Source organism: Zingiber officinale, chromosome 4A (genome assembly GCF_018446385.1).
Source record: "Zingiber officinale cultivar Zhangliang chromosome 4A, Zo_v1.1, whole genome shotgun sequence".
Lineage (NCBI taxonomy): Eukaryota > Viridiplantae > Streptophyta > Magnoliopsida > Zingiberales > Zingiberaceae > Zingiber > Zingiber officinale.
Genome location: NC_055992.1, coordinates 123,244,561 through 123,385,488, shown reverse-complemented (window position 1 = coordinate 123,385,488; position 140,928 = coordinate 123,244,561). Strand labels below are relative to the sequence as shown.

Below are 140,928 nucleotides of genomic sequence, written 5' to 3'. Positions count from 1 at the left end.
ATAAACCTCCCGGCCGATCGGCACGAGGGCCTTCGTCTTCGAGCCCCTGGCTCGGATATAAACCTCCCGGCCGATCGGCTCGGGCGACTTCGGCTTCGAGCCCCTGGCTCGGATATAAACCTCCCGGCCGATCGGCTCGGGGGCCTTCGGCTTCGAGATAGAATATTTGATAAACTAGTCCATGTAGCGGTCTTCAAGCCGGGGTTTTTATAGTCGCCGGTTCGACTCTACGGTTTAACGTCTGGGCTAGACGGTCTTCAAGCCGGGGTTTTTATAGTCGCCGGTTCGACTCTACGGTTTAACGTCTGGGCTAGACGGCCCTAAGGGCTAATTCAAACCCGGCCGATCGGCTCGGGGGTCTTCACCATCGAGCCCGTAGCAGCTACGGGCTCGTATATAATCCTCCCGGCCGAACGGCTCCGGGCCCCTGGCTCGTATATAATCCTCCCGGCCGAACGGCTCGGGGGTCTTCACCATCGAGCCCGCAGCAGCTACGGGCTCGTATATAATCCTCCCGGCCGAACGGCTCGGGGGTCTTCACCATCGAGCCCCTGGCTCGTATATAATCCTCCCGGCTCGGCGGGGCCATCGAGCCCTCGGATATAAACCTCCGGCGGCTCGGGGCGCCTCTTGAGCCGTGGCTCGATATAAACCTCTCGGCCGAACAGCTCGGGGGCCTCTTTGAGCCCGTGGCTCGGATATAAACCTCCCGGCCGATCGGCTTTGAGCCCCTGGCTCGGATATAAACCTCCCCGCCGATCTTGGGCTTCGAGCCCCTGGCTCGGAAATAAACCTCCCCGATCGGCTCGGGGCCTTGACCGAGCCCGTGGCTCGATATAAACCTCCGGCCGATCGGCACGGGCGCCTCGAGCACGTGGCTCGGATATAAACTTCCCGGCCGGGCTTCGCCATCGAGCCTATGGCTCGGATATAAACCTCCGGCCGAACGGCTCGGCTTCGAGCCGCTGGCTCGGATATAAACCTCCTACCGAGCGGCTCGGGGCGCCGTCTTGAGCCGTGGCTCGATATAAACCTCCTACCGAACGGCTCGGGGCTCGCCTCTTCGAGCCCGTGGCTCGGATATAAATCTCCGACCGAACGGCTCGGGGCGCCGTCTTGAGCCCGTGGCTCGATATAAACCTCCCCGAACGGCTCGGGGCCTTCCTTGAGCCCGTGGCTCGGATATAAACCTCCGACCGCTCGGGCGTCATCGAGCCTGGCTCGGATATAAACCTCCGGCCGAACGGCTCGGCTTCGCCTCGAGCCCGTGGCTCGGATATAAACCTCCGGCCGGGGCCTTCGTCTTCGAGCCTGTGGCTCGGATATAAACCTCCCGGCTGCTCGGCTCGGGGGCCTTCGTCATCGAGCCTGTGGCTCGGATATAAACCTCCCGGCCGAACGGCTCGGGGGCCTTCGTCTTCGAGCCCGTGGCTCGGATATAAACCTCCCGGCCGAACGGCTCGGGGGCCTTCGTCTTCGAGCCCGTGGCTCGGATATAAACCTCCCGGCCGAACGGCTCGGGGGTCTTCACCATTGAGCCCGCAGCAGCTACGGGCTCGTATATAATCCTCCCGGCCGAACGGCTCGGGGGTCTTCACCATCGAGCCCCTGGCTCGTATATAATCCTCCCGGCTGCTCGGCGCGGGGGTCTTCGCCATCGAGCCCCTGGCTCGGATATAAACCTCCCGGCCGAATGGCTCGGGGGCCTTGGCTCGAAGAACTACTACAAATCACATAACTAACCAAGAACAGATAACGGAAAGACTGACCTAGGACATGAGGGTAGCAGAACTCTCCGGCATCGTCCATCTTCACGTTCCAGATCAGACGCGTTCCCACAGACGGCGCCATTTTGATCCTGTCTGGAAGCTGAGAAGACGAACCTGCCGGTATGACGTGTCTGGAAGGTTGACCGCATCCCCATGACCCGGTTGATGATCTGTCCGCTGCGTTGACCAAGTCGTCTGGAGTCCTCCTCCGGTCAACGGTACCTGTATCCAGCGACCGGGTTCCCCCGGTCTCTGGTACCTCGGTGCTCGAGGCGAATCCCACAAATGTATGAGTAACCAGATAATAACAGAATAGTAGTAAAATAAACAGATACCGAGTACGAGAACGTACCCTGGCCCAGGGGGGCGCCCTCGGATGGATGAGTGAGCTGGTCGTGTCGATAATCAAGTCGCAGCGGTCCGGAACAATACAGCGGCTCACAGGCCGGCACACGGCACGCAGGCCGGATAATACGAATGACTAACAAGCATAATAATGGTACGAACAGTGAAATACACCGGCACGATGGCCGGATCCACATCGGCGGGCTGCCAAAGGCGGCTATGGCGGTGGTTTGGAGGTGGTATTCGCCGTGATCGCCGGCACCCACCACGGGAAGTGCAGGCGGTAGTGGCGGAGGTGCCGGTGGTTTCTGGAGACGCCGGCGACGGCTGTGGCAATCGCCGGAGGCGGCCGTGGCGGCTGGAGACGTCGGCTGCTGCTGGAGGAGGCGATACCGGAGGAGAAGGTAGCGCTGGGCGCCATACCCGACGGCGATGCTCGGTTTCTCCCTGGCAGCGGTGAAAACGCCCTCTCCTAGGCGGCGTTGATGGTGTGAGACCGGAGAGGAGGAGGTGGAGCAGCCTGTGGCTGGCGTCGGCGCCGGCGAGGAGCCCTAGAAGAGGGTGACTCCATTTTTCCTGGCGGCGGCCTCCTTTTCCTCTCACGAACAGAACCCCCAAAAACCCCCCTCCCTTTCTCCCTGGCGGCGGCAGCCCCCTCCCCTGCGAGCCCCCTTCGTTCTTGCCTTAATCCCCCAACAAAAAACCTAAACGTCCCATTACCAAAAAAGCCCTCCTCCTTCTCCTTAATTACTCCCCTGCCATTCCCTACATCCGGATCAATAACGTTAGATAAATAATTAAGATTATCAAAAATAACCCCAAACTAAATGTACCCTTAATATTTTCTTCCTTATTAAAATAGAGTAATGTTCTTCTCTTCATTTATTTCAACTATGTTGGGAAGGTAATTATTCTTTTTCAATTTAAATGGTTAAGTATAATAAAATAAAAGATTTTATGAAATAAATATATTTTTTCCACACTTTATTAAAAAAAATTGATAATGGAAGGGTGTAATGTGGAGTTAGGATCTCCTGGATCATTTTTTGTGGTCCAAGGGATGTGTCACTCATATTTACGGTCGGATTGTGACCACGATCCGGCCGTAATTAGTTGGGATCCCTTCTAAGGTTCACCGTCCCCATCGTATTATAATTTTTGTTCGGAGCGGGCGGTTGGAGGCCGCTCGGAAGACACCCTCGCTCAGCGCCCAGTAACCTGGCCACTTATCCACCACCGGAGGCCTCCAGGCGGCCTCTGGCCGTCCGCTCCGAACAAAAACTATAATCTGATGGGAACGGTGAACTCTAGAAGGGATCGCAACCAATTACAATTGGATCACGATCACGATCTGACCACAAATAAAAATAGCACATCTTCTGGACTACAAAAAAAATAGTCCAACAGATCTCCTCTCCGTAATGTGTACCCAAAAAACTTCTTCCCCCTTAGAATGTGCTCGCTCTCTGTCACTCCGATCATTACATTTTGGGAAAGGCTGATAGGGCCCAACCCTCCATGATTGGCAGGGAACGGTGGGAGCCATTATTCTCAACCAATTACAGCTTGGCCTCGTCCCTTTATAAGGCCCTACTGCCCTCCTCCATCGCACTGCCATCTTTGAGGAAGGAACAGAGGAGCCATGGAAGAACAGAAACAGGAGGAGGATGTTGTTGGCTGGGCAGCAAGGGACACCTCTGGAGTACTCTTCCCCTTCACCTTCCCAAAAAGGTATCTCAATCCTTCTTAGCTATTTCTTGTATAGGCAAAAATGGATAGAAAAGATATTGAATCATAAAAGGGTAGAGTAATTATTAGGGTAAAAGTCGAAATCACTTTTTTTTTCTCGAATTAAGGGTGCCTATATATTTACCCTTTTACAATTTAGTACCGATCTCTTTATCATCTAAATTGGGAACCGATTAGACGTATTATAATAATTATAATTTTATAATTATTACAATACATATTTAACATTTTTAGAAATATTCATATTATAGTAACTACTATTTTGTAGCTGATAGATTAATCATGTTCACCTAACATTTTGATGATTTAAAAAAAATATTTTTTTTATTTTTCCCTAGTTATTATAATATGCAAATTCCTTTTTTTATTTTAATTTATCAAAAATAATATATACATTTTTATACTTTTATTAACTTATTTAATATAATTAATTTTTAAAATCAAATCAAATGTAATAGTTACTATAATAATTATTATAGCAATAGATTGCTAAAATATTATAGTGGTTGTATATTATAACAGTTAATTATTGATTGTTATAAGGTTATAGTAGTTAATTCTTAGTTGTTATAATATTCTAGTAGGTGACTATTATAATAATTTAATGATCATTTTAATTATTTTAAAATAAATTTAATTATATTCGTCAAAGTTTGTAATTAAAAGTTTTCTCTATATTAATTTTTTGATTAAGTTAAATCAATTTATTTTATTTATGTTACAACTATATTAAAATAAAAATATTTTCAAAATAAAAAACACAATTTTAATGTCCTTTTAACTTTTGCTGTTTTTTTTTTCGTCAAAACTTTTGACTATTATTAATGATGCATAAACGTCGATACAATATGAACACTATTAGGAACTTTTATTCATAGCATTCGTAATACTTTTAATGTGTAAATACGTTAATATTTATTTTTTATTTTATTTTTTTTAATTAACACGTTCAAAAATTTGAACGTGTTAATGCTATAATAAAAAAAAAAATGTCCACGTCGGCACTAATACCTCAAGCATTAACGTTATTATGAATGTGCTAATAAACTCTATTTCAATTTAAAAATCTCACTACAATGACATAATAATAAAAATTTATACTGATATAAAGAATGATGACTGATCCCGTCCGAAGGCTGAGTCAGACGGAGGTTGGTCGCGGTGGCCTGGTTGTTGACGGACAAATTCGTAGGTGATCCGGCTCCCACGGGTGGCTGACGCTGCTGCAGGACCCTGCGCATACTCAGACAACCTCCCCCTCTCACGTTAGAGACCAGAACCCAGGGAAAAAGTCCCCGGATCAGGCCCTCCGACGCTCAAGTCAAGTCCTTTTTTCCCAGAAGAAAACAGAGAGACTCAAAAATGAAAAGTTGTGAAAGGAAAAAGTGACGAGAATGCGCGCGCGTACCCGCGTACGAGGAATCTCCCCCTTTTTATGCCCCCCGCCTTGCTTCCAGAACCTGTCATCCTGTCAGAAAACGTTAGACGCTAGGCTTTGTTGTTGTCGTGTAGTCCTGGACACCTGTCGTGCTGCTATTGGTTGTGAAAGCATCTTCTTGTTTAGGAACCTCCGCCTTTACACATGGGTTTTGTCTTGTAGTGAAGGACACCTGTCAGGCCGCTATTGGTCATGAGAGCATCTTCTCCTTTAGAAACTTCCGCCTTCGCACACCTCGCTGGTATGTAATGATTACCCTTAACGGACAATTGTGATGCTTCAACTCCTGCCCAACTCGGCTCATCCTATTTATCGCTGTCGGCATCTACCTTACACCCCTCGACCAGATCTCGCCTCTAAGCGTTACTCGTTAATCGGGCTACCCCTGAACAGCCCTGCCGATCACGGTCTGTATTCTGCACCCTGTATTTGCTGGCCTTCGACTGTAAGCCCGTAGGTTGGGCTGTCTTTACACAGCCCTGACACTTCCGACCTATGAGTTGTGACTTGCACTTCCGGCTTCTCAAGTCGCAGACCTGCAAACCAAGCCATCTCTACACAGCTCTAACACTTCCGACCTATGAGTTATGACTTGCACTTCCGGCCCCTCGAGTCGCAGACCTGCAGACCAAGCCATCTCTACACAGTTCTGACACTTCCGACCTATGAGTTGTGACTTGCACTTCCGGCTCCTCGAGTCGCAGACCTGCAGACCAAGCCATCTCTACACAGCTCTGACACTTCCGACCTATGAGTTGTGACTTGCACTTCCGGCCCCTCTGAATCGCAGACCTGCAGACCGAGCTGACTCCGAACGGCTCTGCTGCTTCCGACTTATGCCCAGTGCTCCGCCTGTCGTCTCCCTTTGTCTTTCAACTACTTTGCCCCCTTGACCGATAAGCCTGTCTGACCCCTGCCTACCCCCTGTGCTTGCCTTTGACTGCCTAGTCAGCTTGACTATTGACTGCCATATGGCCTTGACCCTTCTCACCCTTTCCTCTTGGGCCCCTCCGTTACCAACCGTATCAATGGCGTTGATACTATCTCTTAAAATTTTCTCCATAGAATTATGATTTCCTATATAGAGTCAAGGCATCTCCAATGCAAGATTTATGAAATGTTTGTAAAATCTAAAAAACTGAATAAAAAATTTTGTATCATTGTAGAGATGAGATTTGAGATTTGTATTTTAAGAGCAATAGTAAAAACATAAAATTATTTTTTTATCTCGAATTTAATGTAATATGTATGAAGTCATATAACTCATGTTATGAATGAGATCATACATACAAAAGCTCCTTGGAGATATTTTAATAAATTTTAATGTGACATATTGACATATTAACCATTGAAGATGTCTTCATAATCATCAAAGGGTTTACCCAGAGAATAAAGATTTGATAGTAGCAAAAAGAGAAAGAAAGTAATAGAATACCCGCATAGTTAAATAATCTCCTTTAGTGGCAAAAAGTGATTTGTTCGTCCTTAACGTATCCGTCAACCCGTCCCTAGGCCAACATGGAGGAGGTAAATCACGGATGACTACTAGCTATTAGTGCAAATGATCAAGACATGGAGGAGATTAAATAATCTCCTTTAGTGCTTTATGTAGAGGATGTTATTTGTAAGCATTGTATTCTTTAATATTAGTAATCACTGTATACTGAGAGCTCGGGAGATCCGGAGGTTGGTAACTTGGCGAGTCGATAAGTCAGGAAGTCAAAGAATCAGCAACTAGCTAGGGAGATTAGAAGGTCGAATAGTGTCGTATAACCCATGTTAATTAAGTCCTAAATAATGACACCCGGACTCCCTGTTAAACAGATCAAGAATCACTTACCATCCGCAATTCCACATCAAACTCCGAACAAATAACAATTCAACTTCTCTGTGAACCACAACTAGTTTTAGATTTTCTAATACTGCTGCATCTGATTTCATGCAATGCATTTGGCCTATATATCCTTGTACAATACTTTTCAGGGCCATGAAGAGCGATGAGATAACCCTCAAGGTTCTCTACTGTGGAATTTGCCACACCGATCTTTCGGTAATCAAGAACGAGTGGGGAAATGCAATATACCCAGTCGTCCCAGGGTCAGAATTTCCTATCCGCTCCAATGAATTAATTAATACACAACCACAATAACAATCAAATTAAAGCTTTATCTCACTAATCTATTACTTAGTGGTCGACCAGGCATGAGGTAGTTGGAGTCGTAATTGAAGTAGGCCGCGCCGCTCATAAGTTCAAGTCCGGCGACAAGGTCGGCGTCGGGTACTTAGCCGGCTCCTGCTTCTCCTGCGACAGTTGCGAGGTCGGCGACGAGAACTACTGCGCGGAGTTCGTCCGCAGCTTCAACAGCTCCCACCCCGACGGCACCAAGACCTTTGGAGGATTCGCCGGCAGCATGGTGATCAGCGAGCGCTTCGCTGTCAAGATCCCTGAGACGATGCCCCTGGACAAGGCTGCGCCATTGATGTGCGCAGGCGTCACGGTGTATGCTCCGATGAAGCGCCATGGCCTGGACCAGCCGGGGCTGCACCTGGGGGTCTTGGGGCTCGGAGGACTCGGCCACCTCGCCGTCAAGTTCGGCAAGGCCTTTGGAATGAGAGTCACCGTCATCAGCTCGACGCCAGACAAGGAAAAGGAAGCCATTGATGGCTTAGGAGCTGACTCGTTTATAGTCAGCAGCAACGAAGGCCAAATGAAGGTGCCACATTTTTTTTTAATCCAATTGTCAGAACCGACTAATCATGGACATCTCGGCTCCACACCTTGCAGGCGTCAAACCCTGGTTATATAAGACAACGCCCTACCTAGTACCTCCTATCATGTTTAAGGCATTTGTTCTTTTTGTCAGGCTGCTCGTGGCACTATGGATGGCATCATCAGCACAAGTTCTGGTGCTCTCTCTTTGGGAACTTTGATCACCCTGCTTAGAGTGTATGGCAAGCTGATTTTGGTCGGCTCGCCAAACAAGCCGCCAGAGCTGCCGACGTTCGGCTTGATTTCAGGTTAGCTAAGTCACTTCCACTGTTGGCTCTTGCGTGTTCTGTTCATCAGGTGAAGTGTTTGTTAAGTAGCTCAGAAGAATTGGGCGTGTATCCCTTGCAGGAGGCAGGAGTGTAGCTGGGAGCATGATTGGGGGGTTGAAAGAAACACAAGAGATGCTAGATTTCGCGGCCGAACACCGCATATTGCCGATGGTTGAGGTCGTCGGAATGAACGATGTGAACGATGCGATGCAAAGACTCGCAAGGGGGGATGTGAGATACAGGTTCGTCATCGATGTGGCCAACACCATTTGTGCAACTTAAGCATGGCAACAGAGCAATTCGGAATAAAGTTGAATTCTGAGATTGGTGCGAAACAAATAAACGACATGTTACATGTCTGGACAAGTTCAAATAAAGGAGCATTGTGCGGATATTTACACAAGCAGAAATTACGCAAATTCTAATAAATTGCAAGATTTATCTGCATAATTACAAAAAAAAATTGTTAAATTGAATTAGAAGATCGAAATTGGGGGAATTTGCCCTAATTTCCTCGGTTCTTTTAACACGGGCGACTCGTCCGAGTTCTCCTGCAGAAAGTCCCGGAGCGCCTGCTTCGACTCGTCGCGGTCCGCGCCGGACACGAACGGGTGACCCAGCAGCTCCGCCACCGACCACCGCTTCCCGCTCTCCTTGCGCAGGCAGCAGTCGATGAAGGCCCTGAATTCGTCCGACGCCGCCCCTTCCGGTAAAACCCCCTTCGCCTCCCCCAAGCAGATCGCCACCATCAGCGCCGCCCAATCTGGCGGCACCCCCTCCGGAAGCAGCGGGAAGTGTCCCTGGTGCAGCTCCAGCACTGCCAGCCCCAGGCTCCACACGTCCGCCGCGTACGGATCGTAGTCCGCCCCGTAGGTAACCGAGTCTAACCGCTCCGGGCTCATGTACGCGCACGTGCCGACGTACGAGTCGCACGGGTCGAGGGATCGCAGCAGCACCTTGCCCACCCCGAAGTCGGCGATCTTGACCTCGCCGGCGGAGTTGACGAGGAGGTTCGCAGGCTTGATGTCGCGGTGCACGATCTGGCGGGAGTGCAGCTCCGCGAGGCCGAGGAGAGCCTGGCGAGCGACGGCCGCCAGAGCGAGCTCCGGAAAGGGGCGGCGACCGCGGCGGCGGAGAAGTGCGTCGGTGGATCCCCGGTCCATGTTCTCGAGGAGGAGCGCGACGTCGGCGGAGGGAGTTCGGACGAGGGAGTGGAATCGGACGACGTGGCGACATCCAACCGTGCGGCGGAGGATGTCGACCTCGCGCTGCACCTGGTGGCGTAGCGAGACGTCGGCGCGGACCATCTTGAGCGCGAACACGGCTGCGCTCCGGCGGTGGCGAACCTCGTAGACGGTACCTCCGTTGCCGTGGCCGAGGACCCGAAGCGTGTTGAAGTCCGAGAGCAGGAAATCGGGATCATCGTTGGAGAAACCAACGGAGAGAGAGCGAGCCGGCGGCGACGGAAGCGGCAGGGGAGGGAGAAGGAAGCGGCGGCCGTGGAAGTCGCGGGAGGGAAGCTCGAGCGCGAGATCCGCATTCGGGAGCCTCCGATGGCGGACGATGGACGTGGCCAAGGGCGGAGAGGGAAAATAAGTTTCGGCGTTTACTTCCATTGCCGAGTGAGTGGATAGACGAGGGGGAAAATTTGGTATGAAGGAGCTTTATAGTACTTTGCCGTATCCAATAGTTCGATAGAAATATCTCGAGACTTGCGAACTTAATTAAACGAGTGGAAATAAAATAACTTTTTTGTGGTTTAAGCAAGAAATGTGTATTAGTTGCCCCTACGGTTACTCTCCATTTACTTCGAAGAAGGGATTTAGAAAGAAAATGAATTTAAGATTAAAAAATCTCTAAAAAAACAAGGGAAAGGAAATAAAAAAACTATAAGAAAAATTAAAGTGCAAAGAATGGTTCCTTGAATGAAATTCATCTAGTCATTATATAAATAAAATAAAAAAAAAATTATTTTTTATAAAATAAATAGACAAAACATTTTTATTATGGACATTTGTCCATGAGTAATTTTTATTATTTGGAAGAAAATTTTTTATAAATTCATTATATTTGGGGTTTGAATTGTGGGTACTTTGATGATATTTATTTTTGTCTTCCCAAATAAATAGGATTAGATGAGTAGATAAAAAATAGAGTTTGAATTTTAATTGTGAAAGTGTATATAAATTGTGTTTTGAATTTATTTGATAAATAAATTGGATTTATCTTTAAAATTGATCGGGTAAAATCTGAACATAAAAAAATGAATTAATTACCCTATTAAAATAAACAAATTGTAAAGTATATAAACGGAGTTCGGTGAGAAATAACTTGAAACGCGTGTGATTTCTTTAGATTTATCCATGGAATTCTTCCATAAAATATTCAGCGGTAGTTGACTTTCATCATCCATTTAAACGTATTAATCGGCTCAAGTTTCGTCGCATAGAAAATTCTGCGTACCTGACACGTCCGTTATCAATTCAAATATTAAAATGTTTTTTCCAGGTTTTTTTTTGGATTCGCTAAATTTTAATAATAAGTTGGAGGGAAACAAATAGACGAAATCTAAAGAATAAAAATGAGGAGAAAAGGATTATTAATTAAAAATTATGCGTAGAAAATGTGGTTGTTTGAAGTGCAAGCATCTTTCGTCTCGAGAGCTAATCTAAAATTCCAAGTGGCAGCGTGACGTGTATTTTTAATCAAATTAATAGTTTTATTTTAATTACGTTAGGTAGAAATAAATAAAAAAATAGAAGGGCACCCTTACGTTTGGTTTACACCGTTTTTATTTTTATTTTCTGAAAAACATGTATTTTCTAGAAAACAGAAAATTACTTTTTGTTATTCTCTATTTTTCTAGAAAATGATAGTCAATTTTTTAGAAAACGCAAACCAAACACCATTTTTCAGAAAACGCACGTTTTTCAGAAAATGAAAATGAAAAATACGCGTACCAAACACCCCCTAATTAATTTTTTGGGGAGAAATTTTAGCATGCATATCCAATGGTATACAAGAAATTTTGTGAGCATAAAGAGTTTTTTAGGTTATAGTATTAAAGATTTTTTCAAAAAAATACACATGGCCATAAGATATGTATCATTGGATGTGTAGGTTAGTATTTCTCTATTTTAAGAATCATCAAAATAAGGTCATATTTTGATTTTTTTATCAAATATCTCTATACAGGAGTATAGTTATATAAGACTTAGGAGGTACGATGATATCCATGAAATTCAAGAAAAATATTAATATGGTGGAAATTTTTTTTTTTAAAAAAAATGTATAATCATAAATTTTGAAACTTTCTCATTTTTTTTAGCAAATAATTTCAATTAAAACTCATTCAACCTAATCAAATTTTCTTTTTTTCTAATCAATTTTTTTCTTTATCCGTTTTTCTTCTTCCTCCTCTAATCCTGAATTTTTATTTTCCTCTTTTCATTTTTTTTCTTCCTGTAATTTCTTTCATATTCTTTTTTCTAACTCGATCTAATTTTACCCACAAAATCTTTCGCGACATGTCGATATCGTTATAGCCCAAGTCACTATCGTCGGACATCAATTGCTACCATCGTCACTGTCATTTGTTGCATGGTCATTGTCTTCACTTGTCTAACGTCGCCGATGCTCCATAAAAAAAAAAAACACTTTTTAATTGAGGTGAAATTTACTTAATTGATTTCTTTTCGCTTAGTTGACACTATTGTTTGCTGCTAGCATCATCGTCATCGTTCACATTTATTATCAGATGTAACTCGTAATGGTCCAATATTAGACCCAAAAAAATATTTGTTTAAAGATTGTTTTGAAGTAAGGGTGTCAATTAAGATAGGTTGGGTCGAGTTAAATTTTTTTTAACCTAACCCGAACTGAACCTGAATTCAACCCGAAACTCCTAAACCCAAATCCGAATCCGACCAACCTGAATCCAACCCGGATAACCCCAAAACTCAATTCAAAATGATTTTTTTTACTATTTTTCTTATAATTCTTCACTTTTATTCCAATATTCCATCATTATTATACTAAGATTGATATTAGTATATATAAAAATATCTTAATTTTTAAAATTAAATTTGATTTAAAGTTAAAAAATCAAATAAATCCTATATTTAGGTCAACCTGAATATGACCCAACCCAACCAAACCTAAAACTTTTCAACCTAAAAATCCTCCAACTCATTACCGACTTGAATCCGAAAATGTCTAATCCGAACTTGATTTTTTTCGAGTCAACTTGGGTTGAGTTGTTAGATCGGGTTCATTTTTGACACCCATTTTTGAAGGTTTTGAAGAATTTGAGTCCTCTTTATTAGAATTATTTTTCATATTATAACAATTACGAAATCGTAGTTATTACCATATTATAATTATAATATCTATGAAATTATAATTGCTATAATTAATAATTACAAAATTATAATGATTATACTACAGTTATAAAAAATTATAGTGGTTATAACTACAGTTAACTGTATTATAGCTGTTATAATAGAAGCTACAAATACGATTTTTCCACGATTTAGGAAAAAAACGTGTTCTTATTTATTTTTATTTTTTCCTAATTTCTTTTAACTATTAAAGGATATTTTTATAAAAAAAATGAAATGTTCTTTTACTTTTTAAAATACCCTTTTAGGATTTAAACGATAATGATGCCCTATAAAATTTAATAAACAAAATACTAATTCATTTTTTTTCGAATCCATATATTTAGTATTTATAGTCGATTAATTTTGACAATGATTAAATTCCATCTCACTAAATTTCAGGTCATCTCAAGATTCTGAGGTCTAGGTTAAAAAAAAAATAAAAAAAGTTTTTTAATATATTATTAATTTTTTTCTCAAATCTTTTTCATTTGAATTTGAGATTGATACTGACAGATTTAAAAAATTGGAAATATTATTTTTATATAAATTTAGTTTTCTAGTTAATATTTAGATTTTTTTTTTATTGATAACATTGTTAAATTATTTAATTTTTTAGACATTTGAATGTAAATAAAATTTTATTAATTTTATTTTTTTTAAAAATCTGTTAAAACATTTTACTTAGTTTTGTATAGATAAAAAAATCTTTAATTCAAATTATTAAGAAAGAAAAATAAAAAACGTGAAAGAAATATTATTGATGGGAAAAGGTAAATACGTTCGTCCTCAGCGCCCCTGTCAACCTGTTCCTAGGGCTAACACGGAGGAGGTAAATCACGGGCGGCTATTAGCTTTTGGAATAGTGAATAGCACATATGGGAGACATTTATCTCGGCTTTGCCAAGATTCGAACCCCATATCTCATTGATGATAATATTTCATGTGCTAGTCATTAGATCCATCCGAGGGGACGTGAAAGAAATATTATTGATGAATAAGGAGAAGAATATTCTAGCTAGTATCATCTTGAGAAAATATAAACGTATAAAATTACCGATGAGAAAAAAAGAATATAAATTATCGATGAGAGAATGACTAAGACTTTTGAGAGATATTGAGAAGGAAGTTATTAGATTTTGTCAGATATATAATTAAATAGAATAAAATCTTACCTAATTATAATGATGAGAAACAAGATTAAATAAATAAAATCTTGACTAATTTTAATTATTAGGAAATAAGATAAATGTAAAGTATAAATAGGAAGCATTGATAATAAATTAATATTGATGAGTTAGCATTATATCTATTCATTCATGTGTATATTATAATTAATTAATATAAATGCCCCCAATTTAATTTTTCTACTGTCTTTGTTTATTTTTGTAATCAATGGACCCCAATAAAATTGAAGCCTTTGTTTATTTTTGTAATCAATGGACTCCAATAAAATTGAAGTCCTAGGCATAAATTTTCATGGACTATCCTTAGGCTATGCTTATTGAAAATTTTCATCAAACACTTGGGTATAAAATACTAATTTATGGTAATAAAAGGTGAAATCTGTCACCCCCAATGGCTCCATATGATCAACCCCACGACCTTATGTGAGAAGATAAATCCAATACGGAGAAAAAATTTTTTCCTCAATTTTATTGAAATTTAAATCCTTATGTTATAATAATAATTTTATCCGAACTAGCTAACTCAACTTTACCCGGAACGTAAAATACTAATTCATGAATATTAAGAAGAGGCAAAATTTCTTAATCACGTTCTTTTTCCTTTTTAATTTAAATCCCTAGGCGCTGGGCACTTTGCCCCATGAACCCCTAATTTACTTAGACAAATTAACTTTTAATTTAACAAAGGATTTCTCTAAAAATTAATTTGAAACCGATCCCTTTTTCAATGAGATTTTATAAACATACGTAAATTAGAGTTCGGGTCGGATGCAAGCCTGGACTGTGGATGCATTGGATAGGTATAGTTTAGCTCAGACCCGCTAACGACCCGATTCGCCTGCCGCCAGATATCGGGCGTTACTTCTCCGGCGTCGCCGCTTCTGCGGCTCGCTTCTCACCTCCTCCGGTTTCCGTGATCGTCTCTCCTGCCCGATCTTCTTGGTCGCGTCGAAGCCTCTAGGGTTTCTTGCCTCCGCCACTCCTTTTCTTGTCTTCATCCGATCGGACTCGATCTGGCTTTGTCATGCCTGATAAATTCGGAAGCGGCAAACTGTCCTTCGACCTCCTCGCCGTAGATACCTCCGGTGACGAAAGCAAGCCTTCAACAGGATCCTATGACAGCACTATTCTTGAAAATGGATACGACCGGTTACCCAGTCGGAAGCGGAGGCACAAGGCCACTAAGAAGAATAAGGTTGTGTCGAGGAGAGCTGCGTTGGGGGATCTGATCCCTGCGACGGAATTGAGAGAGGAGAGCCCTTCGGTGGTCCGGAACGGACACCTCCAGGATGGAACCGCGCTCAGTATTTTGGTGAAAAGGTCCGTGGTGGAAACGGTTTGCACGGTAGAGGAGACGACGCTTGAGAGCTCGCAGGTGAGTTTCGTCGCTTTGCCGGAGTTGAGACAGAGGAATGTGAAAGGAAGCGTGGCTGAGGATTCTGGGGCGGAGGAAGCGACGGCGAGGGAGAGCACAGACAGGTTGTGGAAGCTCGAATCTGATGATTCGAACAAGAAATTGGACAAGGAAGAGTCACTAGATTGGAACCAGGTGATGGCAAAAGATCCATCTATTTTACAAGGTAAAATCTTTAAAGGACAATAAAAAAAATGTCTGGTATGGTTTTCTCGATAGCAAAGGCTGTAGGGATCTTGCAGTTTTCGTTGCATGATAACAAAATTACACAGCACAAAACCAAGTTCCTTGTTGTAAAGCTCTGATACACATAAAAAGGAAGAACATCAGAAAGCAAAGAGAAAATCAAGATAAACTGTTATCTATTATCTATGCATATTCCTGCTTTCCATGGCAAGGCATGTGCTTGGTTGAGAACCAATGGTGAAAATGAAATATTCTTATTGTTTTATTACGAACATGTCCACTATGTGAATATTCTTCTCTAGATTTTATGTGAAATCTATAATGATCACTCTCTCCCAATGAGCTTTTATTACAAGGTTGCCAAAAAGTAAGTACAAAATGCAATACCATCCACTGAAGTCTAAGGACAATATCCATCTAATGGGAGGAAGTGATTTATAATTTGATAAGTATGAACAAAATGCAATAGACCTTTCCCCGGAACCTGCATTGATAGGAGCTTTGTGCACCGGGATGCCTTTTATGAACAAAATGCAATACCATCCACTGAAGCTTAATTTCTTGTCACTACCACTCCAAATTGCGGTACCATGACACCACATCCCATAACTTAGCTCCACCTTTACTCCAATCGCCCAAGTCAATCCCAAATCCATTCACCTCAGATGATCTGCTTACAGTTTGACTGAACCCAACTTACTTTGACTGAGCTCCTAGTAATTTGGCTGAGCTAAATATGATTTACTATGCAAGCCTGCTGAACTCTTCTTAACCTAATATTCTCAAGCGAACTTCCCAAATCAAGGTCCAAGCTGGACTCAAAAGCTAGCAAATTTCTTTATCTGTCTTAGCTTTGACATTTGACAATTGACAATAACAGATTTAGCACTGTGTGTAGAAAGGGGCTAGGCGTAGATACAAGAGAAAGTTTGAGAGAATTGTTCAACCACAAGTTTAGAGATCCCGCCTGATTCAGTGGTGGTAGAAATGAAATTTTCAGAAGTGATGAATTCACTCCTAAAGTATCCTGAAGGACTTCCAGGTCTTGTTCATGGGTACATATTACATATGGCGGGAGTATTGACCCATCAAAATGTGTTCATGATTTTAATTTTTGAATGTCTTTGCATGGGATATCAGATAGCTATTGTGCCAAGTTTTCCCAACAACAATGCAAGGAGAGGCACATTGTTCTTTGCTTGATTGCCATTGGGGAAGATTGCCAGGTTAACTGGAGTATTGTATGGAGTTTTGAAGTCTATTTTGTTGATAATAGTAGAATAGTCTGAAGTGTTGATAATGATATTGAATTAAGGTAGCAAAGAGCCACCCTTTGAAAAATTTGAAGAGATTCATCTAGTTGGCCAGGCAATTGGACAATTAAAATCGAACTGTCCAAATGATCTCCTTTAAATTTGTCTTGGGGTCATCCTAGCTCTCATACCTATACAAGAAGTCTTTGAAGGATTACACTAAAATGCAGGTAACAAGCAAGTATGCTACTTCAGATGATGTCATGTAAGATAAGGTTGTATAGTTGAACCTCTTATGGTCGAGGGACTAAGGAGTCTTTGACGGTAGAAAGTGAGTCTTGAGAGAATTTAACAAATTTCAATCAGTGATGATGCTCAAGGAGATACCTTTAAATTCCCCACTGTATATAAGTATTCAAGGAAATCAAAGATCATAATTTGTGTTGTCTGAACTTCAACTTATTCGATCTGCATTACATAAGGAAATAGGTTGAAGTAGTATTGTCAATGTCATCTGGATCACAAACATGATGCATATGATTGCATTCATGGAAAGATTCAGATTGAAGTATTAGTAAGTTAAGGACACTTAGATAAGTTGCTAGTTACAAGGAACAAGGATTATAAATGGAAATAGAGGAAACTTGAGAACTAGTGCAGAAGCATATTTACTTGAATTATTGTTGTATCTGCATTTTGAGGAGAGGGCAGTAATGAGTCTAGGCCTTATGTCCAAAATATGTCTTCATTTTTGCAAAATATGCGAGCTTGAATATGATTTTGATGTAGTCTTTTTGTTAAATGATGTTGTAGATAAGCATCAGGATGTCCTGTAGTTTGAATTTAGACTCTGAATTTCCTACTGGAGAAGAGTTTTAATGTATACCGATAGTTTTGTTGAAGTGTTGTATCTCAACACATTCTTAATGAAGGATTACACACAGAGGGACATGGAGACTGAGTATGATTTTAAGAAACTTGACTAGAAATAGAATAAGGACCTTGGGATAACTATTCTGGATGTAACTGTGGGGAGGAACCAAATATTCAGGTTGTTCATGGAAAGTTTGGATAGTAGACTTACCCTCTACTTAAAATGTGATTCTAGGAAGACTAACATTGAATATAGAATATAAGGACATTTTTTGCTTTGTCTGTGGAAGACATGCTTGAGATCCCAATTGAAATTGTTGAGCACCAATTGCACCTTTGGACTAATATGCAACTTATCCAATAGAAGGCTCTTGCCAAAGAAATAAGGGAGGCCGTGAATGACCAGGAGGTTGCTTTGTGTGAATTTCATCTGGGAAATAAAATTTTTGGTATGATTGACCAATGTAGTTACAGTGAAGAAACCTATAAGAAAATGGTGAACATATATGAACTTCATAGATTTGAATAAGGCATCTCCAAGAGATTTTTTCTTCTACTCCCAGATTGACCGGATGATGGACAACATGACTGGTTATGAGGTGTTAAATTTTTTGGATGTCTTTTCTGGATAACCAAGTTTGCATTCATGACCGCAGAGGATGAGCCTAACACTTCCTTCTGGATTTTAAAAAAGTACTTAATTGTTACAAAGTCATGTGTTTTGGTTTGAAAAATACAGATGTACTTACCAATTACTAGTCAATGTATTGTTTGGAGATTTGGGGTTGGGTGAAATACAATAGTATACATAACTGACATGGTAAAAAGTAAAACCAGAGGAGGTGATATGGACGATTTAAGAGGAGTTTTCACAAGTCGGGAATGAGGTTGAATCTCTTGAAATGTACATTTAGGGTCAGATTATGAAAATTTATTGTGTTTACAGTTCATCAAAAGGTAATTGATGTGAATCGGGAAGGTAAAAGCTAAGTTAGAAATGAAGCCCCATATATTATCTCCAACCCCATGTCTCAAATCATGTAAGAGTTATGAACTGTGTGTGCTGAATGTTGCCATATATGATAGTTTCTATATTTGACATATTAATTCAATGAACTTGCTAGACTAGATTCAGTAAGACTGTTCAATTTCCATTTTGATCTTTTAGTACTTTTTTATAGCTTTCAACCAGAATTTTTTCATCATTTTGCATATTTTATCAAATTTGTGTCTCAATATAATATGTTCTCTTGTTCACATTGATCTTGGCAGAAGCCTCCTTCATCAACAAATCACCTTGTAAGTACTTCGTAGGAGAGATTTATCGTGGCAGTTCCCTTAGAGGAACAATCTCTGCTGGCAATGAGAAGAAAAGACAGGGGGTTTATAATACTATGTTTCATGTGCCATGGAGATGCGAAAGGGTAAATCCAAAATCCAAGCATATGAAGATGAACAGTATTTTTTTGAAGTTATGCTTGTATATAAAACAGCTCTGTTATAATTATAAGTTTCCAAGATCTGTGCAGTTGCCAGAAAAAACTGGTTTCCCTTGAACAGGATTTGTATTTAAAGTTTTAGCTGACAATCAAACCTAAGATGACATGGATTAGACTAGTTTCCTCTGGTTAACACAATGAACATATTTTACTTTTTTTTTTTTTTTTTTGCTTCAAAAGGATTTCAGGTTTTACTATTAATTTTGATTAACAATTATTATTTACACTATCATGTGGGTGAGAAAGAACATTTAGGTTTGTGTGCTAGTTGTATCTTTTTAAAAAGTAGCTTGCAAATGATGGAAACAGACGTTTGAATTAGTTAAGGATATATGTCTATACAGGCTGGTAAATCATTTGCATATCTTGCGGATGCTCTTTCTTTCCCACGATGAAATTTAACAAGTTAAGAATTAGCTTTTGGAAATTGGCTCAAGCATCTTAAAATATTAATATTGGCTGCACTATCTGCATATTTGGTGTAATGCGTCTGATGTTGATCACATATGCAGCTTATTGTTGCAGGCTTCTTTGTCTGTCTGGAGTCATTTTTGTCATTGCTGACAATAATGCCTGCAAGAATTGCTATGGCACTTTGGAGGGTACTAAAGACCAGGTTAGACTTGGTCTTTTGAATTACTTCCCTCGAGCTTTAGGATCATTTTTTTTTTGTGAACTCCAAGTTGTGATTACATTTCTGTTTAGCTGTTGTAACACAATTACACATGTGATCTTGGGAAAAGCTAACAAGACAAAGGAAATGCATGGCTATAGCCCTTGTTCTTTTACTTTGCTAATACATATAGCCATGGTTTAAAATCTTGTACCATGCCGGTCAAAATAGTCAAAATGTATTATTCTAATAAATTACCAAAACTTGATTCGACAAAGGCAATGTCTCATATGTCTTTGTGTCAATCATATCAGTGTGACAATCATATCAATGTGTTTTGTTTCATGCCAACACTAGACACCTCTTTGCAGGTCAAGATGAATTGAGATATTATTTATTTTAGTTTGTCTCCATACAAGATAATGTTAAAATTGTACCATTCCAAGTGAAAAATAAAATTTGAATTTAAGTACATAATTGTGTTATGTTATTCCTTATTCATCTCTTCTTTCCACCTCCTATTCGCCATCAACACCATCGATAGCAAAATAATGTCGTTGCAGTCAGATCAAAACATGACTTGAGATTTAAAACCTTGCATCCAATGTTGAACTCTTTATGAAAATTTCTAGATTCAGTTGATTGTTGCATAGGTATCATATATTTGTCAAAAATAATTTGCTCTTTCATTTTCACTTATGAATTGTCTAGCCAGGAAGTAAATATTTTGGGTGCTTGGGCTGTCAACATAAACCAACCTAAAGGACGTTGAATGATTTGGGAAATAGTTTTAGTTTTTTATCTACCTTTATTCTTTTATAAATGCTGAACAGTTTGGTAAAACTGTACTTGTTGACACAAATTATTTCTGGCAGGCAGTTTTGGAGGCTTAGTGCTGCTGAATTGTCAGATTTTGGATGTTTTTTTGTGTTAGTTTTAGGAGTTTCTTCTCTACAGTTAGCAGGTACTTGCTTGCCTTTACACACCCAACTATTCTATATTTTCACAACAATTTTCTCATGTTTACTGTGAAACAACCTGTTTTCTTTCTTGTGAAACAGATATTAGCCTAATATATCACTTCATACGAGGACAAGGAACAATTAAACTGTATGTCGTTTACAACGTATTAGAGGTGAGCAGCTGCAGTTGAGGAATATGTTAGTCTGTTCTTTGAATAATGATGCTATCTTCTGAAATTTGTTCCAGATATTTGACAAACTTTGTCAGTCATTTGGCGAAGATGTTTTGCAAGTTCTCTTTGACTCTGCAGAAGGGCTTTCAACCTGCTCTGATGATGATATGATATTTGCACTGATTAGATTCATTTTTGATGAAGCAATTGCTGTCATTGCTTTTGATATCCTTTCATCTCTAGTGGCTTTGTTTTGTCTCTTTCTAATTTGTCCTAAGATGAGTTTATTTTGTTGTTTCTTAACTCTCCATACTTGTTCATTCTTTTGTACTGTTAGCTCAGGCTATTACATTATCAACTTGCATTATTGCTCACAATAATGCTGTCCTTGCTCTACTGGTGTCAAATAATTTTGCTGAGATCAAAAGTAATGTATTCAAACGAGTTAGCAAAGAAAATATTCACAGTTTGGTATACTATGGTAAGCATTTTTTTTCATACTTCCTATAGTGTCTTGATTTGCTGAGGACTGCAGAATTCAGTTTTATTTCCTTTTAGACGCTCATGCTTGCTCTTTGACCAATTATTTTGATATTATTCCTCTATTTTAGAGGGAGGTAATGATTGTTACATGAGAGTGCTGATACACATCTCTGATCTTATCCAAAATGAAAAAAAAAAATTATGCTAGTATGTAAGAGAAGGTAGAGGAAACCGATGTTACACAAAGTTGGATCTTCATTAAAATTTCATCCATCATAGTCTGAGACCTATGGTAGAATTATGGTATGCATATATTTTTTGTTATGTCTTGTTGGTGAACAGATATCAAAATCTGAAGGCGTAATATCGTTCCCAAAACATTTAATATGGCTATTTGTAAAAATTGTAGCATATACTTCTCATATGATCTGGTATCAACACAAGGTCAATGTTACCCGAGGACACACTGACTTATATTAGCTTGGCCTGAAGTTCATCCCAGCTCATGAGGATAAGACATCATATCATTAGCACATTATTGATTCTCTGTTATGCTATATAATTTATCTTCCAGTTGGACCTATGACCTTATTCTAAGTAACTATTCTTTCAAGAATTCTAGTTCTACTTTATAACCAAATAACTGAGCTATCTTGTACATTCCAAATTAAAGAAAATGAAAGCTCACATGTAAATTGTAAATTAAGTATTTACAAGCTATTAAGTAAAAAGTGATGCGCTCATGTAGAATTTTGTATTTTTGCTTCCCATGTTTAAAAGGAATTGTTAACCATTGACTTTTTCTATATGTTAATATCAATCTATTTATCATTGTCAGAAATCAAAAGAGCCAATACTTAATGAAAGTTAAAGATTGTGAAGTGAAGCAGTAAAATGTTACAACCTTACTGCATTTAAACTTTTTTTTTCCCCATGAAGATCCTCTTCCTGATAAAATATGATTTTTAAGAAAACAACAGAAAAGGATTGGCTTATTGATAATACAGTATTGATGATGCCTTGAGTCAAAAGATGGAAAATCATAACAGGAAATACATTTAAAGTCATTTTTTTTATCTCATGATTGATTAATCTTCACCTATACGTAGGCCATCATTTATAGCTTTCTTTACAACAAGAATGCCTTCACAAATTTGCTAAGAGTAGTGTTTCCCTGAAGTCTGTAGTCCATTTTCCGTGTTCTTGTCTAATGTATGGTTGATAGTTTTCTTTAGCATTCAGTAAATTCTATATCCTTTAGACAAGCACAATGCGTTTTTGTTGACTCAATTTCCTTCTACTTTTTTGACTCAATTTCCTTCCACTTTTTAATATCTACCAGATAATATTATTAATAGTTACATTTTTTCTGCGCTTCATTTCCATTGTTAGTAATCAGCAGTCAGTTAAAGTACCAATCAACCAATCCATACTTCTTTTGCTTGCATTATGCACCTCTTTTTCCTTGATTGTATCATAAACTTCACATGTTGGTGCGAGTGCAATATAAAAAAGTCCTTTACTTTTGTTATGATTTTTGTTTACATTGTGAAACCTTGGTCAATTTTATTTTTCCATCTCCTGCTACACTGGATAAGTAGCAAAGGAAGTTGTACTAATTTCCATTACCTTGTTGGGCTTCAAACACTGGTGAACAGACATAGTGGAGAGATTTCACATCACAGCTTTTGTGCTGTTTGTGTTGGCTCAGAACATTTTGGAGGCTGAGGGATCCTGGTTTGAAAGCTTTTTCAGTGTAAGTTGCTTGTTCCATTGACAAACATGATTCCTTCTAATGAGAAGAGTTCATGATGTGATTCCCTAATGCCTTGTGTAATCTTCTAATGCTTGTTCATTAAAATCTAGAATGTTCTGTTGGTCTTCATGTGCGAAGTGTTTGTTGATGCAATCAAGCATTCTTTCCTGGCAAAATTCAATGAGATAAAGCCCATTGCATACTCAGAGTTTTTGGAAGATCTTTGTAAGCAGGTAGATTTTGGCTCAAAATCTTTTATATAACATTTTGATTTTTGTTTAGCTTAATAAGGTTTTTCAGTCTTCTGATTTTTGGTTTTCTCATGGAAAGGTGGGGTGGTTGATATAGTACCAGGAGCCAAAATAAATACATGAATGTGTTAATTATTTTACATGAGATTTCATAAAACATGAAGCCAAACATAGTAGTCATCAAAAATGAACACAGGCAATAGACAGTATAATGCTGACAACCATAATGCATGAGCAAGCACATAACACGATAGAAGATACATGCATGATAACAATTTCCATCTGTCCATGTTAGATATGTTGGCTTGCTGCTTGATTTTGTAATTGATTTACTTTACAAGTCTCCAAAGAATTTTTGTTGTGCAATGTATAACAAGGGTTTTTTTTTATCTGGCACTGAGACTAGTTTGCGAAAGTTCTGTTGTTTGGTAGACAAATATGAGTAATCACGGGAAAGCATATGCTGATGATGCCCAGACAGATATTTTTGACAATAAATGATAGTTGCAAAGTTTATTTGAGAATAATAAACCAAAAGTTGACAAATAATTTGGTCTCTGATCTTGACCTGAAGTTGCAATATCACACAGTATAAGAGCTGGGATACAAGCATCGAAATGTCATAGAACAAGTGTATCTTCTATCAATTGACTAGAAAAATTAAGGACTATATTAAGGTTTAATGCCGACATGATTGTTTTTTATTTTCTCATTCTACCATGCAATGATCTTTTTGTTCACTTTTGGGGATTCAATATTTTGTAGTTTCATACCTTGGGCTTAGGTTTTGCTTTACTCCTGCATTTGATGGAAGTTACCTTCCTTTTCTAGATTGTAACTTGTAATTTCCTTCGACAGACTCTGAACGAGAAATCTGATGAGCAGAGAAAGGATCTTACTTTCATACCTCTTGCACCGGCCTGCGTGGTAGGTCATAAGCAGTAATTTTCATGCGACGGCTAATCGCCATCATGATTCAACTCAGTAAAATATTTATCTTTGTTTAGGTTATCAGAGTACTAACCCCAGTGTATGCAAAACTTCTCCCTTACGAACCACTCCCTTGGAGATTAGTGTGGATTCTTTTCTGGTCAAGTCTTACCTATATAATGCTTGCCATCTGGAAGATTATGGTTGGATTGAGCCTCCGCCGTCTAGCCACTTGGTACATCAACCTTCGTTGTTCCAGGAAACAACATGTTGACTAAATTTTTGTTCATGCTTCTCCTTTGGTGCGCGCCAAGAATTTTAAAGTTTTCAGCGAACACGGTTGATAATGAGCTTGAATCAACTGGTTCAACTTTTGCCCCACTTGAAGGGCGAATACTGAAGAGCAGGCACCGATACTTCTTCCAAAGTACTTCACGAACTTTAGATTAATCTCCCCAATTTTGCATGTATATGTTTCTAATCCTCCTCCAACAGTGCAAGTTCATGGATTTTGTAGGCTAAAGGACTGCAATATTTTCCATGCATTGAGTTATTACAATTGTCCACCTTCTAGTAAATTGTCTGCCTAGACTTTTGTGAGAATCAGCATCTTGAATTAATCATGAATGCAAGAAGCCAAGAAGTATGCACTAATTGATAGGTCATGTGCTATATGTGCTCAGACTTTAGTTTGCGCCGTTTAACAATTTCAACTAGTTAGGTTATAAATCCTAAGACTTGAAATGATCATCCTTAAAGTGAATTGTCAAATTACACACTTAGAATTAAAAATCGACTATCTTAATCCTCTATTTACACTGGGTGCGAATGAGAGAAAAGATGAACTGTACTAGAGTTGAAACATGTTCTCCTGTTTAGGCGGATGATTTAGAAACCGTTTGTAGAACTAGGCGGAACGAACTTTCCCAACAATGGTAAACGCCCAAGAAAAATCGTTTGTTGTTTGATCCTAGTGGTGGTCAACTCTCGCGGAGTTGCCACGAATTCATGATCATTGCGGTTGTAAACTTGCAGCTTTGCCGCGAGGCTGTAAGCTAGAGTTCCCAGCATTGTCGCTACGAGTTGGCTGGTGGTGGCCGTTTCTCTTTCTTTTTAGTGTGTTTTTTTTTTACTTCACATTTCTTTTCCCTTTTCCTGTGTCATCCTATTTTCTAAGCAAACCTGAGTACTGCATAATTGGATCACCCATCCTACAACCCATGACCATGCCTTTTTGTCGACATTATAGAGAAGACCTTTTCCCTGATTCCAGGAAGTAAAACATATTTGATCGTCCTGCGGATGACCAATATTATGAGTGGTTTACACACTAGATATATATTATGTACTGGACATGTCCTCTTTGATGGATCTAGTGGTTAGTGTATGAGATATTATCATAATGAATTCTGAAATTTGAATTTTGGTAAAGCTGAGGTAAATACCTCCTTTATGTGCTAGTCACTATTCCAAACACTAGTAGTCGCCCGTGATTTATCTCTTCTGTGTTGGCCTTGGGACGAGTTGACGGGGGTGCTGGGGGCGAACGTATTCGCCTTTTTGCCACAATATTATATACTGAACTCTCATACTTTTCATTGCACTGTGCCCCCATGGACAAAGATAATTTATCTAATAAGATATCACTCACCCCAAATATTCTAGTGTCGTTGACCCCATGATAAGATAAAGATAGATAAATTAAGATATGCAGCGACCTCTTAGGTGGGAGAGTATAACCCAAGGCGATAAAATTCTCGAGAATTGACTCGTATCAATCAAATAAAATTACATCCGAGTAACAACTACCCTACGCTCGTGGGGTCAAGAAGTCATGAGAGTGTGTGACACAGGTGCAAAATTTACATTTCACCGGTCCCTAGATTCGATTCCATCTTAAGTGATAAATCTTTATCTACTTATCACCACAGTTATACTCGTAGAGGCGAAAGTGGCCATTTATGCTATCATGGTAAAATTTAGAAATTTGGCAATGATACGCTAAGTGAAAAAAAACTCACAAAACCCTCCATGAATGAGTCATCCATCCTACGTGGAAAAACAACAAAATGGCATGAAATCTTACTCACAAATGACACTAACCCTCCTTTGCTCTTCCTGTGTAGATATCTTTCCTCTTGTCCGTGCCCCCCGCCCTGGTTTCCTAGGGTTTACCCAACCTGCCGCTACGATGCACGAAACCCTCCTTCACTCTTCATGTGAAGATCTCTTTCCTCTTTCTCGTGTCACTGCCCTGGTTTCCTAGGGTTTACCCAACCTGTCGCTACGATGCACGGAACCCTCCTTCGCTCTTCCCGTGAAGATCTCTTTCCTCTTTCCCGTATCACCGCCTCGGTTTCCTAGGGTTTACCCAACTTGCCGCTATGACGCGACCAACCCACTCTGCCACCATCCATTTCCGAGCGGGTTCGAGATTTCCAAGTGTTGATCTCCTCCTTGGAAGGGCGTAAGTGATCCAAAAAACTCCTTTCGTCTTCTCTATCTCGTCCCTGGATTTATGCTGTGTTTTACATATTTTTAGCGGATTTATGCTATGTTTTGCAGATTTTTGATTCGAGATTTTGTTATTCATGTTACTATGGCCTGATTTATGTTATTATTTATTTATTTGTAATTCTTGCAGCATATTAAGATGTGTAGCTTAACATTTATCTTCTTTGTGCTTTGTATCAAAGTACCCATATCATTTCTTATTTTGTTGTTCATGTGACTATGGTCAGATTTAGTGACTAGCTTATAGATTTTGTTGTTCATGTGACTAGCTTATCATCAGTGATCGCAGCTCTGCGATCACAGAGCATATGTTATTAGAGAAATGATATGCTGATATTGTCAGATTTGTTGATATTTCACTAAAAGACAATATCTTGCAACATATTTTACTTGATCGCTCTGTCATCAATATCTTTAATATTCAATTAGGTCTGCTGTGTTGAGACCGAAATGTAGCTAGAGGGGGGGGGGGGGGGGGGGGGAATAGCTCGTCGCGCGCTTCGTGTTCTTCGTTGCTTGTTTCTTTGATGATGTGCAGCGGAAATACAAGAAACAACTACAACAAGCTAACAAATGGATTTTACTTGGTATCCACCTCACAAGAGGTGACTAGTCCAAGGATCCACGCACACACACACACCTCCACTAATAAACACTTCTTTTCGGTAACTACCGAAGGTGGAGAAGCCCTACAAGACTCTCAATACAGAAAGAAAGGAAAGAGAACAAAAGTATAAGCAAAGCTTACAATGAATACAAGAAACCCTAACCCTAGCTTTCTTCTTCTTGCTTTTGATCCGCCTCTTGACTTGGAAGAGCCTCCAAGAACCTTCAAGAACTGGCGATCTGGAGCTTAGAGAGAGCTGTGGAGTTCCTGTCGAGGATTTGGAGTGAACAGTGCTAAGTCTGCCGAAGAAGACGCACGCCAACGGCCTTTATCTGCGCCAACGGTCGAATCCCGATCGATTGGATTGCTCCCAATCGATCGGGGAGGCTTTGGATCGATCAACCGATCGATCCAGAGTGCCTCTATGCTCTGGGAATTTGCCTGGATCGATTGGCCCATCGATCCAGGGCTTATCGCGACAAATCACAGCTTCCCAATCGATCCACTGATCGATTGGGACCTCTGGATCGATCAGCCGATCGATCCAGCAGGCTTCTGTGCGCTCGCGACTGCCTCCCAATCGATCCACTAATCGATTGGGACGAAGGCTTCTCGCGAGGACTCCCCAATTGATCGGCCGATCGATTGGGCTCCAGCCAATCGATCGTCTGATCGATCCAGCTGTTGGTTTTTGCCCAAAACCAAGTCCCAAGCCCTTCAAACCAACATCCGGTCAACCTTGACCTGTTGGTACATCATGCCTAGCATCTGGTCTCCCTTGACCTGCTAGGACTCTCTCACCAAGTATCCGGTCAATCCCTTTGATCTACTTGGACTTCCACTAGATGTCTGGTCAACCTTGACCCATCTAAATTTCCCTGTGCCAAGTATCCAGTCAATCCCTTTGACCTACTTAGACTTCCACCAGATGTCTGGTCAACCTTGACCCATCTGGATTTCCCTTGCCTGGCTTCACTCACCAGGACTTTCACCTAGCTTCACTCACTAGGATTTCCATTTGCCTAGATTCACTCACTAGGACTTTCCTTCTGCCTGGCTTCACTCACCAGGACTTTACTTCTGCCTGGCTTCACTCACCAGGACTTTCCTTCTTCCTATCTCAACTGGTCAACCTTGACCAAACGGGAATTGTATCAACAATCTCCTCAAATGAACAACTGCACCTGCATTGTCCATATCATCTAAACCCAATATATTGTTAAACATCGAAACTCAAACCAAGACTCAAGCTTGGTCAACCAGGTCAACCTTGACCTAAGGGATATTGCACCAACATGCCGATCATTTTTGAAACTATAAATTGGCCTTATTATCATTTTATTATAGTCTTCATCAGTACTGTTCTTGTTCTTTCGACAGTGGTTGTGGCACTTCTATTTCCATACTTCGGTGAGGGTTCCTTCAATTATGTGCATCGCATCAGTTCTGCTAAGGCTACGTTTGGTAGGGTGTAATCTGCCTTATAATGTAATCAAAATTACATTACAAGACTGATTATTTTGTTTGGTTGAATTTTAAACTTGTAATGTAATGTAATCTGGATTACAAAAGATAGTGAAGTTTTGTAATCTGGATTATAAAATAAATACTATGTAATCTGATTACATTACGAGGTCACCGTTTAACTAAAATTAAAATGTCAAATATATCCCTAGTCCGCCGTCGGTCGCCGTCGTCGTAGGTCACCGCGAGCCACCACCGCCACTGTAGCAGCCGCCCATTGCTCGCCTACCGGTCGCCCACCGCCGGTCGTTATTGGCCGTCGGCGGACTTAGGCTATCGACGGGACGCCTATTGCCAACAACGGTCGCCGGCGTCGACAATTGTCGGTGGCGACCGACGGCTGCCGCTAGTTGTCGGCGACGACCACTAGTTGCCGGTGGCGGCCGGTGTCTCCTGCTGAGGTGCGACGGCCGCTAGTAGAGGTCGCGAGATATTTTTGTCATTTTATAATAATACAAATTACATTCCTAAATAATGGACACCAAACAAAAAAATGTAATAACTCTTGTAATCAAAGATTGTAAACATTATATTACTAAACGTAGTAATGTAATCAAGATTACATTATATTACAAATTTAATTACATTACAAGTTAGATTACATTACACCCAACTAAACGTAACCTTAGTTTAAATTAACCTTAAAATGTTTACTTTTTTCATATAATTTACATTAACTGATATGAAAAAAATTGCACGACAAAGGAACAAATATTTATGTCTACTGACTCTTCATCATCAACATCTTTCACTCGAAGGCGCATGAGTGATGCACAAGGTGAAACTTCTCATATATTATGTTATTGTAGGTTAAGAGCTAATCTTTGGACATAATGGAAGGAAGCCAATCCAGAGAGACGATTTTTTTTCATGTCCAAAATTTAGAGTGAGTTTTCTTTATATAAAATTATTTCAAAACTAATTGTATTTATATATTTTTTAAATATTAGGTTCTAATTAAGATTATTCAATATTCAGGAAAGGGATGTGACTTCTTTTTATGGCATGATCCAGAATTGTCAAAGAGAACTAAGACAATTATTAATGATCTGAAGAGGGATAACAACAAATTACAGATGAAGATTAGTGAATTGAAGAAATCTAATATGTACATCGAAAGTGCAGTTGATTGCAATGGTCTCTGGGAGAATGTGAACAACTCTGTTACTATGAAATTAAGTGATGCAATATGTTCATTGAATAGGAAGTTTAGAGTTGCTATCGCTGTAGTTGTGTTTACTTCGATTGTGATCATTATGAGATGGTTGATGTAATTTGCTATAAGGAGCAAAACTTCTATTAACTTTTTAAATTCTATATTGTGTTTACTTGACTACTAGTTGAAGTAGACAATTTGTTCCTATTGTGTTTAATACTTGCATTTCAAGCATGGTTGCATTTTATTTGGAGGCTTTGAATTAGCTCAGTTTTTTACTATACCATGGTTGATAATGTAGTGGCACATTACTCTTGGATGGTGATGATTATGAGATGGTTGATGTAATTTGCTATAAGGAGCAAAACTTCTATTAACATTTTTAATTCTGGTTTGTGTTTACTTGGATTGTGTTTACTTGACTACTAGTTGAAGTAGATAATTTGTTCCTATTGTGTTTAATACTTGCATTTAAGTGCATTTTATTTAGAGGCTTCAAATGAGCTCAGTTTTTTACTACACCATGGTTGATAACGTAGTGGCACATTACTCTTGTCTTAAGCTTCTACTATGCTGGATTGGTTGTCTATTGAAGCACCGCTTATCAATGCTTAGCATTTCATTGGAAGCTTAAAGGAAACCACATAAAATTTACTCTTTGCTAATACTTGTTAGTTATCTGTCTCCCTGTATGCCACATCTGCTACTACAAACACATGAGGACTTATCTTGCCTAATGGATGTCCTTTATATTGGGTCATCATGTGAGAATTGTTGGGACCAATGTGCCCGCTAGAGGGGTGGGGTGAATAGCGTTTCTTCGTGCTTGCGTTGATTTGCTTCGTCTTGATGAAGATGTGCAGCGAAAATAAAATACAAGACTCATACACCGCTAACAAGTAGATTTACTTGGTATCCACCTCAAGAAGAGGTGACTAATCCAAGGATCCGCACACGACACGCTCCTCCACTATGAAAACCCTCCTTCTCGGTCGCAACCGAAGGCGGAGAAGCCTTGTATAAATTCTCACACACACAAACAACTCACACAAGAAGAAGAAATACAAATACAAGTACAAACACTCTCTTCTTGCTTACTTGTTGCTTGTTGTTGCCTCTTGAACCTTGAGAGAACACTCCCAAGAGCCTTCAAGAACTGGCGGTGAAGATCGGAAGGAACTCGTGTGAAAGTCGCTGAAGATCGCAGGAAGAAATCGCAAAGATCTACGGAGAAAAACGTTTCGCTCAGGCTTTAAACAGTGCTCCCAATCGATCTAATTCATCCCCAATCGATTGTCATGTCAGCACCGCTCCATCGCAGTCGTCCATCACCTGCATCCTGCGCAACGGTCACTTCCCAATCGATCGACCGATTGATTGGTACTACCTGAATCGATCGGTCGATCGATTTAGAACCTTTCTGTGCTCTCGCGATAGCGCGAGAACTTCTGCTGCCCAATCGATCGACCGGTCGATCGGCAGCTCCCAATCAATCGCCCGATCGATTGGGAAAGCCTCTGTGCTCACGATTTCACATCCCAATCGATCGACCGATCAATTGGGCCTTCCCACAATTGTAGCACACCCTCAATCGATCAGTTGATCAATTGGATCCTGGTTCAATCGATCGCCCGATCGATTGACCAGCTTGGACTTGACTCAAACTCAAGTCCAAAATCTCTAACCCAACTCCTGGTCAACCGTGACCTGCTGGGTCTCCATGCCTAGCATTTGACCACACCCGACTAACCTCGAACTAGCCTTCTAGCCTCCTCCATCAGGCTTGCGTCCCTCGAATATCTCCCATCCTTCACGCCTTGCCTTCAGGAGCTTCCTTCGGCCTCATCCTAGTTGTCGGATTATACTACCACACTCAACCAACCTCGAACTAGCCTTCTAGCCTCCTCCATCAGCCTTGCGTCCCTCGGATATCTCTCCATTCTTCACGCCTTGCCTTCAAGAGCTTCCTTCGGCCTGATCCTAGTTATCGAGTTCTCCTTGCCAAGTCACACTAGGACTTACCTTGCCATGACCACATGCTTGGACTTACAACCTTTGCCAAGATAACACTTGGACTTTCCAACTGCCTAGCTCCTCACCAGGATTTTCCTTGCCAAGCTCCTCACTAGGACTTTCCCGTTGCCTGGCTCCTCACCAGGACTTTCTCCTGCCTAGCTCCTCACTAGGACTTTCCCTTGCCTAACTCCTCACTAGGACTTTCCCATTGCCTGGCTCCTCACCAAGACTTTCTCTTGTCAACCTTGACCTACTTGACTTGTATTCTCATCAACCTGGTCAACCCTTTGACCATCTCCATAATCAACCTGGTCAACCCTTTGACCATCTCCATAACCAGACGATTGCTCCAGCAATCTCCTTATATTGTCAAACATCAAAACTCAAATCCCGACTCAAACTTGACTCAACTCAAGTTTCGTCAAACTGGTCAAACTTGACCTAGGGAAATTGCCCCAACAAGAATCATATAGATGGCTTAACCTTTGAAATGGATTTGTAGTAATTAGAATATTTCCTGTGTAAGTCTGCCATGGAAATGCTTATCAATATTAGAACAATATACCACAAAAGTAAAACATACAATAAATGAGGTAGAACATACATAAATTACGTTGCACATTTTTTTTACCTTTTATCTTTCTAGTTTATATATGATACTCAAATAAATCATATTGATCTCAAAAATACAAATTAATCCATAAAAAAAATCAAATGCCAATTACACTAATTGCCTTTTGCATAAAGAGCCCAAAAATAACAAATTAATAACATAATGTCTTTTACTGAAGTGTATTACATAAAAACCTAATTGCATTACAATCTTCAAGTCAAAAAGAACCTAGTACAAGTGTCAACATAAACCTTAGAACCCCTGTGAAGGCCAACATTACAATCTTCCTTGTCTCTGAGGTGTTCTGCCAGATACCCTATAACCTATGAAATTGTTCCAGTGATGAAGGAATCAGAAAGGGTCAGGAAAGTCAGACAGTATAAAAGAAATATTTGATAAATTCAACTTAAAACAAGTTTGCATATAAACCAATCAAAATCTTAGAGACTTGCACAACTTGAATTAATATAGTTGAGGATTATGAAAAGAGGACTTTATTTAGGTCTATATAGGAATCCATAACTAAGAAAATGCAAGACTTTTAATGTGCATAAATCATTCTGATAAAAGGTAGCTAGAAAAATAGTACTCGTGGATTTCATAGTTTTAACATCATATTATTTCCAAAATGATACATGTACATTACCAAAAAGAACAACAAGTATGATCAATTGTAATTATATCAACAGAAGCAAAATCCAAAACCTTTCTTTCCAATTTGGACTGGACTCTTAAATAAATGAAATGTATAATTACCAATGAAATGTAAAAACATGCTTTCTAATTTTGACTGGACTCTTAAATAATCTCAACAGCACCCATTTCTTGTCAAAATTATCAACTCTAAATGCATATTCAAATGAAATGTAAAATGATAAATTCTAAATTCAAAAACTTTTATGCATCTAACTTACATTTTGACTGGACTGATCATCGATTATACTTAGAGAATTCAAATTTAATAATTCATCTTACTTTTTATCAACTATAGAACCTTGTAGATAGATGTACTTATGTTCGATATTAACAAATAAAAAAATAAAATCAATTATCACCAAAACATAACACCAAAAGCAAATTTCATCAAATATACAACCAAACCTTTTTCTGAGACTTTGTCTTCGCCTTTTTCACAATATGCTCAATTTTGGATTGTTTTTGTTTCGGTGGTGGACGCCCACGAGACCTTACTTTTAGAGGAATGTGAAACTGTTTGCTCTCATTTCTTGATTCTTATGTATTTTATTGATGTCTTGATTATCATCCAATGAATCACCAATATTTATATCCATAATCTTTTTTTGGCTTATTTCAATATCCCTGTTAAAATAAAGCACCTTTCATCATTTTTTAACCCAAGTTGCCCCACTTCTTGTAACAATGGTTGAAGATTATTATATCTTTATCGTTCCTCTGCATGATGACAAGAATCATCATAAATATTGGTGATTCCTTGATATCCATGTTTAATGTCTTTGCGCTATCGTTTCAATATATAATTTTCTGGAACTATAGTGACATTTCTTTTCACCAAAACATATATTAAATGTCTACACATAATTCCACGAAACTCAAAGAGACGGCACAAACACTTTATCTAACATTGTAACTCATTATATTGTACCCAAAAAGAAATATTTTTCTGAGTTACTCCCTCTTTCCCATATATAGTTTCCGTCGCCTCAAAAAAGAGTGTTGCCCCTTCTTGCTTCACAAATGAAGTGTTACAAAACATCAAAGCTCACAGTTCATCTTGAAACAACTTGAATATTTTGTTAGTGTAAACACTTTGAAACTGTTTTTCAATTGGATTGACACTAATAACTGGAATGATTGAATTGAAAGATGCAAAATCAGAATTATCTTCCTTTTCAATCTTGCTTTTCAAAGTATTGCTATATTGTTCAATAAACTGCTTCAAAGTTGTTTTCGAATGAACATAATCATAAAAAAATGCATTCATACTTTCACTTCTTTGACTTGTCGACATCCTTGCCCAAAATTTATCTTTCATATATATAGACATCCACTTATGACGAATTTCCACTACAACAAAAACCCTCATAGACATCGGTTTTCCACCGGTGTCTATTACATTTTCGACCGATGTCTACGAAGCCGATGTAAAAGGTCTGTCATTTTAGACATCGGGTTAAAATCGGTGTAGTATCACTTAACGACACCGGTGTTTGAATCGGTTATTAACCGGTGTAGTATCACTTAACGACACCGTTTCATCAATGGTGTAAAACCGATGTAATATTATATGTTAATAACACCAGTTTTGGCAGCGGTATACGACCGATGTAATATTAGTTAATAACACCGGTTTTGCAGCAGTGGAAAATCGATGTAATATCATTATTTTTTAACAGCACAAATTTGATTTCCGAAACCGACAGTAACAAAAAAAAATACACAAATTACACAAATATTCTTCATTCAACAGTATCCATAAAATACACAAATATTCACAAATTACATAAATAATCTTCTTACAACAATATCCATAAAATACACAAACATTCTTTTTACATCAAAAGCTAATAGATATCAGAATCAAGGTAGAACATTCTTTTAACAACACATCAAGGTAGAACCGCACTTCAAATGTAATATAGCATGCATTCAGCCCACTCAAACCGCACTTCATCAATTTCAACTCTGGAGTACTTTATATTTGTAAACTGTAAAAACACATAAATAATATATTAGTAAATCAAGACCAAAAATCATAGTTGAAAAAGCAGTAAGAGCACCAGGTAACAAGATGAGTAATTGGAATGCTTAAAAAGAGAAACGTTCATCAATTATCTCAACCACAAATAAATAGAAAGAAGAATCATAGATGTAAGATACTGATATAGTCCAACACCGACACAAATTCAAAGAAGAAATTACCTATCTTTGTAAGCTGAAGCCAAATTTGCATGGGCTTCTGGCACAGTTGGTCTGATATTCACAGCACGTATATAATCCTGAATTGCTTCAGTAACTCTACCAATCTCCTTAAATGTGTTCCCTCTATTGACAAGACCATCAGCAGCAGTCTGCGAAGAACTTCATTGTAACAGGCTATCGCTTCTGCATAATTTCCCTGGTGTAATACAAGAGAACTATCAATTTCCAACTAGGGGCAAAGACAGCAAAGAAGATGATAGACAAATTATATGACTTTCTTCCATTAAATGAGGCAATATGTAGTAACTCTCAAACTAGCAATGAAAAAGGCAGATATAGTACTCTACCTGTTGCAATAGCCAAGTTGTTGAAGGGCGCAGATATCCCTGTTGTAACTGCTAAAGTTGCCTTATAGAATGATGCAACAACACTCATCATGTTGCTGCATGAAGAGAAGTTTCATTAAGGAACAAAAATAAATTATCCGCACAGTTGTCATCAAACATTTCTAAAGCTTACCAATCCATGTATATGTTGCCAAGGATTGACAATGCTTGTGGATGGTTAGGTTGTAAAGCAAAGCATGACTTGGGAAAAATTATTAAAATGAAGTTATTCAACAAGGGAAAAAAACTTAAGAGAATAAAAATATCCAAATTAAAAAGTCACCCTATAATGTCCAGCGTCTTTGAGAGCATTCCCCTTTTAATGTGCAAGAAAGTCGATCATTAACTAACCTGGCTCACCATCAAGAAGGATACCACATTTTGACATATTAGACCATTATCAACTTACCAGATTATTGTAAGCTTCAATAAAGGTAGAATCATAGTTGATAGCTTGCTTGTAATGCAGAATTGCCATGTCAAGTTGACTTTGTTCATAATAGATGCCAACAAGGTTTCCTGTGTCCAGATATCCCCAATGCATAGTTGACATAATAAACTCTCTTCAGAGCATAGTTTGCAACAAAGTTATCCACAAAATCAAAAAGAGATTAACAGTCCAGTGGAAAAATAGGAGTTATTGAATCACGTAGCATATTCCAGTGAAAGTATTCTGCAACAGTAATGTTATGAAGAACTTGAAATAAATAGAAAATGATTAAGAGTTCACACAAACAAGAACTACACATAGTAAATAAATTTCTCTTCTTTTGTATGCAAGTCAACAACAAATCATCATGTACTTCAAAAATCTACAATATCCACAGTTAACAACAAATTAACCATGCTTTTTTAGCGCATAACTTGTGGCAGAGAACAATACCACACAGCATCCTACCAAAAACTATTATATGATTCCTCAAGTCAAAGATGTCACAATAGTTCATATTTATACTCTATCAACCTGCATCCACAAGACCTACTAAAACAATGAAGAATGGCAATAAACCATTTGTCTTCCAAAAAAGAAGCAACTCAATCAAGACTTCAAACATCGAGGCCTTGTTCAGACTCCAAACATCGTTAGCAGCTAACCAAATCACAGCAATCAAAGCTAACCGAATCACAGCGTTAATGCTAGTAGAACAATTATCAGCTGGTTCGTAGGAAGTGAAGGCTGTCGCAGCCCGTGAACTCCGATTAATGGCAAAAACCGGGAAGGAGAATGGGTCTTTCATTGCAGAGGGTGGAGCAATCCCAGCTCTCTACCGGCTTTTCCGATCTACAAATCCAGTTGCTCAAGAGAATGCCCTGACTGCAATATTGAACATATCTATTCATGATGAAAACAAGAGAAAGATTATGGAGGAGAATGGTTGTTTGGAATTAATAGTATATGTTCTGAGATATGGGTTAACTACTGAGGCAAGGGAGAATGCAGTTGCTACATTGTTCAGCCTCTCTGCTGTCCATGACTTCAAGAAGATGATTGTGGATGAGCATGGTGTTGTTGCAGCACTAGCTAATTTGCTGATGCAGGGAAGCCCAAGGGGAAAGAAAGATGCAGTGATGGCCTTGTTTAATCTTTCGACCCATCCTGAGAGCTGGTCCCAAATGTTGAATATGGGAGTAGTTTCAGCCCTGGCGGGAACTTTGAGAGATGAAATTGTTGCTGAGGAGGTTGCTGGAGCTCTGACATTGCTTATGAGGCATCACATTCTAGCGCAGACAATTGCAAGTGAGGATACTGCAATCACAAATCTGGTAGGGTTAATGAAAAGGGGCACCCCTAAGGCAAAGGAGAATGCAATTGCAGCTTTGCAAGAAATGTGCAGACGTGGAGGATTAAATGTGATACATAATGTAGCTAAGATGCCAATGTTTAATGGTTTAATTCAGACCATCTTGCTCTGACATTGTTTACCTGCATCAGTACGAAAAACTGATTCCATAGCACACCTTGTTCTAATAGTACATGATCTGCTCTCCAATTCTTCTCTTATCTACTTATAATAAGCATCAACTTTGAGTCAAAAGTTTACAAAGAATGAGTTCAAACACTCGGGGAGAGGCAATACCTTGTCGACGTAGCACTGTGAACGTGACTTGACAGTGAGCCACTGTGGACGGCCGAATAGCTGAAATGTGAATGGAAGCATTAGAGAGATCAGAATAAGGGAGAAGGGAAATGGAGAAACAAGGATGCTAAGTTGAATAAGCTCTAGCAAACAACAAAACTTTTGACAACACAGAAGATACATCACTAAGCATGTAACATGCAACAACAAAAGAACAATCATTCCTAACCATTCCTCCATTTCATAGTACCTGAAACACCACAAGTATCACAAATGAACAATCCACAACAACAAAAGATTTTTTTGTTTGTTTGTTTAGAATTGAGGCATCAATGGTAGTTGCCTCACATGTGAAGGTCTCTGTGAGCAGCATGCCTGCGCCTGCTACATTGACATTAGGGTACACGTAGCTTACTTTGTCCCGAGCAGATGCCATGAACAGGAATGCCGCATGGCCATGTAAAATATCGAAATATGGCGAATAATGATAAGGGAATTTTTCAGAATTTTTAAAAATTTTCTGAGAATTTTTCGGAGCTCGTATGGACGAGTTTACGGGGATAAAAACGGGGCCCGGGAAAGCCTGTTTAGGCTACCCATTTAAGTGAGGAAAAGTTGATTTTTATTTATTTACTTTTCCTTTCTTATTTCTTTTCTCCCTCATTTTTATTCCCCGCGTGCCATTCCTCTTCTCCTCCGCCGAACTCACCCGTGCCCTAACCTCCTGGCGCCGACGGTTACCTCTTCCTCTCTGATCGAACGCCGACCAAGCTTCTTCTTTCCCCTCTCTTCCTCCTCGCCAGCGTTTGAGCAAGAGCTGGCCGACTCCCTCTCCTCGCGAAGCATGCGACACGCTGACCCTTTTTCCCCTTTTCTTCACTCTGCGGTGCCCTGGGCCTGGATCTACAGTGTGTCGCCATTGCACAAAACGCCAGCACGGCGCCGACCATCGCGAGAGTGCTCGAGTCTTTCCTCTCTTCTGGTAGAGCATCGCCAACCTCCGTGGCCGATCGTTGGACGTCGCCACTGGCCACTGCCACCGGCTGATTCGGCTGTGCCCTAGATCGCTGAAATCAAGAAGCTTGCGTTGGTCTTCGATTTGGAGCAGCAACCCAAGCATTGGTGTCCCCTTCCGTGCCCTAATTCCACTGTTGGATCTACTTCAGCCATGTTGTGCTCTAGTTTCTCTCTGTCGGTGCCACTCTCTTCTTTACAGCAGGTTCGTGATCTTAGAGGTAAGGGAGTTGCCCTAATTAGTGAATCAGGTACTTGATCCTTGTGTTGTGTCCGCTTGATCCTCTTTTTGTTTCGAGTAGTGAAGTTTCTAGCAAGTATAGTGTGCTGTGGTTTGTTGATTTCCGGCAGCAACCCCCTCCAGCAGCCCTTGCTCCAGCAGTGATCACGACTGTGAATTGAGGTAAGGAGTAGAGGAATTGTTTCCTTTGTGGTAACGTACACATATGTGAGACTAGGAAGGTTGGGGTTTATAACTTAGGGTTTTTCCCTAAATTATTTTTAAGGATTTTATTTAGCTGTATAGTTGGATTTTTAGCTAAATAAAAGTATATCGTTTGACATAGGATTTTAACGCGAGACGAGTATCTCGACGTCGGATTGAGACCGATTAGACCTTTTTGATTGGAGGCGGGTACTTTTGACTTTATGTCGTTTGATATACATAGTAGTAAATTTAACAAATTGCATTAATTATGTTTCTCATTCTGTTTCGGTTAATCACTACCCAAAACTTGTTACATGCTTGATTGATTGCTTGGTTTGCATCTCATGTATACTTTACCTGTTTATACATGCTTGTAGGGGTAGTGATATACCATGCTTCACCATGTTCAGGACCTAGATTGTATACCTTATCTGATCTGTGTATCGTTATTTTGATTCATTGACTTATGGTGCACTTTCTATATATATACATGGTTTAGCTCAGGATATTTTGTGGTTAGTGTCATGCATCATTTGCATGATTGCATGCTGTGCGATAGTCCGCTCCATTATTGTTGAGCACATCGCCAGTTACATGGATCTGCACACACCACCACTCATGGGTTAGTGGTTGATTCAGGCAGTGTGTGTTGCAGCAGGGACTTTGATTGGCTCCATTGGTCCGCTCATGGGTAGCGTGATGCAACGTGTTAGCCGGCAGAGATTCCTCCCCGTCATCGTGTACCGGGAGTTGAGAGCATTGCGCTCCCCCATTTATGATTTGGGGTAGGAGGATAGGTGTACTCCGACAGCATCCCGTCCACTCGGTCACTCATAAGGAGTAGTGATGACAGAGTGCACGGTTGTCACATCCCTACCCACTCGACCTCACTATTGGGTGTGAGATGATCGACTGGCGTCAGGGGTGACAAGGACGCATCATTGGCATCATATGCATGATGCATTTATTGCTTGTGTTTGTGTTTACTGCATTTATATGCTGCATATTGTTTGGATACCTATGTTTGACATGCATACAGGATTTCCATATCACTCGGACTGTTTGTCCTTATACCCAGGTCCTGGTTAGTACAGTTTCTCTCCTGTTTACTTCAGTGGCATTTTTATCTTTCTTATATCAGGAGACTGTACACATGATTAGTGCTAGATGTTATTTCCCTACTTTGTATATCAGTTGTACCTGCTGAGTGTTGGACTCACCCCGCCTCCATTGTTGTTATTTTTCAGGTTGATGTTGTCAGGAGAGAGTTCCAGTTGCTAGTCCCTGCAGACCTCGAGGATATTATTGGTCTTTTGGTTTTCTTACATAGACTATGCTAAATTTGTTTTGTTTGATGGTATGGATATGATATGGATTTTGTAATGTCGATGGATTTGGTTTGGTTTTGCTTTTACTACATGCCTGCCTAGACGGCAGAAGAGGTAAATTGATCTTATCGTCGGATTTGTGTTTTATGAGTGTAGTTGAGTAGGGTGGATTTTGAGTCTTCTTATCATTGCTTATTAAACTGCGTGGAATGTTTGTGTGTTGTATTTTATTTTCTGTTATTATTCCAGCCGCATGTGGCTGAGGAATATGGAGATGCAGAAAGTTTCAGATTGTCCGCCATACAGGGGAGATGTTGTCGAAATTTCTTCGGACAGGGACTCTTCCGAGGCGTGACAATTTATTTGGTATCAGAGCGTAAGTTTTACGATCTTGGTTTTCGTATTTTGGATATTTGGGATAACCTGATACTAATTTATTTGGTATCAGAGCGCCAAGTTTGGCGATACTTGTTGTTTTTCGTGTTACGGATTTTTGAGATTTAACTGATACCAATTTATTGGTATCAGAGCGGGTTATGTCACCTGCTTTTGGTGTTCTGGATAGTTGGGTTAACCCAAGTTTGCGAGGCAAACTGGGTAGTTATTTTGGATTGCACGGATTTTCCATTATGTATATGCTATGGATTTCCGTTTCGAATTTATATGGATTTCCGGTGATTTTCATGTTCGGAATTTTAAGGTCAGAAGTTGGGGACTGGACAGCGATGGAACATCTCCAGATGACATATAGGTATGATGTTTAATTTTATAGTTTATGACATGTATTAGCATTCTTTATTTAGTACCTGTCTGGTTGTTGTAACACATATTACATGTGATGGGTTAGCCATTGAGCATGGTTGACCTTAATAGAGATCAAGGATTATAGTCTCTGGTGATTTTTCATATCATACCATCAGTAGTTTTTGCTTCTGTTACTACTAGTAAGAGATGGAGGCACATACCAGCCTCTGCTATTGTTAGTTGGCTAATGGATGATACCTACATATTCCAGTTGACTTAGCCAATAGAGTTTTTATACTCATATCTTTTGGATATTAGGGTACCCGATACGATGAAAATTGGTCATTGGGGAGTTATCATGTTTGATCATTGATGAGAATGGTTTGAGGTTGAGGGATATTGTGAGATCAGATATTGTGATATGTTGATTTCTAATGATTTATGAGAGTAAATGTTATGTGGTTGTCTGATGATCTATTACTAGATATTGTTTTGATGATCTATTAGTGGATAACTATTTTGATGATCTATTATTTGGGTTGTCGTTGATGGTGACATAGTGAGTGTCATGTATGATATTCACAAGTTTGATGATTATAGTTGGTGATCAGATTATAAATCGGGTGCTAGAGAGTTTACGGTTGAGTGTGCCTATGAGATTTTAATAAATCTAGTTAGTTGTGGTTAGTTAACAGAATGATAAAATTGATATTTGCTTCCTCTGATATTGGACTATGTGGATAAATAATGATTTGATGTTTTGAATGCTAACTTGCTCTCATGGGAAGTAGAGATTTATTCATCTGATATTATGTGGGTTGATATTTTTGAGGATAAAAAAAAATGAGAGTGTCTTGATGATCTTGAATTCTGACTTTTTCATTTAGGTCGTACACATTTATACATATGATATTATGTGGGCTGACATTTTCTAGTTTGAGTTGAGGTAGTTAGTGTTGAATTGACCCATGAACTGATTTAGTTATTTGACAAATTATTTGGGGGTCAAGTTGTTACTTGCTCTGGTGTCTATAAAGATGGATCCCTTCGGATAGTTCTGTATGGATTATGGATCAATGAACTGGTAGGATTTTTGTTGTGTTGCCTTTGGTTGTCATAGTTGAAAATTTTTCTGGGTCTGCTGAGTGGATACATGTATGGAACATGATATCCGGTTGATTATGATTGGATTGGTTTGTGAATCCTGGCAAAAATTTTTGATCATATAACTCCATATGAATGATTAGTAATGGTTTCAGATATTGAGGATATAAATTTGATTGAAGTGTTAAATGTAACCAATTTTTTTTCATCAATGTCAAGGCTGGATGAAAATGGTTGAGTATTGTGTCAGATTTGGATAACATAGAAGGTAAAATAGGGAATGTCAGGTTGATTGGATTAAATATGCTGATTAGGTATATCTATGTGGTGTATACTTGTCCAGTTATGATTATTGTGGGTGTCTAGTAGATTATACCCTAGTGGTTAGGCATACGTGTCTGATTGTTTATTTGGAGGTATCTTATCGATTTAATATGAGTTCTAATATGTGCAGATGTATTCGGTGTAATATTCGAGGTATTTTATTGATTATATTTGACTTGTGGATGCACTTGTGTCTATTAGGCTTTGTTGGAAGTATTACGTTGATTATACTCTTGGCCTAGGTGTATATATGCCATGTGAGGTTGTTTGAGGTGTATTGTCGATTATACCTATGTTGATATATGCACACGGGTTCGGTAGGTTTTGTTGGAGGTATCACACTGATTTATACCTGTGCTATGAGTGTGTTTGGTGTGTACTAATTGGATGATTATGTCGATCATACCTATGTTATGTGTGCACATGTGTCAGGTGTATTGTTGGTAGCATCATGATGATTCTACCTATGTTGAATGTAGAATGCAAGTGTCTACATTATGTTATTGGTTGTATTACCCTGTCAACTAATTCTCCTATTAGTGGGTGACCGATCCACTAGGATGATGATAGAGTTGACTATGGATTTGATTTGTTTACTAGGTTGTTTATACCTTTGGCTGCCCACAGTGATATGTGGTTGAGTGATCTCGTGCAGCCTCTAGTTGGATAGTTAGGTGCCTTGGACACTTATGGATCATTTGTGGTGGAGCGGAGCTCCCACATATACATATTTCGGATTGCTTGTAGCGAAGCATTGCTCCCATATCTATTGCAGATACATGTTATGGATTATTTGTAGTGGAGTGTTACTCCTACATATTGAGGATTTCTTGTGGTAGAGCGTTGCTCCCACATATGTGGTATTTTCTTGCACTGGAGGATCTATGCTTAGATGATTTATATCGTTGGTGATCATATTTCAGACTTATTGTCAGGGATCTTATGGTTAGAAATGTCTGTGATACGGACATTATGTGTCATGATTTTACCATTAGGGTTTGGGAAGCCTTAGAGGTTTTCAGAGACTTGATGATTTTGGTATTCCCAGGATGTTTGGATCGGTTTCCATTGTCTTTGTTGACGGTGTTGTGATCTATTTCGGATCCACGGTGAGTTACGCACTTCATCTTTGCATAGTTCTAGAGATGCTTCGATGGAAACGTCTAGATGTGAAGATCAGTAGTGCGTATTTTGGTTGTCTTCTGTGAGATGTTTGAGACACACGGTCATCAGTAGGAGTATACCGTGGTTCCACAGGAGATCGAGGTTGTTTACCGTTGGGAGTAGACGGAGTCTATAGAAGAGGCTCGCAACTTCCTTTGTTTGTCTCGATATTTCCGGAGATACGTTGAGGGTTTCTCACGGATTGCTATGTTACTTACACACCTGACCAGGAAAGGCGTGAAGTTCACTTGGACTGAGGATGGCAAGACCAGCTTCTAGGAGCTGAAGCGGAGACTAGTGTCGGCTCCGATTTTGATTTTTACCTTCTAGAGAGGACGGATATGTCCTCTACACCGACGCATCTATTCAGGGTTTGAGCGTTGTTCTGATGCAGCACGATATGGTAGTCTCCTATACTTCTCGTCGGTTGAAGGAACATGAGAAGAACTACCATGTACATGATCTGGAGCAAGTCGCCATTATTTTTGCCATGAAGATTTGGTGACATTATTTATATGGCGTTAGATTTGAGATTCTCACTGACCATAAGAGTCTCAAATATCTGTTTACTTAGAAGGAACTTAATCTCCGACAGAGGAGATGGATGGAGTTCCTGAAGGATTTTGATTATACTATTAGCTATCACCCGGGGAGAGCTAATGTGGTTGCCGATGCGCTTAGCAGGAAGTCTGGAGGGACTTTAGCTTGCCACCGAGTTGTGGTCACAGACTTGATTTAAGGTTCCTCCGATTTGGGTCTTGAGGGGTAAGGACATACATAGCAGGGTATTCTTGTTACCATGGTTGCGCAGTCGTCGATCAGGACGAGGATCCGAGAGGCCCAGGCTGGTGATCAGCATTTGTAGTTCATTAGCAGTCAGATAGCTTCTGGGCAGCAGACCGAGTTTACACGAGACGAGGAGGGTATTATATACTTTCGAGGCAGATTATGCGTACCTCAGTCTCACCCGAATTTGTAGGAGCTACTTCAGAAGGCTCATCGCTCTTGATTTGCGATCCACTCCGGCGGCACCCGTATGTACCGAGGTTTGAGGCGTTCCTATTGGTGGAACGGAAAAAAGAAAGACATTGCGGATTTTGTAGCTAGATGTCTTGTTTGTCAGCAAGCGAAGGCTGAACACTAGCGACCTGTCGGATTACTTCAGCGGATTCCTATTTCCGAGTGGAAATGGGAACACATTACCATGAACTTTGTGGTGGGTTTGCCAAGGACACGACGAGACCATGACGCGATTTGGGTAATCGTTGATCGATTAACCAAATCCGTGCACTCGTTAGCGATCCGGAAGACTGATTTCCTGGATCGATTGGTAGATCTATTTTGCCAGGAGATCATCAGATCACGTGGTGTCCCATTGACTATTATTTCGGATAGAGACCCCCGGTTCACGTCTCATTTTTGACAGAGTCTGCAGCAGGCCTTGGGCACGCAACTCTGTTTCAGTACAACTTTCCATCCGCAGACAAATGGACCATTAGAGCGGACCATTCAGACTCTAGAGGACTTACTAAGGTCGTGTGTATTGGATTTTAGGGGCAGTTGGGAGGACCATTTGTTATTGGTAGAGTTTGCCTACAACAACGGTTTGCATTCGGCTATCCAGATGGCACCGTTTGAAGCATTGTATGGTAGGCCTTGTCGGACACCCGTCCTCTGGGATGAGGTTGGAGAGGCCCAGATGTTGGGACCTCAGAGAGTTCAGCATGATGCAAAGTTGGTCCGTACTATCAGACGGAGGATGTCAGAGGCGCAGGACTGTCAGAAGAGTTATGCTGATCGGAGACGTAGACCACTAGAGTTCTCTGTTGGCGACCATGTATTTCTGCGAGTTTCACCCACGAAAGGGTTGAAGAGATTTGGCCTCAGAGGTAAGTTAGCTCCGCGGTACATTGGCCCTTTCGAGATCTTGGAGAGGATCGAAGCGGTAGCTTACTGACTGGCACTACCACCGTCCCTGTCAGGCGTGCACGATGTATTCCACGTATCTATGCTGATGAGATACGTACCTGACCTGACGCATGTGCTGACAGATATCTCAATTCCAATTCAGCCTGACGTCACTTATGAAGAGATTCCGGTACGGACTCTAGACCGGAAAGAGCGTCAGTTGCGGAACAAGACTATCCGGTTGGTTAAAGTCGGATGGCAGCATCATTCGGATGAGGAGGCCACTTGGGAGCTCGAGGATACTATCCGAGCTCAATACCCTCATCTTTTCACTTGAGGTATGTGATTTAATTTACCGTTCAGCATTTATAATTGTTACCTGTTATTAGTACTTGCTGATGGTAGATGATGAAATTTGGGGACCAAATTTTTATTAGTGGGGGAGAATGTAAAATACCGAAATATGGTGAATAATGATAAGGGAATTTTTCAGAATTTTTGGAAATTTTCTGAGAATTTTTCGGAGCTCGTATGGACGAGTTTACGGGGATAAAAACGGGGCCTGGGAAAGCCTGTTTAGGCTACCCATTTAAGTGAGGAAAAGTTGATTTTTATTTATTTACTTTTCCTTTCTTATTTCTTTTCTCCCTCATTTTATTCCCCGCATGCCATTCCTCTTCTCCTCCGCCGAACTCACCCGTGCCCTAACCTCCTGGCGCCGGCGGTTACCTCTTCCTCTCCGATCGAACGCCGACCAAGCTTCTTCTTTCCCCTCTCTTCCTCCTCGCCAGCGTTTGAGCAAGAGCCGACCGACTCCCTCTCCTCCCGGAGCACGCGACACGCTGACCCTTTTTCCCCTTTTCTTCACTCTGCGGTGCCCTGGATCTGCAGCGTGCCGCCGTTGCACAAAACGCCAGCACGGCGCCGACCATCGCGGGAGTGCTCGAGTCTTTCCTCTCTTCTGGTAGAGCATCGCCAACCTCCGTGGCCGATCGTTGGACGTCGCCACTGGCCACTGCCACCGGCTGATTCAGCTGTGCCCTAGATCGTCGAAATCCAGAAGCTTGCGTTGGTCTTCAATTTGGAGCAGCAACCCAAGCATTGGTGTCCCCTTCCGTGCCCTAATTCCACTGTTGGATCTACTTCAGCCATGTTGTGCTCTAGTTTCTCTCTGCCGGTGCCACTCTCTTCTTTACAGCAGGTTCGTGATCTTAGAGGTAAGGGAGTTGCCCTAATTAGTGAATCAGGTACTTGATCCTTGTGTTGTGACCGCTTGATCCTCTTTTTGTTTCGAGTAGTGAAGTTTCCAGCAAGTATAGTGTGCTGTGGTTTGTTGATTTCCGGCAGCAACCCCCTCTAGCAGCCCTTGCTCCAGCAGTGATCACGACTGTGAATTGAGGTAAGGAGTAGATGAATTGTTTCCTTTGTGGTAGCGTACACATATGTGAGACTAGGAAGGTTGGGGTTTATGACTTAGGGTTTTTCCCTAAATTATTTTTAAGGATTTTATTTAGCTGTACAGTTGGATTTTTAGCTAAATAAAAGTATATCGTTTGACACAGGATTTTAACGCGAGACGAGTATCTCGACGTCGGATTGAGACCGATTGGACCTTTTTGATTGGAGGCGGGTACTTTTGACTTTATGTCATTTGATATACATAATAGTGAATTTAACAAATTGCATTAATTATGTTCCTCATTCTGTTTCGGTTAATCACTACCCAAAACTTGTTACATGCTTGATTGATTGCTTGGTTTGCATCTCATGTATACTTTACCTGTTTATACATGTTGTAGGGGTAGTGATATACCATGCTTCACCATGTTCAGGACCTAGATTGTATACCTTATCTAATCTGTGTACCGTTGTTTTGATTCATTGACTTATGGTGCACTTTCTATATATATACATGGTTTAGCTCAGGATATTTTGTGGTTAGTGTCATGCACCATTTGCATGATTGCATGCTGTGCGATAGTCCGCTCCATTATTGTTTAGCACATCGCCAGTTACATGGATCTGCACACACCACCACTCATGGGTTAGTGGTCGATTCAGGCAGTGTGTGTTGCAGCAGGGATTGGCTCCGTTGGTCCGCTCATGGGTAGCGTGATGCAACGTGTTAGCCGGCAGGGATTCCTCCCCGTCATCGTGTACTGGGAGTTGAGAGCATTGCGCTCCCCCATTTATGATTTGGGGTAGGAGGATAGGTGTACTCCGACAGCATCCCGTCCACTCGGTCACTCATCAGGAGTAGTGACGACAGAGTGCACGGTTGTCATAGCCCTACCCACTCGGCCTCACTATTGGGTGTGAGATGATCGACTGGCGTCAGGGGTGACCAGGACGCATCATTGACATCATATGCATGATGCATTTATTGCTTGTGTTTGTGTTTGCTGCATTTATATGCTGCATATTGTTTGGATACCTATGTTTGACATGCATACATGATTTCCATATCACTCGGACTGTTTGTTCTTATACCCAGGTCCTGGTTAGTACAGTTTCTATCCTGTTGTTACTTCAGTGGCATTTTTATCTTTCTTATATCAGGAGACTGTACGCATGATTAGTGCTAGATGTTATTTCCCTACTTTGTATATCAGTTGTACCTGCTGAGTGTTGGACTCACCTCGCCTCCATTGTTGTTATTTTTCAGGTTGATGTTGTCAGGAGAGAGTTCCAGTTGCTAGTCCCTACAGACCTCGAGGATATTATTGGTCTTTTGGTTTTCTTACATAGACTATGCTAAATTTGTTTTGTTTGATGGTATGGATATGATATGGATTTTGTAATGTCGATGGATTTGGTTTGGTTTTGCTTTTACTACATGCCTGCCTAGACGGCAGAAGAGGTAAATTGATCTTATCGTCGGATTTGTGTTTTATGAGTGTAGTTGAGTAGGGTGGATTTTGAGTCTTCTTATCATTGCTTATTAAACTGCGTGGAATGTTTGTGTGTTGTATTTTATTTTCTGTTATTATTCCAGCCGCATGTGACTGAGGTATATGGAGATGTAGAAAGTTTCAAATTGTCCACAGTACAGGGGAGATGTTGCCGAAATTTCTTCGGGCAGGGACTCCTCCGGGGCGTGACAGGCCAAGTCCAGCAAGCTTGGTTGACAAGATCAAATCATAGTATCAATTCTGTCAACAAATTCGTAAAAAGCTAGTGAGATTTCTGCTGTCATTCCATTTCAAGGATCATGTGTTTTTCCCCCTTTCATTTGTACCTTTAACAGACCGATCATGTTGACGTACTCCGCCAGCTCTGGGAAATCTTCGTCGGGGTCATACACATTCGCCCACCTCACATTCTTGTTCACCTCGTACACCTGCTTCCCCCTGGGCAAGGCAACGACATCGATCTGCACGCCGGGGTACCTATCCTTGATGAGCTGGATCACGGGGAAGAGGAGGAGGTTCTCGTAGACTCCGCCGAAGATGACGCAGCAGCAGAGGCGCACGTCGCCGCAGACCTTGGAGGCGAGCAAGGCGAGCTCGACGTTGAATCCCATGGGAAACTTGAGGAAGCCGTAGGGGTTGGAGGGGTTGTCGGGAGGGCAAGGGTCCTCCTCCTGCTTTCCGTCGGCGAAGAGGGATCAGTACTCGATGTTGGGGTCCTCTCCGCAGTCGAAGGGGTCGAGCCAAGGGTTCTTCTTCTTCTTCGCGGTGGGGGCGACGAATCGGAGCCGTCCTCGCTTAGGATGGTACGCCGAGGAAGAGGATAGGGCATGGGTGTGGATTGGGGAAGGGAATGTGTGGGAGATGGGGAAGGAAAAGCTACAGAATGAGAAGAAGGTCTCCTCTTCTCACCCAAAGAGAGGAGTTGGAGGAGATGCGGTGTGGTTGGATGGAGAAGGAAGGGGCGTCGATCTAGGAAGGGGAAGAGGGAGATGAGGTTGAGAGAGATGGTCAAGTTTAGGTTTAGGTTTAGGCTGAGAGAGATGGTCGGAGGAAGGGGCGCGATATAGGTTTAGGTTTGGAGGGAACTTTGTGTAGTGTTGTAAATTTTGGCTAGTGGAAAAATTAAAATATTTTATTTTGGTTCATTAACACCGGATTTTAAAAACCACTGTTAAAACTGGTGTCTATTAACGAAAAAAAGGCGCTCATAGACATCGGCTAAAAAACCGATGTCTATGAGCGAAAATCTGCGCTCATAGACACCGATTTTTGGAAAAATCGATGTAAAATACTCAAAGACATCGGTTTTTGCTTAAAACTGTTGTTGTTCCACCGATGTCTATGAGAGTTTTTCTTGTAGTGTTCATATAAAGAATTCAGCCAATCATTTTTCTCCAAGTTAAATTCTTCGATCAATTTTTTCCAGTTGCTATCACATTCTTCAAATTTCATAGAATTGTAAACAATATTTTTCAAATTTCTCTTTATCAACTTATAGTTGGCATCACTACTAAACTTGGCTGGAAGTTTTTTCATAATATGCCAAAGACATAAACGATGATGTGAGTTCGGAAATACCTCAAGAATTGCAATTTCCATGGCTTGCATTGATCCGTAATAATAGCTCGTGGAGCCCGTCCTCTCGTGCATGTTGTTGATACAGTCTGACCTGGATGTTGTTTTGATGTTGACACTGATTTAAGTTTCAATCAGATATTGAATTAACTCAGACAAATCAGGGTTGACTTGGTTGACCTGATTAATCTGATTGGGAAAAGTCCGAGCAAGGAGCTTGGCACGGGGGAAAGTCCTGGTGAGTGAAGCCAGGCAATTGGAGAAGTCCTGGTGAGTGAAGCCAGGCAATTGGAGAAGTCCTGGTGAGTGAAGCCAGGCAATTGGAAAAGTCCTGGTGAGTGAAGCCAGGCAATTGGAGAAGTCCTGGTGAGTGAAGCCAGGCAATTGGAAAAGTCCTGGTGAGTGAAGCCAGGCAATTGGAAAGTCCTGGTGAGTGAAGCCAGGCAATTGGAAAGTCCTGGTGAGTGAAGCCAGGCAATTGGAAAGTCCTGGTGAGTGAAGCCAGGCAATTGGAAAGTCCTGGTGAGTGAAGCCAGGCAATTGGAAAGTCCTGGTGAGTGAAGCCAGGCAAGGGAAAATCCAGATGGATCAAGGGTGATCGGACATCTGGTGTTGGGAAGTCCAAGTATGGAAACTTGGCATGTATAGTCGGAGAAGAGCTCGGTAGCTCGGTCTCTGGACTGTCAGGATTAAGGGTAGCAAGCTTGGAAGCTTGCCTCTTAAATCACAGCCTTGGATCGGTCTGATGACCGATCCAGTGGCACAAGTGGCACGGGTGATCGGTCGGCAGACCGATCCAGTGACACTAAGTGTGCCCTGATCGGTCTACGGACCGATCAGTAAACACTCAGTAGCATACTGTGTTGTTACTGATCGGTCCGCCGACCGATCAGTGAGAACTCAGTAGCATACTGCGCTACTGTATCGATACTGACCGGTCTGAGGACCGATCAGGTTAGTTCCTGATCGGTCCGCAGACCGATCAGTAACGATCGAAAAAGAAATTTGATCGGACCGATCAGTAATGATCGAAAAAGAGATTTGAACGTATGGATCGGTCTGCAGACCGATCCATACTATAGTCTGTTTTGCATGCACTTTCTCTGATTCTTTCTGATTCAAAGTTGCTTTTGCCTAAATATTTCTAACCATCTGCTGCAAGATTTTGAGGTGCAGGTTACTGGTAATTTGCAATTGGTTGATTTCAAATTGAGCTTCATTAGTAGAGGATACCAGAGAGACTTTTGCTATGTTCCACTGTAAACCTGTTAAAGCAGCAAAATCGTGGCTGCGATCTGGCGGTGATCTGGCATCGATCAGCTCAACTCATGGTGATTGGGTGGAGCTCAGAGACACCAGTGAAGACCAGAATTCCATTGGTGTGAGCTCAGATGATCAGATGAGAAAGAAGCGTGATTGGCGATGCTATGGCTGGATGCAGAGATTTGCTGCAGTTTGGCAGGGATCCGTTGCGGGCGAAAGGCAGAGATGGCAGAGACATAAAAGGCTGGTTGAAGAGAGGGTTAAGAAGAAGTTTTTCTGGAGAAAAGAAACTCTCTGTCGATCGGTGCAAAAGCTTTGACGCTCGGGGCTGAGAAGCGGCTGTCTCGACTTGCTCTCTGTTTCACTGACCTTCGCGTGACTGTAAGCTTAATTTTCATTCTCCTAAGTCACCAAGCTCAGTAAGTCTTGTGCTATATTCTACATACCTGTTGAGATTTTGTTGAGAGGTCACTCCACCGAGAAGGAGAAAGTTCATAGCCGGGTGTTCACCGGGGTTGATCTACCGAAGATCGGCTTGTCCACCTTACGGACACCGAGGAGTAGGGGCAAGTTATCCCCGAACCTCGTAAACACTTGAGTCACTGTGGTTTGCTTTGGTTCTTCTCTTATTCTTATTCTGTTCTTAACTTGTTTTCCGCTGCGCTAACCACTCGTGTGAGTTTTATCTTTGAGTTTTAGCTTTTGAAGAGGCTATTCACCCCCCTCTAGCCATCCAGGATCCTAACAAGTGGTATCAGAGCTTGGAGCTCTTCATCCGGCTTAACAACCTAAGAGCAAAGAGATGGCCATGAGGGAAGGTTTTAGCACAAATCGACCACCTTACTTTGAAGGGGCAGATTTCCAGTACTGGAAGGGACGCATGGAGTATTACCTAAAGACGGACATTGCCATGTGGTTCTCAGTCAAGGAAGGCTACACACCACCAAGAGATGAGGAAGGTAAGGAGCTCGAATCGTCAAGGTGGTCTACCGAACAACTCCGCAAAGCACAAGCCGATGCCAAGGCCATGGTCACCTTGCAATGTGGAATCGCCAAGGACCAACTAGTCAAGGTAGGTCCTTTTACTAGTGCAAGAGATCTATGGAACAAGCTCATTGAGCTTCAAGAAGGGACTCGGGACTCTCGAATTGCCAAGAGAGACTTGTTCCTCAACCAACTCCAGAACCTCACCATGAAGGAAAATGAGAATGTAAGTGAACTTCATGGTAGGTTTAAAGAGATCATTAACGGTCTCCATTCCATAGATGAACGTGTAGAAAACCGCGATCTTGTAAGGTATGCACTTAAAGCTTTTCCTAGGAATGCCTTGTGGTCATCTATGGTAGATGCCTACAAGGTATCCAAGGATCTTTCAATTGTCAAGTTAGATGAATTTTTCTGTGAAATGGAATTACATGAACTTGCTAACAAAGGCCAAAAGGAGAAAGGTATTGCTCTTGTTGCAGGAGAAAGGAGCAAGGATGGGAGAAGGAAGAAGGAAAAGAAGAAAGAAAAGGAGATCTCCTCATCCACCTCTTCCTCCGAGTCCGATGACGAAGGCGAATCATCGTCATCAAGCGAAATGGCGAATTTCGTGAGGAGGATCATGAGAAGAAGCCGAAGATACAAAGGTAAACCTAATGATCCGAACATTGATAAATCTAACGTTACGTGCTATGAATGTAGTAAGAAAGGGCACTACCGAAGTGAGTGTCCTAAGCTCAAGAAGGAAGAACGAGCCAAGAAGAAGGAAGAACGAGCCAAGAAGAAAGAAGAAAGAAGCAAAAAGAAGAAGGCCCTTAAGGCCACTTGGGATGAGTCATCTTCAAGCTCATCCGAGGAAGAAGAGAAGAAGGAGAAGAGCACTCGCCATTTAGCACTCATGGCAAGGGAGGACTCCGGAAGCGATGGCAACTCAAGTGATGCTTCAAACGCGGCCTCATCATCCTCGGATGATGAAGAGGTAACCTCTTCTCATGTAGAAAAATGTTATAAGACTATTACTCATTTATCTACATTGCTTAAAAAGTCGAAAACAGAAAATAAATTGTTAAAAGAAGAAGTAGAAATGCTAAAGGCTCTTAGGGAAGATGAGGTTGATGACCTTCATCTAGAGCTTCTTGAAGATGAGAACAAGGCTTTGAAGAGTGAGGTTGAGAAGCTCAAGAAAATGCTTGAGAAATTCTCAACTAGCTCTAAGACATTAGACATGATCTTAAATGCCCAAAGGGCAGTCTACAACAAAGCCGGGATAGGTTATCAACCCAAAGAATCGAGTTTTATCTCATTAGTGTCTAGGACCCAATACCATAGATCAAATGATTCTAGGGTTCATGGAACTAGGAAGGGTATGACCAAAGCATGGGTTCCTAGGTCACTTCTTGTAGATGCATTAGGTCCCAAGATTTGGGTACCTAAAACATCTATCTTTCGTATCTTGTAGGCATTGATCGAGGGGGAGCACCTATCAACTTGGTTTGTTGATAGTGGATGCTCCAAGCACATGACCGGGGACAAATCTCTATTTGCTTCTCTTCAAAACAAAAGTAGAGGTAATGTGTCCTTTGGTAACAATGGTAGTCTTAAGGTAATAGGAGTTGGAGACATTCATATATCCGAATGTCTTCATATCAAGAATGTCCTTCTAGTCAAGGGAATGACTTTTAATCTCCTAAGTGTCAATCAATTGTGTGATACGGGTTACACAATTGAATTTCATTCAAGTCAATGTTTGGTTAAAAACATTGACACACTTGACACAGTACTAGTAGGCACAAGGGTAGACAATATTTATCAAGTATCATTTAAAAGTGCTACTAATGCTTTGATTAAGTGTTTCATGTCAAAAGAAGAAGAGTCTTGGCTATGGCATAGAAGGTTGGCACATGTAAACATGAAGAACATCCGGAAGCTAGCAAACAAAGGATTAGTGCGAGGCTTACCAAGCATCAAATATCAAAAGAACAAACTATGTGATGCATGTCAAAAGGGTAAGCAAACAAAAGCGGTTCATAAAGGTAAAAGCATTGTAAGTACTTCTACTCCGTTAGACTTATTGCACATGGACCTATTTGATTGCAGTAGTGTAATATCTTTGAATGGAAGTAGATATTGTCTTGTGATTATTGATGATTTCACTAGATATACTTGGACCTTCTTTTTGAAACATAAGGACCAAACCATAGATATTTTCATTTCTTTTTGTAGAAGAACGGAAAATGAAAAATCAACCACAATTAAAACCATTAGGAGTGATCATGGTGGTGAATTCCAAAACCATAGGTTTTTAGAGTTTTGTCAAGAGAAGGGTTATAGACATGAGTTCTCTACTCCAAGGACCCCACAGCAAAATGGGGTTGTGGAGAGAAAGAACCGAGTCCTACAGAGGCTGCACGAAGCATGCTCAATGAGTACTCTTTGCCGAGCTACTTATGGGCCGAAGCTGTGAGTACAACTTGCTATGTGCAAAATCGAGTCCTAATACACAGATTTTTAGGAAAGACCCCTCATGAACTTTGGTTTGGGAAACCACCTACAATTAAACATCTTAGGGTGTTTGGTTGTAAGGTGTTTATCTTGAACACAAAGGATCATCTTGGGAAGTTCACGGCTAAGGCTGATGAAGGGATCTTGGTCGGGTATTCACTCACCACAAAGCCTATCGAGTCTACAACAGTAGGACTAAATTGATTGAAGAGTCCTCTGATGTAGCTTTTGAAGAAATCCCTAATTTAAATGATCAATCAAGGGATGTAGAACAAATTCAATTCGAACTTAGAAGGCTAAGTTTGAATGACCAAAACATCGAAAGAGTCGAAATTGACTCTGATAATGATGAGCAAGGACAACAAAGAACTCAGGTGGATCCATTGCCTGATATTGAGTCCTTGTCTGTGCCAAGTGAGACCACTCATGAGGCACCATCAGCACCAAGGCAGTCTAGGTTAGACACTAGTCACCCCCAAGACCAGATTGTGGGAGACATCCATCAAGGGGTTAGGACTAGGTCATTCTTTAGAAATGAGTCCAATGAGGTCGCTTTGATCTCAGAAATTGAACCTAGATTAATTGATGAGGCATTGCATGATCCTGAGTGGATCATAGCTATGCAAGACGAATTAGGTCAATTTGAAAGGAGCCAAGTATGGGACTTGGTTCCCAGACCTAAGAAGACCACCATTATTGGAACCAAATGGGTCTTCAAGAACAAATTGAACCAAAAGGGAGAGGTAGTTAGAAACAAGGCAAGACTTGTAGCCAAGGGCTATAGTCAAGTTGAAGGCCTTGATTATGATGAGACATATGCTCCAGTGGCCCGATTAGAGTCCATTCGCTTAATGCTAGCTTTTGCTGCACATAGAGGTTTCAAGCTCTATCAAATGGATGTAAAATCGGCCTTCTTAAATGGTCTCATTAAGGAAGAAGTTTATGTTGAACAACCACCGGGATTTGTGAATACCGAATCTCCAAATCACGTGTACAAGCTCAAGAAAGCACTTTATGGGCTTAAACAAGCACCACGAGCTTGGTACGAAAGGTTGTCAACATATCTACTAGAGAAGGGCTTTGTTAGAGGACAAATAGACCCAACACTATTTCTACGTAGAGATGGTGAAAATATTTTTGTAGCCCAAGTATATGTCGATGACATAATTTGTGGCTCAAACAACAAGGGCTATTTAAATGAGTTCATCACTCACATGGAGAGTGAGTTTGAGATGAGTCTAGTGGGAGAATTGACTTTCTTCCTTGGACTCGAAATCAAACAAACTAGAGATGGTATTTATGTCCATCAAGCAAAATACACTCAAGAGATGCTCAGAAAATTCAATATGAGTGACTCTAAGGAAGTGTCCACTCCAATGGCGACAAACACTCGCCTCGACAATGATGAGAGTGGAAAACAGTTGATCTAACGCAATATAGAAGCATGATCGGTAGTCTTCTATATCTCACAGCAAGAGACCCGATATACTTTTGTTGTGGGCATGTGCGCTAGGTATCAAGTCTGTGCAAAGGAATCTCATTTAATTGCAGTTAAAAGAATTTTGAGATATCTTAAGGCACAATAAGAGTAGGTCTTTGGTATCCTCGTACGGAGTCTTTTGACTTGATAGGTTACACCGATTCCGATTATCTGGGTGCAAATTGGATCGGAAAAGCACTAGTGGGGGTTGCCAATTTTTAGGGTCATCTTTAGTTAGTTGGTCAAGTCGGAAGCAACATTGTGTTGCTCTCTCCACGACCGAGGTGAATATATTGCCATGGGAGAGAGTGTATCGCAATTGTTGTGGATGATACACACCTTAGAGGATTATGGATTTTCTTACAAGGGTGTACAAGTGCTATGTGATAACATTAGCACGATTAACCTAACTAAAAATCCAGTCCATCATTCAAGGACAAAACACATTGAAGTGCGTCATCACTTCATTAGAGATCATGTAGCTAGGGGAGACATTGCACTCACATATGTTGAGTCAAAGTCAAACCTAGCTGATATTTTCACCAAACCCCTTCCGGAAAATGAATTTAGTCATTTAAGGAGGGAGTTGGGAATGTGTTTGGCTCCTTAGGTCATTAGAGTTTCACCATGATCAATAAGGACTATTAAAATGACAAGAGTAATTGGGACAAAAATTTGGGCAACTTGGGAACATCTCACATACACTATAAGGTTTAACAAAATGTTTTTGTTTGCTAGAAATGGGGTGAGATGCTAGGATCAACCAAATTATTCAAAATGTATCATGCATCCCTTGAATAATTAGGTTGAAGAGACATTAATTGAGTTTGGGGAACACCATTACACAATTCATGTGTATTTGGTTCCTAGATCTTACTCATACATTCCAACCAAGGAATCTTGGTTGGACTTTTGTCTAGAAATTGTCTAACATAGTTAATGTGTTTGGTTGATACTTTTTGCTTGATACATTTCATGACTTTGATTGATGTTAGGACAAGTTGATAAAGAAGTATTAGGAACTAAGACTTATTTTGACAAACTTGAAACTAATCATAGAGAGGACGAATTTTGGAATAGGTTATAGGTAGCCTATGTCAGTTTTGGGACTTTGCTTCACTACAGATTGTAGTTTCAGCAATTTCCTAAGTTTGTGAAGATTCACTGATTTTGAAGCTAAGAATCGAGAAGGTTTAAATTTTGAATTTCTAAGCCTTGAATGAGTTCAATTCTTGAGAGCAAATCATTAGGAATTATCCGTCTGATATCACTAACTATAATCTATGGGCTTCTAGGATCCTAGGAAGTTGTTGGAACAAAATTTAGGACTTTTGATACGAGTTTCAGATATCAGAAGTCTGAAGTATCAGACACTGATCGGTCGCGGGACCGATCAGGAAATTTCGATAGGTTCTGTTCGCGTTTTGAACGGTCCCGGGACCGATCTGAAGGATGCCTGATCGGTCCAGGGACCGATCCGCTATCTCCGATCCAAGGATCTGATCGTTCAATCCTTCTCCTGATCGGACGGCCGTCCGATCGGGTTGGTCACCTACCCTCTTAAAACCTCCCACTCTTTGGCGTCTCACGCGAACCCTACCTCTCCGCTTCTCTCGTTTCTTCTTCCCAGCGCCGGCCGACCCTCGTTTCTTTCTCCGACGAACGAAGTAATGCCTCCAAGGTAACTTCCTCTTCCCATTCTATTCATCCTTAGCATTTTTTTTAATTTAGTTCTCACTGCATTTGCGTTTTTGGGTCGGTACTCATCTGTTGTGGTCTTGTGCTCCCATGTGTACCCCGGTCATGTCCCATTTCCCATCCTTAGGAAGAAATCTGCAGGGGAGGGTACCTCTAAGTCGGATAAGTCCAAATCTAAGGTTCCTACCTCTTCCCGACCTCAACCATCAAGTTCGGGGAGATTCCCGAACCAACAGTTTGAGAAAAACTTTAAGGACAGGATTTTCAAGTTGCTCCCGTGTAGGTCGGTTGATAAGAAGTACATGAACGAATTTTGTCCGTCCATAACCGAAACTATCGCCTACTACAAACTTGACGCCTTGGTATATTTGGAGAGAGACATCAACCTTGACTTAGTCTCGGAATTCTATAATAACCTTCATCCGACTCCTGATGGTAGTTATAGAACAAGAGTGGCTAAGCAAAACATTGATGTCGACATAATTGCCTTCTTTGGGTATTTAGGTTGTCGTTTGTGTTCGGGGACGGTGTTCTCCATCTATCCTGTTTTGCCTGAACCCGTACCTCATCCTCTTGATGTCTCTTCTGACTCAATCTATGAGTACTTCTTTGGTCATCCGAGACTGGATGGTTTAGATGAGTTAGATGACGACTTTCCTACATTTGCAGCCCTTAGACTCTCTGCTCCTGACTACATTCTTTTCAAAATTGTCACACAATGTCTTCTACCTATCACCTCTAAACCGTTGGCAGAAATTCGACCATATCACTGTTTGATGCTTTATGGGTTACGTCGACGTCTAGATTTTGATATTATGTCGAGTGTCTATATGTCTATCATTTCCCATAGCGAACCGAGCGGCAACAACATCTATATGCCTTTTGGGCATATAATTACTGATTGGCTCGAGTCCATGGGTATTGACGTCTCTAGGGGGAGGATAGTGAAGATGGTCAGGCAGGATTGTCGACTTGGGAAACGTGCGTTTTCCAAGTCCGGAATCCTAAGTCAGGATGGGACGGTTAGGTGGAAGGATGGGAGGGCACTGGGTGAGTTACCACTCCCACGACAGGGTGCTCGTGCTCCTGCTCCAGCTGCACTTGTCGAGGCGGATCCAGATCTGCGCTGGCAGATCGCGGAGTTGGAGGACCGATTTGATCGCCACGAGGAGATGGTGGCTGCTGAGTTCGTTGGTCTACGTCTCCACATTGACCGACGCTTTGAGACCCTACAGAGACATCAGCTGGCTACTCATCAGGCGTTTATGGGATGGATGGCCAGCCACCCACCACCTCAGCCTTCTACAGACGATCCATCTTCAGGCAGCGGCGTGCCCCCTCAGGGATTCTCTTATCCTGTTGCTGATGACACTGCTCCTCATGATGAGGATGCGAGTTGATTTTGATTATGTGATTGATTGTTGATTGTGCTACTTTGTTCTAGATACGATGTTGATTGCCTGTCCTGGATGGTTGCTACTTTAGACATTATGTTTATTTTCATGCGTTTTGTACTCCTATGATATCTTTTTCATGCTATGTATATGACATTGCTTGAGTTCTATCATATCTTACTTCTTTTTGTGGATTATGATATGGGTTTAAGGGGGAGGTGTTTGTCAGTCCTCATATTTTTTTTTTTTTGTATATACCTTTTCGGTGTTTGACAAAGGGGGAGAGAGTATTTGAAGTTTAGAGACGAATTGTAAACTCAATATGAAAAAGGGGGAGAAGATATTTGAGATATATCCGTCTTAGGGGGAGGATCCCGATTTCCCTAAAATTATGGATATGAAAGCATTTCTGATCTAAACTTAAATCGTGTTGTCAAACAACAAAAAGGGGGAGATTGTTGATACAGTCTGACCTGGATGTTGTTTTGATGTTGACACTGATTTAAGTTTCAATCAGATATTGAATTAACTCAGACAAATCAGGGTTGACTTGGTTGACCTGATTAATCTGATTGGGAAAAGTCCGAGCAAGGAGCTTGGCACGGGGGAAAGTCCTGGTGAGTGAAGCCAGGCAATTGGAGAAGTCCTGGTGAGTGAAGCCAGGCAATTGGAGAAGTCCTGGTGAGTGAAGCCAGGCAATTGGAAAAGTCCTGGTGAGTGAAGCCAGGCAATTGGAGAAGTCCTGGTGAGTGAAGCCAGGCAATTGGAAAAGTCCTGGTGAGTGAAGCCAGGCAATTGGAAAGTCCTGGTGAGTGAAGCCAGGCAATTGGAAAGTCCTGGTGAGTGAAGCCAGGCAATTGGAAAAGTCCTGGTGAGTGAAGCCAGGCAATTGGAAAGTCCTGGTGAGTGAAGCCAGGCAATTGGAAAGTCCTGGTGAGTGAAGCCAGGCAATTGGAAAGTCCTGGTGAGTGAAGCCAGGCAAGGGAAAATCCAGATGGATCAAGGGTGATCGGACATCTGGTATTGGGAAGTCCAAGTATGGAAACTTGGCATGTATAGTCGGAGAAGAGCTCGGTAGCTCGGTCTCTGGACTGTCAGGATTAAGGGTAGCAAGCTTGGAAGCTTGCCTCTTAAATCACAGCCTTGGATCGGTCTGATGACCGATCCAGTGGCACAAGTGGCACGGGTGATCGGTCGGCAGACCGATCAGTAAACACTCAGTAGCATACTGTGTTGTTACTGATCGGTCCGCCGACCGATCAGTGAGAACTCAGTAGCATACTGCGCTACTGTATCGATACTGACCGGTCTCGGGACCGGTCAGATTGATGCCTGATCGGTCCGGAGACCGATCAGGCTTGTGCGCGCGACACCTGATCGGTCTGAGGACCGATCAGGTTAGTTCCTGATCGGTCCGCAGACCGATCAGTAACGATCGAAAAAGAGATTTGAACGTATGGATCGGTCTGCAGACCGATCCATACTATAGTCTGTTTTGCATGCACTTTCTCTGATTCTTTCTGATTCAAAGTTGCTTTTGCCTAAATATTTCTAACCATCTGCTGCAAGATTTTGAGGTGCAGGTTACTGGTAATTTGCAATTGGTTGATTTCAAATTGAGCTTCATTAGTAGAGGATACCAGAGAGACTTTTGCTATGTTCCACTGTAAACCTGTTAAAGCAGCAAAATCGTGGCTGCGATCTGGCGGTGATCTGGCATCGATCAGCTCAACTCATGGTGATTGGGTGGAGCTCAGAGACACCAGTGAAGACCAGAATTCCATTGGTGTGAGCTCAGATGATCAGATGAGAAAGAAGCGTGATTGGCGATGCTATGGCTGGATGCAGAGATTTGCTGCAGTTTGGCAGGGATCCGTTGCGGGCGAAAGGCAGAGATGGCAGAGACATAAAAGGCTGGTTGAAGAGAGGGTTAACAAGAAGTTTCTTTGGGAAGAAAAAGAAAAACTCTCTGTCGATCGGTGCAAAAGCTTTGACGCTCGGGGCTGAGAAGCGGCTGTCTCGACTTGCTCTCTGTTTCACTGACCTTCGCGTGACTGTAAGCTTAATTTTCATTCTCCTAAGTCACCAAGCTCAGTAAGTCTTGTGCTATATTCTACATACCTGTTGAGATTTTGTTGAGAGGTCACTCCACCGAGAAGGAGAAAGTTCATAGCCGGGTGTTCACCGGGGTTGATCTACCGAAGATCGGCTTGTCCACCTTACGGACACCGAGGAGTAGGGGCAAGTTATCCCCGAACCTCGTAAACACTTGAGTCACTGTGGTTTGCTTTGGTTCTTCTCTTATTCTTATTCTGTTCTTAACTTGTTTTCCGCTGCGCTAACCACTCGTGTGAGTTTTATCTTTGAGTTTTAGCTTTTGAAGAGGCTATTCACCCCCCTCTAGCCATCCAGGATCCTAACACATGTCAACCATGATTTAAATAACCAAATAAAAGTTTCAGAATCTTCTTTAGATATCAAACCACAACCAAGTAATATGGATACACCATAATGATTTACTCCAACAAACGGAGCAAATGACATATCATGACTATTTGTAATATGTGTAGTATCAAATGTAATGATATCAGAAAAAGAATCACATGCAGCCCTAGATCTTGCATCAGCCCAAAATATATTTCTTATGCAAGAATCTTCATCTACGACAATCACATAAAGAAATTTGAATTTCTACTTTACATACAACAAAAGTAATTATTCAAGGCTTCTGCATCACCATTCCCAAGCCTTAATCTTCGTGTTTTAGCCAATAATTTCTACACTTTCTCTCGTCAAACGACAAATTTTCATAGCCATCAACTTCAACAACAAATGAATGAAAACTCTTACTCAAAGTTATTCCCACTTGATCATTCAACTCTAATTTCCTCTTAGTTTGGGATTTAACACTTTATTACATCTAAAATGTCTTGACTTCCTTGGACTTAATGCATGATTGTATTCAAGTTGAATACTAGTAATGACACATAATCCATTATTCTGAATTTTAATATTAATCCTTGCATTGTAATCCGTTTTGCTATAAGGTCTAGGATAAAAAGAATTTTTCACTCTAGGAGCAATCTTGCCATTTTTAGAGCATCCGAACGAAAAATACTTCAACTGACCATCATCTCCTTTTTTGGAACCCAACTTTGAAATATCAAAACCAAGACTTTGGGCATAGGATTTGTAAAAATCATGAACTTCTTCTTCAACTGAAAAACACATCCCAATTTGTGAAGTATTAACTCCGTTTGAACTTGATGAATCACCCAACACTTTGAAATCACCCTCAATTAATAGTTCTTGCTCCATACAAATTTTACAACCTAAATTCAAATAGAATAGTTATTAGTAAATGATAAATCAATTGGTAAAGTGATGTAGGACAATCAGTTTTGTGACGCAGGACAGACAATGTGATACAGAGTACAAAGAAGATAAATGATAAACTACATATCTTAATATGATGCAAGAATTACAAATAAATAAACAATAACATAAATCAGACTATAGTCTTATGAATAACAAAATCTCGAATAAAAAATCTACAAAACACAACATAAATCCGCTAAAAATATGTAAAACACAGCATAAATCCAGGGGCGAGACAGAGAAGACGAAAGGAGTCTTTGGGATCACTTACATCCTTCCAAGGAGGAGATCAACACTTGCAAATCTTGAACCCACTCGGAAATGGATGGTCACGTCGTAGTGGTAAGTTGGGTAAACCCTAGGAAACCAGGGCGGTGACACGGGAAAGAGGAAAGAGATCTTCACGGGAAGAGCGAAGGAGGGTTTCGTGCATTGTAGCGGTAGGTTGGGTAAACCCTAGGAAACCAGGGTGACGACATGGGAAAGAGGAAAGAGATCTTCATGGGAAGAGCGAAGGAGGGTTTCATGCGTCATATCGACAGGTTGGGTAAACCCTAAGAAACCAGGGCGACGACACATGCAAGAGGAAAGAGATCTGCATGGAAAGAGCGAAGGAGGGTTAGTGTCGTTTGTGAGTAAGCTTTCGTGTCGTTTTGTTATTTTTCCACGTAGGATGGATGACTCATTCATAGAGGATTTCGTGAGTTTTTTTCACTAAGCGTATCATTTCTCTTATGCTATCACGGTAACATTTAGAAATTTTGGCAATGATAAAATGGATTTTAAAAAAAAAACGGAAATGTGAAAAATATCACTTTGCCCCTTTAAAGTTTATGTGTTGCTTCTATTGAGAGTCCAGAAACATATCCTCCGCCGAGCGACCTCGGCCATGCAATCCCACGGCCTCCTCCTTCCTCTCCGCAGCCCTTGGTCGTCCCCAATCCCCCTCCCCCTCCGTCACCGTACCTCCTTCCCGACCAAACCCCTCTGCCTCGCCGCCTCCAGCTCCTTCACGGTATCGGACGGCGAGCTCGAGTCCCGGGGCTTCCGGGTCCGGCGCAGCCCCGGGGGGCTGGACGTGGCGGCGCTGAACGAGGTGTTCGCGCGGGTGGGGTTCCCGCGGCGTGACCCTGAGCGGCTCCGGCGCGCGCTGGGGCACGCGGGCGAGGCGGTGGTGTGGATAGAGGAGCTGGGCGGGGGCAAGCCGGTGGCGTTCGCACGGGCGACGGGGGACGGGGTGTTCAACGCGGTGGTGTGGGACGTGGTGGTGGACCCGTCGCTGCAGGGGACCGGGCTGGGGAAGGCCGTGATGGAGCGACTCGTCGCCGACCTCCGCGCCACGGGCGTCTCCAACATCGCCCTCTACGCCGAGCCGCGCGTGGTGGGGTTCTACCGGCTCCTCGGCTTCGCCGCCGACCCCGACGGCGTCCGGGGCATGGTCCTCTCCCGCAAGAACTTCCAGAAGCAGCGCAAGACCAGATAATTAGATCTTATAGTTCATAATTTGATTCTTAATTGTTACAATCAAGGCGCAAATTAAGACACTTGCTCTGTTCTTGATTCGTCACTACTATCAACCTTCTGAGGGAAAACTCTTCTGATTCCGAACTTATTTAATCAAACAAAAATCCGTAATCTTCGATTCTTCAGGGAGAACGAACTACCCGAGCTACATACTCAAACTTCAACTCGAATTGATATCCGAATCCCTCTTTACTTTCGATTGGTCATCGAGATGAGCAGAGGAACAAGCATCTTCTTCTTTCCTTGCAGAGACCTCCATTTCACCATCTCGAGTACGATCGCTGTCATCGCCGCCTTGTCCATCCTCATCGACTCCGCTACGACAGGGATGCCGACTCTGGTGCAGTAACTCTCCGGTAGAAGCATCAGAAGCCACAGAGTCTCCGCCATCATCATCATCATCATCTTCTTCTTCTTCCTCGCCGTAGCCATCTTCTTCGCTGTGACGATCGTTCATGGGAGAAGAAATATACTCGGTCCATCCAGATTCAGAGCTGCTACACCCTTCTGCATCTCCAATCGCGTTGTTTTGATCCATGAGAAACGCAGATTACGAAAGAATTAAGTAGTTCCTTAAGTCTAATTAAACACGGGACTGAAGAGGAACAAAGGGACAGGAATTAATGCTTCGAACATGATCCAAGAAACAAGTGTATTAATTCTCATCGCTGGCTTTACCTTTATCTGTATCCTTTGGTGGTTCATCTGTCTCGTCATCTGTAATGGAGTTTACTTATCGATAGTTTTGAACTGAAGTATATACTTGCGTTCTAAGGTTCTGCGGCTAAAGGAGGGTTCTTCAAGGATAAGGGGCCGGCGATGCCATGAAATTTAGTATGGTGTGTAGGCTACTCCTGCGATGTCGATGGAGCTCATACTTTTTGTTTTCAGTTGTTTTTTTTTTCCGCACTTGAATTACTTCAAGGATCATTATTTTGAACTTGAGATGAAAGTTGTTTCTTTTTGTAATGAAGTTGATTTGGAGCATGGAAGAGTGTTTTCCCCTACTTGGAGTAATGCAACGAAAATCTATCACTGCACTAGAGATCACTAACATAGTTTTCTTCCACCACTTGGCCACTTGATAGTAGGTTATAAGTTAACTACATAATTTACTTCTTTTCATATAATATGAAAATTAATTGGGAGGGAAAATCTGACGTGAACATAATTATCTTTTGTTATAACTAACAAAATTTCCTTTGTACTCCGGGTAATTCAATTGATATTCGGATGCTAGACTACCATATGAAAATAAGAGTTGAATCCTCGAGGGAAATCTTCTAGGAAATAAAATCTCTCTCACCTAAAGAGAGTTGTTCAATCACCAAGATTTACTTTCCTTCTAAGTGCCTTGCGACAGACGTGGAGGGCGCCTAAGGTGAGCACATCATCTTTTGCCACGCTAACGAAGTTTCCTTGCCTTAACCCGGACTATGATACAGCGGTATGACGCTCATACAGTCTCCTAGACACACACGGTTCGATTCCAAATTATAGTGAGACATTTTCTTCCGGTGGAATGACACACCTGAGATGTTAGATCACTCATTATTGTCTTCTAGATTTATTTTGATGGCCTCCTTAAAATTAATCAAATCAAAAGATTGATAACTAGTACTAGTTAAGAAAACTAACAAAATTTCCTCGTATAACATGATCAAATACACATTAGAGACATCATCCCAAATAGATTCATCCAATACTTAAATCATCGTGGATGTTATGAAAAAAAAAAACAAAAATAACTAAAAAAAATAGAAGATTAGGGATAATTTCATAAGTGATTTCTTCGGATTTTGGTATTTATAGAAGTTAATTATCCCAACCCCTAATGGGTTATCGAATCTTATAAATTACGAGTCGTGTAATCCACACATAATTGCGCTAGAGTCAGGTCACATGGGATAAACATATTGAGTTGGAAGGGAATTATCCAAGGATATCACGGAGAATAATTAATGAAAATAGTATTATTTATATTCTCGAACTTTCTAATAAATTTTAAGGCATTTTACTCATTTTACTTAACCGTATGAGAAAATTTCAGTTTTACCTATTTAAATGTTTTCGTAATTCAAAAAAACACGTATCATATTCTGTTATACCTCTTTATTTCTTTTAAGAAATAATTATGTGAGTTTACGTGTATTACGGCTTTAAAATTTTCCCAATCAGTTCGAAAGTTTAGTACTGCTCAGTTTATACCATTAAATTTAGATATGATATATATTAAAAAAATTTACATAAATATATTAATTTTAATTTAAAATGATTCAGAATTTTCTAGATTTATTAGTCATTTTTAAATGAAATTGAGTGATGAATCTAAATCATTTGAAAATTTAAAAGTTTAATTTTTTTAAAAAGTATTAAAACTCATTAATAATATTAATTAGTGAGCATCATCATGTTTAAGTACTCTGGTGAGTTTCTCACAAATTTTATCAAACATTTATAAATTTAAAAATTTATCACTCACAATTTATGCTATTTAATTTAAGTATGAGAGCATTAATATAACACTATTTTTTTTTTAACGGGGGAGTCTTAGGGATTCATTGATAGTATCAGTTAATGAGTATCATTATCTTAAACTTTATAATAAACTTGTGATAAATTTTCCCAAATCTTTATCCGTTTAAAAATTTACTCTTTTAAATTTATAATATCAAATTCAAATATGGAAGCATAAATATATTAAGGAGATTTGTAGTGGTATATTAATTTTAGTTTTAAATATTCTTTAGATTTATAAATAAATTTTGGACAAAATAAACTAATGGATCCATACTATTTAAAAATTCAAAAGTTTTATATTTTTCAGAAGGGAAATTAAAGGAATCCTTGGCGGTGTTAATTAATTAGTATTATTATCTATACTTTGTAATAAGTTTGTGATAAAAATTTTTAAACATTCACAAGTTTAAAATTAATTATTCTCAATTTATACTATCGAATTAGATTTAGAGGCATGAACCCATTAAGAAGACTTTGAAAAATATATTAATTTTAATTTGAAATGATTCGAAATTCTCTAGCTCTGATTTACATAAAGAAACTCTGAATCATTGCAAGTTAAAATTAATGTACTTCTCCAAGTCTCCTTAATATGTCCACAACTTCATATTTAAATTTGATAATATAAACGACAATTTACTAGAAGAAGCACCTAACTTTGTGAATTGATCAAAAAGTGTATCACATTTTAGTAATTACCAAAGGGTACACTAATATATTGAATCTTACTATTTTACCCTCCTGACAATTTTATTTGCATGCAACCTCTCTCTCCCTTTCTCTCCACTTGTCAAAACCAATCAAGTTTCTTTCTTCTTTTTTCTCACCTATTGAATTTTATTTAATACGAATTATTTTTTTTAAAACCTCTAGACCACCATTAGTATAGCAAAAATAACAATGGAGAATATATTTGGACTCCTTATAATTTTAGAAATTCATGGGATCTGAAATGGTTGTAATCTGAGATCTCTAGGTCGATCAGTAAATTTTTGTCAAAATCCATTAATCGACCTAGACTTCATATTGCAACCATTTTAGGTCCTATAGATTTATAAAATTGCAAGGATCTCTCCATTACTATTTTTGACTTTCCTAGAGGTGATACAAAGGTTTTGAAAAAAAATATTTTTTTATAATTTTTTCCTCATACCTGTTATGGGAGATCAGTCCCATGTTGAGCCTGATATCTCCCCATATTAGGGCCAATAGAAAGGAAAAAAAGAAAAAAATTATTTTTTTTTCAAAACTTTTGGGCCACCCTTAGGAAAGTCAAAAATAGTAATGGAAAGCATATTTAGACTCTTGTAATTTTAGAAATCTACATGACCTGAAATAGTTGCATTCTGAGGTCTCTAAGTTGATTAGTGGATTATGACCAAAATCCACTGATCGATCAAGAGAGCTCATATTTCAACCATTTCAAATCGTATGGATTCCTAAAATTGTAAGGAATCCAAATATACTTATATTTTTGGCTTTTTTAAGGGTGATCTAGAGGTTTTGAAAAAAAAAATCTATTTTACCTTTTTTTTTAATTTTTTTTTTCTTGTGCCTCTTATGGGAGATCAAACCCACGTTGGGCCTGATATGAGGAGATATCAAGTCCAATGTGGGTCTGATCTCCCATAAGAAAAAAAAATAGAGAATTTTTTCAACCAAGGATGAAGCATGATAAATAGGGATAACAATTTTCCCCGTGGGTTTAGGGCCCCACGGAGAAAATCTGAAATGGGGATGGAGATCCCCGATTTATTCAGGGATGGGGATAGGTTTGAGAATTTTTGTCGGGGATGGGGCGGGTTCGGGGCGGGTATGGTGATATTGTCCCCATCCCCGAACCCACCCCGAAAATAATAATAATAATATTATTATTATTATTATTATTAAAAATATTAATAATAATATTGATAATTGATCCTGCCCGAAAGTCGCTGAGATGGAAAGCTGGGGATGTGGCGCTCCTGCTGACCGTCTGTTGACTCCGCTTAAACCTGCAATACAAATTACGTCAGTGCTGAGCCAGGGAAGGGATCCCCGACGTTGGCCCTACGACGCTCAAGTCAGTCACCGGCGATGAAGTAGAAGGTGGAGCAAATAAGCATGAACAGTAGAGAGCACAGTGTCTCGCGTATTGCGTATCTCCACCGATGCTTGGACCCTCTTTATATAGAGCTCCTATAGCGCGTGTGCACGCTCCCCAAGGTAAGCACGCTTCCCAAGGTTTCCCTGAAAAGACTTGTCAGTAAAGTGTCCCTGACACAGTACCTTAACAGGCCGAGCATATCTCTGAAGTATATTGGGTGGAAGCTTCCGCCGTAAGATATTCTGGTTGTCTATACCTGGTGTCGGCGGCACCAACTCTCAAAAGGATGTCGAGGGATATCAAAGGTAGTGTACTGCAGGGCCGAGCGGGATGGTCGCTCGACCGGAATTTCGCTGCCCCCGTATCTCTTCCGCTCGGCCGTAACTCCGCTGTTCGTGCGTCTCGACCACTCAAAGTTCCGCTCTTCCAATGCCGAGACTTGATACCGGTCCGAGCAGGGTAGCTGCTCGGCTGAAGTTCTGCTCTGCCATTGTCGAGACCCGCTGTCAGGCCGAGCGGGGTAGCCTCTCGGTCAAAGTTCAACCTCGCCAATGCCAAGCCAGTTATTTGAGCATCGGTCGTTTGACAACTCCCCGTGTCGAAGGCGAGATCAGACCGGGATCTTCTCCTCGGTCGGGGCATGCTCGCTCGATCGACCGGTGTTATCTGCGCGTTGACCGCCTTGACTTTGATCTTCACTATGGTCGCTATCCTCTGCGGGATGGGGCCCCTCCTTATCACCGCATCAATAATAATATTAATATTAAAAATATTTAAAATATTGATAATGAAATTATTATTAATACTGGTATTAACATTAATATTAATAGTAAAAAAATAATAATATTAAATGAATTTGGGGATGAAAGCGGGAATGGGCCGAGGATGGAGATAGTTTGGATTTGGGGATTCCTTGAACCCGAAAAAGTGAGGATGAGAGCGGGGATGAGGATGGGGATAAAATTCGGGAGCGAGAATGAGGACGACAAATCCATCCCCGTCCTATCCCATTGCCATCCCTAATGATAAATAATGTACCACTTCATCGATGGTTGCAGTGCTCTGGTATATAGTCCATTGCTTTGCTACTCTTTGGTTGTTGTTTAATCAATATGTTCGAGTATGCTCATTGCTATTAAAAATAAAAATTAGGTGGCTAGCCCAAGGAAGGCGTCAAGGATCCTCAGGCAGCATTCTCAACTTACTTTGGGACAGTGTTCATCATGCTTCATCCTACCAAGTATGCAGCTATGTTGGCTAAAAAATTCTCTATTGTTTTTTTTTCCTTTCTATTGGGCATGATATCTCCCATATCTAACCCAATGTGGGTCTGATCTCCCATAACAAGTTTGAGAAATTTTTTTTTTAAAACAAGGAAAAAAATATTTTTTGTAAAACTTTTGAATCACCGCTAGGAATGTCAAAAATAGCAATAAAGAGCATATTTAGACTCTTTGCAATTTTAGAAATCAATAGAACCTGAAATAGTTATAATCTAAAATATTTTCGACTTTTTTTAGTGATGGACCAGAGGTTTTGAAAAAACTAAAATATCTTCAACTTTCCTAGTGCTGGACTAAAGGTTTTGAAAAAAGTAAATATTTTTTTTTTCCTTTTTTTGTTATTGGACCTGATATCTCCCAATATCAGGCCTAATGGGGTCTGATCTCCCATAAGAGGCATGAGAATATATATATATATATATATATTTAAATCCTCTGGACCACCCCTACGAAAGTCGAAAATAACAATGAAGAGTATATTTTGACTCTTTGTAATTTTAGAAATCTATAGGACTTGAAATGGTTGCAATATGATATCTCTAAGTTGATCAGTGAGTTTCAGTTAAAATCCACTGATCGACCTAAAAATTTCAGATTATAACAATTTTATGTTTTGTAAATTTTTAAAATTGCAAGGAGTCCGAAGGCTTTTTTTTTTAAAAATTTTTTTCCTCGGGCCTATATTGAGCTTGATATCTCCCCATATCGTGCCCAATGTAGGATTAATATCTCCCCATATCAGACCCAACGTGGGCCTGATATGGGGATATATCAAGCCCAACAGAAAGGAAAAATATATATATATATATATTTTTCAAAATCTCTGACCACCCCAAGGAAAGTCAAAAATAGTAATGAAGAATATATTTGGACTCTTTTAATTTTAGAAATTTACAGGACTTAAATGGTTACAATCTGAGGTCTCTAGGTCGATTAGTGGATTTTGATCGAAACCTATTTATTGACCTAGAAATCTCAGATTGTAATCATTTCAGGTCTTGTGGATTTCTAAAAGTATAAGGAATCCAAATATATTCTCCATTGTGATTTTCGGCTTTACTAATGGTGGTCGAGAGGTTTTAAAAAAATTTAATTCGTATTGAATAAAATTCGATAGGTGAAAAAAAGAAGAATAAAATTTGATTATTTTCCACGAGTGAAGAGAGAGAGAGGGGTTGTAACAACAACAACAACAACCAAGCCTTTTCCCACTAGGTGGGGTCGGCTGTATGAATCCTTTTACGTCATTAAACTCTATCTCCTATTATATCATCATCTATATTTAAATAAATTTTATCTTGTTTTATTGTTGCTAACCAAGTCTTTTTTGGTCTTCCTCTTCCTCATTTGATATACATGCTTATCATAGTTTCACATCGCCTAACTGGAGCATTTATTGGTCGTCTAAGTACAAATCCGCACCATCTTAAACGTGTCTCTCGGAGTTTGTCCTCAATAGATGCAACTCCGACTTTCTCTCTAATGCTCTCATTCCTTATTTTGTCCATCTTCGTATGTCCACACATCCACCTTAACATCCTCATCTCTGCAACTCTCATCTTATGCTCATGTGCTCGAGTCATAGCCCAACATTCAGCTCCATATAACATAGTAGGTCTAACAGCGGTTTTATAGAACTTACCTTTAAGTTTAAGAGGTACTTTACGATCACATAAAACATCCGACGCTCCCCTCCATTTCACCCATCCTGCTTGTATTCTATGGAAGACGTCTCTCTCAATCCCTCCATCATTTTGTAAAAATGATCCTAAATATTTAAATCTCTCGGTTCCCGGCAACTCGTCATCTCCTATCTTAACAATTGTTTCATTACTTCTAATATTGCTAAACTTAAATTCCATATATTCTGTTTTTAATCTACTAAGCTTAAAACCTTTCCCTTCTAGTGTTTCCCTCCAAGATTCTAGCTTAGCATTTACTCCTTCACGTGTCTCATCTACCAAAATAATATCATCTGCAAACAACATGCACCACGGTACTGTGTCTTGAATGTGCGCAGTGAGTTTGTCCATAATTAGTGTAAAAAGATAGGGACTTAAGGCTGATTCTTGATACAACCCTATCTTTATTGGAAATGCTTCAGTTACTCCGCCTGAAGTCTTTACTCTGGTCGTTACATCCTTATACATATCCTTAATTAGTTCAATATATGTTACGCTAACACCTCTCTTTTCTAAAATTCTTCATATAATTTATCCTGAGACTCTATCATAAGTTTTTTCTAAGTCAATGAATACCATGTGTAGATCTTATTTTTACTCCCGATATTTTTCAATTAATTGTCTAAGGAGATGTATAGCTTCTATTGTCGACCTTCCAGACATGAACCCAAATTGATTTTCTGTCACTGTGGTTTCCTTCCTTAATCTTTTTTCTATTACTTTTTCCCAAAGTTTCATAGTATGACTCATTAGTTTAATACCCCTATAGTTTGCACAATTTTGTATGTCTCCCTTGTTCTTATATAAGGGAACTAGAGTACTTATCCTCAATTGATCAAGCATTCTTTTCGTTTTCAATATTATGTTAAATAATTTTGTAAGCCATTCAATACCTTGTTTCCCTAAACACTTCCATACCTCTATCGGAATATCATCTGGGATCCTTTAGATTAGATATATTAATGCCAGATGGGATCCTTTAGACCTCATTTTGCGGTCCAGATGATGGATCACAAGGGATGATTGATCCCTTTGAATGAATTCTACCTGTTTAACATATGAGGTCCATTCAAATGAATCAATAAATGAAGTAATCCATCTTTTAAATCGTAAAATGCGATCTAAAGGATATGTCCTTTATTAATGCATCCTTTGATAATTATCAAAGTGTGATGTATCTTTTATTCAATTTAAAAAGTTACGTGTTGGTTTTGATAAATTATCGTAATATAAATTAAGAGTAATACATTTTTGAATGGATAAAGTAAAATATAAGATTTTGTAAATGAAAAATGAAATTAAATATACATGTACTTTACCGTAGAATTTGACATTTTAATTTATAAAGATAAGAACTAATTATTGGACACGCAAATAATTAAAAGAAGCTGAGGTGACAACACTGCTACGGAACCGTGCCCTCTCGGTTGAGTCCGAGTCCGAGTCCCGGTGAAATTCATGATAGTGTAGGCGACTCACTCGAGTCGGTGAATTGGCGATATTATCCCCGCTCGCTGCTATCCCCTCGCTGCTCGCTTGCGCTCGTCCAGAACCCTACGCCAACGTCCAAACCCTAGCGGAGAGGGAAGAGTCGATCTCTCCCGTTTCGTTGTCGATTTGGTGCGGTAACAGAGGCAGCGATGTGGAGCGGCGGCCCTCCGTCGTCGTCTTCGTCACAGCCCCCCATGGCGCCGCCAGGAACGGTGCCCGGGGCTGGGATCCCCCCTCCCCAGCCCCCGCCCCCGGCGGTGCAGCCGTCCTTCAGCATACCGCCTTCTCCAGCGGAGCTGGAGGCGCAGCTGGTGGAGAAGGCCAGGAAGTGGCATCAGCTCAACTCCAAGCGGTATGGCGACAAGAGGAAGTTCGGGTTTGTTGAGACCCAGAAGGAGGATATGCCTCCCGAGCACGTCAGGAAGATCATCAGGTTATCCGCTTTTCTGGGATCATTTTGTTGTTTCGAACTCCGCCTATGAAGGTGTAGAACTCTTGTAAAAATTATTTTGTTTTGCGACTGTCAACAAATAGGTTTCTGCTATCCTTTTGGAACTCAGATAATTTTCCATAGCTATTTATTAGTTAGTTCTTGATTGCTATTATTCCTTCTAAGCATGCTTGGAGAACTTGTGCATGTCTTTTTGTTTTTGTTTTTAAATAAATTCAGACATGTTCATCAATATACCCATTTTAATCATTCCCTCTTCCACATATATATGTGCACCTATAAAGCTGTTTGGTTTTCAACTTGTAAACTGTGACTGAGAAGGTTCACATAATTTTTTTCTTTCACTTCTTTTCTATGGTTGGATTGGTTACTGAAGTTCGAATTCCTTCCCTTTCAGCACATAAATGTGGTATTTGAAATAATTCAAATTTTGTTTGTGGACTGCATCAGTGAGTTATCGGCTCACACGTCCAGATCTTTTGTCATAGTACATTGGAAAGTCCAATTTCAATTAGTCATGTTCTTTTGAGACTAAGTTTGTGTATTTTTTTTGATCCCTGACATTACTAAAGTAAGCTTCCAAATGAATCTGTTTTCAAGTCAATGAACTTCCTCCCTTTTTTATACACAGAGATCATGGAGACATGTCATCGAAGAAATATCGCCATGACAAGCGTGTATACCTTGGAGCTTTGAAGTTTGTACCTCATGCAGTTTATAAATTACTTGAGAACATGCCTATGCCATGGGAACAGGTACTTCATCGTATGACATGTTTCATGTTTTGAAGTTTAGGTATATTCTGCAGCACCTCAACTGAACAATATTTTTTTTGTGGTTTTAGGTTCGCAATGTGAAAATTTTATATCACATAACTGGTGCAATCACATTTGTGAATGAGATACCTTGGGTGGTTGAACCTATATACTTAGCACAGGTATGTGCTTTTCAGTTTTAAATAGCAAGATATTTCTTCAAAAATTTTCTGACTTGACAGGGTTTACTACCTTAGTTTAGTTTTGGAGCTTATCATACATGTCTAGCAATGCCCAAATTCCTATACATATTAGAATAGACAAAAAAAACAAGTAATTGCTGTCAGATTCTGTTCAAAAGCTTAGTTAGGCCCGTTAATTCTTCATAATTTATTCCCTACCAGACTGCTAGTGTATTCTTTCATTTAAAAGTTTTTGCCAGTTATAATATCGTGATTTGTTTATTCTTACCTTTATAGTGGGGTACAATGTGGATCATGATGAGAAGGGAGAAAAGAGATCGCCGGCATTTTAAAAGAATGAGGTTTCCTCCTTTTGATGACGAGGAGCCTCCATTAGATTATGCAGACAATTTGTTGGATGTAGAACCCTTAGAAGCGATTCAATTAGAATTAGATGAGGAAGAAGATGCTGCTGTGCATACATGGTTCTATGACCATAAACCTCTTGTAAAAACAAAGCTCATAAATGGTCCTAGTTACAGAAGGTGGCATCTGTCACTTCCAATAATGGCAAATCTGAATCGGCTTGCGGGACAACTACTTTCTGATCTGATCGATCACAATTACTTTTACTTGTTCGATATGGAGTCATTCTTTACTGCTAAAGCACTGAACATGTGCATACCTGGTATGTGTCTCTTTGATTTGTTGTGAAAAGGGCTTGATTATTATATTATCCTTTTTTGCATCTTTTGAAAAATCAATTTGGTCCTTGATGAGATCCCACACTATCAGTTTACTGTTGAAGTTAGCTGTTATAAAAATCAGTTGTTTAATTATGAATGGTTATTTACTTATCTGTAAGTTTCTCATCATTTACCTCTCATAGTTGATACTAATAGCTTTGTTGACTGCAGGAGGCCCCAAGTTTGAGCCATTGTACAGGGACATGGAGAAAGGTGATGAAGATTGGAATGAATTTAATGACATCAATAAGCTAATCATTCGCCAGCCACTTAGAACAGAATACAGGATTGCATTTCCACATCTGTACAACAATAGGCCAAGGAAAGTCAAGCTTAGCGTGTATCACACTCCTATGATAATGTACATAAAAGCTGAGGATCCTGATTTGCCTGCATTTTACTTTGATCCCTTAATTAACCCAATATCTTCAGTCAACAAGGTTGATCGTCGGGAGAGGAAAGTACAAGAAGAGGATGAAGAAGAATTTTACCTTCCCGAAGGAGTTGAACCTCTTCTGCTTGAAACACAATTATATACTGATACAACTGCAGCTGGTATCTCATTGCTATTTGCACCACGCCCATTTAATACCAGATCTGGTCGCACAAGACGGGCTGAAGATGTACCTCTTGTGTCAGAGTGGTTCAAGGAGCATTGGTAAATTGATATGTTACTGAATATATTGTCTATTATGGTTGTATTGATTAGGATTTGAAATTGTTAGTTTCATGTCTAATGTTACTTTTATTTTTGTAGTCCTCCATCCTATCCAGTTAAAGTTCGCGTCAGTTATCAGAAGCTGCTAAAATGTTTTGTCTTGAATGAATTACATCATCGACCTCCCAAGGCACAGAAGAAGAAACATTTGTTCCGATCTCTGCAGGCTACTAAGTTCTTCCAAACAACAGAACTAGATTGGGTAGAAGCAGGTCTACAAGTTTGTAAACAAGGTTACAATATGCTTAATCTGTTGATTCATCGGAAAAATCTCAACTATCTTCACCTTGATTACAATTTTAATTTGAAACCTGTAAAAACGCTCACCACAAAGGAGCGCAAGAAGTCACGGTTTGGAAATGCCTTCCATCTGTGCAGAGAAATTCTTCGTTTGACCAAGCTTGTAGTCGATGCTAATGTCCAGTTCCGTCTGGGAAATGTAGATGCTTTTCAATTAGCTGATGGATTGCAATACATTTTTTCTCATGTTGGTCAGCTGACTGGCATGTACCGTTATAAGTACCGTTTAATGAGGCAGATCAGAATGTGTAAAGATCTGAAGCACTTAATCTACTACCGTTTTAATACTGGTCCTGTTGGGAAGGGACCTGGTTGTGGATTTTGGGCTCCCATGTGGAGGGTATGGTTGTTTTTTCTTCGAGGTATTGTACCATTGCTGGAAAGATGGTTGGGTAATTTATTAGCTCGCCAATTTGAAGGCCGCCATTCAAAGGGGGTCGCAAAGACTGTTACAAAACAACGAGTTGAAAGCCACTTTGATTTGGAACTAAGAGCTGCTGTGATGCATGATATTCTCGATGCAATGCCTGGTAAGCCCATAAACTTTACGTTTTGTATCTGGGTTTGTGCCTACCACACACTACATTATTTTGTTCTCCATATTGTGCATCCTCTGTTGATTGGTTTGGTAGCCATGAACTTGCATTTGTATCCTGCAGAGGGCATTAAGCATAACAAGGCAAGGACTATCTTACAACATCTGAGTGAAGCATGGCGTTGTTGGAAAGCCAATATCCCATGGAAGGTATGCTATTTCTAACAGTATGACAGTACCTTTTTCTAATTGTCATTATTCTTGTTCAGTTGCTTTTGCTTTGTTTGCCTTATATGTTAGTCAATTTCAGGTTCCAGGTCTCCCAGTACCAATTGAGAATATGATTCTCCGATATGTAAAATCCAAGGCAGATTGGTGGACAAATGTTGCTCACTACAATCGTGAGCGTATTAGAAGGGGTGCAACTGTTGATAAGACAGTTTGTAGGAAGAACCTAGGAAGATTGACTCGGTTATGGCTAAAAGCTGAGCAGGTAAATGAAATAGAGTTTGTTACACTTTCAGTTGAAGAAGCGATCAGTATATCTTATGCTTGCCAATTCACAGTCACGTGATGATTGTCTGTCACAATTTGTCCATTTTCCCCTTTTTTTGAGTCCATCTTGCATCATCAGACACCTAACTGAAATAAAATAAATACAACAAATATAATTAATTATATTTATTTTCTGATTCTTATTGGTATAATCTCAACACCTGTTTGACAAACCATATCCTTGTTATTCCAGGAGCGACAACACAACTACCTGAAAGATGGACCATATGTCACCCCAGAAGAGGCTGTGGCCATCTATACTACCACAGTTCATTGGTTGGAATCAAGGAAGTTTTCTCCTATTCCATTTCCACCATTGTCCTACAAACACGACACCAAACTCCTTATCCTTGCACTAGAGAGGTTGAAGGAATCTTATAGTGTTGCAGTTAGATTGAATCAATCTCAAAGGGAAGAATTGGGTCTTATTGAGCAAGCATATGACAATCCCCATGAAGCCTTATCAAGAATTAAACGTCACTTGCTCACTCAGCGTGCATTCAAGGAGGTAAACCCATCAATTTCAATATTATTATTCCTTTTTCCCCATTTCTGAGATTGCTGCTCATTTTGCAATATTCACAGGTTGGAATTGAGTTCATGGATTTATACAGTTATCTGATTCCAGTTTATGAGATTGAACCTCTTGAAAAAATCACAGATGCATACCTTGATCAATATTTGTGGTATGAAGGAGACAAAAGACACCTATTCCCTAACTGGGTCAAGCCTGCAGATTCAGAACCACCACCACTTCTAGTATACAAATGGTGCCAAGGTATTAATAACTTACAAGGCATATGGGACACAAGTGATGGTCAGTGTGTGGTGATGATGCAAACAAAGTTTGAGAAGTTTTTTGAGAAAATTGATTTGACTATGCTTAATAGGTAACATTTTTTTTTTCTCATGTTTTTTATCTGACCATGCTTTCAGAGTTTTACTTCATATGTTAATTGTATTATGTTTGATCCTGTTCATTCTTTACAGGCTTTTGCGCTTGGTTCTTGACCACAATATTGCTGATTATGTCACTGCCAAAAACAATGTTGTGTTATCATACAAGGATATGAGCCACACCAACTCATATGGTCTTATTCGAGGCCTGCAATTTGCTTCCTTTGTTGTGCAGTATTATGGGCTTGTGCTTGATCTATTGCTCCTCGGTTTAACCCGAGCCAGTGAAATTGCTGGTCCTCCTCAGATGCCCAATGAATTCATTACATATGCAGACACCAGAATAGAGACTAGACATCCTATTCGGTTATATTCCCGTTACATTGACAAAGTGCACATACTATTCCGATTCACACATGAGGAGGCACGAGACCTAATTCAGCGGTATCTAACTGAGCATCCAGATCCAAACAACGAAAACATGGTTGGATATAATAACAAGAAATGTTGGCCTAGAGATGCACGGATGAGGTTGATGAAACATGATGGTAGATCCCCTTTGCCCATCTTCATCATTTTGTTCATATCTTTTGCTTCTTTTTCTGTTTGACGCTCTGTTATATTTACATTTCCCCCTCAATGAATTCATTTCATCATTTTATTTGTGAATTGCAGTCAATCTTGGGCGAAGTGTTTTTTGGGATATGAAAAATCGGCTTCCGAGAAGCATTACAACGTTGGAATGGGAAAATAGCTTCGTGTCTGTTTATAGCAAGGACAATCCCAATCTCCTTTTCAGCATGTAAGAATGTTTGTTTCTTCTCTTTACTTGTTATACTTTATGACTCATACCATGAATTTCTTTCTATTGTATGGTACTATACTTTGATCAATTGATCTCTACATATGGGTGTTGCTGGGCCCAAATTTTCTAGCGTGTTTTTTCTACAACTGTCTTATCAAGCATCTTTCAGATATACCATGTAGAGTCTCAATTGGTTGGCAATTGTGCTTAACATTTTTAAATTTGTTTTTCTTTAAAGTGTTCTTTTTTGCTTTCTTTTTTTGAAGTCGCATCCAAATGCACATGAATTTATTATGTTCACATGAAGTATTTGCATGTTTCTACTAATGCAAGGGATGTTGATGATTTTTTTTTTTAAATTTTTTGGGTGTTCTTTTTTATTCTCAAAATATTACAAAATATTATGTACCTAGTTTTCGCTTTTAAAGTCCTCTTCTGTTGTTTAATCTGAATGTTCCTTTCTAATAAGCTTTATTTATTTATTTTTCAAATTTGATGATCCATTTTTTAACTACCAAACTTTTAGTTGAGACTCCCTTCAGTTTAGTAATTCTCCTTTGTAGTAGCTAAGTTTTTAACAATACTTCGTCCTTTTCATTTGTCATTCATAATGTTCTCCAGGTGTGGATTTGAGATTCGAATATTGCCTAAAGTAAGAATGACTCAAGAAGCTTTTAGTAACACCAAAGATGGTGTTTGGAATTTACAAAATGAACAAACCAAGGAAAGAACAGCAATAGCCTTCTTGCGTGTTGATGATGAACACATGAAGGTATTTGAGAATCGTGTGAGGCAGATTCTTATGTCATCAGGTTCAACAACTTTTACCAAGATTGTTAACAAATGGAATACTGCTCTTATTGGTATGCTAAACTATTGCCTTTTTTGCTTTACTTATTTGGCAATTAGATTATACTATTTAGTTGTTTCATTCTTTTGATAGGTCTTATGACATATTTCCGAGAAGCCACTGTGCATACACAGGAGTTGTTGGATTTGCTGGTCAAATGTGAAAACAAGATACAGACTCGTATTAAAATTGGATTGAACTCAAAGATGCCTAGCAGGTAATCACTATGTCCAATTTTGTGTCCCAATATGATATATTTTCTATTGTATGGTTGAGTTTAATTACTTGCATTCCACAGATTTCCTCCTGTTATCTTTTACACACCAAAGGAAATTGGAGGCCTTGGGATGCTTTCCATGGGACACATATTGATCCCACAGAGTGACCTAAGGTATAGCCAACAAACTGATGTTGGAGTGACACATTTTAGGAGTGGTATGAGTCATGAGGAAGATCAGCTTATCCCCAATCTTTACCGCTATATACAGGTTCTTAAACCAACACTGTTGTGTCATTAATTTATAGTTTTAGAATATACCCTTGCTAATTCTAATTCTGCTGGTTATCTTTCAATTACTCAGCCTTGGGAGAGTGAGTTCATTGATTCACAGCGTGTTTGGGCTGAATATGCATTGAAGAGGCAAGAAGCACAGTCACAAAATAGAAGATTGACGCTTGAGGATCTAGAGGTATTTTTCATGATTGTTGAAATTGGAGAAATGGTGTATGCTTGGAATCTTTTAGAAAGCCTTTTTTTCTTGAACATCATTTAGCTGTGAGACAGATGGAGACATTTAATTGCTTTGAATTAGTTGATTCTTGTTATATACCCCAAATATAGTGCCTAAATCTTCTATCAGTGAATGAACTTGATAATGCCACTTAAACATGATTTAAATGTTGTTAACTTGATATATTATCATGTGGTGAAAAGGTTGTGAAAAATATTAATATGTTCTTGTTATCCGTTCTCTGAGCCTTTAGTGGCCTACTGGTTTTACATAAAAAACTAGCAGTGTATGTGCAACGCTTAGTAGAATTTTCAGGGTAATGAGGAGTTTGAAATTGCTTCATTTGGTACAATTTTATAGTCATCCTTAACTGTCTGTTTGTCAAAATTTGCCATCACAAGCAAATACACTTTTGAGACTTTCTCTAATCACAGATGCTTTGACTATAGCACATGATTGGCTGGTTTAGTAACATTGTCTAAAGAGAAAAATGTACTCGGCATGTTGTTTCGCTTGGGGGAGTTTTCTAAGTCTGTGTTTGCCATGGATCTCATCCAGTTCAGATATATGTGATACAGTTCATTCTCTATCTGTCCAATTCTCCTTCACCACGGGCCTTATCTTTGTCTATTCTTGGGTTCAGGGTGGAACATAAATAAACAATAGTTTTCTGCCCAAGATCATTGTTGATTATGTACTTCAGCTATTATTCCTATTTGCTAATATAGTATTAATTTGAAGGTCTGACAATAAGTATTTATTATTTTAGGATTCTTGGGATAGAGGCATACCTCGAATCAACACCTTGTTCCAGAAAGACCGCCACACATTAGCATATGATAAAGGATGGAGGGTTCGTACTGATTTCAAGCAATATCAAGTTTTGAAGCAGAATCCATTTTGGTGGACCCACCAGAGGCATGATGGCAAGCTTTGGAACTTGAACAACTATCGTACTGATGTTATCCAAGCACTTGGAGGAGTGGAAGGAATCCTGGAACACACTTTATTTAAAGGGACATAGTAAGTAAAGAAATTGACATGTATGCAAAGATTATGTTATATCTGTATCTCTGTATCTTAAGACTGATTTTGGTTCTGTTTCAGTTTCCCGACCTGGGAAGGTCTCTTCTGGGAGAAGGCATCTGGATTCGAGGAGTCTATGAAGTATAAGAAGTTAACCAATGCACAGCGGTCAGGTCTGAATCAAATTCCAAATCGTAGGTTTACTTTGTGGTGGTCACCCACCATCAATCGTGCCAATGTATACGTCGGCTTCCAGGTCCAACTTGATCTGACAGGAATATTTATGCATGGGAAAATTCCTACCTTGAAGATATCTTTGATTCAGATATTCCGTGCTCACCTTTGGCAGAAGATCCATGAGAGTGTTGTTATGGATCTTTGCCAAGTTTTGGATCAAGAGTTGGATGCATTAGAAATTGAGACTGTGCAGAAAGAGACTATACATCCAAGGAAAAGTTACAAGATGAACAGCTCTTGTGCTGACGTTCTCCTCTTTGCTGCACATCGATGGCCAATGTCCAAACCAAGCCTTGTTGCTGAATCTAAGGACGTATTTGACCAAAAAGCAAGCAACAAATACTGGATTGACGTGCAACTTCGTTGGGGGGACTATGATTCCCATGATATAGAGCGTTATACTAGGGCTAAGTTTATGGACTATACAACAGACAATATGTCCATATATCCATCACCCACTGGTATATTTTGTATTGGCTCCATTTAGAATTTCATAGTCACAAAGAACCTGTTAACTAATGCTATGTTTTTACAGGAGTTATGATTGGACTGGATTTGGCATACAATTTGCACTCGGCCTTTGGCAATTGGTTCCCTGGGTCAAAGCCTTTGCTAGCTCAAGCGATGAACAAGATCATGAAGGTATAATTCTGAGAAATAATCCTCCATATTTGTTGACTTTCAATTTTCTTATTTTTGTCATTAATGCAGTCAAATCCAGCTTTATATGTGCTGAGGGAACGAATAAGGAAAGGTTTGCAGCTATATTCATCTGAGCCTACTGAACCATATCTCTCATCGCAAAATTATGGAGAGATTTTCAGCAACCAAATCATATGGTTTGTTGATGATACTAATGTGTATAGAGTAACAATACATAAAACTTTCGAGGGAAATCTCACCACTAAGCCCATTAATGGTGCTATCTTCATCTTCAATCCAAGGACAGGACAACTATTTCTAAAGGTATATTCTTTTTTTCTACTTGTTTAAGGTAGCTTGAGACTCTTGCGAGCCGGCAGGATTAAACAGCTTGTCTCATGCAGGTCATCCATACAAGTGTTTGGGCTGGGCAAAAGCGTCTTGGACAACTGGCCAAGTGGAAGACTGCAGAAGAAGTAGCAGCTCTCGTGCGGTCTTTGCCAGTTGAAGAGCAGCCGAAGCAAATTGTTGTCACTCGTAAAGGAATGTTGGATCCTTTAGAAGTCCATTTGCTTGACTTCCCCAATATTGTAATCAAGGGTAGTGAACTCCAGTTGCCTTTTCAGGCTTGCTTAAAGATTGAGAAGTTCGGTGATCTGATTTTGAAGGCTACTGAACCTCAGATGGTTCTTTTTAATATCTATGACGATTGGTTGAAAAGTATTTCATCCTACACTGCTTTCTCCCGGCTTATATTGATATTGCGGGCACTGCATGTTAACAATGAGAAAGCAAAGATGCTCTTGAAGCCTGACAAGACCATTGTCACTGAACCACACCATATATGGCCTTCGCTGACTGATGATCAGTGGATGAAGGTAGAATCTGCAGTTATTTTCTAGTACCTATTATTTCTATTCCCCAATAATTTTAGCTTTTACTAACCTCGAAACTGGTTTCAGGTTGAAGTTGCACTTAGAGATCTCATACTTTCTGATTATGCAAAAAAGAACAATGTCAATACATCCGCGTTAACACAGTCTGAAATACGAGACATAATATTGGGTGCAGAGATAGCACCACCCTCACAGCAGAGGCAACAGATTGCTGAAATTGAGAAACAGGTTTGCATTTGGTCCAACCGGCTGCGACACTTTTTCCATGTTATTCTAACCTTCCCTTTTGTTAATGTAGGCTAAAGAAGCTAGCCAATTGACAGCAGTTACAACAAGGACGACAAATGTTCACGGCGATGAGCTTATAGTTACCACAACTAGTCCATATGAGCAGCAAGCATTTGGTTCCAAAACCGATTGGCGAGTCAGGGCCATTTCAGCTACAAATCTTTATCTTCGTGTTAACCACATTTATGTGAACTCGGATGATATCAAGGTATTAAATAGGCATTACAATATTTTATCATTGCTGGCTACAGATTTATTATTCAGGAATTTAATTGGTTTTTCATTGAGCAGGAGACTGGATATACTTACATTATGCCTAAGAACATATTGAAGAAGTTCATCTGCATAGCAGATTTGAGAACTCAGATTGCTGGTTACCTTTATGGGCTGAGCCCTCAAGATAACCCACAAGTGAAGGAGATCCGCTGCATAGTCATGGCACCGCAATGGGGAACACATCAGCAGGTCCACTTACCATCAGCTCTACCCGAGCACGATTTTTTGAACGACTTAGAACCATTGGGATGGATGCACACACAACCTAATGAGCTTCCTCAGCTATCCCCACAGGTCAATATTGCTACTTCTGTCTCTCGATGAAATATGTTGGTTTCATGCTCCTTATACATACCTTTTCCTTCAGGATCTGACATCTCATGCTCGGGTACTAGAGAACAATAAGCAGTGGGATGGTGACAAATGTATTATTTTGACCTGTAGCTTCACTCCAGGTTCCTGCTCCTTGACTGCATATAAGCTCACACAATCGGGGTACGAATGGGGACGTGTCAATAAGGACACTGGAAGCAACCCCCATGGTTATCTACCTACACACTATGAGAAAGTGCAAATGCTTCTGAGTGACCGTTTCCTAGGATTCTATATGGTAATGAATCTCTCTCCCTGCCATATCCTAAAATTATGATTCATTTTGGAGATCTTTCATAAATCTGAATACTTGAATCACCCTGGTTATTTGGAAATCTCAGGTTCCAGACAATGGTCCATGGAATTACAACTTCATGGGAGTAAAGCATACCGTGAGCATGCGATACGGAGTGAAGTTGGGGATACCAAGAGACTACTACCATGAGGATCACAGACCCACACATTACCTTGAATTCAGTAATCTTGAAGAAGGCGATACTGCATTGGCAGACGCAGAGGATAAGTTTACATAGTTTAGTTGTTTTGAGGAATGTGTACCTGGTACTTGAAATCGACATGTAGTTTGATGCTAATATGGTGCGAGCACTTGATGTATACTCAGTTTGATTTCCACATAATCCATCTCATGTTAAAAAGGGGTAGACACTTGAGATGCCATGGTGACTCAGGGTTGAAGCTCCGTTGCCAAAGATTTGTAAGTTAGATATCCTGTTTGCTTCATTATTATATTCCTTTTAAAGCAAGGATTATTGTGTATAATCATTATTAGTTTTTGTCATCAACTTTTTTTTGCCAACTATATGACGATTAGATTTAGTCTTTGAAGTTGTAGAATGAGTATTTACAAAATGCTCCTCTATATTGGTTGCAATCGAATCATCCTCTACTAATCTAAGAGAAGTAAAATAAATTTCTTTACTAGGCTTAGTGTATTAATATATTTTTTAAGAGAAATGATACGTTGCTCGAATTTACCTCTCGAATTTGAATCTTGAATGACGTGGCTTCTTGCGTGGAAAGTGACACATCAAAGACTTTCCACTTTGTTTTTTTTCTCTCCATGCTCGGCTCGAATTTTCTCTCCGCCTCTTGCCTTGCCCTAACGTTTTCTCTTCGCCTCTTGCCCTAACATTTTCTCGCCGCCTCCTTGCCGTCTCTCTTTCCCTCCGCCTCTTGCTGTCGCGTTTTCCCTCCGGCTCCTTGCCCTAAATCTCTCCGTTCTCTGCTCCCGGCGCTCGGCGGACTTGGCTCCTTCATTTCTCTCAGCCTCTCCCCTGCCCTAAATCTCCCTTGAATCCAGGTACAAAGCTGTTTACCTTAGCTGATTTTTGTCCAAATCGACTTTATGCTATTCGGACCTTAACGTTGCTCGGTTTCCTACTGTTTAGCTGCTCGCCTCTCCCTGTTTTTTCTGCTCGTAAAAGGACTTTTTTGTTCAACTTAAGCAAAGTGATAAACTTAGAGCAGTGTGCGTTAATCCTTCCTCTATATTCTCGAAGCAGTATCCTTGAGTCTGAGAAAATATTAAAGTGGATCAGTGCAAATTTTTTTACAGGCCCTCTGATAGTACCCGTTAACTTGATTGTTTCATTGTAATATGACTTGATTGTTTCAGTGCAAATTTTTGGATAGGTTTTTTTGGCTACAACAAAAGTAACATAGCTGGGTTTTTTGGCTACAAGCTATTTAAACCACTGAAATATCATTTAAGAATCTCCATTCTTTGCTAGATGCTTGCATTCAGGATTCAGTCTGAGTCCATAATCACTTTCTTGGTGATGGCAAGCCTATTGTCATTTTTTGGGTTGGAGGAGTGCTAGTGTCTTTAGCCCTAGACAACTTGAATTATATATTCAGGCAACATATGGGTTCTTTTAGCTTACAATAATCAGATTTGATACTAAATTGGACGTGAGCAGTCCAAAATCTGTGATGGAGCATCCTATTGGATGCTTCAAGAAGTTCCATCTGAGCCTTGGAGTTGATCTTTTGGGGCTATGTTGCTACGGCTTGTGACTAAGGGGTTGTTTATTAGGGTAGTTGTTTTAATTATCAATATTGATTTTTCTATCCATAGACCTTGTTTTTATCTTGGGTGACATCTTGTCTCACTTTCCGGATTCAGTATGATGGCAAGTTAAGACTTTAACTAGAGTTTTGATATAAATCTATGTCATAATACCTTCAGGTCATTCATATTCCCAAACCTGATTCCATGCTGACAAACAATGACCTTCTTGTTGATTTTCAAAGGTTGCATTGTTGTGCTATGTATTATGCCCTCCGTTTCTCAAATACCTTAGAAAGCCTTGGAAAGGTCTGAAAAATGCATAATATCCTACAACATTTAGTCAAATAAGTATTTTCCTTCATAGTTTATTCAGTCAATATTTTTCGTATCTTGTAAATTAGGTTCTGAGACTGCATGCTAATGAATGTACAGAGCAAGAATCTCCATCACAAGGAAAAACTGATGAAAGCAATAAGTTTTTGTTTTACTTAGTGGTTATTATCAAAATGAGATAATTTATGTAGTATTTATTGTTGATTTATACAATAACGCAAAATGGCTTATTTCCTATTTTCCATTGATTTAGCATACAATCTATGAGCATTAAAAAATATTTGAATCTAAGTAATTCTTGTTTGCTGAATAGGTTGTTAAAAGATGGCATCATCAAGTTACAGCTCTATCGACGACGCAAAATTTGAACATGTACCATGTAGAGATTGCGGACGAAGAACATTGGTATGTGTTTCTAGATCGAACAAAAATCTCGGAAGGAGGTATTATGGATGTGCGCAACATGGCTGGCAAAAGTGGGTCGTAGCCGATACTTTGTCTAATGAAGACAGAAGTGACATATGTCGTGGAAGGTTAGGAAGAATAGAGTCAAGGTTAGGAAGTGAATACATTGCTTCTCGTGGGCATAATCTAGGAAATTGGAATGTACCATCAGTGGTCTGGATATTAGTTATAGTGAATTTAACTCTTTTGGCTGTATACCTTATTACTTTGTTAGTTCGGTCTTGTTAATTAGCGTTGAGTAATGTTGGTGCTGTAATGTGATAGGATAATTTGTTTTTAGTTAAGATCGATAATGCAGAACATGTTATATAATCGTTTGATAATTTGTAATGATTTTATTCTGCTTTTTTCTTCTTTCGGGACTTATTTAGTTGGATATAAGATACAACAAACCAGAAAATTTTGTAGTTGAACTTAATAGATGGATCAAGTCCAGTGCCAGAATGGACCACTACAATTGATTTGTCCCTTTTTGCTTCTGCTACTAAAGCTTCCACAAGAACATCATTGAATGTCCCGAGGCTGCTTTTGATAGACATACGATCTGGTACTAAAGAGAATGATTTTGGGGTACCAGTTTGGCATCAATGTGAGAGTACATTGATCGCTTAGGAAATCTTCAGTACAGTAAGGTATACATTTCCAATTTATGAATGAATATACATAAATGCATACACATTGTTACATCAAATTTGATTAGTGGCACAGAGACCTTGCTCTGCCACAAGCTACAGTAGCCAAGGATTCAATCATCTTACCCTCCTCGGTAAATTCTGAGTCCTTCTCATCCTCTGTGATGACATGTACTAGCACAGGACCAGTTGAATCTAATGATGCCACTTCATTAAGTACACAAACTAGATCATCAAATATAAGTGTCTGCGCACTGGTCCAATGTAGTAAAGTCCAAGGTCTTCAAAGAGAGTAGCTCCAAGAGGGCCCATCATACCCCGTGTGTACTCATCAACTTTGGCTGCCAATTCATGCACTGCTTTACCGATCCTTTTTGTTATTCCCTGGTATCGACAAACATGATAAAACACAATGTAATATAGGTAAAATGCAGAGACGATAATGCATACCAAATAATAGAGCTCTAAAACACACTGTAGTTCAGGACACAAATATTGGAATGGTCAACAATCGAGGCAAGACACATGCAGTAGTTAAGAAACAAAACCATTGGAGCAGTCAAGAATGGAGGCAATAAAACATATGAAAAAAAAACCCACATATCAAAGCAACTTCACCTATTTGAAGTTCTGTCAAGAAAAATTTTAAGGTAAATGAACATTAACATTTCCAAAACAGACTATACAGAACTCAGGTTCTTTCATTCCAGCATTGCTCATTGCCTCATAGGATGTAAAGAATGCCTACTATCATTTAAAATCACTATCATGTTAGAGTCAAGATATCCAGCATTGCTCATTGCCTCATAGACCTGACCAGCCATTGTTGTCAAATTACTTATGATTGTTACAACACGATTCTTCTTTCCTTGAATATCTCTTGCAACAGCCATGCCGCAAAATAAGCACTGTCAGAACAAGTTTCATTTTTAAAAAAAAAAAACAAAAAAATAACCATATATCATGAGAAAAATGCACATTGGAAATGCAAACAAGGATTTTCTACTAAATCAAAGAACAATAAATACACCTCAATATTCAATATCATTATTTTTAAAAAATAATAGATTTAAAAAAAAAAAAAAAGAGTGACAGAACTAACAAATGTTCACTTTTTTGCAGCAAACAGCGAACCATCCTACAAATTAAGGCGAACCATCTCTATTTGTAGCAGTGAAAAAACCAGAAATTTTCATGAAACTTCTTTGCAAACACAGATACAGATTTGTCATCAGTTCAACTACAAAATGCCATCCATAGCTACAATTAACCATCACACAGAATTGAACAAGGTTTGAAACACAAGAAACAAGCATCATATAGACTGTCTTCTTAGCCCCTGACAAGCCTGAACTCGAATCTATGGCCACGCCAAAAGCCTGAACACGCATCACAAAATATCAATCTGCATGATGACAATTAGAATGTCGATTAGTTATTGAAACTGACATTAAATAATGTGTTTTGATACTGACATTTGCCCAGATGTACCTCTCTCTCTGGTCACTAGCTCTTGGTTTCTGAGAACAGAAAAAATTGAATGATTGTCGTCGTCATCATTATGTTGTTGATTGGCTGGTTGTCGCAGAATGAATGACCTAACATTGTATTCAACAAAGAGCCATAAAATAGTAAATAGAGATATTTGGCTACAAAGAAGTATATAAAGCAAAAGTTATCTCATAGGTACCGAACAATAATCCTCTATGGCTTAAAACATAATAAATCATACCTTTCTTCTGGCCTTTGCAACTGATTTCTTCATAATTTGTTCAATCTTAGATTGTTTCCTCTTTGTGGGTGAACGACCTCGAGATCTTACTTTTAATGGAGAGTGTATTGTTTTTGAACTTGATGTAGATGTTTCTTTCAATTGGTGCGCTCTTGAATGATCTATTTGAATATCAATCAATTTTTCCTTCGCATCTTTCAAGATTTCCACCAAAACAGAACAACTGTCGTCATTATTTGCCCCAAGTTGTTGAACCTCTTGTATCAATGGAGTGAGAATATTATACCGATGTCTTTCTCCATCACAAACATATTCATCATAAATGTCAGTGATACTTTGATAACCACGTTTAATATCTTTGCGCCATCGATCCATAATATAATTCATAGGAACCTCAATCACCTTCATTCGTATCAACACAGAGATCACATGCCTACATAAAATTCCCCGAAATTCAAAAAGATGGCATAGACACTTAACTTGACAATCTAACTCAGTATAATCTACCCTGAAGGAAGCATCTCTTATAGGGTCTCCATTTTTTCCCAACAAAGTTTCTACCACTTCAAATATAAAAGCAACCCCTTCTTGCCTCACTAGTGAGGTATTGCAAAACATCAACCCTCTTATCTCATCTTGGAACAACTTAAATAAGTTGTTAGTGTAGAAACTTTGAAATTGTCTTTCAATAGGATAACCAGAAATTACTGGTATCATAGAATTAAAAGAACCAAAATCCAAATTTTTTTCTTTTTCAATCTTCTTCTTCAGAGCATTATCAAACTGTTCAACAAATTGCTTCAAAGAAGTTTTCGAATGAACATATTCATCAAAAAAAGCATTCATACTTTCACTCCTTTGGGAGGTGGACATACCTGCCCAAAACTTATCTTTGACATACACAGGTATCCATCTATTCCGCTGTTCATACAAAGATTTCAACCAGTCATTGTTCTCTAAATTAAAAACCTCAATCATTTTCATCCAATTTGCATCACATTCATCAATAGTAAGTGAGTTGTAAACAATATTCTTCAATTGTTTCTTTATCAGCTTATATTGAGCATGCCCACCTAATTTTGCTGGTAATTTTTTCATTATATGCCAAAGACACAAACGATGATGAGAATTCGGAAATATCTCTTCAATAGCAATTGCCATGGCACGACACTGGTCTGTGATTATGGCCTTTGGAGCACGCCCAAGCATACATGTCAGCCAAGATTTGAACAACCATATGAATGTTTCTGAATCTTCACTTGATAATAATCCACAACCAAGCAAAATGGATTGACCATGATGATTCACCCCAACAAAAGGAGCAAATGGCATATCATAACTATTAGTCAAATAAGTTGTATCAAAAGTCACAACATCAGAAAAGTAATGATATGCAGCCCTACATCTTGCATCTGCCCAAAAAACATTTCTTATTCGAGACTCTTCATCTAAATCAAGCACATAAAAGAAGTTAGAGTTCCGACTTTGCATGCGACAAAAATAATTACTCAAGGCTTCAGCATCTCCATCCCCTAACCTCAACCTTCTAGCTTCTGAAATATAATTCCTACACTTTCTCTCATCAAACGTCAAATTCTCATAGCCTCCAGCCTCAACTACCAATGAATGAAAACTTTTACTTAAAGTAATTCCTGCTTGATCATTTAATTCAAGTTTCCTCTTTGTAGTTGAATCCAATAATTTATTACATCTAAAATGTCGTGACTTTCCCGGGCTCAAGACGTGATTATGTTCAAGAGATACACTATTTATCACAAAGTTATCATCATTCCGAATAACAACATTAATCTTAGCTTTGTAATTTGTCTTAGTAGAAGGCCTAGGGTACAAAGCATTTTTGGCTTGAGATACTGTTTTACCACTTTTGGCACATCCAAAACAAAAATATTTTTGCTTTCCATCATCTCCCTTTTTACCACCTAATTTGGAAATACCAAAACCAACATTCTGAGCATATGATTTATAAAAATTACGAACTTCATCTTCAGATATAAAAGTCATTCCAATCTTAGGAATCATGACTTCATTTAAACTAGATGGAGATAGGTTTGTGCTCACATGGTCGTTGTTATCATTTACCTCATTTGAATCACTTTTTCCTTGTTCCATGATTATTTTTCACCTACATTTATTCAAAAATGGAAGGCAGGTAAGTATTCAACTACATTTATTTGCTTAAAAAATAGAAAACATCCAGAAAAGAAATAAGAACATACAAGCATCTACTAAGGCTTGCCATCACCAAGAAAGTGATTATGGATTCAGACTGAATCCTGAATGCAAGCATCTAGCAAAGAATGGAGATTCTTAAATGATATTTCAGTGGTTTAAATAGCTTGTAGCCAAAAAACCCAGCTATGTTACTTTTGTTGTAGATAAGATTAATAGGATGTTATAGGTAATCTAAGATTTTCCTTGAATAACTTGAGTCTGAGATTCCAATGCTAAGCCTCGGAGGTTTGAAGATATTGAAATTGCTTGAAAAATATAAGGAAACAAAAAGGTAAAGATATCTATATTATATAAGTCATATTACAATGAAACAATCAAGTTAGCGGGTACTATTAGAGGGCCTATAAAAAAATTTGCACTGATCCACTTTAATATTTTCTCAGACTCAAGGATACTGCTTCGAGAATATAGAGGAAGGATTAATGCACACTGCTCTAAGTTTATCACTTTGCTTAAGTTGAACAAAAAAGTCCTTTTACGAGCAGAAAAAACAGGGAGAGGCGAGCAGCTAAACAGCAGGAAACCGAGCAACGTTAAAGTCCGAATAGCATAAAGTTGATTTGGACAAAAACCAGCTAAGGAAAACAACATTGTATCTGGATTCAGGGGAGATTTAGGGCAGGGGAGAGGCTGAGAGAAAGGAAGGAGCCAAGTCCGCCGAGCGCCGAGAGCTGAGAGCAGAGAACGGAGAGCGGAGAGATTTAGGGTAAGGAGCCGGAGGGAAAACGCGACAGCAAGAGGCGGAGGGAAAGAGAGACGGCAAGGAGGCAGCGAGAAAATGTTAGGGCAAGAGGCGGAGAGAAAACGTTAGGGCAAGGCAAGAGGTGGAGAGAAAATTCGAGCCGAGCAGGGAGAGAAAAAAAACAAAGTGGAAAGTCTTTGACGTGTCACTTTCCATGCAGGAAGCCACGTCATTCGAGATCCAAATTCGAGAGGCATATTCGAGCAGCGTATCATTTCTCATTTTTTAATTATTATTGAAGCGTATATCAATGCCACAATAAAAATATAAAAATCTACTATTCTTTCTATTATGAAAAAAAAATCTTCCTATAATTTTTTTTTCACACGCCTATATTTAGAGTTGTCTGATTCGTATTTACTAATTTCAAGAGAAAAAGGATGTTTAAAATTTCACGGCTTTTAAAATAAAAACCTCAAACTTCATGTCACAATGATTACAATTTTTTCATTTTATAAAGCTCTTCGTAATTTTGCATTTAAGATGTCCTTAGTTCTTTAAAAGAGATATCCTCCTCCCTTTTGTCAAAAAAAAAAAATTTGCTATTGTACGGTAGTAAGTGATGGGACAGATTTCTTACGCAACGAGTGTCACCCAAGATATAAACACATGAGGAGTTTGAATTATTTGTAAAGTTAGGTCGTTTGTCAGGATTATTTGTTGATTTATTTTAATAGTTGATGAAAAATTTTCATAACATGATCATTTTTTGTTTTTGTTTTTTTTAAGATGCTCCTAAGGTATGGTGCAGTGGTCAGAGGCAATGAAGATTCGATTTTCACATTGGACTTATTAAATGTTTGTGATATTCTAACTACTAGTGATGCTTGGGCATCAAGAGTCACATGTGCTTCTCTATATTACTTTATGTGCGGAGAGTGGGTACACCTCAAAGATTAATTGGTACAAATTGGATACTTGGACAAAAAAAAAAAAACAGTCTTCAATAGTCAATGTTTCCCTTCTTCACTATATTTCTTAAAAGCCTTATTCTTTCATAACGTCCTTAGAATTTGAACTATTGGTGACGTTGGACTTCCTATTAAGATCCATTTATATGTTTTGAATTTATTTGATGGACGATTCTAAGACTCGATCGTTCACTTTCAAAATTAGATGAATCATAAGAGCTCACAAACCTCAAATTTGGGACCTTAACACAACAGCTTTAGGTTAGCAAAACGATCCAAGACTTATTATCTCACAACACTTGCAAGAAGCCATATTAAACATAAACCATTAGCTAATCATGAGTACAACAATTTCAGCTTCCAAACGTGCATAAACATGAAAATCCACTAGGAAAATCACGAAAGAATGAAGAAAAAAAATGAAAAATATTCGAAAATATTTAGTGGTATGCGTAAAAGTTCAGAATCTTCTTTCAATTTCGACCATTTATTTCTTTTTATTAACAATTTTCTTTTATTTGTATGTATTTCATTTACAAGGCCTAGCGCGGATAGTCAAACATTCATAAATGTCCTATTTGCATGATTGGATCTTTCAACCAATCGATAATGAAAACTATTAAGAAGAAAAAGTCATCGAGGTTGAACAAAGAGAATGGCCAAAACATTTGTTCAAATTAAAGACCAATTCTTCGATGAAGTCAAAGTCACAATTTAAATCTCAAGATGGGCTCCGTGCTTGTAGGCCGCGGAGAAAAAGTCAACGACCGTGTTGATGTTCAGCGTTGACTAGGCTTAGAATGGTCCTCCCCTGCGACGACCATTTCCGGGTGGCGAAGGCGACCACGTTCCTCCTAGCTGCGATGAGCCCCGACAGCATCTTCATCGTCGCGCATCTCCTTTTCCAGCTCGTCGTAATCAAGCCGGCGGTCGCTACCGCCTGCTCGATACCGCGGCCGCCGCTGTTGCTCTCCTGGATTTCAACTTCGTCGATAGCGGCGACGATCCTCTGCTCGTCGTCCGGTCCCTCGTCGACGGGCTCTACGTTCATCGACAGCTGGCCGCTCCGGCTAGCCATCAGCCGCTCCGCGCACTCTGGCGTAACTCCGGGGCACCGCTTCACCTTCACTTTGAGCAGGTTGGGGCATCCGCTGACGAAGGATTCCATGCCTTGGTCGGAAACAGGGCACCCTTTGATGCAGAGCTTCTTCAGCGAAGTGCACTTGGCGGCGACGCAGGCGATCTCGGCATCCCCGACGGTGTCGCTGCCGCAGAGCGCAAGGCGTTCGAGGGAGCCGCAGTTGGTCGCCACGAGCTCCAAGCTCCGGATCGAGGGATTGACCCCGACGAGGACGAGCTCTTGGAGGCCGACGCAGCGTCGGGCCACGGCGGCGAGGCCGTCGTCGCCGATGCGGTCCGCCTTCCATCCATCGACGTGGAGCTTGCGGAGGCGGGGGGAGCATTCGGCCACAGCGGCGACGCCGGCGTCGGTGCATTCCGGCGTCTTCACGAGGCGGAGGAACTCGAGGTCGACGCGAGCTGATAGAGCGATGAGGCCGCGGTCGCTCACCTGCAGCCGCTCGAGGTGGAGCTCCGCGAAGCCGGGCACCTTGCCGGCCATGGCTTCCAGGAGAGGGTCCCAGTCACCGGAGCAGCGGATGAGCTTTAGCGTCTTGAGTTTGGGGGAGCTGGCGATGAGCGGCGCGAAACACTGGGCATTATATAGATCCTTGAGGCACACGGTGCGGAGCGATGTAACTCCGGCGATGGGGCCGGAGATGGCCGTGGAGTCGTGGAGGCTGCGGAGGTGCTTGACGGAGAGCTCCTCGAGGAGGAGGCAGCCGCGGAGAACCACGTCGATGCCGTTGGCGCCGAAGCAGCAGCAGCCGACGGAGAGCTTCCGGAGGTCCGGGCAGTGACGGGCGACGGCGTCCATGCCGGCGTCCGTGATGTCACGGCAAGAGCGGAGCTTGAGGCTGACCAGACGGGGGCAGCGTGAAGCGATGAGCGCCAGGGCCTCGTCGCCGACGCTCGCGGTGCGGCGGCTGCAGCGGAGGGAGAGCTTGGAGACGGCATCGAAGCGGGCAAAGAGCGGGGGCACGGCCTGGAGGAGCGAAGGGCGAGCGTGGAGGGAGAGGCGGGCGCGGCAGCTGGCCTCGATGAGGAGCCATCGACGGCAGACGAGGGAGCAGGTTCGGCGGTCGGCGGCGGTGAGGGAGCCGAAGACGAGGGCTAAACACTCGTCGGGAAGGTCGTTGGTGAAGTCTCTAGATTGGGAGAGGGTGAGGAGGCGGGAGGATGCTGATTGACCCATGCACGGAGGCGTAAAACCCCGAAGCGGCGGCCGGAAGGAGGGTGGTTGATTCTCGGGCCAATTATCAGATTTTAGAGCTGAAAGCGGAGCCATGGGTTGGATTTTAAACGGGAAGGCCATTGCGACCGAGGAGTTGGAGTTGGAATTGGAATTGAGCGAGTCAAACAGACTCGAGTAGCGTGCAATCAGCCAATCACGCGTTCGGTCATAAGCTCGAACAATTTTTCACTTTGCCTCTTTTAAGTTTATTAATATTTTCACTCCGCTTAGGATAGTTTAAAAAATATCAACTCAGTCCCTATATTTTCCATTGAATGTTTAGCATCGCCGGGTTTTGCCTCTTTTAAATGTATTATTTTCGAACTTTGTATTTTTTTTTTTACTTCGAAGTTCAAAATAAGGCTCTAATATCATGGACTTCGATATCATTTATCAAATAGAAAATTGAATAATCTCTCGATATAAACATATAAATAGAACATCTATTTTATCCCAAACTTGGTACCACTCCACTGAATAAGTTCTTAACATTTAGGTTAGTAACTCAATTGCATTTGGGCATTGAACAATCAGTCAATCATTCCATTTCTTACATGAAGAGTCCATTGGATGATTCCTAGGGTTGTGGAAGTCAAAATCATGTTCTTCCATGGTCTCGTAGTCTAAAGAATCACTAGTCTATATATGTATCAGAGTGATGATGATGTTTAACTGTGGTTTCCCCACCAAGACCAAGCTTGGCCTAAGCTGTTGATAGTGTTTGAATCTGTGAAGGGATCAAACTTTGGCAGAATTTCTTTCCTTTCCTTATGAATTGCTTTGGCTTTGAATACTTAAATGACTTTGTCAACACATTTCTTTTTTGTGTAACTTAACGTGAGAATCAGGGTGACACCTCTCAACTAGTTGAGTTCCTTGTGTTAAGTAGTCAAAATATAGAACTAGTAGTACCTTCTAGGAACTTGTACAGTCAATTACTGCATCCTGGAGGAGCTTCAATCTCTGCATCTTCACAAATCAAATTTGAAATATCAGATATGCTGGATATTAACAAGCACACTTTTTTTTTTTTTTTTTTGCCTAAAGCTACATAAAGAGTTTCATTGTCAAGTTTTCGTTCCAGTTGCAATGGGAGTATAAAATGGCTCGGTTCCGAAAATACACACTTCAAAATTTTCTGAATAATTTGTTATCCTCCTTACAGCAGATCCATATTCAAGAAACACTGAATCATCACCAGTTACTTGTCTGTGCGGGGGTATAGAGTCAAACAGACCAAAAATTTATCATTCAGAGATAGCACAGTTCTCATTCTTCAGGCAAGCGATAAGCTAACCCTCATCGGATTGGTTCCATGAGGAGTCAGAATTAGGAGCAGGATGGTTTGGAGAAGTTAGTGCTGAAGATCGACCGTCATGCTCATTATTGTTCACATTCTGCTCTCCACTGGCAACTGTAGAATCATTGAGCTGATCAAGTCCTTTCAGGACCCTAAGGGATGAATTGTTTGATGCGTTCCATGTAATCCCTCTACCATCTCTGAAAGGATATGGTTCTGATGCTCCTGGCAGTGAGTACATGGCTATAATCGGATGATCGAATTTGCATGTAGCACCATATTTGCAATTTCCATAAGTAGCATAGTGTTTGCATTTAGGAGAATCCTTTACGAATGATTGATACGTACATGCATTTAAACAAGGAAATTGTTCAGTTTCTCAAATAGAACATAAATAAATAGCACAATTCTGAAGAAGAATTACTGGTCTAAGAGGCAGCCCATAGGGTCCAATGATGCAGTTAGCCACTTGGGTTGCTCCGTTAGGGTGATTATATTTACAAGAACTACCATACATGCAAGTCCCAGTCTTCAAGTAATATTGGCAATCTGGTTCATCAGGTCTCTCTGGAAAGATACCATCAGTGCTCGAACCTGGCTTTGCTTGATTATTCCCAAGGCTGCTCATAGAGGAAACAGTTATAGTGCTGGGTGCCTGTTTGACATGGTGCACATGGTTAAGTGTTAATATCATACTATGATGAGAAAGTTAACGACGACAGGATGATACTGCAGCAAACAAAAGGAAAAGGAAGATGGAAAATGACATATGACTTCATGGTAGACACAAGCATATATGAAAATTAATTTATCCTCAGTATTAGTACTGAGTTGCTTGAAACGTCAGTACGCCTTCTTATTTAGTGTGCATGAAGTCACAATCAATTGTGAATGAGGATACCGCTACCTATAAATCACACGTGAATTTTCTGTCTTTGTACACCACAATTTGTAGGCTTGGGTAAACAAATATACATCTTGTATAAGTCTATTTAAAGGAAATACCATATTTACTAGAGGACTAGGCAAAATAACACTGCAAACAGAAACCTGACATGAACACAATGTAATTGGAAATTTGTGATCAAGCAAATATACTGAATCTGAATATTGTCATTAAAGCTCTATGCACAAACTGGTAAAGTTACAAGGGTAAGGAATCTCTAAATCAAGTTAAACCATGATAGACTAGTCACAACATAAATTAATAAAAAGAAAATTTATTCAAAATCAAAGAGATAGATATGGATGCTTTAAGTCTCAAATATTAAGCACTCAAATTCCAATTTATAGTGAGATTTAAGACCAGTGGATGTAAGTCTAGTAATTCCATAAACTAGGTGCTAACCACATATGTGCACCAACCCTGCTGGATAGGCATGGTGGTTTGGTTAGTTGGAAGCACATGCGAACTGTAAGCTGGAAATCCTTCGATATAAGAATTAGTCACATAAGGATTCCATGATGTAAGCCATGCAGAATATCCACCAGCCAAATGTAGACCTCCTGTAGTTGCAGAGTATCCAGAATAGCCGTAGACTGAAGGCCCTGACCCAGGAAATATGGCTCCAATATTGTTAAGCTGAGGGTGATCATACTTGCATGCCATTCCAAATTTACAAGATCCGGTTTTCAAGAAGTAAGAACATGACTCCATATCCTGTTAAATCAGATAAAATACAGCACATAAGTTCATTAGTCAATTAACTAAACTCAAGTTAATTTGATAATGACAAAACCGAAGGTTCAGAAACATTAATCTGTCAATTTCAAAATCTAGAGCCACAATAAAAAGATGTTACTACCTTGCGAAGTGGCAGTCCGAAAGAATTCAAGGGAGGTATCTGGATTGCATGCTTGTCTTTTGGATGATGATACTTGCAGGTTGTACCATATTTGCAAAACCCAGTTTTGAGGAAAAACTACAAGAGCAAATTCAAAAAAACAAATGAAAATACAGAAATGGAAAAAAGAAACCATATTCTATCTGATGCACCAATAACAGAAAAGGAAAAAAGGATGAAATTGATTCAGCATCAGTCTCTGAAAACCCCTAAATCCACTTGGTTCATCAAGAGGGGAAATAAAATGGTCTGCTAAATCAAAGACAACTTGTATGATCTAAACAGTTTTTCTTCAAATTTTTAGACAAAATTTACTTTGAAAAAATGCTTCTTTTTAAAACAAAAGAGAGTGTATAAGATTAAATGATATCAAGAACTTGCTCCTCTACAGACAGATTTTTCTTCATTTCCAATTCTTTTGTGCTTGATTTTGGTGTTTGAAATTGATCGTATCTAGAGAACTCTACCATTTGGTCTGTCTCATCAATTAAAAATCAGTTCCAGGGCCATAATTAAGTACTAGGAGGATAATTATCTACTACCATAAGAATTTCTTATGATTATTCATCAAATATCAATTTTTTGAAGATGCATCTAATCAAAATGAATGTTCTTCTAGACATGGAATCCATAACCAGCAACCATAAACTCATAGTTATGATTTTAAAATTATCAAATATAATGTGTTTGAAGCATCACATTCAATTCCAATCCAATGAATTTTGAAAACTGAGCACATGAAATTAATCGGCAGATATATGTAATGAATATGGAAACCAACTCAGGTGTGTAAGAATGAAGCAAATAATATGTTTGCAGAAGAAATCAAATTCAATTCCAAGTCCAAGGAATTGTAATTTAGTAAATGAGGAATTACTGTGTACGCCATAGACAAAGTATATGAAATTACATATATATATGCAAACCATTGTGCTTGTGTGTGAATGAAGAGAATATGATATGTGTTTGTGCAATCACATTGCGGTTCCAGTCCAAATAATTGCAATTTAGCAAATGGGGGAACTACTGCAAATTTCATAAACCAAGTGCATGAAAATTACATGACAGGCATGCAATAAAGAAGCTAACCATCTTTTTTGTGCATGCGTGCGTGTTCTCATCTCCTAGTAGTTTTACTGTTATGATAAGAACTAAACAACTTGACAAACGAAACAGATGTCTTATAACTCACAAGTTGAAATTAAAAAAAAAACAAAACTTTTTATTAGAATTGCACAGATAAGAACCTGGCAGTCAGGTCGATCCTCCCTTTGGGGCAGCTCATCACTATTCTTACTTTCCTGCAACAAAAAATAATCACATATTATCGAATTAACTTACTATTGATTGGTAAAGAAGGTTTTTGATTGCTATCACCTGTTCTGTGGAAGAAGGATGATTATACTTGCACTTGCTTCCATAACTACAAGAGCCGGTCCTCAAGTAGTACTTGCAATCAGGTTCTCCAGGGTGCTGAGGGTAGGGATTCGGACGACCATCGGCGTCGTCCTTCTCGTCCCCCTCAATCTTAAAATTCTTCATTGGCTCTGCACCCGAAAACAAGGCCATCAAATTTGTACACACCGATCCAACGAAAATCAAGTATCACATCATCTCTAACCAGATTTCACGTGGGCAACTAGCCTTCCCCCTTTATCTATATATATAAAAAAGCTTTCCCCTAAAAAGAACCAAAACGGAAAGGAACCAAAAACTAACCTTCGCGGTCCTCAGGCGAGGCATTGCACCGAGAGTCGGAGGGGGAGTTTGCCCTATCGCCGGTCATCACGTTGGTGACCGGATAATTCAAGGCGCTTTCCTACTGCACCGAGATCAGAACCGACGGCCAAAGACAAATCAACTCCTCGCTATTCGAAACCCCAACTCAGATCGCCGATTTCCACCTCGAAGCCCGAGAATTGGAAGCGGGTGATCGGAGGGCGAGGGAGAAGCTCTCCCTCAATTTATAGATCTACCGATCGAGAAATCTTTGGCCTGCTTGATTCAAAATATTCGATTCCAAATCGGCTCGGAGGAGAAGAACGTCGCTGTCGCCGAAGCTTTTAATCGCGGAGTGGGTTATTAATCTCGATTAAGACCACGTCATTAAGCGAAGATTACCGCAAAGTCCCGCGCGAATCCATCGACCGCCCCGCCCGCAGGATCCGCTGTCCCAGCCGAGGCACGCGGCCCAACTCTCTCGGATCCCGCCCCCGAATCCGACGCACTCGCGTATCGCGTTTCCGCCGAAACGGCAGATCGACCACTCAGTGGCGGAGAATGCCGTGTCGGGTCCGGAAGAGACAGCGGATCCTGGAGGAAGCAAATCTTCTAATAAATGAAAGTGTCTACGAATAAGGAAGGAGATATCAGAATTATTTGTTTTTTTTAAAGGCTTTTTTTTTGAGAATTTTTTTTGTAATTATTTCTTGAATCAATTTTCTTGTAAAATTGATTCAAAGGCGGGGGATGGAAAAGACTGGGAATTTATCTGATCGGATCAATGCAGAAAAAGATGGATGGAACAGAAAAAACTAAAAAAAGAAAAAGTAAAAAGTAAGTGTTCTCTTTCTCTGATTCTCCTGACTTCTTTCTTTCTTTTTTTCTTCTTTCTTCCTTTACTCGATAGGAAGGAACATTTCTAGATGATGGAGTCTAAACGCAAATCATCTTTCACATGGAAGTATTCAAAAGAATAACAAAAAGATTAGAATTTAAATTTTTAAGAAATTAAATATTTTTAAAAATTAATTTTGAATTTGCACATAATATGTGTGTGTGTTTTTTTTAAATTCAGCTATTTAACTTTTCAAATCGATTAATTTAATTATTTAATTTTTTAACCGACTAATTTTTGAGTCCTATTTCATTGCATGAGAGTTCATCCTACTTTTTACTATCACACCGTGTCCCGGGACGAATATGCATAAAATTGTGTTGACGATGATGGAGGTAAAAAACAAAGCTGGCTTTGAATCTTTTCGGCAGAATTAAAGTAGTCTAATTACTGAGTTGCCGGTTCCAATCAGAGACTCCTTTCTCCGCTGAGAAGAAGCAATCTGTCTGTATGATTCTGGTTCCTTGAGGGCGACGCTGAAGAAGAAAGGGGATATAAAGCATTTGAGTTGCTTGGCACTTAGTGAATGCAAACGAAAGCATCAATAGCTGTGAGTAAGTGTGGGTAAAGAATATGTTAAATTGAATTAATCGACCAAAGTTAAAATTCATTTTTTTTTAAAAAAAAAAACTTGATTCCTTCAGTTTTTTTTATTTTTTTTAAATTAGTTAAATCGAACCAGCAACTATACATGTGATAAGCAGTCGACTAATGTTGGTTGATCTGTGTTCAAAAAAAAAAAACTTTAAAATTTGATTCTCGACTCAGTTGTCCAATAACAATCAATTAATATACAATATCAATCGACGGTTAAACGTTAAACTCTAAAATTAAATTAGTAATCCATCGAATTAATTGATTTTTTATCCATTTGGTTTTTGTGATAAAATCTGATCGGTTCGATTTTATTATTAACCTAGCTGTAGCCGCGAGCCCCTTGTTAGTCCTGGAAGTCACTTTGCTCGTCCAGCTTATTCGACTCGCCTAACTTAACTCAGTTAAGTTTACTCAATTCATCTAGCCCATCTTGTTCGCTCAACCCTCAAGTTTACTCAACCAATTCATCCATTTCAACATGTAACTCAATCATTGACTCGATTAGTCTATCTCACTCAATTAATCAAGCTTACTTAATAAATTGTCAATCATCCTTTGGCTTTGCTCATGCCCAAAAGTTAGTTGATCAATTGGCCTAACATGACACCCAATCAGCTCAATCAAGTTCGCGTTAATGGCCAATTAAACTTAGTCGAGCCAACCAGCTAGAACAACCATTAAGGAATTTAGCCGGTAAGTTAGAATAGGAATTATCATGACAAAGGAATCACTAGACTAATCACCAAACATAAGACTTGTATTCCATTTGAATTAACAAGATTGGACTGAGTGAACAGTTGACCGAAGGATCGGTTGAATATCCAAGACATCATAAGAGTTGAGTTTTTGTCCTGATTTTTCGACATTTCATTGATCAAGATGTAAGAAAAGTAAGCTTGATTAGCACTCCCTGAATCATCACAACAATTAATGAGACAAGATAATATTCTTCCAATCAGTAAAGTGGAATTGCACCTCTGAGGTAAACACATACAAGGGACCTCAAAAATGGTACCACTAGCAACGGTTTCGATCATATTTACCTACAGAATAAGAGCTGAGAAAGAAAACATTCTCGTTTTCGTGTCGTGAAGAACTAACCCAATCTCGTTTGCAAAAGAAAACATGAAGTCTCAGCATCCTGAAAATGAAGCCTGCAAGTGTCTCAAGCTTGAGATATCAAAGCGCTCCATAAACATTTGATCGGAAATTCTAGCTTTAGCCGCAGCAAAGCGGAGGTACTCGTCAAAAATTGAGGCAAGGCACCACCTCTGGAGTTTTCTTAGGCATCCTACGAGACAGCCAGTTCGATGCTACACACACGCAGAATGATTGAGTAGTTAGATAATCCATGGCTATGTTTCAAGCAATACATAGGAAGTAGTTGAAAATAAGATGACTCTTACCTTTCCTCGTTTGCAATGAATAAGAAGAGGGTGGTTTCCCACATCTACAATGTTTAACGTTCCAAACGGTTAGACAAATAAAGTCGAATCGTATATGTGCTAGAATAAGGGAAATTGGTTTGAACAAATTACTGAGAACGACTTTGAGAGCTTCACGAATTGTTTCTTCTGGAATGTTGACAAAAGGCTCCTGCAAATGCGATGTTATCATTTAGTCTTCTGAACTGAGACATGAGAATGTTTCAACTTAGATGCTTATGCTTAAGAGATGATCACTCTTAACTGTTGCAACTCTTGTATCAATCAAATATCCATTTCTTATACGGTCAAAATCCCCCATTTTCAGAATAGAGGGAAATGCATATAGACTTTAAAGGAGAATTACAAACTTCAGAAATCAGAACTTACACCTCAGACAAGGTAGTGTTAATAGAATTGTGCTAGTGACTTTCATACTCACAATTGCTGAACCCATGAACAAGATTGAAAGAGATCCAAATTGTTAATCAAAAAGCATATGCAAAATAGTTCAACTAATCAACATAAAGATACAAACTGAGAGGAGCATGGAAAGAATAAGTTGATCACCTAGCTTGAATGATGAAGCATAAATTTTAATGTTAGATATCAAGAAAGCAGTAAACTCGAGCGTTGTCAAGCGGTTAGCTTATAGTTCTTATACATTTAACAGGTAAAGATGGAATTCTACTCGAAGACTCTGTGAACAATCACGAAAGCCTTTACCGACTAAGCTATCTTGCACTTTCACGAACAGTATCATCAGCCTAAGCAATTAAGGAGTAAACAAGGATAACATACTATAGAAAGAGTTGCTGTCATCAAAAAGATCAAAGATAGACCGAGCCACCATCAAGTAAATGACTGTGCACAAGAATAAATGATTTAGGTTATGTCGGTGGCAATTAATCAAACACTAGAAGTGCATCCAAAACAGTGAAGACGAACTAGAGGAACCAGGAACAGGGAAGCATTGGCAACGAACCTTGCACCCTTCAATCCCGATCTGGAAGAGCTTAATTCCGTTAGCCCTAAGGAAGTTTAGGTTTTCCTCCGGGTACGGCTCCGGGCAAAGGCACCTGCACGGCGTCAATGATCAATCCACCGCGAGCAAACAAGAAAAACGGACGCTTTTTGCAATCAAAGAATCGATTTTTTTTTATTTTATTATTATTTTTTTTTTATTTTCACCGCAAGACTAAAGGAAATCGATGCGCACAGGACAGAGCGAAGGTGAAGCGAGCGGAGGAAACGGAAGTTGGCGGAGTCCGGGAAGCCCGACCGGTAGACGCCGTAGTCCACCATCGCGAAGTTGAGCGGCGGCAGCAGCAGCGCCTCCCCCGTGGCCGCCGGAAGCGGAGGCCTCGCAATCTTAGCCGCCTCCGCCTCCACCGCGTCCAGCGACTGCTTCCCCATTGCCAAGAGTATATCAGTATCTCCTCTGCTACCCAAATCCGCTTCGCTTCGCTGCACTGCACCGCTGCTTTGCTTAAAAATGCAAAGGAAGGAAGCAGCGAAGCTGTAAACGACACGAAACAGCGCGCTTTTCGCTCTTTTCGCCTTCTTTTCTATTTGCCCTTGCGAGCAAGCACAACGTGTGAAGTAACTACTGGGAATCACAACCACGGCACGAAATGGGACAAGGAGTAATTTGTCAGCGTTTCCAAGTTCCACTTGTTGACTCAGGCGAAGAGGCTGCGGTGGTGGACTGGAACGGTGAGTCACGTCCAGCGTTTGCCATCATGCCATGGAAGAAAAAAAACAACGTCTTCAGGAAGTGGTCCTTGACGATGAATCCGCCACTTTGTTATGATCCCCAAATCTCGATGACCCGTGGGAGCTCGTGACATCACTGCTCCTCCATTGACGAAGGGGCACGCAGAAGCTGAAATCACGAATAAAAACGATCCTTTTCTCTATCAAAATCTGATTTCGACGGCAGCGGCGAAGTATGCAGCGTGGTATCTCATTACGTGGTGGGCGGCCAACTTCTACTGCTACGGTAGCTCTGCGCAGTGGACCACAGGGATGATTAGCGTCGCGATGCCGAATTATTATACGGATATCTTATAATTGAGGTGAGAAGGACGTGACGTGAGATTCACATTGATCCAAAAGCAAAGAGAGGGGACGATGAGTACATACCGGACAATATACCGGCGGTAAACGACGACGACTTTAATCCGTCAGCTGTAGACCTTGTGGCAAAAGACGAATATGTTCGCTCCTAATGTCTCCGTCAGTCCGTTTCAAGGTTAACACGGAGGAGATAAATCACGGACGGCTATTAGCCTTTGAAATAATGACTAGCACATAAAAGAAGTATTTACCTCGACTTTACCAAAAATCGAATCTCAGATTTCATTATGACAATACTTCATGTGCTAACCACTAACCTATCATAATTCATGTGCTAGCTACTAACCCATCCGAAGAGACCGTCGGCTGCACGGTCTCATGGCTGCCAGTTTCTTCTCCTTCCTTTAAATTTTTATATCCAGCTACACCACAAACTATATTCTTGCACTGACAGTGAAACCATTTGAAATCTTAGTATAGCACTTATCGAACTTTCGAGATTGAAACTGAAATAGAAATGGCTATATCAGTGCAATGGGAGGTGGGTAACAGAGAAAGATACGCATAATGAAATGTAGAATAGAAAGGAAAGACTGATTAACGTTAAAAATCATGTTGAACGGTTAATCAAAGGTAAATTGCTTTTTCCACCCTATGACAATACCCCTCCTCTCTTTCCCTTTTTAAATGATCTTTTTACCCCTCTTTTTTAAAAATAAAAAATTATTTTATTTTAGTTCCTTAACTTCTATTTTTTTCAATTTAATTTTACTTTGTCTTTAGTTTTATTTTTTAATATTTTTTTCTTATTTTTCATCAATTTTTTTTTTATCTTTTATAATTTTTATTTTGATCTATATTTATTTTTCATCAATAATTTTTTATCTATGTTTATACTTTTAAAATGTTTACAAATAATAATTCCTAAAATCTAATATAAAAAAATAAAAGATTACAAGAGATTGAATCCTCTGTCCCCAGTATCACATATTCCTATGTCTTACTTGTCAACCCAACCCATCGTCGGCGGTCTCCGGTCATCGTCCCTATCAAAACTACATGGGGGAAGGTGAACGCAGGGGGTTGCCATCGGCGCGATCGACACCGAAATCCGACCGAACCTGAGCAGATTTTCCTCTATCATCGATCTGAGTCCCTGTTCAGATTTAGTCAGATTCCAACGTCGATCGTGCCGATGGTGACCTCCCTGAGTTTACCTTTCCCCTAAACTATAGTTATGGTTGGGGCGGCGGCTGAAGGCCACCAATAGTGGACTGGAGGTGACGAGTGAGATACAGGGACAGAAAAAATTAGAGACAAAGGATCCGACTCTAATTGCTTCTCCCCCTGCCTGACAATACCCTACCTTTCAAATGGACTTTATACCTCTTTTTTTTTTCAATTTAATTTTTTTAAACAATTTTATTTATGATTTTTTCATCAAATTTTTTTATATATAATTTTTTTATTTTAGATTTAATCAATTTTGTTTTTTATTTTGATTTAATTTTAAAAAATATATATATTTTTATTAATTTCATATATATATATATATATATATATATATATATATATAATCTACTATTAAAAAAATACAAATATATAATAAAAAAATATTCAAAAAAATTAAACTGATAAATTTTTTTTGTTTTTTTTTTATTTTTTATAATGCTAACTGATAAAAAAATAAAACTGATAAAAGGGTATAAAAATAAATTTTAAGCTGAGATTGGGAAGGGAAAAATGTCAGGGAGGTGGGAAAAGCAAGTCTCTAATCAAAGATAATATCAAATGTAAGCCAAACGAATTCAAATCTAATTCGGATGAGAATCACATCCAGTCTGGTGATAAAGAAAAGCTCCACCAGGGATAGGCTAAAGAAAGGTAAATCGACTGATGTAGAGGTTAAAGTAAAAGAGACGCTGGCCAAAGATCGGCCAAACGAGCCAATTATGGTTAGATGGACGACATGTTCGAACGGGCAAGCAAAGCTAAGAGGACAACATAGAGTCAAGGCCGAGCAGCTGCGTGCCTATCCGGATGAGAGGCAACCCTCTGATAATGGAAAAGCTAAGGGAAATTGCTTGGTGCAGCACAACCTAGCGGAGCATGTCTCGACCGAGCAGGCACTAGTCGATCTACTGTGAGACCCACCCATATATCTCCTCACTCTTTTGGAAGTTTGTGCCACTAACAAAGCATGTTGTTGGTACATTTTGTTGGAGCAATCTGGGTACCCTAGGTTTTGATGTTTGTGTAAAGGTTTAAATTAGATTTATTGTTGTATTTGATATATATTGAGTGTGCAGGATACAGATACAACAAGAAAAGTCCAAGGGTGATCTTGGCAAAGGAGGAAAGTCCAAGGGTGAGTTTTGGCGGTGTAAGTCCAAGTATGTAGTCTTGGCAATGTAAGTCCAAGTGTGACTTTGTAAAGGAAGAAGTCCCGGAGCGTGGCTTTTGGCAATGAAGACCCGACAATGATGGCAAGGCTAATAGAAGCTTCAGAAGGTAAGGCGTGAAGGATGGGGAGACATCCAAGGGACGCAAGGTTGATGGAGGAGACTAGAAGGCTAGGTCTAGGTTGTACAGGCAAGGGCGAGTGCATAAAAGATTGTCTCAGGGTATAATTTCATTATGCACTGTGGCAGTACTACATAGTTACCGTAGCAGTACTGTAGCGTTACTGTAGCAGTCAATTGATGAAAACATCAGTCGACTAGTAGCCGACCGTTGACTTGTAATGGTCGAATTTCACTTATGACCAATTGACTGGTGGTGGGAAACACAACTAGGTTTTCCTCTCGAGCTCTATTTAGTATAGCTCGGGGTGCTTGGCCAAGGTTGACGAAAATAGAGGTGGTTAACTCCTATTAGAGTCTCAAAGGTCTTCTTGAGTGATCAATAGCTTGTGCGAGTTTGTGGCGAGGTTTATCCATCCACAAGGAGCTACTCGAGCTAGCCGGAGGTTTTACGAGGAGTCATCTATTGGTGCAATCGACCTAAGTTTGATCGATACGATCATGGTTTTGATGTGTGTGTCAAAGAGTTTAAGTTAGACTTTCATATTGTTTTGATATATGTTTGAGTCATGCAGGACTTGGTGAAACACACATGAGGAGCTTGGTATGGCTAAGCTTAGGAAGCTCATTCTATGGCTTGGGTCCATAAAATCGGTGAAGGATGGTGCATCCGAGGGACCGAGGACGAGGAGAAACGGAGTGAAGCCGAAGAAAGTGGACTTCAAGGCAACGTAAGGATGGCACGGAGAGGAGCTGCGGGCTCGAGTTCATATGAGGGACGAAGGCAGAGGAAGAGGGCTTCAAGGGTGATTCCGGAGAGGATGAGTGTGAGTATGTAACTGGGCCAGTCGACTGCTCTAAGTTGTAGTCAATTGGGAGCGAACAGAAGCATTTTGTTCGCTCAGCTAGCGGTGACCAGCCAACTGGTACTTTTACCAGTTGACTGATAAATAGCCGTTGGCAAACCGTTGGCATTACGAAGTAGCCGTTGGCTATCTCCCACGGTAGCACCAATTGACTGATGGAAGTGTCAGTTGACTGGTGCCGAGATGAGTTGATTTGTTGATCAACTATCTCCTTTTATTTATAGGAAGCTTCGGGGCATGAAGGAGGTAACTCATGCTTGTTGAATAACTCTTAAGTCTTTGCCCAAAGCTTCTAAGTCCACTCTTCCTCTCCAAACCTAAGTTCTATCTTGTAAGAGGAAGAGAGCTTTGTGAGAGGTTGTACTCCACCGAGAAAGAGTAAGATCTAGCCAGAGATTTTCAGGGATTGATCCATCGAAGGATCAAGGGTTCGTCCACCTCAAGGACACGTCGTGGAGTAGGAGCAAGTAATCTCCGAACCACATAAAGGATTTGTGTTAGCGTTTGTATTCCTTCTTGTTTGCTTTCATTGTTTTAGTATATTCCGCTTGCGCTCTAACACCTTGTAAAGAAACGATTGAGTTTGGGGGTGACCTAGCTATCCAACCACCATTCTAGCCGACTACCGATCTCCTACATCATCCAACAACGGATCAGGATCATCCATCTTACGAACAATCATGGAGTAGGAGCTTCATCTCCAAACCACGTTAAACAACGTGTTAGGTTTGTCTTCTTTTGTTAGTGTTTGTCTTGTATTTCCGCTATGCACACTAACCATTATAGGAAGCGACGTTTTGGGTGAGACGATATTCACCTCCCTCTAGCGAGCATCAAGGTCCCAACACATTTGACACCAATGATTAAACCTGAATTTAATGAATGACAAGTAGGTTAAAGTTAGATGTGTTTGTGATCTATCTTTGTTATTGAGTGTGCAACGTTGACTAACTTGACGAGTCAAGAGGACCTGACACCAGACAAGAAATCCAGTCGGGATGTGCGATTCCCGATTGGCAAAGTCTAGATATGAGATTCCGACAGGAGAAAGTCAAGATGTGCGATTCGGGCATGAGATCAGGATGTGTGATTCTCGAGTGGCGAAGTTTGTATATGCGATTCCAGCAGAAAGACCTGGTGGGTCAGATTGACGTAAAGGAGGTAACTTGACACACGGTAAGTAAAGATAAGTTACTGGAAGAGAGTGACTGAGTGAGGACATGTTTTGATTGAGGAGACAGTAGGAGTCGATCTAATTTAGGTCTATTTTGGAAACCTAAATTGAGACCCTGACTAGATCCTGGTCTAGAGAACAGGGTCTAAGTTATAAATTGATTATATTATTGTTGTGTTAACTTTGTTTTGCAGGTTAGATATTGTCGTGTTGGACTAACTTAATTTGCAGGGCAAAAGGAGCAAAAAAGCCTCGGATGAACAATACCCAAGGCGCCTTCAAGCATTGGAAGGTACCTTCGTACTGTTCATGGAAGGCGCCTTCAAGGCTATAAAAGATGTCTTCCAATGGATAAAATTCAGAATTTGTCGTCGATAAGAGCCGAATTTATTGGGATCAAATTTAGGGATTGAAGGTGCCTTCAAGACTATGGAAGATGCCTTCCACCCTCTGTAAAAGAGCATTCAACCTCTTCATTCAACATCAACTTCTACACGAGCTCCTACGTGCCCGATTTGGCTTTCCGATTGCTCCGGTTTCCTGTTGTTGTCCGACTGCCATCGAGAACCCATCCAAACACCGAACTCAAGTAGACCGCCTACGAAAGTGTTTGCTAACATAATTTAATTTCTGTTCTTAATGCTTACAAATGGAAAGTATAGTTTGTTACACTTTTCTGATTCTTTTGGACTCGATCCCTTTTTCTGGTGGTTTCGGAAGAGGCTTTTAGTGAATTACTTATCGATAGGTCCGCGGGGCCTGAGTCTTGGAGTAGAAGTCATCGAATGCTCCAAACCAAGTAAAACAGCTTGTGTTCATATCTTTTACTTTCTTTTACTTTTCTGTTTCTGTTTGTATTTTCATTACGCACTTTGTTTTTAATACCGAAAAGAACAAGTTTTTCAAAACCATGTGATTCATCCCCCCTCTCACGCGCGACTCGATCCAACATGTTCCGCAGGCAAATCGTACGGTAGAAGCTTCCAGACTGTTACATCAAAGATATTCATGCTCCCTTAAGTAAAAGTGTCAAGGACACTTTTTGACTTGTCTTTTCAAAGGACACTTTGCAAAACGTACGCATATTTTGGGACAAGTGTGCAATCACTACAGTGACACTATAAAAGGGGGTTCCTATATACAGGAAAAGGTATGCGCAACTTTATTACTCTACACACTTTTGTTATAACATTTTTATTATTCTCTACATCACCAAAAATTGATTTGAACATCGAATGACTAACGTCGGGAACCCCTTCCCGGCCCTGCACTAATGCTTCTGTCTTGCAGGATCGTGTGGGGTCTTTGTGTTCGAACCCCAAGGTTGTTTTGGTGTAATCAACAAGTTAATTAGGTTCTGTCGATTTTTAACTTTGCGTCTAAGTGTGCAGGAGCTTAGGAGCACAGAGACTCGAGCGGAAGACGAAGCTAGCGAGAAGGATGGCACGCGGTGCGTCTGAGGAACGAGGCACTGCGGAAGAGTACACTGGCGGACGAGAAGGAAGCGTGTGGTGGTTCCAAGGGACGAGAAGCCAGAACGGAAGACTACTCGAGGAGCAAGAGACGCAGCTAGTGAGAAGGTCGGCACGGGGTGCGATCGAGGGACGAAGACTGCGGATAAGTACGTTGGCGGACGAGAGGAAGCACGCGACGATTCTGAGGGACGAGAAGCCGGAGTGGAAGCCAGTTCGAGAAGACCAGAAGTTGGATTCAGGTGAGCTCTATTCCGGATGGTAGAGATCACCCAAGCGAGCGGAAGACTCAGACTGAGGCGAACGGAGCCGGAGAAGAAGACCCGGGTTGAAAACGTCAACGGGGTTGACTTTCCCAGCCGAGCCGTCCGGAACAGTCTGGGGCGTCCGGAACCCTTCCGGGCGCACGGATCGAAAGTTTATCCAGATCTCGGTCAAACCGAGATCTGTGCGTTGGGGATAAAGTTTATCTCCTCAGGATGCTCGGAACACTTCGGGGCGCCCCGACCAAGACTATAAATACAACCTTGGTCCAAAAGTTTTTTAACAACTCAAGAATTATAATTCCAACTTGTGTGCTTATTTTAGAGTTTAGCTTCTTTCTTTTTGCGCTTTCATCGTTGTAAGATGTCCCTCCGCCTAAAGGAGATACTAGTGTGACATCTTCCATGAATTAACAACCTCCCCAGTTGTAACCAAGTAAATCCCTGCGTGCCTCTTCTTTTCTGTTTTAATTTACTGCTGTTATATTTTATACAAGTGTTAGTTTAAGAAAAGTCGAGAAGGGTTTTGCTTTTATTTTTTTGCAGACTATTTAACCCCCTTCTAGCCGCCCGCAACGATCCAACACTTTGCCTCATCAAACTTCTCGCCACATCCCCAGTTTTTCATCTTCTTCGCTTTCGGACAGGAACAAATTCGATTTTGATCAAGGACAAGTCAACTATTATGTCTCGACCTCAATTGTCGACATCATCCTATCTCAACCTTAGATCCTGATATCGTCCTCGGCTCAGCTTCAGATTCATACATATCCTCTATCTTGGCCTTAATTGTTGACATCCTCCTTGGCTCAGCCTCAGATCTCGATATTATCCGTATCTTGGTTTCGATCGATGACATCTCCCCAGTGACGGTCTCAGTCACCGACATCCTCCTTCAGCTCAATTTTAGATCTTGACATCGCCCTCAGCTTAGCCTTAGATCTAAACATCTCCCCTATCTAAGTCTCAATCGCCAACATCAGATCAGTCTCAGATCCAGATATCTCCCCTGACTAGGCTTTGATCACCGACATCATCCATGCCTCAACCTCAGATTTCAACATCATCCATGCCTCAACCTCGGTCGTTAGTCGCTTGTATCCCTTGCCTTAGCCTTAGTTGTCGACATCTTTCCTACTTTGACCTCTACTTCGTCTATTTTCAAGGTCATTCTGCGTCAGCCTCATTTCCTCATCTATGCTTGGATCGAGCCCATACCTTACATGGCCTACTGAAAGCACATGAGGGACATGCAGATAAGGAGGCAACAAAATCATATCCTCAATGAGACCGTTTCTCCATGAATATTCTAGAACACGTGGCACCAGATGAATGATTAGATCTGGTCTCCTAAAAGTCCTCTTTCAAACGAGTGACATTTGGTGAATGAGGAGATAACTAATAGTGGTCGGATTTTATCCTCTCATTGGCTCATACGAGGATGCTGAAGGAGAACACAATGCACCGTCTGACGCGCAGAAGCTCTTCTAACAATGAAAGTGTAAAGGGGAGGGGACTTTCTTAGTTTTCACCAAGCTCTTATTTTTTTTTTTCTCCTTTTTCCTCCTCTAAGCCTCATACCTTAACCAAACTCTAACTTGAGCATTGGAGTATCTGTTGAAATCTCTCCCCGGTGTCATTCTAAGTCTCTTTTGAAGTGCATTTCAAGTCCTCTCCTTCTCCCGACTAACGATCTTTGAAGAATGTGCATGTTAGCTTGTTCATTGACGGATGAGTTGATCACAATATTTGACCGGAACACACATAAGTGCAAGCTTTTTATGCACACCTACTGGAGTTTCTCAGAGTCAATCCCTGCTTTAAATCGTGCTCCAAACATTTTAAAATACGGCTTAAACCTTGTAGCCTACAAGCAGAATGGCACTCTAAGCATCTTTGGAGATTGAAACTAAGGTAGGAACAAAAAAAAAACAAAAATAAAAACACCATGGGGAAAAGCTTCTTGGCAAAATCCTACAAATATTGAATCTTCGAAAAGTGAAGCTCTGAGTTAACATCAGATACAAGTAGTTGATAAGGAGTGCCAAGAATCTTACCAGTCTTGCACATCCATTTATCAAATATAAATTGGAGTTCAAATCTCCAAAACAGCATACACAGATACTACTGAGTGTGATAAGAAAGGCTATCTTTGTCAGATCTATGAAAAATTAACTACAATTAATAAACACCATCGTTCAGTTCAACAATCCGTTGTAGTCTAGTTGGTTAGGATACTCGGCTCTCACCCGAGAGACCCGGGTTCGAGTCCGGGCAACGGAAATCCCTTTTTTTTTCGTCAGTATGATGAAGCCATTATATTGTCCTTGCTTTGTTAAGGTTATCAACGATGGCAGATAATTCCGTCATCTTTTAACGCAGCGAGCTAAATATGGCAAGAGCCCAACGGCGGGGCAGCGCACCAACCTGAGTGAGAGCGAAAAAGGGGGAATTAATATTCAGAATTATTGAAATATGGAATTCCAGAGATTTGGTGAGGAGGGTGCTTCCAAGGAATGCCTCTCTTCTTCCTGGTGCAGCCTTCTTTTTTATGATTGTTAATATATATAAATAATAATAATCACACCGATCCTCTGTTTTCTTCAGGTTTTCGCAATGGTTACGAGATCGACAGAAGGAAATGCAGCAAAAGGCGAGATTTTTGCCGTAATTCTCGTGCCATTTGCGCTTATTTTGCTGAATGCGGTAGTTCCGGCCGGTTCCGGTGTTTCGGGGTTCGACTACGGCGAGGCCCTGTCGAAGAGCCTCCTCTACTTCGAGGCGCAGCGCTCCGGCCACCTCCCTTACAACCAGCGCGTCGCCTGGCGTGGCCACTCCGGTCTCCTCGACGGCATCGAGCAAGGAGTGCGTGCCTTTCTTTCTCCTCCTCCGACTTCCGGTCATGGAGTGCAACGCGCGATGCGTGATTGTTGATTTCGGTTCCTCACCTCGGTGCTTTGCGTGGCATAGGTCGATTTGGTCGGAGGGTACTACGACGCCGGCGACAACGTCAAGTTCGGCCTGCCGATGGCCTTCACCATCACCATGCTGTCGTGGAGCGTCGTCGAGTACGGCGGCGCGATGGCGGCGGCAGGCGAGTTGGAGCACGCCATGGAGGCGATCAAGTGGGGCACGGATTACTTCATCAAGGCTCACACTCACCCCAACGTTCTCTGGGTTCAGGTATTCTCTCTAGTCGATCAGCTGCCTTCGAATTCGGAGTAAATTTATTCTCGAATCGGACGATCAGGTCGGAGATGGAGACACGGATCACTATTGCTGGCAGAGGCCCGAAGACATGACCACGTCCCGGCAGGCCTTCAAGGTCGACGCGGAGAACCCCGGATCGGATGTGGCGGCGGAGACGGCGGCAGCCATGGCGGCCGCCGCGATCGTCTTCAAGCAGAGCAATCCGCATTACTCCCACCTCCTGCTCCACCACGCTCAACAGGTAATTAACTAATTAACAAATCAATCAATCCGCACCGCTTTCGATCGATCTCCCTCTGCGCGGATTAATAATCCTCGATCGATCAGAATAAAAACAAAAAAAAAATTGCAGCTTTTTGAGTTCGGGGACAAGTACAGGGGGAGGTACCATGAGAGCGTGGCGGAGGCGGCGGGCTACTACCCGTCGAGGAGCGGGTACGGGGACGAGCTGCTGTGGGCGGCGCTGTGGTTGTACCGGGCGACGGGGAGGGCGGAGTACTTGGACTACGTGGTGGAGAAGGCGTACGAGTTGGGCGGCGCCGCCTGGGCCGTCGCCGAGTTTAGCTGGGACATCAAATACGCCGGCGTCCAAATTCTTGCTTCCAAGGTACATCGTTCAACGATGGACTAGACTTCACTTCATTCGCATGCAAAGTTCACAAAGGACGATAGATACTTCACTTAATTTGCATGCAATTCCTTAATTAATTCAATTTATCAAATTTAAATAAATAGATCGAAATGAAACTTTTTTATTCATATCGATTTCTATCGAGATATGCAAACAAAAAATTTATATATTCTATCAATTTTGAAATTCTGAATCCCTGCAAAATCAGAAACATCAGGGGGTAAAGTGAAATTTTGTGCTTCATGAGCAGCTGCTGATGGATGAAGGGAGGCGCGAGCTGCGGCTCCAGGGGAAGGAGAAGAGCACGCTGGAGCAGTACAAATCCAACGCCGACCACTTCCTCTGCGCCTGCCTCTCCATGAATTCCGGCAGCAACGTCGCCCGCACCCCCGGCGGCCTCCTCTTCGTCCGCCCCTGGAACAACCTGCAGTACGCGGCCGGCGCCGCCTTCCTGCTGGCCGTCGTCTCCGATGGCCTCGCCGCCTCCGGGGGGCGGGCCCTGCTCTGCTCGCGAGGTCCGGTGGGCCCGCGAGACCTGATGGGCCTGGCGAGGGGCCAGGCCGACTACATCCTCGGAGACAACCCGATGGGGCTCAGCTACTTGGTGGGCTTCGGACCACGGTTTCCCAGAAGGGTGCACCACCGGGCGGCGTCGACGGCGCCGCACAAGGAGGAGAAGGGCTTCATCGGGTGCGCGCAGGGGTACGACGCGTGGTTCGGGCGGCGGGGACCCAATCCGAACGTGGTGGCGGGGGCGATCGTGGGCGGCCCGGACGGCGGCGACGCGTTCGAGGACCGGAGGGGGAACTACATGCAGACGGAGGCGTGCACGTACAACACGGCGCCCATGGTGGGGGTCTTCGCCAGGCTGCGTAATGAGACGACGGAATCGAGGAGGAAGCGCCGGCGAGCGACGAGAGGAGGCATGTCGGCTTGAATTTTTGAGAATTTTCGATCTTTATGGGGTTTTCTGAGAATTTTTGAGAATTTTCGATCTTTAGGACAAGCTAATAATTACAAATCAACACCATTAACATAATCACGAGTACAAACTATTAATCTTCTTCTTGACTTTGTAACAAGTTCTTCCTCTGTAACTCCAATTGTTCTCGCTGCGATCGAGCAGCAACCTTCTTCTCAAACGTGCGCCGCCATCTCGACCGCGCCAGGACCACCCAGTCCACCAGAGCCGCCATGACGGCGGCAGACGCCACCACTAACCCTTCGTAGACCCGCTTGCTGTACCGGCCCAAACCCGGGCAATTCCGGACGCTTATCGACCTAAACGCCGCCCGCACGAAGCTACAGTCCACCAGACCAACAAGGAACGCCCCGTACATGTAAAGCCCAGAGCCCACCTCCGTCGCTGACGTCATCTGGCGATACATCGCCGGCGTCAGGCGGCCGACGGTCCAGCACGTGTCGAACCCGTTGGCTGTCCTGACTCGGCACACGTACTTTGACCAGACGCGCGCCGCGTCGTCGAAGCTGAGTTCTCCGGCGAGGCAGGTCCGGTTGGTGAGGTCAGTGTTGAAGGGGTTGCAGAGGAGGGGAACCAACGGGCCGGACTGGTTGTAGTAGAGGGGCTGGAAGTTGGGAGGGTAGTTGACGTTGGAGACGTTGACTATGACGCGGTTGACCACGTCGACAAGCTCGAAGGTGACTTGCTTGCTCTGGTCGAGGGAGGCGCCGGCGGTGGCCTCGTCGACGCAGGGGAGGATGTCGTCCATGGCGGAATGCTCCTGCGGATGCACCGCCCACTCGTCCATGGCCAAGCACGTATCAGAGATTGCACTGTAATCATAGATTCGACAAATTTAGCAACTTTTGAGGAGACAATGCAAAGTATGATCGGAGACTGACTTGTGGAAGAGGAGAAAGAGGCCACTCAAAAAAAATGTTGCTGCCACAAGCAGCCATCCAACTATCACTAATCTGCAAATACTCAAAGAAGAAATCAGTAATCAAGATATTGTTCTGGAAAAAATCATAATAATACTTACATATACACAAGAGATCTCATTCCAAGTATTGAAAATGCTGCAACAAAAACAAAACCAAGAACAAAGATCATATATATTTTTTTTTTATTCTTCAGGCTGTAGAACTTGATCTTGAAGTTAATGGAGTCTTACTTAATCCAAGAACAGCCAAGAGAAGCAGAGCAGCCACAGTTACGATCAGTATAACATGCCTGCAAAATTCAACACGAAGATTAAATGACTGCAATGAGATCGAAAATACTTCTGAACAGCAGCGCGTTCACTTTGTCTAGATAGTTTCTGATCTTGTTCGTATTTTCGGATGTCTTGGAAGAAACTTGATCTGCAGCTCGATGGACTCTCCGAACAACCGAATCAATTCTGGCTTTCTGATCCGATGAGAGAGAGGCTTGGCCAACCCCAACGTTCTCGGCTTTCATCAAGTCGCTGGAGAAGTTTCTGAGGTTGAAGACGGTGGAGTTGGACTGCCCCTCGATGAAATCCAAAGTTCTGGATGTGCTTCTGTGGAAGTTTCTCTGGCCATCGAACAAAATGGCACACCCAATTCTGGATGCAAACCAAGTCAAGATCGATTCTTGACGAGTTAAATTGTCGGACCGATGAAAAGGATTCGAGCTTACACTGTGAGAACTGTGAAGAGGATGAGGAGAATGAAGGAGAGTGCATGAGTTGTGCGGGAGTAGAAAGAGTGGCTCTGTTTTGGGAAGCAGTAGTAGCAGCAGCAGATGAGGGCCAAGGCCAGGCCGAAGACAAGCAACCAAACGACGCTGATGGAAAACAGGGGAGCAGCAGAGAATCCGACCGACTGCAATCGAAAGTCTGTAAGAAATTGAAAAGATGTTGGAAGAAAGAAATTGTTGATGTTCCAGCCAGACTCACGGCCAAGTAGTGGCGATTGCTGATGTTCCAGCCATCGGTGTAGAATCTGAATGCATTCAGGGGATCTCTTCTGTGAGTCCTCTCAGCGGCCAAAATGAAGGACTTGTTCTGTTCTAACATGGATCTCTTTTGTGTGGTGATCAAGAGTTTTGCTGCAGTTTATGTAAGAAAAATATTAAATGTCAACGGAAAGAAGGCCTTCTATTTATTTCAGTCCATGAAACATCTCAAATCTTGTCTTTCCTGTTTTTCTTTTTAACAAAATGCTGTGCGATATAAATGCAGTTACATACAACAAATAAAGATCCCGTAAAGAAAAAAAACTTCCAAGATCAATTCATTGAAACAAGATGAACAAGACTAAGAAAAAGTAGCCTTTTTTCTACCAAAACATCTTCCTGTTTGCAGAAACTGGACAAAGAAGTTATCTTTGTCTGAGGGAACTTTCATTCTCCATCTCAAGAATCAAAAGGAGAGAAATTTTTGTACCTGAAGTCGCCGTTTCACGAAATGCAGAAAGAGCAGAGCAGACAGAGCAGACAGAAATAATGGTGACGATCACCAAAATGTTCGGCGATGTGCGCAACGCCACCATGTCTTCAAGCCAGAGGCCTGAGAAGGAGAAATAAGTTAAATAAATTTTGAGGGCAAGAAGATGGAGAAATAGATCGTGGCAGAGAGTTACCCCTTGGTTGACTCTTTCACAACGTCTCCATTCAAAAAATAAATAAAGACGAGGATTAAAGATTGAGATTTATCCATTTGGTGGAGGGATAATAGACGTTACTGACCAAATTCTAAATTAAACCTGATAATAAATATATATATAAAATGGTGGACCTCATCACAATTCCACTTGGCTCAATCTGAAATCACCACGCCATTCAAAATTAAGAGTGATTCGATGCCCTAAATCGCAAATTTTATATACTAAATTTTTAATATACCAAATGGTTCGATCTATTGTGAGAAGATATATGTTATATAATAAATTTTATATTTCCCATCCTTATTCAATAATTTTTTTTTTATTATAATCAATCTATCTCAATCTAAATTTTCCACCGACCACTAGAATAAATCAAAAAAATATTTATAAAAAATAACCTATCAACCCAATATTCTTAGATTCACAATAATTCATTAAAAAAAAATTATTCATTAATTCATCAAAATTGAAACTCCATCCTCAGATATATATCTAAGAAATTGAAAAAGTAACTAATGCTGCACCATTACCTGGACCTTCGAAACCGTCTAAACTATAGAGAATATTAGTGAAATATTTTTGAAGCAATAACGTTAGAGGAGAGCATGATACATAATATTTTTTTTAGTCGATCATTGTATAGAAAACATGATATTAAAAATGTGTGGCAATCTTACAGATCATTTCCAATTAGCACATGTCCAAGGAAGCCAAAATAATACATATGAAATATACAAACACGGTTCCAAGTCATGAAAAACTATTCTTACATTAGTTACAAAGTATGAAATGGATGAATAGTATATCTATTGGTGTTATAACATGTATGTTGCTTTGTATTTATTATATGGATGCGTCATATGATTCTAATGCTAAATGCAACATAAAGTTTGCTGCTGTTGCTGTTTGGGTGAACCAGGGCAATTACCATTGCATTACGGTTTCTGTGCGGAAAACATGATAAAAGCTCGCCTCACTGTGCTTGAGTAATTAACGAGTCCGCAAGATTTGCACAAGTCTTCAATTTCTTTCTCAGTGAAATAGGTATAGCTGTTGCTCTCTTGCATAAAAAACTAGAAGATTATTGAACAATTAGCTAGCTTTCTAGGCAAAGCAACAGGGATAAGAGATGGTTTGAGTGTACCTGTCTTAACGGCCGCAATGCCGTGAAAGGCAATGGTGTATTGATTGGAGATGATAAAAAGGTCGTTCCGACAAAAACACCGCCACTTCTTAGTACCCGGCTTATTTCAGCAACCTGGTGACAAAGATTAAATCTCAAGTTATTTGAGAAACAGAGCTAAAACAAGAAGTATCCATTGAATTGCAAAATCTACATCGATTTTGATAATTGCCAAAGAAATTTAAAACATTTTTGAAATTGTACGAACAGAGACGTCGCAATAAAAAAGCTCATTCAAATTCAGAATGCCATATGTTTGGGGCATTCAACATCAACATAATCTGCATGACTTCCCTAATTTTATTTCATCAAAATTCTGTAGATTTGAATTGGCATATGATAAACTACTAGACATACAGACAAATTGATGATTACCGCATTGGAAGGAGAAGGCCAGCAATGCAATGCAGCACCAGCATGAACGGCATCAACAGAACCAGATGCAAAAGGAAGCCTCGACACATCTGCTCTTACAAGAGCAAGGTTCCTGAAAATGTGTTTAACAACATTCGATGCATCAGAGGCAAGCATGTGTATCCCACAATACTTTTGCACTAATTTCAAAGCAAAGTAGGAAAAATGTTTTTTAGAAACAACTAATTAATAAACTGTCCTTCAAGTCAGTATTAACTCATTTAATTACTAATCTGTGGAAAAAGAAACAGCTATGAACTATTAAATAGCATATAGTAACCCTAGACAATGGTAACCATCCTAAAATGTTGCAGGACAACTAACAATTCCTAAGTCCGAGTTTAATTTATTTCATCAAGAACATCTTGTACATAGCCAAAAAATTGTAAAGGATTTTGGTATAAATTATGTAATTCAACCAAAAAAGAAGAGCAGAAATTTGATTGCTAGAAGAGTCTTTTAACTTCACAGTACTTGGATGATGGAGCAAGCAATGCTATTTGGGAGCATGACATGAGGCAGATATTTCATTTATTTCTTTTAACTATATTTGAATGGATGTCAAATTTGAAAGATTTGGCCATGGAGCTAATGCATAGGTGGTTAACAGTTATCAAGTAGGGAACAGATGACCCCATAGTATATTGATTCAATTAGAAAGCTTGCACTTGTGGATAGACAAGAAGTAAAAGATATTACCTCAAAACTTGCGCCGTGTTAGTAAAGTTTTGGATAAAAACATTATGCTATACATGTTGAAGAAAATGCTTACGTTGTCAAAAGTGTATCATCTTGTTTAATGAACTCATAGCATTGGCGAAGCATATTCTCAGAAAAATCCAGTGCAACTACAGCCGAATAAGAACCAGATTTTGCAAATTTCCTCGAAAACAAGCCACTGCCGCAACTAACATCAATGAGCAAACCACCTTTGACAGGCTTGAAGTATTCTTGAGCCATGTTGAACTGCCAAGCCAATCAGACAACAATAATTTGGCAATGTAAAATTCAAAAACATCAACCATGATTATGTGGTTCGTTAGAGTTTTAGGTTATCGTGAAAAACATGGTTCTTTGAAGTGAGAAGATTTTACCTTTTAAATATAGTTTTGAAACATGATCAAAGAGAAAGGGACCAATAAGATGAATGTTCTTTCATAGAACAAGGTGAATAATTTACCTCTTCATCAGGACCTGGAAACCCACTTCGATTGAAGTTCTGACGCCATCCTCTTTCATAGAGAAATGAAACAAGAGGGCTCCTAAGGATACAAAACAAGATGGTAGATATAGCATGATCAAATTGAAAGATGCTTTACAACCACCCATTAGAGCAATATTAGGATCTAACAGGTTGTGGCAAATGTTTATTTCATTCAAAACTTCCAAACTCAAGTGTACACAAGAATTAAACTATTAACCTGACCTCAAAAGGTACATTGTCATGTTAGTTCTTAATCTTGAACAATTCAGGGAACCTTAAGGAAGGAAGTCCACAATTGGAATATCTTTTTCTCATCCCACTGGGAAAATCTCTTAAGTAAATGTAGTTAGGCTGTTGGCATGTACCACACTCCACGGATGAAAAACTTAAGGTATACCTATATAAAGCTATCTCAAACATCCAATATTTTTCTTTTGTGCACTATCAATATCTTGATAATTCTTAATGACAGAAACAACTTGAGTTCTTAATTTTCACCATCTAAATGGTAACTTATGATATCCTTCAGTATTCTAATTTCCTTAGTAACTGTCATGTTCTAGTGCATAAAAACTAAATAATTTTATATATGTGTTATTTAATTCATTCAAAACATCATCGGAGATTTAGAAATTGTGTTACCTAAATAACTCAGTTCTAGCAGGCTTGAACTCACTGTACTCAGTTGTCCCAGAAGTGACAGTTAGATCCAAGTAGACATCTTTGCTACTGAATGATTTGTTACATTTTGGGCACTTGAAACCAGACCTGTATATCGAAGGACTGCAGTACAAGAACAAAATCTTAATATACCAAGTAACCACTGATGTGTCCAACTGAAAACACATCGAATCCTCCATACACGTTAAAACCTGAAGGCCCTTTTCTTATTAAAGGCTCGTAGCAAATTGGGCAGGAAAGCAACGGAATGTTCCTCAAGTCATCTCGTTGAGCTTTGGTTTCCTGAAAGGATTCTCTTTCAGAAAGTACATCCAACATTGTGTGAAAGTGCAAATTAGGCATATAAATTATCATGAGATGCCACCATATAAAAAAAATAGTATCACTTTTGCAGGAAAAAAAGGTTTTGTTTCTTTTAACAGATAGGATATCTAATGTATTTGCCGCATTCATTAGAAACCTAAAAAACCAAGAAAAAGTGCGGTGTAATATGGTAGACTCTCTAGCAGAAACAGGAATAGCTAAAAGTTAGCCTGAGAAGTAATTTGCCAAATGAACTATGAAACATCAAAATGGCCGTCCCTTCCATGTGAGTATTTCAATCTATTCTAAATTGGAGAGAAAAAAAAATCATTTTTCCTAACTTCAAATACTCATTATATATAATAGAAAGAACAAATGCTTCTTCAAATCTTCTCTTTCAGACCACAGAACACAATCGCCATTCCTAGCTCTTCTATTTATTTACTTCACAAAGACCCGACATACAAAATGGATAAAATGACGAATTAAAGGTTAATTTTCTACCATAAAGTCTTTTTTTGAATCATGCCCCGGGATCTCAGTTGGAAATATTGCAAAAAGTTTTGAGGATGAATAAGAAGCTTATTGATCACGGGAAAAAATTTCAATTTAGGTATCGAGAAGAAACTCACCGGATCAACGGAGACCGAGACCGAGGCCGAGGCGGACACCCGGAGCCATCGGGAAGAGCCAGAGCTGAGGAACGAGGGGCGGGGAGGTAGCCGGAGAGCGAGCGTATGACCGTGAAATCCTCGCAAGCGGGAGGAAGGGAAGAGCACTGAGGAGGAAGCGGCAGCCATGCCCCAGTCGACCTCGCTCGCTCGCTCCCTGCCGCTCTTCTTCGAGACCTTGTTTGGCGTCCGGAACCGACTCGTGGACAATTATGAGCCGACGACAGCGCTGTCTTCCTTCTCTCAATAATAATAAGATTTTTTTTTTTTTAAAAAAAAATAGAAATAAATAAAAATGAACTAGAAAGCAGCATACTCTCTATATTTTTTTACACAATTATTTCCCGATCAAACGAATGTAGTGAAAAGTTTCGCATTCTCTTCCAGCAATGACATTCGCATGGCCTGCAGCTCCACTTTCGTCTGCCGCCAAACCAAAACGACAGATTTAACATTCAACTGAAAGATTTCGATAGCTTACCATTTTTTTGGATGGTTGCCGCCGGACGACGAGCGAAACCGTCGGTGCCCGTGGGTTCGTGGCCGCCACGGAAAGCCCGGAACATTAGGGATTAGAGAGACATGTAGGAGGCAAAAATAATAGTTTAAAAAAAAAACTGTTTTCGATTCCTGGACGGGTAGATGAATGGTCCTAGATACCAATCACAAGAGAGGTATGAAGAAGAGTGCGAGGATTTATTTCTTTCCGTTTCTTTCCCTTTGTTGCCTCTAGGTCCGTGGTCTCGTTGAATAGGTCTTCAAAATGATGCCTTCTTGTGTTGGATATATTTGGTAAACCAACCAAGAAAACGAAAAGGGAGATATAGAGAAAGCGAGTCCTGGTTTGCCGAAAAACAAAATGCTCGTTTAAACAGGAGTACAATCCTTCTTAAGAGCAATCCTCACTCGCTGTCCGCTATTCAATTATCTGAAGATTAATAATTATTCATAATTTATTTGTTTTATATTATCTTGAAAATAAACTAATGATGCCTTGGGGTTATGACGCAGCAGTAGCATATTTAAATTATCATTTAGATACTCATGATTTAATCTTCAGTTATAATAAATTTATAGATTTTTTTTTTTTTGAAATATGATGCGTAACTAAAGAATACTGACTAATACTTTTTAATTTATCTTGATGGTCTAAATAGCAAATACATGAATCACAATGTTAATTTCCTGAGAAGATATAGAGATTTGTTAGACAAAAATAAGGTTGTAAACAAGTCGAGTCGAGCTGAGCTTTAGGGTGTTCAAGTTTGTTTGATAAGGTAACCAAGTCGAGCTTAAAATGAACCAAACTTTTGAAATAAGAGTTCAAACTTGGCTTGGTTTATTTTTTATGAGCTTGAGCTTGTTTGAAACTTAGTTTGAGCTTTGTTCGTTTAGATGTTATCAAGCTCTCAATTCAAGTTTGGTTTGAGCTTGGTTCAAGCTTGGCTTGAGCTTAGTTCATTTAGATATTATCAAGCTCTCAATTCAAGGTTGTTTGATTATTTGAAACTTTTAGTTGTTTGATTGGTTATTGAGATTGATAATTTAAATTTATTTATTTATTTTATTTTATTGTTTATTTAGCATTTTGAAAAGAGTTTTATTAATGAATATGGTTCGTGAATATTGTTCATGAACGTTATTCATGAATATTGTTCATGAACGTTATTCATGAATATTGTTCATGAACGTTATTCACGAACATTGTTCATGAACATTAACGAGCTAAACACACGTGTTTAAGCTTGTTTGTTTAGCTTAACGAGCTGTTCAAGCTTGTGTTGTTTAATTAATCTTATGTATATTGAATGAACATAAACAAATTCTTACCAAGTCGAACACCAAGCTTGTTCATGAACGTTTGGTTCATTTACAGCCCTAGGCAAAAAAAAAAAAATAGAAGTTTAAAGGATGGATAGCGAATAGGAAAGGCCTTTAGTGGGGCGCAAGGTCAGCACATATATCAATCAAAGTTAGTAAAAAAAACACATTAATAAAAAATAAAAAAAATAGAGTAGCCAGTAGAACCCGACTCTCTCTTAATTGATCATGTCAATTGGATAGCTCTCTAAGAACTTTACTTTCGGTCCAGAACAAATTTACTCAGGGCTCTATTTCTCATACTCTCTCAATTAATCCTATCGATCAGACAACCATCTAAGAACCCCACTTTCGGCTCAAATCGGAATTACTCATGGCTCTGCTCCCCGCATTCTCTCAATTGACCTTGTCGATCAAACAACCCTTTAAGACCCCACTGTCGGCTTGAACTGGACTAGCTCGGGGCTTGCTTCCCACACTCTCCCGATTAACCTTGCCAATTGGACAATCGTCTAAGGGCCTCACTCCTGGCTTAGACCAGACTCGCTGAAGGCTCTACTCGACGCACTCTTCGAATTGGTCCTACCGATCGAACAGTCCACTAAGAGCCACACTTCCAGCTCGGACCCGACTCACTCAGGGCTTTTCCCACACTCTCCCGATTGGACTTGCCGATTAGACAGCCGTCTAAAGCCCGCCCTCCCGACTTAGACCAAACTCACTTGGGGCTCTGCTCCCCACACTAGATTAGCCAACAAGAGCTTCCCATCTTCAATGTTCTCGGTTCCACTAGGATGACAAGTGTGAACAAGCCTTCATTGAGCTTAGGATGACAAGTGTGAACAATTTGGGGCACTTACTCTTGTAGTGCCCATGTTCCCTACACTCAACATATATAATATAATTTTTATTTTTAATTAAGCTAATTATACCTTCACGTGTAGGGATGACACTCGATCCTCCAATTGATTTTGCTTGACTTATAGAGGTTGCCCCATCCTCTTCTTCTTCACTTGATCCGGAAGTAGAAGCTTCTCCTTCTTTTTGGTCGGGTGTCACCGAATGTCGCTCCCCCTCAATCTTAGAGGTGGAGACTTCTTCATCTTTATCTTGTACATGGAACAAAGAGTATGCTCTCTCTTTACCCTTTTCATTGCATTCTTGAAGATGAAGCTTCTTATTCTTCTCATTTGAAAGTTGAGCATCTCTCAACTTCGGAGTCCTTTTCCTTTTAATCTTAATCCAATGAGTCACCCTCTTTGGATTCTTCTTGGTTTGATAGTGTGGAGGGCACCTCATGGAGTTTAGCTAATTTGCTCTATAGCTCCTTGGCGTCTTCAAATTCTCTTATTTGAGTCAAGATATTGTTTGGCAAGAAATTGACCAATAACTTGGTCACTTTGTCATTGGTCTCGCTTCTTTGAATTTGCTCTTTGCTCCATTTGCTTTTCTTGAGAATTTTGCCTTTTGAATTCTTTGGAGTTCCAAGGCCTTCCATTAGAGCAAACCATTGCTCTATGTCCATTATAAGAAAATTTTTTATCCTTGATTTCCAAGAATCAAAGCTCATTGATGTGAATGGTGGAGGCACCCTCGTGTCGTATCCAAATCCATCTTGGAATTCTATTTGAAATTGACCCTTTGATGAAGTCTTTGAATTTGTTGAACTTTGCTTCAACTTCTTCTCCCTCTAGCCCATTGCCCTTTCTGGCAATGATTTCGATGAAGAGCGACCTCGCTCTGATACCACTTGTTAGAGTCGGTTGGTGCTAGAGGGGGGGGGGGGGTGAATAGCTCATTGTTCTTCGGTTACTTACTTCGTGATGATGAAATGCAGCGAAAATACACCCAAAGCATACTCACAACACTAATGCTAGAATTTATTTGGTATCCACCTCAAAAAGAGGTGACTAATCCAAGGATCCGGCCCTCACACATACATCCACTATGAAAAACACTCCTTTTGGTAACTACTGGAGGTGGAGAAACCTCGTACAATCTCCTCACAACAAGATGCACTCAAACAAGAAGAAAATACACAAGTATATAAATTAAAACCTTTTCTTGCTTGCTCTTGTTGATGTAGATCACCTCTTGACTCTTGGAAGTGCACCAGCACTTATTCCCAAGAAGCTTTAAGAACTGGCGGAAAGATTGTCGGAGAGAATCGTGTGTGTCAGGGGAAGAGATTGCGAAGACGAAGGCTCGCCACAACTTTATACCTTGCGCTTCTAGGGCTCCCAATCGATTGAGGCTCCTCCCAATCGATTGCCATGTTTGATCAGCGCGATCTTAACCGTCCAAAACCTGCATCCTGCGCAATGATTATATCCCAATCGATCGATTGATCGATTGGGGAGGTCTAAATCGATCAGCTGATCGATTCAGAGCGTCTCTGTGCTCACGCTGAAAATGCTTAAATCGATCGCTCGATCGATTCAGCATTCCTCGCGCCGCGTGAGAAATCTAGCCCCAATCGATCATCTGATCGATTGGCGTTGCCTAATCGATCGGCTGATCGATTTGTAAGATCTCTGTGCTCGCGACAATTCCTCCCAATCGATTGGCCGATCGATTGGGCCGCTGCTTGTCGCAACACTCTCCCAATCGATCGGCTAATCGATTGGGTTTAGGTCAATCGATCAGCTGATCGATTGCCCCAATCTTGACTTGCCTAAACTTAAGTTCAAGGTTCCCAAATCCAACATCTGGTCAATCATGACCTGTTGGGACTCCTTCTGCTTAGTATCTGGTCAACCTTGACTTGCTGGGACTTCCTCACTAAGTGTCTGGTCAATCCTTTGATCCACTTGGATTTCTCTCCTTGTGCCAAGTGTCCGATGAACCTTAACCCACTTGGACTTACCGTCTTGTGCCAAGTGTTTGGTCCTGTATGATCCACTTGGACTTCCTTCCATCAGATGTCGGTCACCCTTGATCCATCTGGATTTCCTCGTACCAAGTATTCGGTCAGTCATTTGACCTATTTGGACTTCCCAATACCAGGTGTCCGGTCAACCTTAACCCACCTGGATTTCCATGTACCTAACTGCATTCACCGGGTCTTACCATCCGTCAAGCTTCACTCACTAGGACTTTCATCTGCCTGACTTTACTCACCAGGACTTTCCATCTACTTGACTTCACTCACCAAGACTTTCACCTAGCTTCACTCACTAGGATTTTCTATCTACCTGGCTTCACTTACCAGGACTTTCACCTGCCTAACCTCCAGTTAGGACTTTCTCAGTGAAGTATCCGGTCAATCCTTTGATCTACTTGACTTTTCTTCACATCTAACTGGTCAGTCCTTGATCAGAGATAAATTGTATCAACAATCTCCCCAATCAGACAATTGCACATGCAATCTCCATGTATTATCAAACATCGAAACTCAAACATCAAGATTCAAATTTGAGCCAACTCAAATTTAGTCAATCTGGTCAACTTGACCCAGAGGATATTGCACCAACAAGCAAGCCTTCGGGCGATCGGAGAGCAAGAAGTCTGTTGGACCTTTGTGTCCAGCTAGGGGGTGAATAAATTTTCTTGATTTTTATCTACAAATTATTAGTGGAAGCAAGAAACATAACAATGAAATAATTAGATATAAGAAAGCAATGCTAACTTCTCAATTTACTTGGTCTCCACCTCCTTGAAGTGACTAATCCAAGACACACACACATAATCAAGCTTCACTATTATCTTCTCCTTCTCAAATCAAGAACAAAGGTGGAGAAACCTTTGCACGATGATCTCTTCCTCTTACAAGATGGAAAATGAGCTTAGGATGAAGAGATTGAGAGTTTTTGGAAGCTTGAAGATCACTTGGAGAGCTTAACAGTGTTTTGCATCAGTTCCTTATTTCTCTCCAAACCTCAAGCCTTTTATATTCCAAGCTGAAAACCTTGATTACTAGTCAACTGATCTCCCATCGTACTTTCTCTCACATCATATTTTCTCTCTCATCATGCTCTCTCCTATCACACTCTCTTTTCTCATTTTCTCTCATTACACTTTCTCTCTCATCATTCTCTTTCATCATATTTTTCTCTCACATTCATCTTTCTCTCATATCTAATTTTTTCTCTTATTTTTCTTTAAGGGTAAAAAAGGAAATTTTGATTTATTCCGATAGAAAATATGCAACTAACCAAACATTACTTTTAAGAGTGATATCCATGCTCATACCCATTCTCATTCCACAATACAATGATTCTCATTCCGATTCCTATTCCTAACAAAGAACCAAACGCCCCCTCACTTCCCTAACTCAGTTCTCTTCTCTACCTCTCCCTCAAAGCTCTCTCAACTCTCATTCTCTAAAACTTTCTTGTGACCACTCACCACTACGATTGCCTAGATAACTTACTTTGTGAAGTTAGCTAATGTTTAATCCACAGTCCTTGTGAATTGATATTCTATTACTTGAAGACAGAATTGTGCACTTGCAATTTCCCACATCATTGAGATTTAGTGGATTCGAATGTGTGATCCAACGGTCTAGTGCAAGTTGATATCGTGTACCGCAAGTGCACGATTGTCGTTAAGTTAAAAAAATATCTATCCATAGGGATTGTTGATTAAACACTAAGTGAATTTGTAAAACTAGTTATCTAAACAATCAAAATTATGTGTTCGAGAGAGAGAGAAAGAGAGAGAGAAAGAGAGAGAGAGTGAATTGAAGGAGTCGAGAGTCTAGAGCAGAGGATTTGGTGTGGCGAAAGCAGTTCAGATCGCTAGAGGGGAGGGGTGAATAGAGACTTGCAAATAAAATCAATCTATTTCTCTTGCTAAAGATCTAGCAAGAACACACACGTATTAATTAGAGAATTACACAAACATAATAAGAAGAGACCGAATTTACTTGGTTACAATCCTTTGGTTGGTAGTCCAAGACTATGAAAAGTTCCACTAAAATCTCCTTGTCGGAAATGATTTGGAGGCGGAAAAACCTTTTACACTAATTGAGCACAAAAGAAATAACAAAACTGAAAGACAATGTATTATAATGTGTGTTATATTTGCTCTTCTAGCTTTAGTCATATTTATAGCCTTCATCTTGATCTGACCGTTTGTTGATATGACGCTCTCTGATTAACCATAGGCTCCCTGATCACCTGTATTTATTAAAACCTGATCCACGAAGGCAACGGGCCTTTAACGGTTCTAGATGACTTTGTTGGTGCAATCTTGCTCCAGACATTAATTACTTTTGATGTTTGGTCAAATAATTTTAAGTTAGGCAAGGTTGGTGATCTAACATAAATATTAAGTAAGCAGGTACAAAGGAAAGTACAAGAAAATAGTCTTGGCAGATAAAGTCCTGGAGCGTGGCTCCTAGTGGTAAAGTCTCGGAGGTGTGGCTTCTTGGTGAAAGAAGACTTAGCATGACAAAGCCGAAGGAAACACTTGAAGGCAAGTGCAAAGATGAGGAGTCGTGGGCTTAGAAGCATTCTAAGGGCGCGAGGCTGATGGAAGATATTTGAAGGTATAAGTTTAAGCTAAGGATTTGGTTCAAGTATGAGAGATCATGTTTGAAGGACTGTATTGACATATTAAGAGGTACCAGTCAACTAATATTTCTATCAGTCGATTAATGCCCGATATCAAAACAAAAAGAATGTTGTGGTCGGCTACCAGTCAACCGACACAAGTATCAGTCGACTGGTATACCGTCGTTGGGCTAATGACGCACAGAATTCCTATAGATTTTGAGAAGCACAGTAGTCGTTACTTGCCACCAGTCGACTGATGCTGGATGAAGAGAGAGAAAATATAATGAGAAAAAATGAGGAGAGAGAGTGTGATGAGAGAGATTGAGGAGAGAAAAAGTATGGTGAGAGATAAAGTATGATCAGAGAGAAAGTGTGATGAAAAAAAAGAACATTGCGTGTGATGTGAGAGATTGAGGAGAGATAAATATGATGAGAGAGAAAGTATGATGAGAGAGAAAGTGTGTTGAGGAAAAAAAGGAGGGAGTGTGACAAGAGAGATTGAGGAGAGAGAAAGTGTGATGAGAGCGAAAGTGTAATGAGAAAAAAAAGAGAAAAGGGAGTGTGATGGAAGAGATTGAGGAGAGAAAAAGTATGATGAGAGAGAAAGTATGATGAGAAAAAAAGAAGGAAGAGAGTACGATGGAAAAGATTGAGGAGAGTGAAAATATGATGAGAGTGAAAGTGTAATGAGAAAAAGAAAGAAAGAGAGTGTGATAGGAGAGAGAAAGTGTGTGATAAAATGATGAGAGAGAAAATATGATGAGAGAGAACAAGGAGAGAGAAGTGATATGAAAGAAAAAATAAATAAATAAATTTTGATATTTGATATTAAGGGAGAAAATTTCAATTTTAGCTCAAGGGTATTTTTGGAATAAGGGAATATTTTGATTGATGAAAATAGGGTAATGACTCATTGAAGGGGAGGTACATGGGAATGAGTTATTACCCAATTTCAAGGATTCATTCCCTTATTTGCATTCCTATTCCTATAATCCAAACATTAACAATGGCAATCAATGATTCTCATTCTCATTCCCCACTCCTATTCCCCTAAACCAAACACCCCCTGAGTGAAGGGGGAAGTGATTATAGGACTTTGATTTTGCCTAAACGATCGTAAACACCTAATCTATGTTTGGTTTCCTATCTTCAATGGGCATTTTTATAGGTAGGTCATCATATGGTATCCGATGTGAACTTTTGGTACTATAATGACATATCAATTCTAATCATTATCTACTTTCGAAAGGATAGTAACTAGTGATTGAAATCTATGAGCAACCCTGTCACAAGATCCCTTGGCCTCTAATTAACCACTTTTCCTATTAGGTGATAATGAATTAGATTTGATCCATTAAACTCTATGACGCCCTAGAGTTCCTCACAGCATACTATTGCACTTTCGTATCCGACTCTCCGTGTCTCGATTTTTTATGAGTCGGAGTGTCAGATTCTTCTTTTGGTTCATCTCCAAACCCCCATGGGATATGAATCTCATGATTTTAGTATCGAGATCATGTTAGTACGGTAGATCCAGACCATAAACACACATTTCATCGACAAGAAGCATGCAAACTCAGTAGATTAAATGAAAAGATGTTCAGATATCAAAAGGGATACTCCCTATATCCTAGAACTACTCTGTGACAAAGGAATTACAAACCAAGACACTAATAAAAGTATTCATACAATTCAAATCAGAGAATAGAGATAAGAAATGTTTAGGGAGAAGATTCCCGGTGTCTTTGGAGTGGTTCCTTGCATCGACAGTGGACGAATCGTTGGAGTGGATGAAGGTGATTGATCTAGGGATCCTCTGAGAGAAACTCTCTCCCAAGGAGGTAGATGAAGTCCTCTAGTCCCAGATCCCCAATCCAAATGAGGAGAGCTCATTTTATAGTGCAGAAAATCGGACACCCGACACCGGCCGTGACGCTGGGCACAATCACCTGCGTCATGTGTGGGAGCTTTGCATCTGACAGGGCGTGGCCCGTGTCACTAGGCACGGGTACCCATGGTAGGTCTACCTAACCAGGCACAACTCGTGCAACTCGGCACATGCACCCGTGGCGAGTCGACTAAGCAGGCACAGACACCCATGTCTGACTATGGAGACCCCAAAGTTGATCTTCTTCCTTTAATTTCGCTTTAATTCATGTCTCTATCAACAAAAATATACGAGAGCAATATCTAGGAGTAATAAAGCATGAAAATGAAGCATAAGATCAAGATATCACAAATCATACATACAAAAGTAGGTCAAATATAATGTGAAAATAATATGAAAACCTTATATACTTTAGGCTTATCACTCAACAGTCACCTCGAACCAAGCTCCCGGCCGTATGACCTCAACATGCGTCAACCTTAGACAGGACAACATTAACAAGCAGATGTGACATTCTAATAATGACTCATATAATATGCAATCGTGCGTATCTCTTATATTAATATCCACTGAATCTCAATAGTCATCTCGAGTCGAGTTCCTGGTATGACCTCGACACGCATCAATCTTGGACAGGACAACATTAACAACCAAATATGACATGTCAATCATGACTCTAATATGCAATCATATGTATCTCCTATATTAATGGCACCTGACTCGCATGTTATTGAGGCGTATGGAGAGTAAGGCAGTAAATCTGTGGCGCTAGGTCAATCCCGTGTATTGGGTAATGGGAGGGTTGCGCACAAGTTAGTTCAGTCAGTTAGACTCGGACATGTATGGTTAAGCTTAGTCCTTCATTACCTATGGGAAGGTCATAGGGGGAGAATGAAAGGACTCATGAAAGGGAGTAAGTCAGGCTTTCATTACCTAGAGGGAGTTTGCCCTCTTAGGGGGAGAATGAAGAGCTTAATTTATGCTTTCATTACCTAGTGGCATGAAGAAGGAGGCTATGAGATTAGCCTAACTTACATATGGGATTGTAAGTGTTATTGTGGTATTGTCAAACATCAAAAAGGGGGAGATTGTTGGTGCAATATCCCTCAGGTCAAGGTTGACCTGGGTAACCAAGCTGTGTCTTGGTTTGGGTTTAGATGTTTGACAATAAGATATTGATTGAAGAAGAGTCAAGTAGGTCAAGGTTGACTGGATACTTGACTGGAAAGTCCTGGTGAGTGAAGCCAGGCAGAAGAAAAGTCCTGGTGAGTGAAGCCAGGCAGAAGGAAGTCCTAGTGAGTGAAGCTAGGATGGAAGTCCTAGTGAGTGAAGCTAGGCGGATGGAAATCACCGTGACTGTGAAAGTCCTAGTGAGTGAAGCTAGGCAGATGGAAAACCCTAGTGAGTGAAACTAGGTGAAAGTCCTGGTGAGTGAAGCCAGGCAAGGGAAAATCCAGATGGATCAAGGATGATCGGACATCTGGTGCTGGGAAGTCCAAGTAGGTCAAAGGTTTGACTGGATACTTGGCATGAAAGAAAAGTCCAAGTAGGTCAAAGGGATTGACCGGATACTTGGCACAGAGAAAAGTCCAAGTGGGTCAAAGGGATTGACCGGACACTTGGTAAGGGAGTCTTAGCAGGTCAAGGGAGTGACTAGATGCTAGGCATGACATACCAACAGGTCAAGGGTGACCGGATGTTGGTTTGGGAGGTTTGGGACTTGGTTTTGGGCAAAATCAAGTCTGGATCGATCGATGGATCGATCCAGGCTCTGGATCGAGCCTCCGATCGATCCGTTGATCGATCCAGATGTCCCAATCGATCGGTGGATCGATTGGGCACTCGTCTTGCGATCAGCGCTGGATCGATCCGTGATCGATCCAGCGCGCTTCAGTGCACAGCGCTGGATCGATCCGTGATCGATCCAAAGCCTCCCGATCGATTGGGAACATTCAATCGACGGATCCGACCGTGGCGTCATTTATAGCTGCAGCGTGTGATGGCCGCGACTCTCTTCACTGTTTCATCTCAGATCTTCGCCAGCTCCTCCACAACACTCTCAAAGCTCGTGATCGCCAGTTCTTGAAGGTTCTTGGAAGCTCTCCGAGTCAAGAGGCTGATCAAAGGCAAGAAGAGAAGCTAGGGTTAGGGTTTTCTGCATTCATTGTAAGCTTTGTGCTTGTATTTTGTTTCCCTTTCCTTCTTCTTGTACCGAGAGTCTTGTAGGGCTTCTCCGCCCTCGGTAGTTACCGAAAAGGAGTGTTTCATAGTGGAGGGTGCGTGCGTGGTGTGGATCCTTGGATTAGTCACCTCCTTTGGAGGTGGATACCAAGTAAAATCCTAGTGTTAGCGTGGTTGTATTTGTTTCTGTATTTTCCGCTGCATATTCTTGAAGAAACAAGCAACGCCGAGCAACGCCAAGCACCGAGCGAACGCGACGAGCTATTCACCCCCCTCTAGCTACTTTTGGTCCTAACAGGACATCCTTCAACAAGACTCGGGGGAGGCTTGTGATGTAATGGATATAAGAACCTACGCATGGCAAGGTTTGTTCAAGAGTCAAGTTGTTTTATCAAAGTCAAGCCATTTGTAAATTGGATAGATCGGATCAAGTCAGAAACATAACCAACACCTGACTCCCTCATATTAGTCTCCCAACTCTCTCAAATTAGTCACCTGACTCTCTCGACTCAGTCACCCGACTCCCTCAAACCAATCACCCGACTCTCTCATATTAGTCACCTAGCTCTACCAACTTAGTCACCTAACTCCCTCAACTTAGTTGGCTTGTTGAGCCACTGCTCCTGACAGACATGGATAATGTAACTGTTCTCTCCCAAAGGACGTGGGAAACGTAACCATTTATCTCGGAGGACATAGGTAACATAGTCGTTTTCTCAGAAAACGCGTGGGCAATGCAAATGTTCATCTTGGAGCACATGAGAAAGGGGAAGACATAGTTATGACTTTATAAAAGGTCGTTAGCTCCCATGGGCCCGGGTGCACACATATAACTATATGAATTCTTTTACTATTTCACATTTTTCATCTTCTATTAGCTCCTGTGCTAATTTAAGCGTCGGAGTGGTCATGCGACTCACGTCAAGTCCAATCTTGATGTCCATTCTAACCTCTTGCTAAGTATTTGTAGGATATTTGTGTGGCCCCCTCACTATCGTGTCATTTGTAATTTTCTCCGTGATAATTATTTTTCATGACTCGCCAGATCGCTATCTCAAATAATAACAATAACACATAGCACAATTAAAGCAAAGTAGTCATGAGTTGCTTCTTGGAGCACCAACATTAGTGTTAATATATTAGTGTTATAACACTCAAATGGTGTTACAAATTAATGTGGATGAGTATTATACTACAACAAAAATGACTTTTCGCAGCGCGCATATTTGCTTTTCGCAGCGCGCATTGCATGCTGCACAGTTAAAAGCTGTTAAAAGTCATAAATTATCTACGGCGTGCTTTGCACGCCGCGAAAAATATTATCCGCAGCGCACAAAGCACGGTGCGTAAAATATTTTTCGCGGCGGGCATTGCACGCTGCGGATAATATTTTTCGCAGCACGCAAAGCACGCCGCGGATAATATTTTACGCAGTGTGCTTTGCGCGCTGCGGATAATATTTTCTACGGTGTGCAGACGTACGCTGTTGATGGTCTTAACTATATTAAAAAAATAATTTAACGAAAATAATAAACCAAAATTTTACAACAAATTTAGTTCAAATCAAATCCATAGAAAATTAATAAAAGTCATAGTTTTTCATTATACCTGATCCTGTCCGAACCAAGAGTCAGCGGACGCTGGGCACGTGGCGCTCTCTGCTGGATCCTCGAGTACTCCGGCGAACCTGCAACAAAACCGAGCCGGGAGGGGTGTCCCGGCGACGGTCCTCCGACGCTCAAGTCAGGCGAGGAATGACAAGAAGGTAGCCTCAAGATGAAGACCAGCATACCTCCGGTGAAGAAATGGAGGCCTTATATAGACCCCTCGAAGAAGCCTGGGCGCGCCAATCAAAGCAGCCACCTGCATTTGACCATGCCCAGGCATGGGTCTGTCAGAAGGGCCATGCCCAGATATGGACCCGTCAGAAAAGGCGTCTATGAGGCCATACTGCTACTGTATCAACCTTTCCATGATGTGACGGCAAGATCCTCCATCGTGCGATCTTATGTACGGCCTAATCATCAGACATGCTTCTGCCGATATTCCATATCCCGAGCCGAGCGCATAGGCCGCTCGGCCACCTTTTTCTCCCCTCGCCCTTATTTTGTCCGGGCGGGTTGCCCGCTCGGCTCTTTGGCCCCTGACGTTCGGGCTCCCGGTCGGCCCTTCGATCCTCCTGCCTTGGCGTCGGAAACCCAAACCCATGGATGGGTTATCTAACTCCGCTCGGACATACCCGGATGATCGGCTCGGCCATTAACCGCTTAGTCAGCCCTTCATCGGTTCTCAAGCTGAGACCCTTCAGGAAGTGGGTTCCCCATTCTTACTGCCGGATCACTTGCCTTCCCTTCAAGTCTAGTCGAAGGAGGCCGTGAGTCCGACTGACTGGACTATATGTGTCCGAGCGGGCGGTCATCGCCTTACCGTCGCCTATAATATTCTTTGAGCCGTTCGGCCCTTATGGCGGATTCAGCCGCTCGGCTCTTCATTTTGAATGCCTCGTCGGTCAATGTGGATGCTTGCTTGTCTAAATCTTCTCGAAAATTGCGCAAATCCTTCCCATTAAGTCGCAACACGCGCGGTATGACGCGCATTAATTGCGCCTAGTGGCAAGGCACCACGTGGCTCTTCCCACGTGGCGGCGATGCTTAGTACGATGGGACGCGATTGCTTTGAAATGGACGGGCGGATGTTGGCCTCGCCTTTCGTGACCTGCATCCGACGGCGGAGGCCGACCAGCCTCGGCAGTATAAAATCTTCTTCTCCTCCCTTCGCCGCATGCTTGCTTGCGCGTTGCCTTCTGCTTCGTTCTGTTGCTGCGGCCTCCGGCGATCTAGCGTCTGTTTTTAGGCGGCGATCACCTCATCGGTGATTCTTTTCACCCGTTTCCTTCCCAGTGAGTCTTCTTCCTTCACTTACTAGGTCTTCTCTGCTCATTTCGCCCCTTTCGTTTCCCTGCCTTCGATTTCTTGCTATTCTCTTGCCTCTCCGAGATGGCAAGTTCCTCTGAACCCGTCACTCACGTTCACGGTCCCTGGTATATGACCATGGAGAGTCGGTTTGATGAGGAGGGTGCCCGGCGCCTCGTTCGGACGTATGGGATCCCTGATGACCACGAAATAATTATAGCCAGCCCGTCCGATCGGCCCCATAACCCGCCGATCGGCACCATTTGCTTTTTTCTAGACCAATTCCAGGGCGGCCTTAGATTTCCTACCCATCCATTCATTTTGAAGGTTTGTAATTATTTTCGCATCCCGCTCGGCCAGCTTGTGCCGAACTCCTTTAGGTTGCTGAGCGGGGTGGTTGTCCTCTTTAAGCTGCATAGTATCCCACTTGACCCCAAAATATTCCACTTCTTCTTCTACCCCAAACAATCCGAGTTGGGCACTTTCATTTTCCAGAGTAGAATAGGCTTTAAATTTTTGATAATATGCCGACCTCCAACAAGCACGGAAGGAATTTTTCTTCTACATCCGACTTCCCGAGCGGATTTCAACCAAATGGCATCACCGACTCAATGGAGCTCGCAAGTTCAAGCAATCCAGCCTATCTTCATGCAACAATTGGTTGGTCGGTCAGCGATACAAGATCGACAAGCTGCTCTTTGGTTATCTCCCGTTCGGGCCAATCTTCCCTACCGTATGGGTAAGAGACTCTTTACTCCTTTACCTTTTTATCTAATTGATTTTAATTTCTCCTATTGCGAAGTCATGTGGCGCCCAAAGCTACCGCCATCTCAAATCAAGGCCGTGGAGATCGAGGCGCCACCAAAAGGAGCTCGCCGAGCGGGTCTCATCCCCACCGCCTGCAGACGGAGAGGGGGCGAGTCCATCAAACAGATGTCTGCCCCATCCGCCAACGGAGGTTGAGGCGATCTCGCTTCGGCTCCGCCGAGCTGGAATTCCTCGTCCGGGATCCACCGCTAGAACTCGCCAAAACGTCAAGAGACTCGGTCCTCCGCCACCCCAAGAGGGGAACCACACGAGCCGATCGGCGCATTTCGTCCCGATCGCACGCCGCGCAGACGGACTCTGTGACATCGCCTCCCGCAGCCCCACCGACTCTCCTCCCGACTGCCGCTTACATCGGTTGGAAACTTCCACCATAGGGGAGTCCTCTGGCCAGGCGACTGCAACTGAAGAAGCGCCGACCGGCCACCCAACCATCAAGACCACCCTCCGATTCCCATCGGAGGAATATTTACTGTCCGCCGATCGGCCCTCAAGTCCCGTTCACGAAATAACCTTGACGGGTCCGCTTGCCAAGCTTTTTGAGGACGCGCAGATTCAAGCGGCCCTCATGACGCCCAAGCAGCTCGGCGACAACAACATGCAACAGGCCACTCAGGTATTCATTTTTCTTCCTGTTCCATGCCACTATTTGATTCCTGATTTCGTTATTTCCTTTACAGCGCTGGGCTGAGCAAATCGCCACTAGCCGTCGGCTAGCCGAGCTGGAGGGTCTCCTGGAAAAACTTCAATTGTCGGGGGGTCCGTCGGCCGAGCGGGGGAAACAAACCCTCGAGGCCGAACAGAGACTTGGTGAAGAAACGGGACGGGGACGTGAAGCGCGCCAGTGGCCGGAAGAGGCGAGCGATTGCTGATCTGGATAAAATGAAAGTCGAAGTCCGGGCCCTAGATCAGCAATCTAAGAAACTAGAGGCCGAGCTGAATGCCGAGCGGGAGATCCGTTCGGCAGAGCGCACAAAGGCCGAGGTGGACTTGAAGGCTGTACAAGACACCTTAACCGCTTCCCGAGCGGCCCTCAGAAAATATAAAGAGGGAGAGCCGAGTCGCCTAGCTGCAGCGCGCCAAGAATACCTCCACTCGGAGAGGTTCGGCGTAAAATTCGGTGACAACGTCTCTTCCACCTTCGCCGAAGCGGTCAAAGTCAC

At 40.8% G+C, this 140,928-nt stretch overlaps 13 protein-coding genes, 1 long non-coding RNA gene, 1 other non-coding gene and 1 pseudogene across 15 annotated transcripts; 7 read left to right on the top strand and 9 right to left on the bottom strand.

Annotated features, from left to right (window-relative positions):
* The first annotated feature begins 3,727 nt into the window (after positions 1-3,727).
* Positions 3,728-8,646, top strand: LOC121970906 (probable cinnamyl alcohol dehydrogenase 9). The gene is made up of 5 exons (XM_042521905.1): positions 3,728-3,845; positions 7,285-7,398; positions 7,502-8,015; positions 8,166-8,319; positions 8,420-8,646. Exons 1-5 carry the CDS (start codon positions 3,757-3,759, stop codon positions 8,620-8,622), a joined length of 1,074 nt encoding a protein of 357 aa, XP_042377839.1. The 5' UTR covers positions 3,728-3,756; the 3' UTR covers positions 8,623-8,646.
* Positions 8,647-8,664: 18 nt separating this feature from the next.
* Positions 8,665-9,956, bottom strand: LOC121972735 (mitogen-activated protein kinase kinase 7-like). The gene has a single exon (XM_042524376.1). It carries the CDS (start codon positions 9,954-9,956, stop codon positions 8,817-8,819), a length of 1,140 nt encoding a protein of 379 aa, XP_042380310.1. The 3' UTR covers positions 8,665-8,816.
* Positions 9,957-14,748: 4,792 nt separating this feature from the next.
* Positions 14,749-24,877, top strand: LOC121970905 (protein POLLEN DEFECTIVE IN GUIDANCE 1-like). Its single transcript, XM_042521904.1, has 11 exons — positions 14,749-15,486; positions 18,905-19,056; positions 19,644-19,747; positions 20,620-20,708; positions 20,806-20,879; positions 20,954-21,104; positions 21,193-21,360; positions 23,021-23,118; positions 23,229-23,351; positions 24,228-24,296; positions 24,377-24,877. Exons 1-11 carry the CDS (start codon positions 14,931-14,933, stop codon positions 24,575-24,577), a joined length of 1,785 nt encoding a protein of 594 aa, XP_042377838.1. The 5' UTR covers positions 14,749-14,930; the 3' UTR covers positions 24,578-24,877.
* An 11,399-nt stretch (positions 24,878-36,276) lies between these two features.
* LOC121973621 lies at positions 36,277-36,799 on the bottom strand. The gene is made up of 3 exons (XR_006109685.1): positions 36,666-36,799; positions 36,426-36,535; positions 36,277-36,332 (listed from the first exon to the last, which is right to left on the bottom strand). It is a non-coding gene; the product is annotated as an uncharacterized LOC121973621 (long non-coding RNA).
* Positions 36,800-37,006: 207 nt separating this feature from the next.
* LOC121972734 lies at positions 37,007-37,930 on the top strand (annotated as a pseudogene).
* Positions 37,931-64,136: 26,206 nt separating this feature from the next.
* On the top strand, positions 64,137-64,897 carry LOC121973620 (serotonin N-acetyltransferase 2, chloroplastic-like). The gene has a single exon (XM_042525013.1). It carries the CDS (start codon positions 64,183-64,185, stop codon positions 64,774-64,776), a length of 594 nt encoding a protein of 197 aa, XP_042380947.1. The 5' UTR covers positions 64,137-64,182; the 3' UTR covers positions 64,777-64,897.
* Positions 64,898-64,977: 80 nt separating this feature from the next.
* Positions 64,978-65,355, bottom strand: LOC121972733 (protein SUPPRESSOR OF PHYTOCHROME B 5-like). The gene has a single exon (XM_042524375.1). The coding sequence runs from the start codon at positions 65,353-65,355 to the stop codon at positions 64,978-64,980; it is 378 nt and encodes a 125-aa protein (XP_042380309.1).
* Positions 65,356-73,901: 8,546 nt separating this feature from the next.
* LOC121970904 (pre-mRNA-processing-splicing factor 8A) lies at positions 73,902-85,921 on the top strand. The gene is made up of 26 exons (XM_042521903.1): positions 73,902-74,312; positions 74,962-75,085; positions 75,175-75,267; positions 75,565-75,955; positions 76,185-76,671; positions 76,771-77,561; positions 77,691-77,776; positions 77,877-78,059; positions 78,315-78,629; positions 78,707-79,011; positions 79,112-79,566; positions 79,694-79,820; positions 80,445-80,686; positions 80,767-80,890; positions 80,972-81,161; positions 81,255-81,362; positions 82,174-82,427; positions 82,512-83,128; positions 83,203-83,309; positions 83,379-83,633; positions 83,714-84,187; positions 84,272-84,433; positions 84,504-84,701; positions 84,785-85,063; positions 85,137-85,379; positions 85,483-85,921. Exons 1-26 carry the CDS (start codon positions 74,029-74,031, stop codon positions 85,672-85,674), a joined length of 7,086 nt encoding a protein of 2,361 aa, XP_042377837.1. The 5' UTR covers positions 73,902-74,028; the 3' UTR covers positions 85,675-85,921.
* Positions 85,922-88,667: 2,746 nt separating this feature from the next.
* LOC121972731 (protein FAR1-RELATED SEQUENCE 6-like) lies at positions 88,668-92,465 on the bottom strand. Its single transcript, XM_042524374.1, has 5 exons — positions 90,336-92,465; positions 89,875-89,982; positions 89,368-89,511; positions 88,921-88,987; positions 88,668-88,810 (listed from the first exon to the last, which is right to left on the bottom strand). Exons 1-5 carry the CDS (start codon positions 92,463-92,465, stop codon positions 88,668-88,670), a joined length of 2,592 nt encoding a protein of 863 aa, XP_042380308.1.
* A 2,326-nt stretch (positions 92,466-94,791) lies between these two features.
* On the bottom strand, positions 94,792-96,858 carry LOC121970901 (F-box protein At1g47056-like). The gene has a single exon (XM_042521899.1). The coding sequence runs from the start codon at positions 96,673-96,675 to the stop codon at positions 95,002-95,004; it is 1,674 nt and encodes a 557-aa protein (XP_042377833.1). The 5' UTR covers positions 96,676-96,858; the 3' UTR covers positions 94,792-95,001.
* Positions 96,859-97,429: 571 nt separating this feature from the next.
* On the bottom strand, positions 97,430-101,812 carry LOC121970902 (zinc finger CCCH domain-containing protein 5-like). Its single transcript, XM_042521901.1, has 7 exons — positions 101,458-101,812; positions 101,116-101,285; positions 100,986-101,039; positions 99,700-99,816; positions 99,243-99,554; positions 98,319-98,549; positions 97,430-98,219 (listed from the first exon to the last, which is right to left on the bottom strand). Exons 1-7 carry the CDS (start codon positions 101,522-101,524, stop codon positions 97,887-97,889), a joined length of 1,284 nt encoding a protein of 427 aa, XP_042377835.1. The 5' UTR covers positions 101,525-101,812; the 3' UTR covers positions 97,430-97,886.
* A 2,022-nt stretch (positions 101,813-103,834) lies between these two features.
* LOC121970903 (tyrosine-protein phosphatase DSP1-like) lies at positions 103,835-106,413 on the bottom strand. The gene is made up of 5 exons (XM_042521902.1): positions 105,596-106,413; positions 105,362-105,455; positions 104,491-104,548; positions 104,359-104,402; positions 103,835-104,265 (listed from the first exon to the last, which is right to left on the bottom strand). The coding sequence occupies exons 1-5, from the start codon at positions 105,790-105,792 to the stop codon at positions 104,086-104,088; spliced, it is 573 nt and encodes a 190-aa protein (XP_042377836.1). The 5' UTR covers positions 105,793-106,413; the 3' UTR covers positions 103,835-104,085.
* An 8,549-nt stretch (positions 106,414-114,962) lies between these two features.
* On the top strand, positions 114,963-115,035 carry TRNAE-CUC. Its single transcript has one exon. It is a non-coding gene; the product is annotated as a tRNA-Glu (tRNA).
* Positions 115,036-115,368: 333 nt separating this feature from the next.
* LOC121972730 (endoglucanase 11-like) lies at positions 115,369-117,530 on the top strand. The gene is made up of 5 exons (XM_042524373.1): positions 115,369-115,617; positions 115,723-115,935; positions 116,003-116,203; positions 116,315-116,569; positions 116,844-117,530. Exons 1-5 carry the CDS (start codon positions 115,369-115,371, stop codon positions 117,528-117,530), a joined length of 1,605 nt encoding a protein of 534 aa, XP_042380307.1.
* A 66-nt stretch (positions 117,531-117,596) lies between these two features.
* LOC121972729 lies at positions 117,597-120,090 on the bottom strand. The gene is made up of 8 exons (XM_042524372.1): positions 119,965-120,090; positions 119,476-119,627; positions 119,217-119,401; positions 118,860-119,142; positions 118,729-118,787; positions 118,583-118,633; positions 118,457-118,528; positions 117,597-118,387 (listed from the first exon to the last, which is right to left on the bottom strand). The coding sequence occupies exons 1-8, from the start codon at positions 120,068-120,070 to the stop codon at positions 117,649-117,651; spliced, it is 1,647 nt and encodes a 548-aa protein (XP_042380306.1). The 5' UTR covers positions 120,071-120,090; the 3' UTR covers positions 117,597-117,648.
* Positions 120,091-120,819: 729 nt separating this feature from the next.
* On the bottom strand, positions 120,820-125,361 carry LOC121970900 (uncharacterized methyltransferase At2g41040, chloroplastic-like). The gene is made up of 9 exons (XM_042521898.1): positions 125,122-125,361; positions 124,602-124,877; positions 123,848-123,948; positions 123,628-123,768; positions 122,962-123,043; positions 122,554-122,747; positions 121,743-121,854; positions 121,329-121,442; positions 120,820-121,257 (listed from the first exon to the last, which is right to left on the bottom strand). Exons 2-9 carry the CDS (start codon positions 124,767-124,769, stop codon positions 121,120-121,122), a joined length of 1,050 nt encoding a protein of 349 aa, XP_042377832.1. The 5' UTR covers positions 124,770-124,877; positions 125,122-125,361; the 3' UTR covers positions 120,820-121,119.
* Between the last annotated feature and the right edge of the window lie 15,567 nt (positions 125,362-140,928).

Excerpts from the sequence above, each read along its gene's own strand:
- LOC121970903 (XM_042521902.1), bottom strand. The coding sequence starts at position 105,792 with ATGGGGAAGCAGTCGCTGGACGCGGTGGAGGCGGAGGCGGCTAAGATT. Across the intron at positions 105,456-105,595 it reads CTTCACCTTCGCTCTGTCCT|GTGCCTTTGCCCGGAGCCGT; the intron begins GTGCGCATCGAT and ends GACGCCGTGCAG. Across the intron at positions 104,266-104,358 it reads TTCATTGCAAACGAGGAAAG|CATCGAACTGGCTGTCTCGT; the intron begins GTAAGAGTCATC and ends GCGTGTGTGTAG.
- LOC121970900 (XM_042521898.1), bottom strand. The coding sequence starts at position 124,769 with ATGGCTGCCGCTTCCTCCTCAGTGCTCTTCCCTTCCTCCCGCTTGCGA. Across the intron at positions 123,044-123,627 it reads GCTAGAACTGAGTTATTTAG|GAGCCCTCTTGTTTCATTTC; the intron begins GTAACACAATTT and ends TTGTATCCTTAG. Across the intron at positions 122,748-122,961 it reads TTCCAGGTCCTGATGAAGAG|TTCAACATGGCTCAAGAATA; the intron begins GTAAATTATTCA and ends TTGGCTTGGCAG.
- LOC121973620 (XM_042525013.1), top strand. The coding sequence starts at position 64,183 with ATGCAATCCCACGGCCTCCTCCTTCCTCTCCGCAGCCCTTGGTCGTCC.
- LOC121970904 (XM_042521903.1), top strand. The coding sequence starts at position 74,029 with ATGTGGAGCGGCGGCCCTCCGTCGTCGTCTTCGTCACAGCCCCCCATG. Across the intron at positions 75,086-75,174 it reads TGCCTATGCCATGGGAACAG|GTTCGCAATGTGAAAATTTT; the intron begins GTACTTCATCGT and ends TTGTGGTTTTAG. Across the intron at positions 81,162-81,254 it reads ATCTTTACCGCTATATACAG|CCTTGGGAGAGTGAGTTCAT; the intron begins GTTCTTAAACCA and ends TCAATTACTCAG.
- LOC121970902 (XM_042521901.1), bottom strand. The coding sequence starts at position 101,524 with ATGACCGGCGATAGGGCAAACTCCCCCTCCGACTCTCGGTGCAATGCC. Across the intron at positions 99,555-99,699 it reads TCGGACTGCCACTTCGCAAG|GATATGGAGTCATGTTCTTA; the intron begins GTAGTAACATCT and ends CTGATTTAACAG. Across the intron at positions 98,220-98,318 it reads ATGGGCTGCCTCTTAGACCA|GATTCTCCTAAATGCAAACA; the intron begins GTAATTCTTCTT and ends TCATTCGTAAAG.
- LOC121970905 (XM_042521904.1), top strand. The coding sequence starts at position 14,931 with ATGCCTGATAAATTCGGAAGCGGCAAACTGTCCTTCGACCTCCTCGCC. Across the intron at positions 15,487-18,904 it reads AGATCCATCTATTTTACAAG|AAGCCTCCTTCATCAACAAA; the intron begins GTAAAATCTTTA and ends TGATCTTGGCAG. Across the intron at positions 23,352-24,227 it reads TGGAAGATCTTTGTAAGCAG|ACTCTGAACGAGAAATCTGA; the intron begins GTAGATTTTGGC and ends TTCCTTCGACAG.
- LOC121972729 (XM_042524372.1), bottom strand. The coding sequence starts at position 120,070 with ATGGTGGCGTTGCGCACATCGCCGAACATTTTGGTGATCGTCACCATT. Across the intron at positions 119,402-119,475 it reads GCAATCGCCACTACTTGGCC|TCGGTCGGATTCTCTGCTGC; the intron begins GTGAGTCTGGCT and ends TTTCGATTGCAG. Across the intron at positions 119,143-119,216 it reads CTCTTCACAGTTCTCACAGT|AATTGGGTGTGCCATTTTGT; the intron begins GTAAGCTCGAAT and ends GTTTGCATCCAG.
- LOC121972735 (XM_042524376.1), bottom strand. The coding sequence starts at position 9,956 with ATGGAAGTAAACGCCGAAACTTATTTTCCCTCTCCGCCCTTGGCCACG.
- LOC121972733 (XM_042524375.1), bottom strand. The coding sequence starts at position 65,355 with ATGGATCAAAACAACGCGATTGGAGATGCAGAAGGGTGTAGCAGCTCT.
- LOC121972730 (XM_042524373.1), top strand. The coding sequence starts at position 115,369 with ATGGTTACGAGATCGACAGAAGGAAATGCAGCAAAAGGCGAGATTTTT. Across the intron at positions 115,618-115,722 it reads TCGACGGCATCGAGCAAGGA|GTCGATTTGGTCGGAGGGTA; the intron begins GTGCGTGCCTTT and ends TGCGTGGCATAG. Across the intron at positions 115,936-116,002 it reads CCAACGTTCTCTGGGTTCAG|GTCGGAGATGGAGACACGGA; the intron begins GTATTCTCTCTA and ends TCGGACGATCAG.
- LOC121972731 (XM_042524374.1), bottom strand. The coding sequence starts at position 92,465 with ATGGAACAAGGAAAAAGTGATTCAAATGAGGTAAATGATAACAACGAC. Across the intron at positions 89,512-89,874 it reads TTGTTCAATTCTGTGTGATG|TGCTTATTTTGCGGCATGGC; the intron begins GTTAATTGTAGC and ends TTGTTCTGACAG. Across the intron at positions 88,988-89,367 it reads ATCTTGACTCTAACATGATA|GGAATAACAAAAAGGATCGG; the intron begins GTGATTTTAAAT and ends TGTCGATACCAG.
- LOC121970906 (XM_042521905.1), top strand. The coding sequence starts at position 3,757 with ATGGAAGAACAGAAACAGGAGGAGGATGTTGTTGGCTGGGCAGCAAGG. Across the intron at positions 8,016-8,165 it reads GCAACGAAGGCCAAATGAAG|GCTGCTCGTGGCACTATGGA; the intron begins GTGCCACATTTT and ends TCTTTTTGTCAG. Across the intron at positions 8,320-8,419 it reads GACGTTCGGCTTGATTTCAG|GAGGCAGGAGTGTAGCTGGG; the intron begins GTTAGCTAAGTC and ends TATCCCTTGCAG.
- LOC121970901 (XM_042521899.1), bottom strand. The coding sequence starts at position 96,675 with ATGGCCTTCCCGTTTAAAATCCAACCCATGGCTCCGCTTTCAGCTCTA.